Source organism: Aquarana catesbeiana, linkage group LG01 (assembly GCF_042186555.1).
Source record: "Aquarana catesbeiana isolate 2022-GZ linkage group LG01, ASM4218655v1, whole genome shotgun sequence".
NCBI lineage: Eukaryota > Metazoa > Chordata > Amphibia > Anura > Ranidae > Aquarana > Aquarana catesbeiana.
In genome coordinates this window covers 132,860,465-132,961,662 of record NC_133324.1, presented here as the reverse complement: position 1 = coordinate 132,961,662, position 101,198 = coordinate 132,860,465, and the positions used below count along the sequence as shown (strand labels likewise).

The 101,198-nt window shown below is 43.5% G+C and overlaps 1 protein-coding gene across 1 annotated transcript; it reads left to right on the top strand.

The window, feature by feature from the left end:
* The first annotated feature begins 17,577 nt into the window (after nucleotides 1-17,577).
* LOC141134450 (proteinase-activated receptor 1-like) lies at nucleotides 17,578-88,169 on the top strand. Its single transcript, XM_073623988.1, has 6 exons — nucleotides 17,578-17,957; nucleotides 42,336-42,386; nucleotides 60,069-60,119; nucleotides 72,674-72,751; nucleotides 72,852-72,923; nucleotides 85,021-88,169. Exons 1-6 carry the CDS (start codon nucleotides 17,849-17,851, stop codon nucleotides 86,034-86,036), a joined length of 1,377 nt encoding a protein of 458 aa, XP_073480089.1. The 5' UTR covers nucleotides 17,578-17,848; the 3' UTR covers nucleotides 86,037-88,169.
* The last annotated feature ends 13,029 nt before the right edge of the window (nucleotides 88,170-101,198 follow it).

The following is a 101,198-nucleotide window of genomic DNA, read 5'->3' as shown; positions in this document are numbered from 1 at the left end:
ACTGAGGGGAAGGCACTGTGTCCCCACACATTGTAAAAGTTCATTGCTGGTTCTCTAACTTTGCTGTAGCTGTGATCGTGATGGGGAAGAGATTGGGTGCAGTTCTGCTGGGGGGGGGGGGGTCCCTCTTTGCAGGAGGAGAAGAACTGTCTTGACTACTGCTAAAGCCAATCACTGTCCTGCTAGCCCCGTCCACCAGGACAGGTAGATGTGTCTCATCTCTGTTTCCTTTCATCACTCTACATATCACTCATATCATAGATGAGAAGAGAGTACATTGGTGGGGAAAATGAGCAGGAGGGGTTCAGAGGTGGAACAGAAGAGCAGGAGGGTACAGCAGTGGGGCAGATGTGCAGGGAGGTACAGTGGCAGAAGAGATGAGAAGGGGGTTCAGCAGTGGTACAGAAGAGCAGGGGGGTACAGTGATGGGCCAGATGAGCAGGGGGGGGGTTCAGTGTTGGGGCAGAAAAGCAGGGGGGTAGAGAAGTGGGGCAGATGTGAAAGGAGGTGTATTGGTGGGGCAGATGAGCAGGGGGTTACAGTGATGGGGCAGGAGGGCAGGGGGGAACAGTGGTGGGGCAGATGTACAGGGGGTTACAGTGATGGGACAGATGAGCATGGGGGTACCGAGGTGGGGCAGATGTGCAGGGTAGTACAGTGGTGGGCCAGATTTGCAGGGAGTTACAGTGTTGGGGCAGATATGCAGGGAGTTACAGTGGTGGGGCAGATAAGAAAGGGGGTACACTGGTGGGGCAGATTAGAAAGGGGGTACATTGGTGGGGCACACGAGAAAGGGGGTACCTTGGTGGGGCAGATGAGCAGGGTGATACAGTGGTGGGGCAGATGAGCAGGGGGGGTACAGTGGTGGGGCAGATGAGCAGGGGGTTACAGTGGTGGAGCAGATGAGTGGGGGGGACAGTGGTGGGGCAGATAAGCAGGGGGGTACAGTGGTGGAGCAGATAAGTGGGGGGGTACAGTGGTTGGGCAGATGAGCGGAGGGCGGTACAGTGGTGGGGCAGATGTGCAGGGTAGTACAGTGGTGGGGCAGATGTGCAGGACAGTACAGTAGTGGGGCAGATGTGCAGAGTAGTACAGTGGTGGGGCAGATGTGCAGGGGGGTACAGTGGTGGAGCAGATGAGTGGGGGGGGGACAGTGGTGGGGCAGATAAGCAGGGGGGTACAGTGGTGGAGCAGATAAGTGGGGGGGTACAGTGGTTGGGCAGATGAGCGGAGGGGGGTACAGTGGTGGGGCAGATGTGCAGGGTAGTACAGTGGTGGGGCAGATGTGCAGGACAGTACAGTGGTGGGGCAGATGTGCAGGGGGGACAGTGATCTCGGGTGTGAAGTAGCATGAATTGGGGCTGATCTGAGGCGTGAGAGTGCAGGATGTTAATTCCTCACTACTTAAGTAGTTTACAGCATTTTTCAACCAGGGTGCCTTCTGAGTTCTTCTGGGCTCAGTACCAATGTGTAAGGGTGTATATGCTTTGTAAGAATAAATAATGTCTAATTTTTTGGGTGTCTTACGTGTGTGGATGTTATTGCTGCCATACATTAATAGGTGGGGTATCTGAATTGTTATGGATTTTGGGCAGATTCTAGAAATATGGGGTATGGTAATATTGAAAGGCCAATTCCTTTTTGGCCCATTCTCTTCCAAGAACATTACCATACCCCATATTTCTATCATGTGGGCAAAATCCTTAAAAAAATCAGAGAGTTGGTGGTAATTCAGCACAAAGTTGGCTTGTCTATTTTAAAGCGATATTAAAGCCTTTTTTTTTTTAAATAACAAACATGTAATACTTACCTGCTTTGTGTAGTGGTTTTGCACAAAGCAGCCAAGATCCTTCTCTTCTTGGGTCCCACACCGGCACTCCCTCCTGCCAGGGGGCACCTAAGCAGGCGCTCTCCCGAGCCGCAGCTCTGTGTGTCCATTCAAACATGGAGCCGCAGCTTGGTCCTGCTCCCTCCATCTCCTGATTGGCTCACTGGCTGTGATTGACAGCCAATGGCTCCCCCTGCTGCCAAAAGCCACTCACGGTGCGAGTCCCCGGAGAGGCAAGGCTCTTGTGGACATCCCTGGATCAGGAGGCAGCTCAGGTAAGTATTAGGGGGGGCTGGGAAGGCTGTTGCACACAGAAGGTTTTTTATCTTCATGCATTGAATGCATAAAGGAAAACAATTGTGTGCCTTTACAACCACTTTAACTTACCACCTAACTCTAATTGTACATTTTAAAGAACCAGACTTAATTTTAGACAGCGCAACATTTACTCTTGAACACAACTGCTATGGACACTGAATTTGCCCCAAGTTACACAAATCTTACAACGGGAAGCTTTCGCATACAAGATCATTTATTCGAACGCTACAGAGATGACATCTTAATTATATAAGGCAGCAGAGTCCACATCTTGGTTTGTGCAATATTGTATCAGTAATACATTCGGCCTAACCTTTACACATGTCAGTAATTCTATGACTTTTTTTTTTTAAATTAAACATTATACTTATACGCAATACTTACCTGCTCTGTGCAATGCTAGAGTACGGAATTCAATGGCGTTATCGGCAACCATTCTTGTACTCTGTTCAGTGGTGTAGTGTGGGTTGTCAGCGCCCGGGGCAAGGCAAGTAATTTGCGCCCCCTAACCTGTGGACTTTTAGCACTCGCCGAGTCCTGTCCCTTCCTTTCCTACAATAGTACTAACCAACCTGATTCCTATACTGACCACTACACTCTACTGTTCACTACACTGACCACTATACTACACTGACTACTATACTGTCCACTACACTATACTGCTCACTACACTGACCGCTATACTGTCCACTACACTATACTGCCCACTATACTGCCCACTACACTATACTGCCCACTATACTATACTGACCACTATACTGACCGCTATACTGTCCACTACACTGACCGCTGTACTGTCCACTACACTATACTGTCCACTACACTGACCACTATACTGTCCACTACACTATACTGCCCACTACACTATACTGTCCACTATACTGACTTCTATACTGTCCACTACAATATCCACTATACTGTCCACTACACTGACCACTATATTGTCCAATATACTATACTGTCCACTATACTATACTGTTGGCTATACTTACCACTACACTATACCGTCCACTATACTATACTGTCCGCTATACTTACCACTACACTATCCACTACACTATACTGACCACTATACTGTCCACTACACTATACTGCCCACTACACTGACCGCTATACTGTCCACTACACTATACTGTCCACTACACTGACCACTGTACTGTCCACTACACTGCCCACTACACTACACTGCCCGCTATACTGTCCACTACACTGCCCACTACACTATACTGCCCACTATACTGTCCACTACACTATACTGCCCACTATACTGTCCACTACACTATACTGCCCACTACACTGACTGCTATACTGTCCACTACACTATACTATCCACTATACTGACCACTACATTGTCCACTATACTGACCACTATATGGTCCACTATACTATACTGTCCACTATACTATACTGACCACTATACTGTCCACTACACTGCCCACTATACTATACTGTTCACTATACTATACTGACCACTATACTGTCCACTACACTGCCCACTACACTATACTGTCCACTATACTATACTGACCACTATACTGTCCACTACACTATACTGACCACTATACTATACTGTCCACTATACTGCACTGACTACTTTACTGTCCACTACACTATCCTACCTACAGTATTTCTATACTGGCCACTACACTGCATGACTCTAGCTGCTCTTCTACTCACTCTCTCTCTCTCTCTGGCTGGCTGCTCCCTCTTCCCAGACCGTGTCCCCCCCCCCCCCCCGGGCCAGCAACGCGACTTTCATCACGAGGGAGTCTCTCCTTTTCTTCTTTGTTTTCCATCGGTCCGGAGGGGAGGAGGAGGAGGAAACAGCGGCGGCTCACAATCTTGAATTTTTGTGTCCCCCGCGCTCTGCCATGTTCAGTCTCCGGCGCCTTGTGATTGGGTTATGGGGTCATGTGCGGCGGCGGGGCTGGCCTGTTAACGATCGCGCTTGCTCCTGGAGTCCCGCCTCCGCACATGACCCCATTTACCCAATCACAGGGTGCCAGAGACTGAACATGTGCAGAGGTGGGACTCCAGGATGTACCGCGATCATGGACAGGCCAGCCGCGCCGCCGCACATGACCCCATACGGCCAATCACAGGGCGCCGGAGACTGAACATGGTGGCCAGAGCGTGGGGACACAGGGTAGTGAATTTAGGAGGAGGCAGCCAGCATTGCGCCCCCCTAAATGTTGCGCCCGGGGCAACGGCCCCCTCCGCACCCCCCACGCTACGCCACTGACTCTGTTTGATGGACATGAGGCTCTTGGCAACAGAAGTGGAGCGAGCGATAATGTCAAATATCCTTTTAAAGGACGCCACAAACTCAGGGTAGCTCAGGACAAAGGGTTTTTGCATCTCCCATAGAGGGTTTACCCAGGTCAAGGCTCTATCAGAAAGCAAAGAAATAATGAAGCCTACTTTGCTTCTGTCCGTGGGGAACGCCTGGGGCAGCATCTTAAAGTATATCCCAACCTGGTTGAGAAACCCTCTGCATTGAGCTGGATCGTCCCCAATTTGCTGGGAAAGCGGAACGGAACCAGAAATACCTCTTTACAGAGGTAATATTCGAGGCGGGTGCCTGCACAGTGACTGAAGCAGCAGCAGGGACGGCCTGCAATACTGGTACCGGAACAGCCACAGTGGGAGGATCCAGGTGAGCAGTGCGAATCAAGCGTGTCTGTAATGCTATGGCAAACTTTTCCATGCAGTGATCCTGCTCATTCAACAGCAGTGCTGTTGGGGGGTGATGAAGGTGGGGGCAGTGCTAGTGGGAGTGATGTGAAAGGGGGACAGAGAGGTAAAGGGGAGCAATGCTGTAGGGGGTGATGTAAAGGGAGCAGTGCTTTCAGGGGGGGAGGTGATGTGAAGGGAGACGATGAGATAAAGGGGAGTGCTGTGGGGGGGTGTGAGATGTAAAGGGGGGGGAATGCTTGTGAGGGGGTGATGTGAAGGGGGATGGTGAGGTAAAGGGGACAGTGCTTTGGGGGGGTCGATGTGAAGGGGGTCAGTTCTGGGGGTGGTGTAAAGGGGGCAGTGCTGTGGGGGAGGAGGGGTGATGTAAAGGGGGGGCAATGTTTGTGGGGGGGTGATGTGAAGCAGAATGGTAAGGTAAAGGGGGCAGTTCTGTGGGGGAGGGTGGGTGATGTAAAGGGGGGGGGGCAATGCTTATGGGGGGTGATGTGAAGGGGAATGGTGAGGTAAAGGGGGGCAGTGCTGTGGGGGGATGATGTGAAGGGAAACTATGATGTAATGTGGGGGTCTGGGACTCTGATGTAAGAGATTGTGCTATAAGAGGGTGGCTTTGATTGGATTTGTCGCTCAAACATGTGATTTGGACCTCTGCTAGAAGAAAGTTTTACAGATCAGACCTCCGTCAATTTCTCCGTGAAACTCAATATCCCTGATATATATCATATATAACTTTCCGTCATCTATTATTTGGCTGCAGTTTCAAATAGGTCCTATTACACTGCCTCACTAGTTATATTTTACACAATAATATTTAGAAACAAGTAACAGCGAAATATATAACATTACCAAGAGTCACTCAAGCATGATGTATATATTCTTTGTATATCCATGGGGTGTGTTATCTTGGTATCATATACAGTCAGAGCAGTTTTATAAACTCTAATGCCGCGTACACACGGTCGGACTTTTCGTCTACAAAAGTCCAACGGACGCCGACGGACTAAAGCTGGCTGGTAATCCGATCGTGTGTGGGCTTCTCCGGACTTTCAGCAGACTTTTTCAGCCTCAAATCCGACGGACTTTAGATTTGAAACATGCTTCAAATCTTTACGTCGTAACTACGACGGACCCCGAAATCCGCTCGTCTGTGTGCTAGTCCGACGGACAAAAACCCATGCTAGGGCAGCTATTGGCTACTGGCTATGAACTTCCTTATTTTAGTCCGGTGTACGTCATCACGTACGAATCCGTCGGACTTTTGTGTGGTCGTGTGTAGGCAAGTCAGTTCGTTAGAAAGTCTGCTGCAAGTCCGCCGAAAGTCCGCCGGAAGTCTGTCGGACAGGCTGTCGGACTTTTGTAGACGAAAAGTCCGACCGTGTGTACGCGGCATTATGCCGCGTACACACGGTCGGACTTTTCGTCTACAAAAGTCCAACGGACGCCGACGGACTAAAGCTGGCTGGTAATCCGATCGTGTGTGGGCTTCTCCGGACTTTCAGCAGACTTTTTCAGCCTCAAATCCGACGGACTTTAGATTTGAAACATGCTTCAAATCTTTACGTCGTAACTACGACGGACCCCGAAATCCGCTCGTCTGTGTGCTAGTCCGATGGACAAAAACCCATGCTAGGGCAGCTATTGGCTACTGGCTATGAACTTCCTTATTTTAGTCCGGTGTACGTCATCACGTAGGAATCCGTCGGACTTTTGTGTGGTCGTGTGTAGGCAAGTCCGTTCGTTAGAAAGTCTGCTGCAAGTCCGCCGAAAGTCCGCCGGAAGTCTGTCGGACAGGCTGTCGGACTTTTGTAGACGAAAAGTCCGACCGTGTGTACGCGGCATAAAGGATTTTCAGAATTGCTGTGTATAACATTTGCAGTCCTCTGGCTCAGAGCCATCCCGGCTATTCCTGATTACTGATTTTTGATAACTTTACATTGAAGGGATCTGAGGCTGGATGTGATGCCTCAGTTACTTCTTTGTGTGAATACTTAGTGAGCCTTAATTTAAACAATAGATATATTTGACAAACCAGTACAAGCTTACTTGAAAAATCTCCTTTCATGTTGTGAGTTCTGCCTAGGGCTGCCACCTTTTCTTCAAGCCAAAAAGTGGGTGTGGCCAAATCGCTCATGCTGACATCATCACCCTGCCCCCCCAGTGATGCCGAACCTGCCACCCAGACAGCCGCCCACAGCAACAGCTTTGTGTGTTACTATCTTGGTTACTTGGGGAGCTACACAGCCCAGTTTGAATAATGAGTCGGGTTTCAGTCCGCCTGAAACCCGAACACATGATTCAAAACCTGAACTGTCTGGGTGAATCCTGGACAGGTAGCAACCATAGTTCTGCCTGTCTGCTGGCCATCTGTTTCAACATCATCCTGAATTCCCTGCATGCTTTGCAGCCTCTCTTATGCTGTTTACTTTCAATTTCTATGGACTACATATCCCCATGGTACCACCCTTCCTGCAAGCAGTGATTCCTGTATTAACTCCGCCTCTCAGCACCTCTGTAGCTCAGAAGGCAGGCTTTGTGAAATGTGTCACACAGCAGTGCCCTACTCACAGAGCATAGTGAATACTTGTCACAGAACTTAAGGAAGTAAATGTGTGGGGATCTTCTCAAAATAAGTTTACAAACTTCAGTATCATTCAGATTATTAGGAGTAGGCTAGAAATAATTGAAATAAAATTTGAAAATTAACATATAACTTTACATGAAGATATGCTTTAACCTCTTGCCAACTATGTAACGCATATATATATGTGCGGTGGCGGGAAAGCTGAGCACAGCCACCACACATAAGCAGCTATGGTGGCCCAAAATTGTGTGTTGAGAGCACGCTCACTGTGCACCCCCAGCACAAGCATCAAATAAATACCCACACCCTTCTCTAGCTTAAAAATACCCACAATTCTCTCCAAATTACATGACTAATTGAGTCCTGCATATACTTTATTTTGAACTGCAGAGAGGCAGGGTCCTCTTTAGGTGTCCTGATGACACTGCCTGGTGACATGGACACTTCCTATTGGCTGTCCATCTGCGGGAATCCCACAGCTTCTGGAGACTTCAGCGACAGCATGATGTAATCTCAATGAGGGGTGGTATAAAGACTGGTCAGTGGTGGTCCTAGACTGCAGTTCTGAATCACCAGTTTCCACTAGAGGAATGAGTGGTGATAAGGCTTGGATTTCATTTTTGCTTAGAGGTAGGTTTACAACTGTACCTGTAAATCACAGGTGCAATATCTGCTAATTACATAAGTACTTTAACCACTTGCCTACTGGGCAGTTATACCCCCTTCCTGCCCAGGCCAATTTTCAACTTTCAGCGCTGTCGCACTTTGTATGACCTGTAAATCACAGGTGCAATAGCTGCTAATTACATAAGTACTTTAACCACTTGCCTACTGGGCAGTTCAGGGCCGATCCTAGGGTCACAGACGCCTGGGTGCAGAAATATTTCTGGCGCCCCTACATGGGCATGGTCATCTTGCTAACTCCTCCCTTTTACAAATGTTTCTATGGCAACGACTCACAGAGATGCTCCCCTAAGGAGTCTTCGTTACCCTGGGATCCTCCCACAATCTCTTAACAATAAGCAAAATACAGGAAGAGAAGCAAAGTACTCTAATGGGACCTGGAGGGGGTCTCTCTAATGGACACAGAGAGGGCCTCTGTTAGAAAGAGCCCCCAGACATACTGCAGACATATTACAGGAGACGATCAGAGACTGCAGACATGATACAAGAGATGGTCAGAGACTGTGGAAATGATACAAGAGATCAATGCATCCTCATCAGTGCCCATCAAATGCAGCTTATCAGTGCCCATAGAATGCAGCCTACTAGTGACCATCAATTGCAGCCTTATCAGTGCCCACCAATTTCAGCCTTATCAGTGCCCACCAATTTCAGCCTCATCAGTGCCCACCAATTTCAGCCTCATCAGTGTCCACCAATTTCAGCCTCATCAGTGCCCACCAGTTTCAGCCTCATCAGTGCCCACCAATTTCAGCCTCATAAGTGCCCACCAATTTCAGCCTCATCAGTGCCCACCAGTTTCAGCCTCATCAGTGCCTACCAGTTTCAGCCTCATCAGTGCCCACCAGTTTCAGCCTCATCAGTGCCCACCAATTTCAGCCTCATCAGTGCCCACCAGTTTCAGCCTCATCAGTGCCCACCAGTTTCAGCCTCATCAGTGCCCACCAGTTGCAGCCTTATTAGTGCCCACCAATTGCAGTCTACCAGTGTCCTTAGATGGATCACACAGAGCAGCGATCTCCTGCTGTCACAGAGCTTGGATTCAAACTTGCGGGCTCCTATGATACACGTCACACCGATTCAATTTCACGGCATTGGATCAGTGCGCCATCTATTACAGGAGCCCGGTCTAGTAGGCGGAACTATGTTACAGCGCTGCCGGGCATTTCAGGAAGCTCAGTGCGATATGTGTGACCAGGGCTGGTACAAGGATTTGTGTCTACACAGGCAAAGGTGTGTTTTGGTGCCCCCCACTGTACCCCCACCACACCCTCCCTTCCACAATGAAATTCCCCTTTACATCAAAGTCCCCAACATTTCCACTTTACAGTCAAGGTTCTCATTGCCCCTCTTACATCAGAGCCAGCAGAGTTCACAGATCACAGTAAAGGGCCAATCACAGCGGCCCTTTTGCATGTGATCAGCTGTGTTCAATCACCCCATCAGTACCCATCAATGCCACCTCATCAATGCCACCTATCACTCTCATTGCCCATCAGTGCAGCCACATATCACTATCAGTGCCTATCAGTGCAGCCACATCAGTGAAGGAGAAAAATTACTTATTTGCTAAATTTTATAATAGAAACCAAGAAACTTTTTTTTTTAAAAACATTCAGTCTTTTTTCATTCGTTTTGCAAAAAAAACAAAAAAAAAACAGTGGTGATCAAATACCACCAAAAGAAAGCTCTATTTGTGTGAAAAAAAAGATAACAATTTTATATGGGTACAGTGTTGCTATTGTCAGTCAAAGTGTGACAGCGCTGAAATCTGAAAATTGACCTGGGCATAAAGGGGGTGTAAGTGCCCGGTATTGAAGTGGTTAATACATGTACCTTCCACAGTCCTTGCACAATAAATAATATGCATAAAACATACATTTCATACAAAAAAATTCAATAAAATTGTGCCATGATAAACTTGTGCAGATCCACTGCAAGCTGTTTGCATTGACTTCAGTGTACCATCAACCAAGTCAGAGCACATACCATCTGCTTACCACAAAACATGACATTTCAAACTTATGAGGTGACATGCGTTTGCCATCTGCTGGATATTTGCAGCCACTTTGCTCAAAGAGCAACACTGCAGATAGCAACACTTTCTCCCAAGAGTGGCCTTTCACCACTCCGTCTGCTCCAGTAATAGGTATAGGTACTCCGCACACAGCTCCACCTAGTCTGGTACCAGGTACTCCGCATGCCCGGTCTGGTATAGTTCATTACCTGGACAATTAAACAATTTGTTGCTTTATCCTGGTAAAATTTGATGTCAGTACATTACTTTTAAGCAGCGCAGAATATCCTGGTAATGCACTATAGTGTGCTTTATCTGATTCAGTGTGAACGGGGAGCTAAGAGGTACATTTTTTGGTAAGCAGATGGTATGTCTTGGTAATGGTACCACGCTGATCCCACTCCTGTGCCCGCTGGTACCTCCCCCTGGTCTTACTCGGCTCCTCCCCCTCATCCCACATGCCACCAGTTCAGCGGCAATTTTCATCTTTGTACAGGACTGGTGAGTGGGAACCATTGTTAATTGCAGGGGGCTGGAGCCTACTGTCTGGAGGGAGAGAAGCAGTGGAAAAAAAGGCAGTCTTATGCCCGTTACCTGGGAGGGAGGAGGAGTAGCAGCCGGAAGTGCAGTAGCAGAGGCGTAACTATAACCTTCAGGGCCCTAGTGCAAGAAACCATGAAGGGCCCCTGAACAGTAGTATGATGGGGGGGGGGGGTATTGTGAAAGGATTGGGGGGCACTGTGATGGGGTATTTTGACAGGAGGAGGGCAGTGTGACAAAAGAAGGGTATCTGGAAAGTGTGACTGGAGGGGGGAGTGTGAAAGAAGGGGGGCAGTGTGACAAGAAGGAGCAGTATGATGGGGGCAGTGTGACAGGAGGGGGCAGTATGACAGGGGGAAATTGTAACAGTGTGACAGGGGAGCAGTGTGACACGAAAAGGATACCTGGGAAGTATGACAGGAGGGGGCAGTGTAATGAAGGAGCACTGTGAAAGGAGGGGGGCTGTGTAACAAGAGGGGGCAGTATGACGGGGGGTAGTGTGACAGGAGGGGGGTAAATATGACAGAAGGGGGCAGTGTGACGAGAGGGCAGAATGATGGAGGGGCAGTGTTACAGGAGGGGGGCAGTATGACAGGGGGGTATTGTTGCAAGGGGACAGTGTGACAGATGGGGGGCCCAGTGTCACAGGTGGGGGGGCAGTGTCACAGGTGGGGGGGCCAGTGTCACAGGTGGGGGCCCAGTGTCACAGGTGGGGGGCCAGTGTCACAGGTGGGGGGCCCAGTGTCACCAGTGAAGGGGGGGGCCAGTGTCACCAGTGGGGGGGCCAGTGTCACAGGTGGGGTTGCCCAGTGTCACAGGTGGGGGGGAATGTCACAGGTGGGGGGACAGTGTCACAGGTGGGGGGGAATGTCACTGGTGGGGGGGTCTGTGTCAAAGGTTGGGGGACCAGTGTTGGGCTTACCTTACATGAGAAGTCCAAGCAGCAGCCCCTGTACATGCTTCCTTATGATATCTGATGTCCATCCAGCCAGCACAGTTCACTTCCCGAGTGTCAGTGTATACCAGGGATATGCAATTAGTGGACCTCCAGCTGTTGCAGAACTACAAGTCCCATGAGGCATAGCAAGACTCTGACAGCAACAAGAATGACACCCAGAGGCAGAAGCATGATGGGTCTTGTAGTTTTGCAACAGCTGGAGTTCCGCTAATTGCTTATCCCTGGTGTATACAATGAAGAGGGGAGTGACCCGAGCATGTATCGGCAAGACTCAGAGTGTACAAGCAGAGAGACAAACTTGTGCACTTAATCTGGTGTCTGCTCGGGTCAGAGGCCCCTCCCCTCTACATTTTATACACTGACACTCGGGAAGTGAACTGTTCTGGCTGGAGTGACATCACAGAGCTGGCGATCGCCCCCCCCCGCCCCCTCCCCTGTATAGTTACAGATGCCAACTGGCCCAGGGGTACAGGGGGAGGTGCGGGGTCTTGGGGGCCCCCACACTGGCTGAATGCCAGGGCGCAAGTGGGACCCTGGTAATTCCGCCACTGGAAACAGCGGCTGAAGTTCATATTGTGGGGGCTGTGCTGCCTGTCATGGTGCGCTTTGTGCCTGTAAATGTGCTGCTGAGCTAGATAAGAGTGGAGGGCGACGGCAGCGTAACTTTTCTTCAGGGACATTTTGTCATTCCTGGCTTCGGTGCCCTCCTGGCGCCCTAGCAGCTGCCTTACGCTAGAAACGGCTCTGTGTGTGACACAAGGAGAGGAGGAGGGAGGAGAGCAGTCTGACACTTCGGCGCACCCCCTCTGCAGCGCCGGGGTACGGAGCACCCCGCGCACCTGCCCAGGATCGGCCCTGGGCCAGTTATGCCCCCTTCCTGCTCAGGCCAATTTTCAACTTTCAGCGCTGTTGCACTTTGAATGACAATTGCACGGTCATGCAACACTATACCCAAAAAACATTTTTATCATTTTTTGTTGGCACTGTTGGGACTGCAATGATTATCAGGACACTGATAATCGATGCCCTGATTATCAATATACATGTCCCTTTTATAGAATCTGGTTATCGGCTCTCTTCTCCTCTCCTCATGCTGTCAGCAGGAGGAAAGGAGTGCCGATAACCAGCTTCCGCTTAGATCCATGATCAGCTGTGATTAGACACAGCTGATCACGTAGTAGAGAGGCGCTGATTGGCTCTTTACCTCAATCTGTAACCAGCTGTGTCCTCCTAGGCAATTCGAGCAGAAGTGGGAGCGAGTAATGGTTAATACCAGGTACCCGCCCCCCAAAAAAATGACATGCCAGACATGACAGGGGAGGGGGGGATGAGTGCTTAAAGCAGGAACTTCCCCATTTGAGTGGAGCTCTGCTTTAATCTGCCTAGTTTTCAGTTGTAGGGCTCGATTCACATCTATGCATGTTGCTTTTGACCATTTCTGCAGTGCTTTTTCCTGTGCTTTCTGTGTTTTTTTAACTGCATTTTTACCACATTTTGCAATTTTCTTTTTTTTTACATTTACTGTATATAGCCGGTTGCTAAGAAGCAGGCCTGAAAAACAGCCGGAGCGTCCTTAGCAACCGATGAGTCATCAGCTGCAGCTGACTGTAAAAAACAAATTGGGTGGCAAAGCAAAATTCACAAAAAAAACAGCGTGGAGTCCCCCCAAAGCCATAGCAGACCCTTTGATCTAGTTACCCCCATGCCAATTTTTTTAAAAAAGTGCCGTGGGGTCCCCCCCCCAAAATCCATACCAGACCCTTATCCGAAGCATCTGAAGGAGGGGACAATCGAGCGCCCCCCCCCTTCCTGAACCATACCAGGGAGCATGCCCTCAACATGGGGGGGTGCGGTGCTTGAGGGCAGAGGGGACTCTGCCTCCCCACCCCCCAAGCACCTTGTCCCCATGATGGGGACAAGGGCCTCTTCCCAAAAACCCTGGCTGGTGGTTGCGGGGATCTGTGGTTGGGGGACTTATCAGAATCCGGATGCCCCCTTTAAATAAGGGGGCCCCCAGATCCCACCCCCCCATGTGAATGAGTATGGGGTACCCCTACCCATTCACCCAAAAAATCTGGCCCACCTGTAGCGGGCCCAGGCCCCATCAGTTCAAAAGGGGGGCCTGGGCACCTGTTGAGCAGGAGAGCTGTACTGCTTTATTGCTCACACCGATCCTCTTGTGGCTCCCCCTACAGTGCTGCCAGCTTCTCCTCCTCTCCTGCCAGTTGCATTGCAGGTGGATCAGTTTCAAGTTTCTGCGCCCCCACCCCCTTTCCACTGCTTTGATCACCCCCACCCCTCTGTGAACCCCTCTTTCACCTTATGCCTGGGCCCCTGTGTACCCTTTCCCTCGCAGTGCAAGCTTCCCTTCTTTCTTCTCTCTCCCGCTGGCAACTGCTGAGGGCACACAGGGGTATCATTTCAGGATGGAGGACAGGGACCCATAAATATGTCATATTTATCATCCCCTTCTTTCCTAAAAGAGCCCAATGTGTGATTGGTACCGATCATGCCTGTGTTCATGTATTACTGAAAGCATAGTAAACAGTGTTTACTATGCTTCAGTTTGTGAATGAATAGGAAGCCTCTAAACACCTTGTATTCATTCAGCTGTGCATCTGAGGCTGTAGAGAAAGGGATAGAGAAATCTATGTCCTAGGTCAGAGTTACATAGTTACATAGTAGGTGAGGTTGAAAAAAGACACAAGTCCATCAAGTCCGACCTATGTGTGTGATTATACAGTGTTGGCGGAAAGTATTCAGACCCCCTTAAATTTTTCACTCTTTGTTATATTGCAGCCATTTACTAAAATCATTTAAGTTCATTTTTTTCCTCATTAATGTACACACAGCACCCCATATTGACAGAAAAACACAGAATTGTTGACATTTTTGCAGATTTATTAAAAAAAGAAAAACTGAAATATCACATGGTCCTAAGTATTCAGACCCTTTGCTCAGTGTTTAGTAGAAGCACCCTTTTGATCTAATACAGCCATGAGTCTTTTTGGGAACGATGCAACAAGTTTTTCACACCTGGATTTGGGGATCTTCTGCCATTCCTCCTTGCAGCTCCTCTCCAGTTCTGTCAGGTTGGATGGTAAACGTTGGTGGACAGCCATTTTTAGGTCTCTCCAGAGATGCTCAATTGGGTTTAAGTCAGGGCTCTGGCTGGGCCATTCAAGAACAGTCACGGAGTGGTCATGAAGCCACTCCTTCATTATTTTAACTGTGTGCTGAGGGTCATTGTCTTGTTGGAAAGTAAACCTTCAGCCCAGTCTGAGGTCCTGAGCACTCTGGAGAAGGTTTTCGTCCAGGATATCCCTATTCTTGGCCGCATTCATCTTTCCCTTGATTGCAACCAGTTGTCCTGTCCCTGCAGCTGAAAAACACCCCCACAGCATGATGTGCCACCACCATGCTTCACTGTTGGGACTGTATTGGACAGGTGATGAGCAGTGCCTGGTTTTCTCCACACATACCGCTTAGAATTAAGGCCAAAAAGTTCTATCTTGGTCTCATCAGACCAGAGAATCCTATTTCTCACCATCTTGGAGTCCTTCAGGTGTTTTTTAGCAAATTCCATGCAGGCTTTCATGTGGTTTGCACTGAGAAGAGGCTTCCGTCGGGCCACTCTGCCATAAAGCCCCGACTGGTGGAGGACTGCAGTGATGGTTAACTTTCTACAACTTTCTCCCATCCCCCGACTGCATCAGCCACAGTGATCTTTGGGTTCTTCTTGATCTCTCTCACCAAGGCTTTTCTCCCCCAATAGCTCAATTTGGCCGGACGGCCAGCTCTAGGAAGGGATCTGGTCGTCCCAAACGTCTTCCATTTAAGGATTATGGAGGCCACTGTGCTCTTAGGAACCTCAGAAGCAGAAATTTTTTGTAACCTTGGCCAGATCTGTGCCTTGCCACAATTCTGTCTCTGAGCTCTTCAGGCAGTTCCTTTGACCTCATGATTCTCATTTGCTCTGACATGCACTGTGAGCTGTAAAGTCTTATATAAACAGGTGTGTGGCTTTCCTAATCAAGTCCAATCAGTATAATCAAACACAGCTGGACTCAAATGAAGGTGTAGAACCATCTCAAGGATGATCAGAAGAAATGGACAGGACCTGAGTTAAATATATGAGTGTCACAGCAAAGGGTCTGAATACTTAGGACCATGTGATATTTCAGTTTTTCCTTTTTAATAAATCTGCAAAAATGTCAACAATTCTGTGTTTTTCTGTCAATATGGGGTGCTGTGTGTACATTAATGAGGAAAAAAAATGAACTTAAATGATTTTAGCAAATGGCTGCAATATAACAAAGAGTAAACAATTTAAGGGGGTCTGAATACTTTCCGTCCCCACTGTATGTCAGTATTAAATTGTATATCCCAGTATGTTGTGGTCGTTCAGGTGCTTATCTAATAGTTTCTTGAAACTATCAATGCCCCCCCGCTGAGACCACTGCCTGTGGAAGGGAAAAGACCCTTTCTCTGTTCCAAAAGTTAAACCTCACCAAACAGGGCAGTTAAAAAAAATAACATTCTAAAAAGTAACTAAAAAAATAAAAAATGAAGGGCTCCTTCACATGTGCATTGCTCTCTGAATAGCTGTCAGCTCATCAGAAAACATTTGACAGGGGATGATGGGGGGGGGGGCATTTCAGGTAGGTTGTACGGGGCCCCATGATTTCTTTTTTTTTCAAATCTTTTATTTAAAGAGGCAAAGGAGCACGAAACACAGCATCCTCAATTACATAAAAGAGGTACAGTGGTATAGGATGAGGTTAAACAACAAAACATTATCATAAACATAGTTTCTAATTACAATTAAGCATAGCATGTCAAACACATCTTTCGTTCTTCACATGTAACATCATCCTGTTGGAGGGACAGAGAAAATGTGGTTGTAAACCTCTACAACTGAATCACTAAATATCTATTTCACTGGAATTCAGTGTGTTGCAATGGGTGGTTTCGTGGACCCTGCCCCAACTTTTTCAAATATTATAAAACAGTAGTAAAATATAGATCTGTAGAGACAATACAATAAAAATAGAAACGGAAAAAAAAAAAAAGAGAGAAAAACACAGGAAGTGTGAGGGAGGAAAGGGGGGGGGGGGGAAGAAAGAGGGGGGAGGGGTGGGGAGGAGGATAGAGAGGAAGGGAAGGGAGAGTAGTGGGGAGGGGGGATTGGACCCAGGGGGTGAATGAATGAGCTTCTCTCGGGTTGCAGTAAAAGAAGGAATGGTCGGTGGACAGCGTCAGCGGGCTACTGACGTCCACCATGACTATACTAGGGTTGCTCTAGTTTACAGTGTCGCTTTCAAAGAGGGCTCGTCCCTCATCAGAGAAGGCAAACATGTTCCAGAGTATCCACGTCTTAGTGTGGCATTTGCGTTGATGGCGGGCCGTGAGGATAAGATCCTCCATTTTGTTAATTTCCTCCACTTTTTTGAACCACAGGTCTATGGATGGAGGTTGTGTGGATTTCCAGCATAAAGGAATGCACACCTTGGCTGCGTCGAGGTGATTTCGAACTGTTGATTTTTTTTATATGTTTTGCTTGGAATGTTGGAGGCGTGGAGCAGGAAGAAGGCCGGATTGTCTGAGATGGGGCGCTCGGTAAACTTCTGGGCAATGTGCTGGGGCCCCATGATTTCTTACAGCAGCCCTGGCCAGGGGCATCTAAAGCTTTTGGCTGATCCTCTAGTAAACATTACAGCAGGAGATATTTGACTTTATATTATTGTGTTTAATAGAGAAAGAAGAGGATGAGTTTTCAATCTGAATCAAAAAAGGATTCCATACATATCCAGGTTGTGGAGAAACAAGCCTGAAATACCAGTGTCAGCTGGGAATTCTCACGGACATATCTTCCTGTGTCTGAATCCTAAGCTTTTCCTCCAGAATTTATGTAATGTTCACTAATGACATCCCACTTGTGGTCAGTTTTAGTTCCTTCCAGAGCTTTGGGTATCTTGATCTTAGAAAAATGTATTGTTCTTCCAAAGCTAAATGCTGTCAGCTTCCCCCTAGCTTCACTTAACTAATTAGGTAAGAGAGATGCTGACCCCCCTCCCTTGTTATCCAGAGGAAAAGATACACCCAGCCTGTGAGAACAAGCTTAACATCATCTGTGTTAAAAGACTGAAAGCAAAGCTTTACTATCTCTTATGGGACCTGCAGTGCTGATGCTTAGATAAAGAGATAACATTGTTAACCATTCGAAAAATGGCATTGTCTGTTGTATATGGACAAATCATGAAGCTAAAACTGCTGTTTCCCATCTTCTTCCTTGGTGTACCAAGCTGGACAGTACTTTGTGAGAACCAGACAACAGGTAAGTTAGAGAAATGTAAACTACTTTGTTAAAGTAAATGTGTCTTCAGATTTTCTGAATACAGCAAAATATTTTAAAGCTTCAGTCCTTTTATATTTCAGTTTTTCATACATGCTGGAGAGTTAAACCACCTAGCAAATTTATTAATCTCTGGGGGCTGTGGGCTGTATGAGGGGTTTCTGCTATCACTACTAGATTTTTATAGAATCATAGAAGAATGCAAAAAGAGGAAAAGCTGGGAACCACAAACCTTCCAAGAGGACAGGAAAGAGTTAAGAATTATGGTATTGGGAGTACCCAATAAATATTGAAAAGGTACTGACTCAACCTACCAGGCTTTATCTATAACTAAAATATAACTTTTAGGTAATATTATATTTTATATTTAAAAACTTAAAAAAATAACTTTTAACTGACCCTTTAAACCTATTTAGTTTTCACTCTTGTTATTTGTATTGTTGAAATGGTGTTTACCCACTTCAATCCTAAATTCTTTCACCCCTTCCTGCTCAGGCTAATTTTCAGATTTTAACGCTGTCACACTTTGAATGCCAATTACTCTGTTAAGTAACACTGTACCCAAATAAAATGTTTATATATTTTTTTTTTCAGAGAGCTTTTGGTGGTATTGAATCGTCACTGGGTTTTTTATGTTTTTGCTATATAAATTAAAAATACAGAAAACTTTGAAGATAAAAACCACGTTTTTCTTAGTTTCTGTTTTAAAATTTAGCAAATAATCTTTCTTCATAACTTTAGGCCAAATTGTATTCTGCTACATTTCTTTAAAATTAACTCAAATTGGTGTATATTATTTAGTTTGTGTGAAAGTTATAGTGTTTACACTCTATGGTACATACAGGTGCATCTTATAAAATTAGAATATCATCAAAAAGTTAATTTATTTCAGTAATTCAATTCAAAAAGTGAAACTCATATTTTTCATATAGATGCGTTACACATGGAGTGATATATTTCAAGCATTTCTTTTTTTTTCTAATTTTGATGATTATGGCCTACAGCTAGTGAAAACCCAAAATTCTGTATCTCAGAAAATTCGAATAATAGATAAGACCAAAAAAAAAAAGGATTTTTTTATACAGAAATGTTGGCTTTCTGAAAAGTATGTCTGTGTACAGTATAGTATTCACTCAATACTTGGTCAGGGATTGCTGCATCAATGCGGCATGGCATGGAGGCGATCAGCCTGTGGTGCTGCTGAGGTGTTATGGAAGCCCAGGTTTCATTGATAGAGGCTCATCTGCATTGTTGGGTTTCTCATCTTCCTCTTGACAATACCCCACAGATTCTCTATGGTGTTTAGGTCAGGCAATTTCTGGCCAATCAAGCACAGTGATACCATAATCATTAAACCAGGTATTGGTACTTTTGGCAGTGTGGGCAGGTGCCAAGTCCTGCTGGAAAATGAAATCAGTATCTCCATAAAGCTGGTCAGCAGAGGGAAGCATGAAGTGCTCTAGAATTTCCTGGTAGAGGGCTGCGGTGACTTTGGACTTATAAAATGCATTAGGGCCAACACCAGCAGATGACATGGCTCTCCAAATCACCACTGACTGTGGAAAACTCACACTGGACCTGGTGCAACTTGGATTCTGTGCCTCTCCACTTTTCCTCCACACCCTGTGACCTAGATTTCTAAATGAAATGCAAAATTTTCCACAGTCCGTGATGGTTTAGTTAAACATAAAATAACTGGGCATTTTCAGTTAGATTTAGTACTGATAAATTATCTCTCAGGATTAAAAGCAGTCAGATAGGTTAGGAAATGTTATCCAGTCACTAGATAAGCTAATGCTGGAGATGTTTGCAGTAGGCCACCCTTTAACTCTGCCTTACATACTGTACGTTCTCCTGATGTTCTGGCCAGGAAGATGCCATTGAAATGTGCTTGCATATCCCATGCCCTTTAATCTTAGCAGGTAAGTGGACTTTTACTTACTCATTAGTGCAGTTTGATGTGATAAAACATAGTTACATAGTTACATAGTAGGCAAGGTTGACAAAAGACACAAGTCCATCAAGTCCAACCCATGAGTGGGATTTTATGTCAGCATTACATTGTATATCCCTGTATGTTGTGTTCATGTGCTTATCTAATAGTTTTGTGAAATTATCGATGCTCCCCACTGAAACCACTGCCTGTGGAAGAGAATTGCACATCCTAACCGATCTTACAGTAAAGAACCTTCTACGCAGTTTAAGGTTAAACCGATTTTCTTCTAGTTTTAGTGAATGGCTGCGTGTCTTATTAAATTCCCTTTCGCAGAAAAATGTTATCCCTATTGTGGGGTCACCAGTGTGGTATTTGTACATTGAAATCATATCCCCTCTCAAGTGTCTCCTCTACAGAGAGAACGAGTTCAGTGATTGTAACCTTTCCTCATAACTAATATCCTCCAGTCCCTTTATTAGTTTTGTTGCCCTTCTCTGGACTCTCTCCAGTTCCAGCACATCCTTCCTGAGGACTGGTGCCCAGAACTGGACAGCATACTCCAGGTGTGACCGGACCAGAGTCTCGTAGAGTTTGAGAATTATCATTTTATCTCTGGAGTTAAACCCCTTTTTAATGCATGCCAATATTCTGTTTGCTTTGCTTGCAGCAGCTTGGCATTGCATGCCACTGCTGAGCCTGTCATCTACTAGGATCCCCAGGTCCTTTTCCATCCTAGAATCCCCCAGAGATTTTCCCCCTAGTGAGTAGATTGCATTCATATTTTATTTTTTTATTTTCATTTTTGCCACCCAAAATAATTATTTTACATTTTTCTACAATAAACCTCATTTGCCAAGTAGTTGCCCACCTCATTAATTTGTTCAGATCTTCTTGCAAGGTTCCACATCCTGCAGAGAAGTTATTGCCCTGCTTAGCTTAGTATCGTCTGCAAATACTGAGATTGAGCTGTTTATCCCATCCTCCAGGTCGTTTATCAATAAATGAACCAATTAAAGCGGAGTTCCACCCAAAAGTGGAACTTCCGCTCATTGTACTCCTTCCCCCCCTCCGGTGCCACATTTGGCACCTTTTTTTGGGGGGGTGTGACACCATACCTGTGTTTCACAGGTATGCTTTCCCCACTTCCGGGGGGCCTCAGTCGCGGGTATTGACGTCACGGCTGGGGCTCTCTCCTCCTCCCCCTGTTGCCGGGCCAGTAGGAGAGAGGAGTGGAGCCTCACACATGCACAGTAGGGTTCCCGACGTGAAGCCGAAAAGCTACACTGCTACACTGTTCCCTTACTCGCAATGAAGGCAGCATGCACCCGACAGCTGATGGAAACATCAGCTGCGGTGCCGACATCGCTGGACTCCAGGACAAGTAAGTGTCTGATTATTAAAAGTCAGCAGCTGCAGTATGTGCAGCTGCTGGCTTTTAATTTTTTCAGCAGTGGGCGGACCTCCGCTTTAAGGACCGAGTCTCTTTTTGAGATTTGGTGTTTACAAGTTAAAATCATTTTTTTTTTGCTAGAAAATTACTTAGAACCCCCAAACATTATGTATTTTTTTTTCTAACACCCTAGAGAATAAAATGGCGGTCGTTGCAATACTGTCTGTCACACTGTATTTGCGCATCGGTCTTACAAGGGAAGAAATACACTTTTTTGAATAAAAAAATAAGACAACAGTAAAGTTAGCCCAATTTTTTTTGATATTGTGAAAGATGATGTTACACCAAGTAAATTGATACCCAATATGTCACGCTTCAAAATTGTGCTCGCTTGTGGAATGGCGACAAACTATTACCCTTAAAAATCTCCATAAGCGATGTTTAAAAAAATTTTACAGGTTGCATGTTTTTGAGTTACACCACGATCTAACGATCGTGGTGATATCTCACATGCGTGGTTTGAACACCGTTTACATATGCGGGTGCTACTCACGTATGCACTCGCTTCTGCACACGAGCTCGGCGGGACGGGGCACGTTAAAATTTTTTTTTTCTTATTTACTTTTTTATTTTTACACTATTCTTTTAAAAAAAAAATGTGTCACTTTTATTCCTATTACAAGGAATATAAACATCCCTTCTAATATAAAAAAAAAGCATGACAAGACCTCTTAAATATGAGATCTGGGGTCAAAAAGACCTAAGATCTCATATTTACACTAAAATGCAATAATAATAATAATTTAAAAAAAAAAAATGTCGTTTGAAAAAATAAAAATAAAAAATGTCCCTAAGCTATAGTAACGTTTTGATGAAGACGTTTTGAAGATAGGAAGTCGCTGCCCACAGAAGTTTACACTGCAAAGGGAAATACAGTATGAGTAATAAATCATTTGTACAAATAACCAGCCACATGTAAGACATGGTAAATCGTTTTGAACACCACACTAAACAGGTCAGCAAATCGGATTCTGTAAACCGCATAATGTGAAGGTGTGAATGTACCAATAAAAAGAAATATAAAGTTATTTAAAGTAGTCTAATGCCGTGTACACACAAGCGGAATTTCCGACAAAAAAAGTCAGACGGAAGCTTTTCATCATATATTCCGATCGTGTGTATGCCTCATCTGACTTTCTTTTTTGAAAATTCTGACGGACCTAGAAATAGAACGTTCTAAATATTTGCGAAATGTTCTAAATATTTGCGACTGAACCAATTCCTATCGGGAAAACCGCTCGTCTGTATGCTGTTTCGATGGACCAAAAACGACGCATGCTCTGAAGCAAGTACGAGATGGAAGCTATTTGCTACTGGCTATTGAACTTCCTTTTTCTAGTCCCGTCGCACGTCACCGCATTCTGGATGGTCGGACATTGGTCGGATTTTGGTCGGACTTTGGGTTGACCGTGTGTAGGCAAGACCGCTTGAATGGAATTCCGTCGAAGTTCCGTCGGAGAAACATTCGGAGTTTATTCCGACTGCAAAACCGGTCGTGTGTACAGGGCATTAGGAAGAGATACTCCTGCATAAGAAGTTGGTCAAGATAGTTGGTATGTATAAAGATGAACTCTGTGCAAACAGCTTATTACATTGTTTAAATGAATATATGGGAGACGCTTTATCTTCTAAAGGTTTTTTTTTTCCTTGTCAAAAGAAGTTTATTGAGTATACAATGTTATAAAGATACATAAAGTAAGTTTACAAGGATCTATAAAGTAAGCTCATTGTTTTACAGTAGGGTTTATATAGGTAAATATCATGAAATTTCAAATATTAAACATTGGGTTCACGTAAACCTAAATTAAAGATATATATCATTTCCTTAGTTACTTTTGTAGGTATTTAAATGATTTATACCTACTATACATATTGTTTACAAGTAGAGTGTATATAGGTCAAATAAATTCTGATAATGAGCTTTAATCGTAAGGTGGAGAAAAGGAAAGAGAAAGAAGAAAAAGGGTTGAAAGGTAGAGGTATGGTCCACAAGGTTGTCCCGCTCGTCAGTTTATTATTCTTTTTAGTTCTCTTTGAAGCCTTAGAATAGGTGTCTCTGTAAGTCATTTAATCTGTTACCATGGCAACAGGACAGAGTCATTGAAGTTTGACAGGAACTGTTGTTTTATCCAAGGATGCCAAAGTTTTTCAAATTTTGGAATTTGATTTTGATCGATGGCTACCATCTTAGCATGGGACATTGTATTATTCATTTTGTGAATTGTTTCTGCTAGTACCAATGTAGGAGATTTCCATGCCTTGGCCACTGTTTGTTTTGCAGCCGTTATTAGTTGGATCATAAGTTTGAATTGAGAGAGTGTTAACCATTCCGGTTTTAGATTAAGTAAAGTTAAATATGGATCTGGTTGTATTATTTTTTTAAATATTTTAGATGCAATCACGAAGACTTCCTTCCAGAAGGTTTGGATTACTGGGCACGTCCACCATATGTGTAAATATGTGCCTATTTCTGGGCATCCTCGAAAACAAAGAGCTGAGGTATTAGGTGAATATTTTGCCACTCTAGCGGGTACAAGGTACCAGCGAGTTAGGACTTTATAATTTGTCTCCAGTGCTAAGATGTTGGGTGAAGATGACTTAGATGTGAGCCATATGTTAGACCAGTCCGTGTCTTCTAAAGTTCGTCCCAGGTCCTCCTCCCACCGCTGAACGTAAGAGGGTCTATTAAGATTTGCTACTCCATATAATTGATTATAAAGTGATGAAATTGTACCTTTAGCAAATGGATCTTTTGTACAGATTGATTCAAAAATGGATAATTGGGATAATGGTGTATCCCCCTTTAGGAATGGTGTATAGAAATTTTTGATTTGGAGATATCTAAATATCTCAGAGTTTGGTAGATCATATTTTTCTCTAAGCGATGGGAATGAAAGGAATGATTTAGATGCTATGAAGTCATTTAGTGTCTGAATGCCTGATGTTGTCCAAGCTTTAAAAGAATTTGGGTAGATCCATGCCAGATAAAAGGCCGGATTTCTGATAAAAGAAAGGAGAGGATTGTGTAGAGATTGTAACTGATATTTGGTTTTTAGTTTATCCCAGAGAGATAGGAAGTGTTTAGTTATGGGATTATGAATTTTAAAGCGGTCTTTAGGATCAAGCCATAATAAATTTGATATTAATAGAGGGTCATTTTCTGAAGCCTCTATAAATACCCATAATGGGATTTCCTGTTTTGCATGGTATTTGGACAGACTGGCCAAATGTGCTGCTCTGTAGTAGTTAGTAAAATTAGGGTATCCCAGGCCTCCTTTATTTTTGGGAAGATGTAGTGTGTGTATAGGTATACATGGTTTAGAAGAGCCCCATATAAACGAATTTGCTCTTTTTTGTACTATTCTCAAAAAATAGGAAGGAATTGGAATAGGGAGGACTCTGAAAAGATAAAGCAATTTGGGTAGAATAGTCATTTTGATTGCATTAATCTTCCCTATCCAGGATAAAGGAAGTTGCGACCATTGTTTTATTAGATTTGTGATCTGTCTTAATACAGGAGGATAATTGTTTGAGAATAAGTCAGAATGAGATGCTGTTAAATGAATTCCAAGATATGGGATTGATTTTTCTGCCCATGTGAATGGGAGTGCAGCCCTAGCCGGGATCAATTCCATGTTTGTGAGTGAAATATTAAGCACTAGGCATTTCTTAGGATTAATCATAAGGCCGGATAGGGCTGCGAATCCATCAAGAGCTGGTATTAAGTTAGGACCAGAGACCTGTGGTGATGATAGAAAAAGTAATATATCGTCTGCAAATATACATAATTTGTGTGTAATACCTCCTACTTCAATGCCAGTTATAGTTTGGTTTGTTCTGATGTATTGGGCCATGGGTTCGAGTATAAGGGCAAATAATAAGGGAGATAATGGGCAACCCTGTCGGGTACCTCTTTCGATATTAAAGGCTTCAGATTTGTATCCAGCATATTTTATATAGGCTTTGGGTTTATTATATAATGCTTTGATCCATGTTAAAAAGTGGGGTCCAAAACCCCATTTTTGTAATGAATATTGCATATATTGCCAGGATACAGTGTCAAATGCCCTCTTAATATCGAGAGATAGAAAACATAAAGGGATTTTCCGTTTTTTAGCAATATGTGCCAATAACACTGCCCTGCGTATATTATCGCCTGCCTGTCTATTTGGCATGAAGCCTACTTGATCTCTATGTATTAATTTTCCTATAATGCTATTGAGGCGTTTTGCTATTATTTTTGCTAATAATTTAATATCGAGGTTTAACAGAGAGATAGGCCGATAATTCACACAGGAAGTATCATCAGAAAAGGGTTTTGGGATCATACAAACAATTGCCATTAGTGTTTCTTGCCGAAAAGAATGTCCATCTATAAGTTTGTTAAAAGTTTCAGTGAGAATGGGAGAGAGTATTTCTGAGAATGTTTTATAGTATAAAGCCGAGTAGCCGTCTAGGCCTGGTCTTTTGTTAAGTTTTAGGTCTTTTATGGCGTTAGCAACTTCATCTATAGTTATACGCTCATCCAAACTGCTTTTTTGATTCTGAGATAACTCAGGTAAGGTTATTTTTGAGAAGAAGGATTCAGCCTCTGTAGGATTAAATTCATTATTTGTCTTGTATAAAGTTGCGAGATGTGAGTGAAATTTATGGACTATTTTAACTGGATTACAAGTGTAAACATTTTTTGATAATTTCAAACGTATTGGTTTGAAAGATTTGTTAGTTGAATTTAATGCCCGAGCCAAATATGTACCTGGTTTGTTTGTATTCATGTAGAAATTGTGTTTGGAGCGTTTGAGGGATTTATCAACTGACTCAGTGAGAAATAGATCGTATTCCAATCTAGATTTTTCCAGATGAGATTTTGTACTCTGAGATGGATTATCTTGAAATGATATGTAGGCTGCATTAAAATTGAGTTCTAGTTTTTTTGCTAGATTTTTGCGTTCCCGTTTAAATAGTGCCATTTGTCTTTGTATTGTACCACGCAAGACAGGCTTATGAGCTTCCCACAGTGTTATTGGGGAGATGTCTGTTGTATTATTAATTGATATGTATTCCTTTAAAGCTTGTTCAATGGCCATCTGATGTAGTGGGTGTTTGAGCATTATGTCCGGTAAGTACCACGTTGGGTCATGTGCTTTTGGTATGGCTGAGGCTATAGTAGTGTATACTGCATTATGGTCAGACCACGGAATCGGAATTATATCTGATGCAATAATTTCTGGTATCATTCCTATTGTTAGAAAAATATGATCTATTCTGGTGAAGGTTTGATGAGGGTGCGAGAAATAAGTGAATTTCTTTTTCATTGGGTTACTTTCTCTCCATGAATCTACCAGATTGTATTTGGAAAGAAGTTGAGAAAAAGGTAATCTAGAGGTTATTTTGGATGGTGTAAAAGGTGATTTATCTAGAAATGGGAGGAGGACCTGGTTCGAATCCCCGCACATTATCACTGTTCCTATTTTGTGTGTATTAATCACTTGTAATATATGTGAGAGGAATGGTGTAGGTTGTTTGTTAGGAGCGTAGTAGGAAATCACCGTGATTGCTGTATCCATTATATAACCCATGAGTATCAGGTATCTACCTTCTGGGTCTTTAATTTCTGATGATAAGGTGAATGGCGTGGATCGGTGAAATGCAATTAGAGTTCCCCTTTGCTTGGTACAGGCAGAAGCCGTGTAAATTTGTTGATAAAAAGGAGAAATATATTTTGGAGTAGAATCTTTGGTGAAGTGTGTTTCTTGGAGGCATACTATGTGAGCCTTCTTGTTATGGAAAGTACGGAAGGCTTTGGTCCTTTTTTGAGGGACATTTATTCCCTGAACATTCAGGGAAAGTATATTCAGTGGTGCCATGGCAATAGATCAAATAGTTTTGACTTACTTTTTGTTATGCAGAGCTGACTGCGCAGATCAACCTGTGTGGACTGAAGAGATGAATAGATAGAAAAGAAACCAGTGAATTCTGGAGTAAAGAGTAAACAAACAACATATGAGATTAGATGATACATTGTATAAATTATTTTTTGCAAGTAATCACAATTTACCCGTGAAAGAGAATAAATATCTCTCTCAGGGGAATAAGTGCCTTCGTCACACTCCCACATAATATGGTTGGGAGAATGAGGAGGGCTAATGGGGGTACACGGATCTTCCGCTTACAGGAGAGAAGTGCTATGTCAAAAGACATCAAAATGATGTTTCATTAATTGGAGTGCAGAATATAGTTTTTGTTGAAATTATTTATTCCAGGGTGGTTGTATATGGTTACTAAAGGTTTTTTTTTAATCTTAGATTTTCAAACCCCTGCCAGACAGCAGAGCTAGGTTAGTAACTTACATTTTCATTACTGCACTTAAACTGTATGTACGGCCAAAACATTTTTAGTTATAGAGTGGAGAAGGGTTACAATCGCAGTCAGTTATTATTTGCTGTCTGTGTACTATTGAGGAAACATTCCTTTATTTCCTGACCAGGAGACACAACAGGAAGCGAGGAAGGAAATCTCTCAAATTAAGAGGGGAATTCCTTTTCTTAGAAAATTGTCCACAAAAGGGAAGATTTCCCTTCACTTGTTTTGAGGACAAATATAAAATTTTGGATTTCACCTAAATTTCTTTAGGTCACCAATACAAACAGAGGGGGTACATTTTCCCAATGGGAACAAAGACAGCAATAAAAATTTGACAGAGGGTTCAACCCTTCCCTCCTTCAAAAAAAAAAGAAAGTTTTTTCTAGCAATATATCTTGGGGGCAGGTGAGTGTATGCCTTGCCAGAGCTTTGGGGGAGAACACCCTTAAAACACTTCCCATGGGCATCATATGACGTCTAGCAGGATAAGCCACTAGTGTGTGCCCAAAAGGGCATGCAGCGCGTGACACACCGCATTTCCGATCTTGGTAAAGATCATATGACATAGGCTCTTTACCATGTGATTAGCTGTGTCCAATCACAGCTGATCACATGGTAACAGGAAGTGCTGTTTATTGGCTTTTTCTCTATACACCCTGACAAGGTGCGAGTAGAGGAGAGCCGATCTGCAGGAATCCTGACAGGGGGGGTCTGCGCTGATAATCAGTGCATCGATTATCAGTGCAGGCCCTTCAGGGGTGCACACCCATGCCCACCACGGATGCCAACCTGTGCCGACCAGGGATGGCAATCAGTGCCCATCAGTAATGCCTGTCAGTGCCTCCTCATCAATGCTGCCTATCAATGCCCTCTTTCCGTGCCCATCAGTGCCCATCACTGTCCATCAGTGCCACCTATCAGTGCCCATCATTACCATCTATTAGTGCCACCCATCAGTGCACATCAATGCCGCCTCATCAGTGCCCATCAGTGAAGGAGAAACATTTTTTCCCATAATTTTTAGGCTTTTTTTATTTGTTTAGCAAAAAACAATGGTAATTAAATACCACCAAAAGTAAGTTCTATTTCTTCGAAAAAAATTATAAAAATTTTGGGTACAGTGTTGCATGACTGTGCAATTGTCATTCAAGGTGTAACAGCACTGAAAGCTGAAAACTGGCCTGGGCAGGAAGGTTGTGAAAGTGTCCTGTATTGAAGTGGTTAAAGTGACACTAAATCTCTTTTTTTTTTTTTAAATAACAAACATGTTATACTTACCTGCTCTGTACAGTGGTTTTGCACAGAGCATCCAGATTCTCCTCTTCTCGGGGTTCCCCATCAGTGCTCCTGACCCCTCCCTCCTGCTGAGTGCCCCCAGAGCAAGCAGCTTGCTCTGGGGGCATCTGAGTCGCTGCTCTGTGTGTCCATTCAGACTCGGGCCCGCCCCCTTTCTCTCCTTATTGGCTCATTGACTTTGATTGACAGCAGCAGAAGCCAATGGCGCCAAGATGCTGTCTCAGCCAATAAGGAGGGAGAGTCCCTGACAGCCAAGACTCTTGTGCAACATTGCTGGATTGAGAGGGATCTCAGGTAAGTATTAGGGGGCTGAGGTTGGCTGCTGCACACCGAAGGTTTATTATCTTAATGCATTAAGATAAATAAATCTTCTGCCTTTACAACCACTTTAAAGCTAAGGTCACTATAAGGATAAGGTTAGTCTGCACTAATATGCATTATAAAGAACCTAAATTATGTAAACCCAATCACTAAAACACTAAACATGTTATTCTTTTCTGTTTCTTCATCCATGTTCATTTCCTAATCTATTCCCTTTGGGTAGCGTACAATAAATTTGCACTTTGGAACTATCTCAGTCCCTCCACATTTAATCCTTTACTACACTATATTACCAAAAGTATTGGGACACCAGCCTTTACATGCACATAACCTTTAATGGCAAAGCTAGGTCTATAAAGACATGGATGAGCGAGTTTGGGGTGGAGGAACTTCACTGGCCTGCACAGAATCCTGACCTCAAGCCTAAAGAACACCTTTGGGATGAAATAGAGCGGAGGCTGCCAGCTAGGCTTTCTCATCCAATATCAGTGTCTGACCTCACAAATGCGCTGGAAGAATAGTCAAAAATTCCCATAGACACACTCCTGAACCTAGTGGACAGCCTTCCCAGAAGAGTTGAAGCTGTTATAACTGCAAAGGGTGGGCCAACTCAATATTGAACCCTACGGACTAAGACTGGGATGCCATTAAAGTTCATGTGCGTGTAAAGGCAGGTGTCCCAATACTTTTGGAAATATAGTGTAGTAAAGGATTAAATTTGGAGGGACCGAGCTAGTCCTAACCGATACATGTGAATATCTTCTGCTATGCATTAGTTTATGCTAACACTCCCATGGTTAGAATAATGCTAAAATATTGGATCTGCTCAGTTCTATTTGGTTATATAGCAAAACAGTCCAGAGCCACTGATTATATGGGTCTTATTATAATTGTTCTATGAACCTTTAAAATTGTACTGTCAAACTGAATTCATACACATAAATAAAAATCACAGAAAAAGACGAATGAAGTCATGAGAAATAAATAGGAATAAATATACAAATGTCATGACATATGGTAGTCACGTACTGTTACCGGAATATATTTTTCACAATAGCTGACCTACTGAAAACCCAGAAGTACATGGCAATTACAGGAAAAAACTGCCACCACCCATATACTAATGTCTCATGTGTCTGTGTTGGCTTCCTTTGTTTTGCAAGCTTTCCCTTCCCTCTGGGTATTCTACAAATCCCAGCATGCCATAACTAAATGAAAAACATACCAGACTTACAGTAACATTTACATTTATATTTATGCACCTGATTTTATATAATGTAACAACGATTCCTGGAAGCATCTTTTCTCCAGAACTGCTTTTTGCTATTTAACATGAAATGTAGCTGGCGGGAAGGGGGGGGGGGGGGGGGGCAGCACTTGCTATACTGTGCACAGCATACGTTCTCATTATGGCACACATTCCTCTGGGTGTACTTGTATGCTTTCCTCCAGCGATGAGTGGTTACTGTCTAATTATATCAGTATTTTATTTTTAATTCTTAAATGTAGAAAACTGACCAAATTGGCAATGAAATCACATGAAATTTTGGTGGGTTCAGTTTCTCATTTGCAAGTAAAGTGATTGTGAATGCATAATTTATTTTCTTTAATCGCTTCAGCCGCGGAAGATTTTACCTCCTTCCTGACCAGAGCACTTTTTGCGATTCGGCACTGCGTCGCTTTAACTGACAATTGCGCGGTCGTGCGATGTTGTGTTTTGGATTCAGAACAAAAGTTCCAATATCATTTTATCTACCCCGATCAGATTGTTGAATACAAAAGCATGCATGCTTCAAGTAAGCTCACAATGAGACAGCTTAGTTCAGAGTCAAATTACTTTCTGTTTAATATTTCCGCTTCTCAAGACTTTCAGTGCCGGTTCACACAGGGGCGACCTGTCAGGCGACCTAGCCGCCTGACAAGTTGCGTCCCGTTCTGTACTACGGAACCGTTCTAATAGTCATTCCGACTTAGAAAAAGGTTCCTGTAGTATTTTTGGGGCGACTTCAGGCGATTTGCATTGACTTCTATACAGAAGTCGTTTTGCAAGTCGCTGCTGAAGTCGTTTGCAGGTCGCCTCGGTGAGGCGACCTGCAAGTCGTGCCGCCCCTGTTTGAAACGGCACTTATACAATTCCATTGAAGATGGAGATACGTCAACAAGACTGGCGCATACAAACCACAAATATAAAAATACAAATATGTGACAAAATTTTGGCTTTCAGCTAATGTACATTTGCAGAAGTGAATAATTGTTTTTGCAGCATTCTCTTACTCTTGCTCCATTGTGTTATGCTGTTATATTCTGAATGTATTCTGGGAAGCAGGCGCAAACTTTTCGATTAACTCTTTGTAGTCAGTCTAGTTCCTGAACAAGCTTCGAGCTTTGCAGAATATCTGTCAATGTCTTAAGGCTTAATAAGCATAGAAGCTGAGTTTATATATGTTAGGTATATAAAGCAGGTATTGGAATAGACAGTTCACCACGATCACATCCATTACAGTTGCACCCAAACAAAATTTAAGTCCTTTTTTTCCCACAAATGGAGCTTTCTTTTGGTGGTATTTGATCACCTCTGCAGTTTTTATTTTTTTGTGCCCGATCCTCTTCTTCTGGGGTCCCCCACAGGCGCTCCTGCCCCCCCCCTTCAAATGCCCACCTTAGCAAGCCGCTTGCTATAGGGGCACTCATGTGGGCTCGCTCCTGAGCTGGCTCTGTGTATCCATAACACACAAAGCATGGCTCGGCCTCGCCCCCTGCTACTTCTTCATTGGTTGTGATTGGCAACAGCGGGATCCAATAGGAAGCCTTCGAGGAGAGAGAGAGCTGAGAGAGATGCTGCTCTTTTGCACAGCTCTGGATCCAGATCAAGCTTAGGTAGGTATGGGGGGGGGGGCGGTTACCTTAATGCAGAGAACACATTAGGGTAAAAATCCCCCATCTTTAGAACCAATTGAAAGGCACAGAGCTTTTCTGCTTCTGACTTTTTTGCCTTAAAGTGCCACAATTTCTTTTATCTGTGTTACATTTGGCAGTTTTTCTTTCACTTCATGTTATACAAACACATGAGATAATGAGAGGACATCTTTCAAACTGAGCTAAATCCTCTCTACAGTTGTTGCCGCAACAAGTGTCCCCATTGCAAGTTTTCCCCTCTGTTTGTGTTCTAGTGACATCTGATTTTCCGTCACTTTCATTTCCGGTAAGAATGGTCACTAGGGCAATTAACTGACAGGTTATAAAGCGTTTGTTACCCCAACATTTCATGTTCCTGATATGTGCCTGCCGTACCATGTACTTATATTAAAACTGATCTTGTTCTCTTTGTACTGCTTCCTTTCTGTGAAATCCCTGGTGTCCCTTTGCTTTCCTATTAAAAACTGACCACCCTAAGCAGGAGAGCACATTGTGGTCCGTTCTCTAGCTGTGCTGGGAACTCAGTGTACTCTCCTCCAATGATCAGATTTGTCCTGACACGTCCCCGCTGCACAGCCATTCACTGGCAAGCTCAGTGTGCTGCTGCTTCTCCCCCCAGGTATTTATAATGTTTTTTTTTTTTTTAAATATATAGCTATCCAAAAATGTTTTCGCCTTTCATTTATATTTTAAACTGATTGTGTTGTTTTACAAGGTTATTTTTACAATCACTTTAACCACTTCAGCCCCGCACCATTTGGCTGGCAAAAGACCAGAGCATTTTTTGCGATTCGGCACTGCGTTGTTTAACTGACAATTGCGCGGTCGTGCGACGTGGCTCCCAAATAAAATTGACGTCCTTTTTTTCCCCACAAATAGAGCTTTCTTTTGGTGGTATTTGATCACCTCTGCGGTTTTTATTTTTTGCGCTATAAACAAAAAAAGAGCAACAATTTTGAAAAAAACGCATAATTTTTTACTTTTTGCTATAATAAATATCCCCAAAAAATGTATAAAAAAACATTTTTTTCCTCAGTTAAGGCCGATACGTATTCTTCGACATATTTTTGGTAAAAAAAAAAATCTCAATAAACGTTTATTGATTGGTTTGCGCAAAAGTTATAGCATCTACAAAATAGGAGATAGTTTTAAGGCATTTTTATTAATAATTTTTTTTTTTACTAGTAATGGCAGTGATCAGCGATTTTTATCGTGACTGCGACATTATGGCAGACACATCGGACACTTTTGGCGCTATTTTGGGACCATTCACATTTATACAGCGATCAGTGCGATTAAAAATGCATTGATTACTGTGTAAATGTGACTGGCAGTGAAGGGGTTAACCACTAGGGGGCGCTATAGGGGTTAAGTGTGTCCTAGGGAGTGATTCTAACTGTGGGGGGGGGATGGGCTAAGTGTGACACCACACTGATCACCGTTCCCGATTACAGGGAGCTGTTATCAGTGTCCTGTCACTAGGCAGAACGGGGAAATGCTTGTTTACATTAGCATTTTCCCGTTCTTCCTCTCTGTGAGACGATCGCGAGTATCCCCGTGGACATCGAGTCCGCGGGACCAGCGATCATACTCACAAACTGCGTGGCGGGGGCGTGCACACGCGCCCGCAAGCCACTTTTTAAAGGGCAACATACAAGTACGTTAATATGCCTGTACATGCCCTTCTGCCAACGTATATCGGCGTGAGCCTGTCGGTAAGCGATTAATGTGTCTTTCCGATTCTATACTAAACCAAAAAAAAATTACAAATTTTTGGCTTTAGATACACTTTAAAGAGGAACTGCAGTCTGCTCACATAATTTGTAATAAAAACATCTTTGCCATTATAAAGCTTCCCTCCAGCCACTTTGGATAATATTTTATATATACTGTGATTTTGTACTTGCAAAATATGCTGCAGAAATCTCCACTGAGTCTGGCTACAACCATTTTAACTGTGGGCAGCTGAAGTTGCTGCCTGTTCACTTCCTAGATTTACACAGACACACAGAAACACACCTCCAGCTCTGCAGCTCTCATTGGCCCTCTTATGACTCATCCCTCCTCCTTACCTGGCAAACTCTCACAAGAGTGAGAGAGAGAGCTGTGCATGATGTCATAAGCCTAGGCTTATTACCAGACAAGAAACAGGAAGTGGGCTATATAAGGTATTTACTGGCAGAAAAAATATGTTTTTCTATCCAAAGTTAAAACAACAAGGGCAGAAGATTTAATAGATCGAAAGTTGAAAAAATGACTGAAGGTCCGCTTTAAATGTGAGGCTGGATGAAAATTGTAGTCTGCATCAAAATACAAGTTGTGTAGAACAATTGTGTCATAAACCTGCACAAACATTTTAACGGAACATTCATGTTTATGCACTTTGCAAACATATTCAATAGTAACAATCAGCAATTGTCCAGAAAAATTAATTTCTAACAATCTGCACCTACTGCATCATAGTGATCATTTCCCCATCCAAATATTATTAGATGGATAAAGCAATAATTAAAAAATTCTTGCTTTCGTTGCTCCACCCCCCCCCCCCATTCCCCCCCCCCCTTTCACCCTGTACTCACTGATCATTAACTGCAAAGAAGTTCCTAATTTTTCTTTCCAGGCTCCACACACTCCGTGTACGTTCCTTGGCAGTGCCGCTCTCTATTGCCACTTGCAGGCTGGAGGGAGGAGAACACCTAATCCTATCTCCAGCTATGAGCCACGATCCTATCAGAATGTGTCCAGTTTTCAGGGGGGCCCAAAACCGGGCACATGATTCAAATCCCGGACTGTACGGGTGAATCCCATACAGGTGACAACCCTATCTCAGACCCCTTTCACACTGGAGGCGTTTTTCAGGCACTAAAGGGCTAAAAATAGCTTCTGTAAAGTGCCTGAAAAACGCCTCCCTGCAGCCCCAGTGTGAAAGCCCGAGTGCTTTCACAATGGAGTGGTGCGCTTGCAGGACGTTAGGAAAAGTCCTGCAAGCAGCATCTTTGGGGCCACCGTCCCTGTCCATTGAAATGAATGGGCACCGCTGCTGAAGCGCCTGCAAAGCGCTTCGGCAATGGCGCTTTTCAGGCAAATTAAACCCTTTCTTTGGCCACTAGCGGGGGTTAAAAGCACCCTGCTAGCAGCCGAAAAGCGCCACAAAAACGACGGTAAAGCGCTGCTTTACCGCTAATGCGGAGTGGTGCCAGTGTAAAAGGGGTCTTATGGTTCACCTTCATCATCACAGGAGTGAGCTCTTTCTCTGATTCAAAACCCCCTTCACATGCACTTTCTTTCCCATACTGCGTTTGAAAGCTCACACCTGTGATAGTGAAGGTGAACAGTAACAGCTGGGCGTGTTTTAGCAACGTCCTAGAAGTTTTCCAGCCAGGCTTCATGAGGTATGTAAATAGCCTATACCTATAACAGGGGGCATTTTTCAACTTTAGTTAAAGCTGCACAGTGATTTTTTTTATCTACAGACACCCCTTATATGCATAGGAAGTTTTTTTTTAAAGGTGAATTATGTCTAGCGCTGGTAGATTTGCGATCTACCACCTGATAGGTGGGTTTGGTGGCTTGTTCGTTGGGAGGGTTGGATTTGCCTCTGTTCCAGCTTGTCTGTGCTTCCGGGCTGGGCCGTGGGTGTCGCTGTTGCCGCTGGCTGGTGTTGGAGGGGCGACGTGTCTAAGTGTATGGATGCTCTTCTCTCCCGGAGACAACTCGGTGGAGGTGGTCCTCCAAGTTGCATTCTGGGAGAGGGTATTTATGGGACAGACACCGTATTTTGGGGTTCGTTTTACAGCCACCTGCTGGCCCTCCTGGCCGACAGGTATGCATTAGAGAGAAATCTCGTGGTCCTCTGTCCCGGAGGCCCACGTCGCTGCGGCGCAGGGGTGGGCCCAGAAGCTTGTCTGGGGCCTACCACAGCGGCCGAGGAATGGTCCTGAGCTGTCTATCCAAAAGGGAAGAAGCTGGACGACCGAGGAGATCCCAGGGAAGGACCCGTCATGGAAGGATCATGCAGCGTGCTGGTCTGGAGAGGGGCCTGGTGACTCGGTTGGAGGACGTATCCTAAAGCAACTATACTGCATAGTGTTGCCGGGTCGGCTTAAAGGTTCAAGCACTGTGACTGACATTCATCGTAGAAAAAAACAATACATCCTGTGGCAGAGTATTGTACGGGTTCATCCCAAACAAGTCTGTGGCAGAGACTTTTGTTCGTGCTGCGTACTGGCTGCTAGGCAAGTGACAGAGGCCTATCCAGGCGGGCAAGGAGTGTGTCCCACCAAGGGAGTGCATTTTATTGAAATATCCAACCCCAAAGGACATTTGTCAAGAATTCTACTAAAAAGGGTATTTGAGTTTTCCCTTGCGGTTTTCCTTCTGCCTCTTTCCTGCTACTTCCTTTGTTGATGGTTTAATAAAGCATTGAAAACGTACTCAAGTGTTGGTGCGTGTGCCATCCAGAGGTAAACTCAACGGAACCCCTAGACCCGGTGCCGGTGAAACAGAGGGAAGGAGAGTGAAGGTAACAAGCCCGCTTTAAACCATCAGCTCCGCCGAGAGTTATTGCTACATATGCTTTTAGGCTTCTCAACTGTATTCAACTTATTTCTGCACATGTTTTTAATAATGTCCAATGCCTATCAGCTGTGGGGTTTTTTTGAGGAGCCTAAAGTTCATTTAAAAGTCAAGAGTACAAAACTGTAAATTGCCAAACAGATTAATGACCTATAAAATAATTTACATACAGTCGGATAAAATGCAGCACACAATACAATTCTTCCTATATAAGATGCAAATAGCAATTTGGAAAGTACATTTTGCAATGCAAACCCAGATAGTGAAACAAATCTGTGGTAACCATGGCAAAAAAATGGAATCATGCCACTATCTTTGAGACAAAGTGAACATTTCAGTCCCAGGCTGAATCTAAGGAGATGATTTACTAAAGAACTTTTTATTCTATCTGGTTTGCTTCAATACCCAATTTCAGGTGAAATTTCTATTTTTTTCAAAGGCCACCTTGTTTGAGGTAGGATGAAAATTACTTCTTTATTACATTTAAAGTTACTTCAAAATGACACTGCTGCAAAGTTTAAAAGTAGATTAGGAAGATTCTCCCATAAAAAAATGGATACTATATGCACCTGTTGTACCGCCATTCTTCAAGGGCTATGGTCGGGGCCACTGATAAGGCAATACAGCCAGCCCTCCTGTACTGGGCCCAGGCCCCATCAGTTCAAAAGAAGGGCCCGGTCACCTATTGAGCGGGAGGGCCGGCTGTACTGTCTTATTGCAGACACTGATCCTCTTCTTCCTCTCCGTGCAGTGCTGACAGCTTCTCCGCATCTTTATCCCTCCGGCTGCACTGCAGGGGGATTGGTTCTAGCACATGCGCCCCTTCCATCTGCTGTCTGGGCACCCTCGTGTGCCCCTTTCCCCCCGCAGTGCTGCTGGCTTCCCTCCTCTCCCACCAGCAGCTGCTGCGGACACACAGGGGGATGTTTCAGGATGGGGAACGGGGGAAGGGGCCGGTAAATATGTAATTTACTGGTTCCTTCATTTCCTGAATGAATATACTGAGCGATTGGTACCAATCACCCCTGTGTCCAATCATCACTTAAGCATAGTAAACTGTGTTTACTATGCTTCAGTTTGTGAATGAGCAGGAAGCCTCAAAGAGCTGTGCAGCTGAGGCTGCAGAGAAAGGGACTGATAAACCTATGTCCTTAGTCACTTTTGGCCGGGGTGGGGGGGCTCTGTCAGGTAGACTGTATAGGGCCCCGTGATTTCTAACAGCAGCCCTGGCTATGGTGCTGGAGTATCCTCTTCTACAGACACACTTCTTAAGTGTCTGATTCCTGCTCCCCCACTGTGTGCTGTGGTTGGGTCTATCAGCCCCTAGCCATTGCACAACACAATAATGGCTTAGGAGGAGGGCCAGGAATCCAACACTCCCTGAAGTGAGTCAGAGGCACTACAGCTATTGAAGAGGTGAATATTGAGGGTGCAGAGTGTACAAGTACTGTAAGTACCATGCCTCTTTTTTACATGTAGCACCCTGGGGTTTAGTCAGGGAGCTCCTCACAAATTTACTTGCCAATAGCCATCTTGGTCGATTGATAGAAATCTATTGATTTCTCCCTAAGTTTGGCCTTGTTGCACTTTTCTCTTCTACCACTAGGTGGCTGGGAACTTGGTGGTACTAGATATGAGAAAGGCAACTCAAGGTCAGGTTATGGGTATGTGGGGTGTCTCAGCCAATGGGCAGGGGTTTTCTTGAATCCCTCGAATCACATTTTCAGATAGGAACTTTTCCCAACCGAAAAATTAAGAGCATGCTCTCAATCTTTTGCTGGCTGGAATTCCACCAGCAAAAGACCGATGGAGCATACACATGGTTGCATTTTCCGACAAAAAACTGTCATCGGTCTTTTGCGGGCTGAAATTCCGACCATGTATACGCGGCATTAGAGTCTGCAAAAGACTTGAGACCGAGGTTCACCTTCCAGCAGGACAACAACCCTAAACATACAGCCAGAGCTACAATGGAATGATTTAGATCAAAGCATATTCATGTTTTAGAATGGCCCAGTCAAAGTCCAGACCTGAATCCAATTGACCATCTGTGGCAAGACTTGAAAATTGCTGTTCACAGACACTCTCCATCCAATCTGACAGGGACTGGGCTTTTTTTCAAAGAAGAATGGGCAAAAATTTCACTTTCTAGATGTGCAAAGCTGGTAGAGATATAAGCCCCACAATCAGAAATTCTGCCAGCAAAAGTCGGATGTGAGCTTTTGGTCATAAATTCTGACAGTGTGTATGCTCCATCGGACTTTTGCTGGCAGAATTCCAGCCAGCAAAATATTGAGAGCAGGTTCTCTATTTTTCGGTCGAAAAAAGTTCCAAACGGAAATTCTGATCTTCTGTACAAATTCTGACGCGCAAAATTCCTACGCATGCTTGGAAACAATTCGACGCATGTTCGGAAGCATTGAACTTCATTTGCTCGGCTCGTCATAGTGTTGTATGTCACCGCGTTTATGACGCTCGAAAGTTCAGAGAACTTTTGTGTGACCGTGTGTATGCAAGCCAAGCTTGAGCGGAATTCCGTCGGAAAAACCATCCAAGTTTTTTCCGCTCATGTGTATGGGGCATTACCCAAAAAGACTTGCAGCTGTAATTGCAGGGAAAGGTGGTTCTACAAAGTATTGGCTCAGGGGGGCTGAATACAAATGCACGCCACGCTTTTCACATATTTATTTGTAAAAAAAATTTGTAAACCATTTATCATTTTCATTCCACTTCACAATTATGTGCCACTTTGTGTTGGTCTATCACATAAAATCCCAGGTTTATTTTAACAGTCAGAGACAGAATAACAACAAAAAAATCCAGAAAAACGCATTATAAAAAAGTTATAAACTGATTTTTTAATCATTTGAGTGAATGAGTGAAATAAGTACCGTATTTGACCCCTTCGCAAAACATGACTAAGTACTTAGTGGCAAAACCCTTGTTGGCAATCACAGTGGTCAGACGTTTCTTGTAGTTGGCCACCAGGTTTTTATACATCTCAGGAGGGATTTTGTCCCACTCCTCTTTGCAGATCCTCTCCAAGTCATTAGGCATTTGAGGCTGATGTTTGGTAACTCGAACCATCAGCTCCCTCCACATATTTTCTATGGGAATAAGGTCTGGAGACTGGCTAGGCCACTCCGGGACCTAAATGTGCTTCTTCTTGAGCCACTCCTTTGTTGCCTTGGCCGTATGTTTTGGGTCATTGTCATGCTGGAATACCCATCCACGACCCATTTTCAATGTCCTGGCTGAAGGAAGGAGGTTCTAACCCAAGATTTGTTGGTACATGGCCCCATCCATCTTCCTTTTGATACGGTAAAGTTGTCCTGTCCCCTTAGCAGAAAACTACCCCCAAAGCATAATGTTTCCACCTCCATGTTTGACGGTGGGGATGGTGCTCTTGGGGTCATAAGCGGCATTCCTCCATCTCCAAACACGGTGAGTTGATGCCAAAAAGCTTGACTGGTCTCATCTGATCACAACACTTTCACCCAGTTCTCCTTTGAATCATTCAGATGTTCATTAGCAAACTTCAGACGGGTCTGTACATGTGCTTTTTTGAGAATGGGGACCTTGCGACGCTGCAGGATTTCAGTCCTTCAGGGCATAGTGTTACCATTTGTTTTCTTGGTGACTATGGTCCCAGCTGCCTTGAGATAATTGACAAGATTCTCCATGTAGTTCTGGGCTGATCTCTCACCGTTCTCTAGATCATTGAAACTCCACAAGGTGAGATGTTGCAAGGAGCCATACCGAGAGAGATTGACAATTATTTTGTGTTTTTTCCATTTGCAAATAATCGCACCAACTGTTGTCACCCTCTCACCAAGCTGCTTGATCTTGTAGCCCATTCCAGCCTTGTGTAGGTCTACAATCTTGTCCCTGACATCCTTGGACAGCTCTTTGGTCTTGGCCATGGTGGAGAGATTGGATTCTCATTGCTTGATTGCTTCTGTGGACAGGTGTCTTTTATACGGGTAACAAGCTGAGATTAGGAGCACTCCCTTTAAGGCAGTGCTCCTAAGCTCAGTTTGTTACCTGTATAGAAGACACCTGAGAGCCAGAAATCTTGCTGTTTGATAGGGGATCAAATACTTATTTCACTCATTAAAATGCAAACCAATTTATAACTTTTTTGAAATGTGTTTTTCTGGATTTTATTGTTAGTATTTTGTCTCTCACTGTTAAAATAAACCTACCACCAAAATTATAGACTGATCATTTCTTTGTCAGTGGGCAAACATACAAAATCAGCAGGGGATCAAATACTTTTTTCCCTCACTGTAGGATTGTTAAAGCTGAACTCCAGTCTTACCTTCAGTCTTTTTCAATTGTAGAGGCTCCTCTCCTGTTTTGTATAGTGTGCATTAGAAGCTGCAGCATGTCAGATAGAGCCTGATTACTTTTTGGGCTGGAGAATGTTCAGTATTCTCTAGGCCTTTTTTCCACAGCCCTGCCGTCCCTGGCCTGCCCCATTCATTCGTTGCTTGAGCCAGTTCACACCAGATGCAGTCCAATGCTTTTTTTTCTGCATCGAAAAAGCATGGACAGTAGATTATATGGGTTCCAATGGCCTAGTTCACAACACTGCGGTCAGTTCCAGTGAGTTTCAGTGCAGAAAAAAAAGTAGAAGCGTTTTTTCTGAACATAACTGTCTTGGAATGCAGCAAAATTCATAAAAAATGCACTGGGATGCATCAGCATGCATTAAAACTGTATTACAACAAATAAACCTCAGGAAACGTTAAAAAAAAACAGGGGAAACACATCGAAACGCATCAAAAACGCTTCCAAACTCAGCAAAAACACATAAAAAAAAGCTCATGTAGAAACACATCCAGACTGCATTTTTGTGGTGTAAACCGGCCCTAAACCTCAGACATAAAATATGAACAATGCATATTCCTCTATAATGTGTACTTCTCTCAATCCAGAGGACTAAGTATCATTTCTGTCTGTTGCTTCATTCCTCTGCTATCATCAGGACTCACTCCTGACAAGTTTTCCTGACAAGAGAAAAATGATGATGGGGAAGGCACCACCTGTGATTGACAGCCTCAGCTCTGTTCTTGTGTGCTGTGTGAAGGGGGGGTGTGTTACTTCCCACCAATCAGCTCTCCTCCCTGAGTGTAACTTCAGCTCTCCACCCCCTGCTTTTCAAAACTAAGAGATCCTGAGTAAATTCTGCACTTTGATGGGATGTAGGGGAAAGATGACTGCAGATAAACAGGTACAATGTATGTAGATAGATGTGTTTAATCTCTGTGTATCACCTGAGGCCAGTCACTTCACTGGGTATATTTGAGGGTTTACAACCACTTTAGGGTTAAAAAAAAAATCAATAGAAAGCCCTTAATTATTTCATTTATGCACCTTTATGTATCTACAGTACAGTAATAGCTGATGAAGCTTTAGTTGAGCTTTACTGTGCTGTTATACATGGGTAACATATCTGTTTTCAATGTCTTTGATTATTTCCTTATTTCCTTTTTTTCAGGCAATATTACGGACTTGAGGAATGACAGTCTCAGTGTTGGCCTTGTTGATGGTGAGTAACTAGACAATGATCATGTCTGCAGTTAGCTGAGATGCATATCACTGAAATTCTAGTCTCAGTTCACTTATGCCCTGTACACACGGTCGGACATTGATCGGACATTCCGACAACAAAATCCATCTGATTTTTTCCGACGGACTTTGGGCCAAACTTTTCTTGCATACACACGGTCGCACAAAGTTTGTCAGAAAATCCGATCGTTCTGAACGCGGTGACGTAAAAAAAACATGTACGTCAGGACTATAAACGGGGCAGTAGCCAATAGCTTTCGTCTCTTAATTTATTCTGAGTATGTGTGGCACTTTGTGCGTCGGATTTGTGTACACACGATCAGAATTTAAACGATCGGATTTTGTGGTAGGAAAATTTTATATCCTGCTCTCAAACTATGTGTGTCGTAAATTCTGACGGAAAAAGTCAGATGGAGCCCACACATGATCTAGATTTCCGACAACACAATCCGATCTCACTTTTTCCATCGGAAAATCCGACCATGTGTACAGGGTATAAGAGTTAAATACCGTATGAGCATTATTGCAAAATATCTTCTGTGTTATAGATATATATTTTTGTGGTATTTATCTCAGAAGCAGTCAATTCACAATAAAACTCACATCAAATACCGTAAGCAATATATTTTAGTATTTTGCGGTACTTAAAGTGGTTGTAAAGTCTAAACATTTTTTACCTTAATGCATTCCTTGCATTCTGAGTGCTGCTGTCTGTGTCAAGTGGCTTCTCATGGGGGCACTGGCCAGAGAGGAGGGGCCAGGAGCACCGGCGGGGATCCAAAAAAGAGGAGGTTCCCGGCTGCTCTGTGCGATTCCATTGCACAGAGTAAGTAAGTATAGACATATTCGTTATTTTCTTTTTAAATGTACCTTTACAATCCCTTTAATGTGTTTTCTTGTACTACAGACCAGACCTCCGGCTGCAGTTAGAAGTGAAACAATTAGTAGTCCTTCCGCTTCTTAATGCGACAGAAGAAGCTGGCAGCAGAATGTAAACAAAAGAGCTGACTGTGACAGTGGTGTGAGTTTCCCCCTACAATCCATACCAGACCACATGCCTTAACAGGCTAGGAAAGAGGGAGCCAAGCAAAGTACCCCCCCCCCACATTCTTGAAAGAGTGTGACGTGGTATGATTCAGAGGGGGTGCACGCTCATTCCCCCCTTTCCTGGCCTGCCAGGCTGTATGCTCAGATAAGGGTCTGGTATGGATTTTGGGGCACCCCACACCATTTTGTTTTTTTGATGTGCGCCCCCCAACCTACCTCCCCCCCCCCCCACAATCCATACCAGAGCTGAAGGGCCTGGTATGGATTGTAGGGGAAGACCTTGTGCGCTTTTTTTTTTTTTTACTGTCGGCTCTTTTGTTTATATTCTGCTGTCAGCAGGTAATTTTTGGCAGACGGCAGAAGAGTCATCGATTATTAAGAATGCAGTGAGTGCTGGCTTTTTAACAACCATCTAGTATATTAATACATTTGCTACATAGCACATGGCTAGACCACACCTTATTTAACAAATGCAGTTGTTTACTTTTTTTTTTTTTTTTTTTTGTGAATTGACTTTTACACAGGCCTATACGGTATTTACTGAGCGTTTCTAATTTTTTCAGTAAGTTTCCATATCACATGTGATATTTGTATTAAAAATATAACATGCAATTAGACATGTGCATGATGAAAAAATTGGTTTCGTTTCGATTTATTAATCTAGTTACTTTGTTTCATTAAATTTGGTTGATTAATTTAATCTGTATTCGGGATTTGTATTTGAAATTCGTATTCAGAAATGGTTTTATGTATTTTATCAAATTTTCTTCGAACTTACCAGTTTTCTTAAAATTTGAAATGTTCGAATCAATACATTTCAAATTGGTTGAATCAAAAATTATAGATTTTTTCAATTCGAATGTAATCAAAAAGTGCATTTTGATTACAATGACAATTTATATCACCTTTGGCTTAAAATTTTAAGAAAATTGGTAAGTTAGAAGAAAATTTAATAAAATACATAAAACCAATTCTGAATACGAATTTCAAATACAAATCCCGAATACAGATTAAATTAATCAACCAAATTTAATTGGGTTCCACCCAAAAGTGAAACTTCCGCTCATCGGATTCCTCCCCCCCTCCGGTGTCACAATTGGCACCTTTCAGGGGGGAGGGGGGTGCAGATACCTGTATAATACAGATATCTGCACCCACTTCCGGGAATAGACTCCCACGGGAGTCACGCCCCCTCCTGCAATCCCCCGCTGTCTCCTGGGAAAGACACAGGTCCCAGGAGATAGCGGGGACCATTGAGAACGTGCAGCGCGACTCGGGCATGTGCAGTAGGGAACCAGGAAGTGAAGCCGCAACGCTTCACTTTCTGATTCCCTCACTGAGAATGGCGGCGGCAGCACCCGAGGATCGAGGGACGGTCCAGTCTCGGGTGCCGACATCGCTGGACCCCGGGACAGGTGAGTGTCCTTATTTTAAAAGTCAACAGCTGCAGTATTTGCAGCTGCTGACACCTAGAAAAAAAATTTTCGCCGGACTTCCGCTTTAACTAAAACAGCATTATTTAGAAACGGTACTCTAATAACACATTCAAGAACAGAGTCGCAAATAACATTTAACAGAACATACTATACATAAGAATGTCAGCAAATTGTAAATACGATAAAAAGTCCTGATTCCAGAAAGAAAGTTAGGAATACATCCAATATTGCACAGTCTTATGTGATAGAAAGGCGGGTGCAGGGCTGAGGTAGTGAGAGGATAGAGGCATCACACTCCTGAATTCCCAAGTTCACAATTAATAGATGCATTCCAGATATTTAATATATTCAATATGTTATCCACACCGCATGTGACGATCACCAGAGAGAAATGCCTGCTTACCAGATTAATTCGACCCAAAAAAGGTCAAAACGCCTACGGCTGATTACCTTGCCAGGGCCCTTGGGCTGTGATCCACTTGGCACGCCAAGGTCCAGTAGACACTCTCTCTCCCATTCTCACACTTACAGATATTTTCGGATGTTCCACTCATAAAAAAGGGGAATGCTTTACACTGTAATTTGGGTAATTCGGGTATATCCGAATCTCTGAATAACGAAAAATTTGTCTGATTATTTGTTTGGAACAAAACGAACTGCACATTTCTAAATGCAATATCCTAGTGATTTTTGTTAAAATAGCATTCTGCATACTTCCTTTGGAACTTAAGAGGAGTTCTCGCCTGTAGCTGCTAACTTTTAATATAAAGACACTCACCTGTTCAGGAATCCTGCGATGTCGGCACCCCAGCCAATTTGTCAAGCTGAGTCGCACTGCGCTTTCTGAATGGTCCCGCCGTCTGAATGGTTCTAAATGGTCCCCAAGGCATGGGGGGAGGGGCCGGAAATGATGCAGATCGTTGTGCGGAGATCTTACCGGGAAGTGGGAGCGGGTACCTGTCAAAACCAGGTACCTGCTCCCCCTCCCCCCCAAAAAGTGCCAAATGTGGCAGTGAAGGGAGGGGAGGGTACGAACAAACAGAGTTTCCCCTTTTGGGTGCAATACATGTTGACACGTAGAAAAATACACATCAACGTGCATGTTCTACCAGAGCACACAGATGTGAACCTGAATTACTCCAGGGTGCTTGTAGCTTGTTACAAGTATGTAAATAATTAAATGTTTATAGTCTGCCAACACTTCTACTTTAAAGTGTTAGTTCACCGTTACAGAAAAAATGAAAAAGTGAAATAACACTGGACACCCATCCCACCCCCGGTTGCTGCTGTACTTACCTCTGGGGTTGCTGAGCTGTCAGCCCCCCACAGCCAGTCCAGCGACAGTGCTGACAAATTAGAATTGATCTGGTCCACCCTGAAAGTGCTGCAAAGGGAAGTGGGAGAAAAGTGGGGATTTCAAATCCATGGACTGGTGGATTGGATGGGGTGCTGACAACTCAACAACCTCGGAGGTAAGCACAAGGGGGACTGGAGGGTGGGGTGGGTTGAGCGTCTTTTTTATTTTAGGAGTCCATTTACTGCAGGAAGTGTTAAAATCTTGTGCTAGCAGCACACTGGAATGTCAGGCCGCTGCTCAACACAGAGGCAGTGGTCCAGGATTTCAGTTTTCATTCCCCTGCCCTGTGCTTCAATTATCAGTACTTCTCTAAGAGTATAAAAAACAGGGGTTTGGTCGGCTAATTATCTGCAAATTGTGCCACATCCTAGATTAAGAATTTAAACAAAGATAATTCCCCTAGTGGACTTTAAAGGCACATATGACAGAATGTGTAGGAGAGTATGTTAAGTAGACAACAATTTATTAATTACAAAAAGCTCTCATAAAGACATCAAACAAATGACATAAATAAAAAAGGAATGCGATTACACATATTTATAGCAATACGCTTGCACCCGACGCGTTTCAGAGTTGTTTTAGCCTCCTTCTTCAGGAGTGGTTGTAAGTTTTAACAAAGATTTATTGGTATATATAAATATTGGCTGCGCATTCCAGAAAGGTTTAAAAACAACGGTGCTGACACATATTGCCCATCAAGCGCGTCTTCCAATCGTGGTGTGTAAAACTTTGTTTAGTATATCCAAAGTATTCATATGGCCTCTATCGAGGTGGAGATAACTGGGTAAGGATGTATGAGGTGGTTTTACTTCCTTATGATAGGAAGGAAGGCCCATTAATCGAGGGCACTTTGGATATACTAAACAAAGTTTTACACACCACGATTGGAAGCTTGATGGGCAGTATGTGTCAGCACCGTTGTTTTTAAACCTTTCTGGAATGCGCAGCCAATATTTATATATACCAATAAATCTTTGTTAAAACTTACAACCACCCCTGAAGAAGGAGGCTAAAACAACTCCGAAACGCGTCGGGTGCAAGCGTATTGGTATCAATAGCTATAAATATGTGTAATCGCATTCCTTTTTTATTTATGTCATTTGTTTGATGTCTTTATGAGAGCTTTTTGTAATTAATAAATTGTTGTCTACTTAACATACTCTCCTACACATTCTGTCATATGTGCCTTTAAAGTCCACTAGGGGAATTATCTTTGTTTAAATTCTCTAAGAGTATGGGCAGTGTTAATCGGAACACTGGGGCTGCTAAAACGAGCTGCGCTTTACAACCGCGCGCCTCAGTGTGAAAGTGACCTAAGTGTCGAACTCCTGGAGACCCAGGCTGTTGTTCTCTAAATTGAGCAGCAGTGCAACTTTCTTATTTATTTTATTTTAAACTTACTTATTTATTAAACTCTGGCTGCAGCAAATAGGAATGTTAAAGCTGAGCTCCAGTCTTAACTTCAGTCTTTCTCAGTTGTGGAGGCTCCTCTCCTGTACTGTATAGGGTGCATTAGAAGCTGCAGCAGGGTGCTGTTGTAGAGCTTTTGGCAAAGAAGCCAGTGCTGGGACAGTGTGGTGTAAGAGGGAGTGTGAGAGCAGAGGACCGGACCGGACCCTCCCCCCCCAGAGAGCGGCAGCGCGGCGGACCGGATCCCCACACGACCGGACCGGACCCCTGTATTGTGAGTACCTGTGTATTGTGTGTGTATTGTGAGTACCTGTGTATTGTGAGTACCTGATTACTGTACTGTGTGTGTATTGTGAGTACCTGAGTATTGTGTGTATTGTGAGTACCTGTGTATTGTATGTGAGTAGTGTGTGTGTATTGTGAGTACCTGTGTATTGAGAGTATTGTGAGTGCACGTGGACTGTGAGTGCATGTGGGCTGTGAGTACATGTGGACTGTAAGTACACGAGTCCTGTGAGTGCATGAGTACTGGGAGTACACATGGACTGTGAGTGCATGTGGACTGTGAGTGCATAAGTGCTGTGCTGTGAGTGCACGTGGGCTATGAGTGTATGTGGACTATGAGTGCACGAGTGCTGTGAGTGCATGAGTGCTGGGTGTACACATGGACTGTGAGTGCATGTGGACTGTGAGTGCATGAGTGCTGTGAGTGCACATGGACTTTGAGTGGATGTGTGCTGTGAGTGCACGTGGGCTGTGAGTGTACGTGGACTGTGAGTGTACGTGGACTGTGAGTGCACGTGGACTGTGAGTGCATGAGTGCTGGGAGTACACATGGACTGTGAGTGCACGTGGACTGTGAGTGCATGAGTGCTGTGAGTGCACATGGATTTTGAGTGCATGTGTGCTGTGAGTGCACGTGGGCTGTGAGTGCACGTGTGCTGTGAGTGCACGTGGACTGTGAGTGTACGTGGGCTGTGAGTACAAGAGTGATGTGAGTATATGTGGACTGTAAGTACACGAGTCCTGTGAGTGCATGAGTGCTGGGAGTACACATGGACTGTGAGTGCATGTGGACTGTGAGTGCATAAGTGCTGTGAGTGCACGTGGACTGTGAGTGCATGTGTGCTGTGAGTGCACGTGGGCTGTAAGTGTATGTGGACTATGAGTGCACGAGTCCTGTGAGTGCACAAGTGCTGTGAGTATATGAGTGCTGGGAGTACACATGGACTGTGAGTGCATGAGTGCTGTGAGTGCACATAGACTTTGAGTGCATGTGTGCTGTGAGTGCACGTGGGCTGTGAGTGTACGTGGACTGTGAGTGTATGTGGACTGTGAGTGCACGAGTCCTGTGAGTGCACGTGTGTTGTGAGTGCTCATGTGTGCTGTGAATACCTGTGTATTGTATTGTTGAGTACCTGTGTATTGTCTTCTTGAGAACCTGGGAATTGTTGAGTGTTAGTGTCAGGAAGCTAGTTGTTAGTTAATTTGGACAGGGTATAACACCCAATCCCCATTAAATTAGTAGGTACGATGCCCGGCAGGTGTGGAGACTCGGTGTACATCTTGCAGAATGTATGCATTTCTTGATCATCCGATCGAGGACGGACACTGCTGTGCAAGATGTAAGCACGTTGTTTCCCTGGAAGCCCAGGTTCTGAATGTAGGGAAGCAATTATCAGCAGAGAAGAAACTCTATACTAAAGGAGAATTGGGATCATGCCCAGCAGGTGCCGGCAGGCACCAAAACCAAAAGGGAGGAGGCGGAGGCGGGCCTCCTATCATAATTTGGATTAGTGGCAAGGATGAGAAATGTCATTATAATGGGTGATTTCAATTATCCAGACATAGACTGGGAGGAAGGAACTGCGCATTCATCTGAGGCTCGCCAGTTCCTAAATGTCTTGCAGGACAATTTCATGGGTCAGATGGTAAATGCACCAACTACAAACAAACCGTATACAGCATCTAATGCCCATGGGGCCATTATTTATAATATGTGCGCTCCCATATGAGAAATGTTTGGGGTTATCGGGGAAAGAAGGAATTAATGTTTATTTTATTTCCCCCCTCTTTCCCCCCCTCTTTTTTTTCTTTTTTTTTTCTTTCCCCTTTGGATTAATAATTGTTATACTGGATTTTGAAACCGTATTATTATATTTTTGGTTCAATGTGTATGATGTCTTGTTGTGTTTTGTTTATTAAGAAATTTAATAATTTATAAAAAAAAAAGAAACAATACCGACCTGATAACGGATGTGGAAATAAGGGGCAATTTAGGAAACAGCAATCACAGGTCAATTAGTTTCAGTATAAATCACACAAATAGGAAACATAAGGGGAATACAAAGACACTGAATTTCAAAAGAGCCAACTTCCCTAAACTACGATCCTTGCTAGAAGATACTAAATGGGATAAAATCTTAGGAACAAAGAACACGGAGGAAAAATGGGTATGCTTTAAGAGCACATTAAATAAGGGTATTAGCCAGTGCATCCCAATGGGAAATAAATTTAAAAGTGCTAATAAAAGTCCTGGGTGGCTTAACCAATGTAGGTATGCATATAAAAGCAAAGGAGAAGGCCTTCAAAAAATACAAGGCTGAGAGATCATCATCATCATTCCAACTTTACAAAGAATACAAGAAATGTAAGGGTGCAATCAGAGGGTTAAGATAGAACACAAAAGGCACAGAACAGAGGAGAGTAAAAACATTCCCAAGAAATTCTTTAAGTACATTAATAGTAAGAAAGGGAAGTCAGATGTTGGTTCCATAAAGAATGATGAAGGGAATCTGGTTACTAAGGATGGAGAGATGGCAAAGGTATTGAATTTATTTTTCTCATTGGTCTCCACAAGGGAAACGGGGGGCTTCAGTAACCAAAACTGCAATGTTTATTCTCATGACACGTCACAGGAAGCACCATCATGGCTAACAGAGGACAGAATTAGAAATAGACCTGAAAAACATGACATTAATTAGTCACTGGGACCAGATGGCTTGCCCCCCCCCCGAGGGGAACTCAGTCAAGTAAGTGCCAGACCATTGTAACTAATTTTTAAGAACAGTCTACTGACTGGAATGGTACCAGCTGTTGGAGAAAAGCCAATGTGGCACCAATATTTAAAAAAGGGCCAAGATACATCCCTGGGAATTACAGACCAGTTAGCCTAACATCAATTGTATGCAAGCTCTTGGAGGGGATGATAAGGGACTATATACAAGATTTTAGTAATGGCAACGGTATCATTGGCAGTAATCAGCATGGATTCATGAAAAATCGTTCTTGCCAAACCAATCTTTTAACCTTCTTATGAGGAGGTGAGCTGTCATCTAGATAAAGGAAGGTCTGTAGACGTGGTGTATCTGGATTTTGCAAAGGCATTTGACACAGTTCCCCATAAACATTTACTGTACAAAGTAAGGTTTGTTGGCATGGACCATAGGATGAGTACATGGATTGAAAACTGGCTACAGGGGCGAGTTCAAAGGGTAGTGATAAATGGGGGGGTACTTGGAATGGTCCAGGTGGAAAGTGGGGTCCCCCATGGTTCTGTCCTGGGACCAATCCTATTTAATTTATTCATAAACGACCTGGAGGATGGGATAAACAGTTCAATCTCTGTATTTGCGGGGGCTATACTAAGCTAAGCAGGGCAATAACTTATTTGCAGAATGTGGAAACCTTGCAAGAAGGTCTGAACAAATTAATGGGGTGGGCAACTACATTGCAAATGAAGTTTAATGTAGAAAAATGTAAAATAATACATTTGGGTGGCAAAAATATGAATGCAATCTACTGGGGGGAGAACCTCTGGGGGAATCTAGGATGGAAAAAGACCTCGGGGTCCTAGTAGATGATAGGCTCAGCAATGGCATGCAAAGCCAACAGAATATTGGGATGCATTAAAAGGGGATTAACTCCAGTGATAAAACAATAATTCTCCCACTCTACAAGACTCTGGTCTGGCCACAGCTGGAGTATGCCGTCCAGTTCTGGGCACCAGTACTCAGGAAGGATTTACTGGAACTGGAGAAAGTCCATAGAAGGGCAACAAAATTAACCACTTGCCGCCCACCATATAGCAAAATGACGGTGGCAAAATGGTTTCAATATCCTGACCAGAGGTCATATGACGTTCAGCAGTATAACAGCCGCCGCGCGCCAGTGGGGGCGCGCATCACGGCGATCAGTGGTGTGGTGTGTCAGTCTAACACACCACTGCACTGATCTTGGTAAAGAGTCTCTGACCGAGACTCTTTACCACATGATCAGCCGTGTCCAATCACGGCTGATCACAGTGTAAACAGGAAGAGCTGTTGATCGTCTTTTCCTCACTTGCGTCTGTCAGACGCGAGTAGAGTAGAGCCGATCGTCTGCTCCTCTCACAGGGGGGGTCTGGCTGATTGATTATCAGCGCAGCCCCCTGAGGATGCCCACACTAACCACCAGGGACGCCACTAGGACCACCAGGGACGTCACAAGGACCACCAGGGATGTCACCAACAGGTATGCCACCCTAGACCACCAGGGATGCAATCAGTGCCCACAAAGGATGCCAATCAGTGCCCACAATGGGCATCACTGATTGGCAGGCATTATTGTTTGGCACTGATTGGCATCCATCCATACCATCAATTACTGTACATCAGTGCCACCTATCAGTGCCCATCCATGCCCATCCGTGCCACCTATCAGTGCCCATCCGTGCCGTCTATCAGTGCCCATCCGTGCCACCTTTCAGTGCCCATCAGTGCCACCTATGTGTACCCATCAGTGCTGCATATCAGTGCCACCTATCAGTGCCCATCAGTGCCACCTATCAGTGCCCCATCAGTGCTGCATATTAGTAACCATCATCAGTGCCACCTCATTGGTGCCACCTCATCGGTGCCCATCAGTGCCGCCTTATCAGTGCCTGTCAGTGCAGCCCCATCAGTGCAGGAGAAAACTTGCTTATTTACAAAGTTTTGTAACAGAAACAAAAAAAAACTTTTTTTTCAAAATTTTCTGTCTTTTTTTATTTGTTTAGCAGAAAATAAAAATCCCAGAGGTGATCAAATACCACCAAAAGAAATCTCTATTTGTGGGAACAAAATGATAAACATTTAGTTTGGGTACAGTGTAGCATGACCGCGCAATTGTTATTCAAAGTGCGACAGCACTGAAAGCTGAAAATTGGTCTGGGCAGGAAGGTGTATAAGTGCCCTGTATTGAAGTGGTTAATAAAGGGACTGGAGGAAATTAGGTTGCGAGCACTGAACTTATTCTCTCTGGAGAGGAGACGCTTGAGAGGGGATATGATTTCAATGTACAAATACCGTACTGGTGACCAGACAATAGGGATAAAACTTTTCCACGAAAGGGAATTTAATAAGACATGCGGCCATTCACTAAAATGAGAAGAAAAACATTTTAAGCTTAAACTGCGTAGAGGGTTCTTTACTGTAAGAGCGGCAAGGATGTGGAATTCTCTTCCACAGGCAGTGGTCTCAGTGGGGAGCATTGCTAATTTAAAAAAACTATTAGATAAGCACCTGAACGACCACAACATACAGGGATATACAATAAAATCACACATACACTGTAGATTGGACTTGATGGACTTGTGTCTTTTTTCAACCTCACCTACTATGTAACAATGTAAAATGGAGCTTGACTCAATTGTTGGCTGGAGAATGTTCAGTATCCTCTAGCCCTTTTTTCCACAGCCCTGCTGTCCCTGGCCTGCCCCATTCATTCGTTGCTTGAGGCAGTTCACACCAGATATAGTCCAGTGCATTTTTTTCTACATCGAAAACATTAACAGTAGATTATATGGGTTCCAATGGCCTAGTTCACACCAGTGCTGTTAGTTCCAGTGAATACCAGTGGAAAAAAATGCTGCATTTTTTTTCTGAACAGAACTGTACTGGAACGCAGCAAAATGCATAAAATAATGCAATAGATTCATTAAAACTGTGTTACAGCAAAAAAAAAAAAAAACCTCAGGAAACTTTGAAAAAAACATCAAAAACGCTCCAGAACTCAGCAAAAACGTATTAAAAAAAGAAACACATCCAGAACGCATCTGGACTGCATTTTTGTGGTGTAAACCAGCCCTAAACCTCTGACATGAAATATGAACAAAGCATATCCCTCTATAGTATGTACCTGTCTCAATCCAGAGCACTAAGTATCATTTCTGTCTGCTGCTTCATTCCTCTGCTATCATCAAGACTCACTCCTGACAAGTTTTCCTGACAAGAGAAAAATGATGATGGCACCACCTGTGATTGACAGCCTCAGCTCGGTTTCTGTGTGCTGTGTAAAGGGGGGTGTGTTACTTCCCACCTATCGGCTCTCAGAGCTCTCCTTCCTGAGTGTAACTTCAGCTCTCCATCCCCTGCTTTTCAAAACTTATGCCGCGTACACAGGAGCGGAATTTCCGTCGGAAAAATCTTGGATGGTTTTTCATACGGAATTCGGCTCAAGCTTGTCTTGCATACACACAGTCACACCAAATTCCGACCGTCAAGAACACGGTGACGTACAACATGTATGACGGGACTAGAAAACGGAAGTTCAATAGCCAGTGCGCCACCCTTTGGGCTCCTTCTGCTAATCTCATGTTTATCTCGTGTTAGAAGAAGTTTGGTGAGAGAAGATTCGCACTTTTCAGCCTCGTGCTTTTCATTCTGTTTCTGCTCTTCAGTTTGTGCTTGTGGGTTTGTATCTGGTTTTCAGTGCGTGTAGTCAGTTCGTATCTGTTTTTTCAGTGCGTTCTTGTTCGCTCGTTTCTGATTTTCAGCTCGCTCTTCACAGGCCTTTCTGTTCTTCAGTGCATTCTGTTAGTTCGTCCTGACCAGATGACCGTTTTGAAGCCATGCTGCGGGTACGTACTCATCGTAGAGTTCGTGCTATGCGGGGGCTTGGTGTTTGGGTTCTTGCTTTGACCCAAGTCCAGTCCATGAACGGGGGGGGGAGGAGTTCATGGACCAAGAATTGGTTTGCACCAGCGTGACCAATTCTCTCATATGCCTTTGCTGCATGAGATCCAGGAGAATAAGCCTGATGATTTCAGGAATTTTCTCAGAATGACAGACCCCCTTTTTCACCATCTGTTGACTTTGCTGTCCCCTTGTATTACGAAGCAGGACACCTGCATGCGGCAAGCCATCACTCTGGAGCAGGAGGCTAATTGCCACGTTGCGGTACTTGGCGACGGGGAGAAGTCTATAGGTCCTCAAATTCTCTACAGGCATCTCCCCCCCAGGCTCTGGGGATCATTATTCCAGAAACCTGTTCTGCCATCATACAGGTCCTGCAGAAGGACTATATTAGGGTACGTTTTCTCCTTTAACATCACATTCTATGTATTTAATGTATGCTAATGTATTGTATTTCTTTCATCATTCCCTAATTACCATGATTGTAATATGCTGTGAATGTCCCCTTTCTGCCCATGCATGCTATAAGCTTTTAATGGTCCTTTTTTGTCCTTCATGCATATTTACCTTCACTAACCTCCCCAGCATGCTATCCTGGGCCCATATACACCTAGCCTAGTCACTTAACATGTATTTTGTCAGCTCCATTGTAGTGCTTTACCCTAAACACCCCCTAAAATGTGTCCAAATATTATTGTTGTCCTTAAATTCAGGCAGAGTGCCAGAGGCTTTTTTTGGGGGTCCAAAACTCATTTATAACCCCCCCTCCCCTAAAATGTTTCCAATGGGCCATCAGAGGGGGTGAGGAATCTGATAAGAAGACCTTATAGTTTGTCTTTAAATACTCTTTAAAATAAATGTTATACTGATGTTGGCCAAGAATGTTTGTGTCTAATCTGCTTGCAATGTTATGTGCAAAAGTACTAATATTTTTTTTTCTTTTTTGACTCCACAGTTTCCTTTAATGCCACAGGAATGGCAGACTGTGGCTTCCCAATTTGCTCATTGTTGGGACTTTCCCAACTGCGGAGGGGCAATCGATGGGAAGCAGGTCCACATCATCCCACCACCCCACTCGGGGTCATACTATTTTAAATATAAGGGGTTTCATAGTATTGTGTTGATGGTGGTGGTGTCGGCGACATACTAGTTTCTCTATGTGGACGTGGGGAAGAATGGTCGGATGTCGGATGGTGGAGTCTTTGCCCCGATGGAGTTCTACACACGTCTCCAGAGTGGTAGCTTGGGATTGCCACCTGCGGAAGAGAACGTGGAAGGACTCCTATTTGTTTTTAGCGCTGATGAAGCATTTGGTCTGGGTGATCACCTGATCAGGCCATTCCCCCAGAGGACCCTCACCCTGGAGAAGAGGGTTTTTAATTACCATCTCGCCAGAGCCAGAAGAGTTGTGGAGAATGCCTTTGGGATAATGGCCAGCCGGTAAGCTTTTACTCCGTGCACATTCACATGTGTGTTGTAAAACATTTTTGGGTAAAAAAACATCATCTTGGTTTTATAAAGTTTTACCTTGAATATTTTTTTTTTAGTACATAAACAGGCATGTTTCAAAACATAACATACACAACTCAGGAACTTACAAAGTTCAACATTGAAAAAATGAAGGCAATATCAGACATTATAGTGTCAAAAATGTGTTGATATTGCCTCCATCAGATGGGGTGATGTCACCCCTGTAAAAGCCACATTTTGAAGATGCACACAAATTGGGAGTCAAACTGGGGATTTCCCTCCTGATTCCATGCCTAATGTCAACATGTGCTATCTCCCATCATGGATGGACGTGTTTTGGGGGTACAACCACTTCCTCTCACCTACTTGAGTTACGAGGAAGGGGTTGCACCCACAAAACGCGTTCATTGATATCCCCTGATGGCAGATAGCACATGTTGACACACTGTGTGCATCTTCAAAATTTGGCTTTTAAAATGTGTAAAAAATTTGAAAAAATTGGTCCCAAAAAATAGAAAATGGTGTCATTTTGTTGTTATGTAGCTTCTTCCTAGTTCTTCAGTTTTTGTTTTATGTCATTTGTTTTTTGCTTTATGATGTCTAAATCCTGACTACAAAACATTATGTCCTGGATTAGCCTTTGTGCACTGTCACTCGTGAAATGAGGAGATTGTTCTTGCACATCACCTAAAAGAAAAAATACACACCATGTATTATAAATATGCAGGCATACATCTATTACCTGAATCTGTGGTCTCAGACACTCACCTGTTGTGGTGACAATTTCAACCACCTCTCCTTCCTCCACATCCTCTGGTTGTAGTGTCCTCTGTTCCCCTTCTTCAGGAGGTGGGGGGTTCCTGGTGTCCTCAGACGTTCAGAGTCTTTTCTCCCCTATGAGAATGAAACAAAAGGTATACTTAGCACACTGATATTTGAGGCCAGAAATAGGAATATGAAATATTGCTTGGAAGTGGGGTAAAATTGTCTGTTTTGGCAGAGTTCCAAGCTGAAGACATGATTGTTTCCCTTACCAAAGCTGGAATAATTACCTTTTTTGGACAAGTTTCACACATGGAGACACCCCAAGTATCCACTGGAGTACCTGTGTGGGACACCCTAAAAAGTTTGTTTTTGTGTCCCACACTAGTGCTCCTGAGTCCAGATGTGCAAAAAGCTGCTGAGTGTCCTCTCCTTACACTGAATCAAGTTTGCAATTCTTTCTAGTTTCAAACACATCTAGACAACAATGTCCTAAACTTCTTTTAACACAAATTAGCATGAATAAATGTAGTTACTAGATTAGATTACTGTGCCCATGAAAATGAAAGTAGCCATTTTAAACTGTACAACAGTAAAGAAAAGCACATGGAGCAGCATGCAAGTAATAATAATAATAGGAACAACTACTTACTTTTTTGAAACACTTTCTTGATCCTTCTGTACTGATCCTGCTCCCTCAATTTCAGGTCTGACCAGCGTTTCCTCAATTGCTTCTTGGATCGTCGTACCTCAGAATTCCTGTGCAGACTCTTCACAACTTTAGACATGATCTTGGCCTTTCTCACATTTGGGTTTAGGTACGGTCCATACTTCCCATCATAGTCGGCCTTTTCAAGATGTCCACCATCTCCACCATCTCTACAAAGGCCATATTTGAGGCCTTAAATCTCCTGTGGGATCGGGATGTTTCTGGCTCCGGGCTTTCCTCCTCGTTACTGCTATTGCGCACCTGCTGTGTCTCCGCCATGTTCCTCTCCCACTGCGACGAAAGAGAAGGTGCGGGGAATATTGTAGAAAGAATGTCAGGGGCAGGCGATGCGGGCAGAGTTTCACGCATGCGCAGTGTATATAAAGCTAACACGCGTGTGTCGTACATACGATCTGTGAGTGGAGGAAGTGCTGATCGTGAGAACGAAGGTAACATTTTAACTTGGGACATCAGTGGCCTATACTGATTCGAGATTGAGGCCTATATTGGGTTAAGATAAGAAGAGTTTAGCCTATTAGTGTTTTTGTCTTGTTTTTCGTCTTGCAGCAAATATGAAACAATTCAAAGACCCGGAATTCAAGGGCCAGTTCATAGGCAGATACAGGGATATGAGAAATTTGTGGGAGGTTAAGAACCCCTTATATCGAAATAAACCAGCTAGGAAGGCATCGCTGGAGGAGGCGGGGGTAAGTGTCAGCCAGGAGGAGGCAGGGGTAAGTGTCAGCCAGAAGGTGGCCAGGCCCATTAGCCTCACCCAATCCCAGGTGCCTCACCTCTGCCTTACAACAAAAAGAGCCAGGAAGGGGAGTAACATGGAGGAGGCAGCACTGGGCCTCATTAAGGACACTAATGAGGCCCTGAAACCCCCCCCCAACGCTGAAGAGGCCTATGGCTGCTATGTAGCTGCAAAATTGCAGCAAATGGAGGAGGGCCAATGCCTCATGTGTGAGAATATTAATTTTCATGCCCTTCAGAAGGGGTTGAGGGGCCAAATTAGTGAGAGCATGCACTTATGTGCGCTCGCCCATCCTCCTCCTCCTTCTGCCACAAGTCCACCTCCAGAGCCACAGCCTCCAAGGAAGGCTGCAGGGAAGGCTGCAGGGAAGTGTGGAGGGAAGGCTGCAAGGAAGACATGAAAGTAATGGCCTGGGTTCAGTCTGGTCTGACAGAAGACGCAGACTGTTGTAGTACCACAGTCTGGGGACATATAAGTCATCTGCTGCTGTTCCTGATCTCTGGGAGTCCTGAACCAGATTGTGCTTCCTATTATATGGACTTCTCAGGCTACCAATTTTTAGTTACAAAGAGTTGATGTGTGCCCTGGGGTACAAAGGCTTCGCAAATTCAAGCAGTTTCTCCAGCGTTGCCTTCCTCTTTATTTTGTTATGAGCCAGAATAAATGGAGATTTTTTAATATGAAAATACTTGCCTATGTGTTTTTCTTCAAAAAGGACAGTTTGTTTGTGAGTAGGCAGGTACATTTCAAAAATACAATGCCGAACTGACAAGGGACAACAACCAACCTCCTTGAGCTTTAAAAATACAAAATAATAATGTTGTTGTGGAAACTTGACACAGAAAAAAAAATTATGGAGATCACTAGAAAATAATTTAAAAATAATCAAAAAACAGGAGATCTTGATAAATAAAAATAAAAAAGATGACTATAAAAAGTATCTCTAAACATTATTATGGAGATTTGGCTTTAAAAACAAAAAAGATTATTCAGGAGATCACGAGAAATAATCAAGAAATACATTTGTCAGAACTCTGTGTGAATATCAGCAGCAAAACAAATTCATTCTTCTAGCATTATAAAGAACAAAAGAATGCACTGCATTAACCTCGCTGGAGATATTCCCGAGTGTGGCTCGGGGTTAACTTTCAGCACCATTAGTGGTAACCCCGAGCCACACTCAGGATTGCATTGCAGGATCCTGGTGCGGTATACTTACCTTGTCCCCAGGATCGTCTCGTACTTGATTTTGTGCATTCGTGATTTTTTGCGCGTCCGAATTGCATACAGACGATCGTATTTTCGGATAGGAACTTTTTCCGACCGAAAAATAGAGAACATGCTCTCAGTCTTTTGCTGGCTGGAATTCCACCAGCAAAAGTCCGATGGAGCATACACAGTCGCATTTTCCGACCAAAAGCTCTCATCTGAGTTTTGCTGGCGGCATTTCTGATCGTGTGTACGCGGCATACTTGGTCCTGAGTAAATTCTGCACTTTGATTGGATGTAGGGGAAAGATGACTGTAGATAAACAGGTACAACGTATGTAGGAAGATTTTTTCATCTCTGTGTATTACCAGAGACCAGTCACTTCACTGGGTATATGCGAGGGTTTACTTCCACTTTAGGGTTAAAAAAAAGCCCTTAATTATTACATTAATGCATCTACATTACAGTAATAGCTGATGAAGCTTTAGCTGAGCTTAACTGTGCTGTTATACATGGGTAACATATCTGTTTTCAATGTCTTTGATTATTTCCTTATTTCCTTTTTTTTTTCAGGCAATATTACGGACTTGAGAAATGACAGTCTCAGTGTTGGCCTTGTTGATGGTGAGTAACTAGACAATGATCATGTCTGCAGTTAGCTGAGATGAATATCACTGAAATTCTAGGCTCAGTTCACTAAGGGTCCTTTCACACTGGGGCGGTTTGCAGGCGCTATTGCGCTAATAATAGCGCCTGCAAACCGACCAGAAAGTGCCGCTGCTTTCATTCCAGTGTGAAAGCCCCGAGGGCTTTCACACTGGAGCGTTGCGCTGGCAGGACGGTAAAAAAAGTCCTGCTAGCAGCATCTTCGGAGCGGTGAAGGCGCGGAGTGTATACCGCTCCTTCACCGCTCCTGCCCAATTAAATCAATGGGACGGCGCGGCTATACAGAGGCGCTTTGTGGTGGTTTTTAACCATTTCTCGGCCGCTAGCGGGGGGTAAAACCGCCCCGCTAGCGGCCGCATACCGACGGTAAAGCGCCGCTTACAATAGCGGCGCTTTACCGCCGACGCCCGCCCCAGTGTGAAAGGGCTCTAAGAGTTAAATACCGTATGAGCATTAGTGCAAAATAACTTCTGTTATATTTTTTTTTTTGTGTGGTATGTATCTCAGAAGCAGTCAATGCACAATAAAACTCACATCAAATACTGTATACAATATATTTTTTATTTTGCGGTGCTTAATGTGTTGTTTTGCGCCACAGACGAGACCTCCAGCTGCAGTGGTAAGTGAAACATTGAGCAGTGGTATTCCTACCCCTTCTAAATGTGACAGAAGAAGCTGGCAGCAGAATGTAAACAGTGACAGTGGTGTGAGGTCCCCCCACAGGCTGCATGCTCAGATAAGGGTCTGGTATGGATTTTGGGGCACCCCGCACCATTTTGTTTTGTTCTTTTGGTATGCGGTCCCCCCGTGAATTGTTGACTTCTACACAGGTCTATATGGTATTTAATGAGCGTTTATTATTTTTTCAGTAAGTTTCCATATCACACGTGATACTTGGATTAAATAGTTGTTTCACATGACCCAAACATCACATGCAATTATGCTGCGTACACACGACCGGTTTGGCGTCGGAATAAACTCCGAAGGTTTCTCCGACGGAACTCCGATGGAATTCCATTCAAGCGGTCTTGCCTACACACGGTCAAACCAGTCCGACCACAGTTCGACTGCCAAGAACGCGGTGATGTACAGCACGTACGACGGGACTAGAAAAAGGAAGTTCAATAGCCAGTAGCCAATAGCTTCCTTCTCGTACTTGGTCCGTCGGAAGAGCATACAGATGAGCGGTTTTCAGATAGGAATTGGTTCCGTCGGAAATATTTAGAACATGTTCTATTTCTGGGTCCGTCAGAATTTTCGAAAATAAAAGTCCAATGAGGCACACACACGATCGGAATAGACGATGAAAAGCTTCCGTCGGACTTTTTCTGTCAGACATTCTGCTCCTGTGTACGCGGCTTAAGACATGTGCATGATAAATAATTGGTTTTGTTTTGATTCGTTAATCTAGTTATTTCGTTTAGTTAAATTTGGTTGATTCGTTCAATCCGTATTCCGGATTCGTATTCGGAATTCGTTTTATGTGTTTTATCGAATTTTCTTCAAATTTACTGTTTTTTTTTTCGATTTGAATCAATACAATTTGAATCGGTCGAATCAAAATTTTTGGATTTTTTTCGATTCCAATGCGGCAGTCAAAATGTTTACATTTAAAAAGTGTATTTTGATTACAATGACAATTTAAATCACCTTTGGCTTAACTAAAACAGCATTATTTCGAAATGGTACTCTAATAATACACACAGTCATTGATTTCAGAAATATGTTTACAGTTCAAATTCAAATGGAATTTGATGTAAAATTCAATTCGAATTTCAATTCGAATTTCGGAAATTCGGCCGAATTTCGTTTCTTTATTCGGAGCATTCGGTACACTTCGTTTATCCAGTTCTGGACCAGCAGTCGCAGTTTTACCTCGACAGGTTGGCCCGGCTGCGCAAAATCACATTACTATATGTTCTGCATGCGGCCGGCCACGACGATTGGATTCCATCAGGAACCGATCAATCCCCAGGCCCAGGCCAATGAAATCTGGCCTGGACCTGGTTATCGCTCCTGGTGAATGAGACCCTTCCCCTGCATGTGTAAGTGTAAACCCACAGGGGAAGTGATGTCATCTCTCCTCATGTCGGTCTTTTCTGTTCCAGACCGAGAGGAGAGAGCATCTAAAAGTGAGTTGCACAACACTACACTGACACCAGGTCATGTACACACATAATTCACCCCCCGATCACCCCCCCAGTTAACCCCTTCACCACCTGTCACTGTGTCACCCAGTGCAACAATCAGATTTTTTTTGATCACTGTACTGGTGTCATTAGTGACAAAAATCAGTGTTAGGGTAATTACTCTTAGGCCCAGATAGGTCTAGGGACCCCCCCTAACCCCTCCAATAAAGGTTTAACCCCTTGTTTACCCCCTGTCACCTGTGATCACAATATAAGTGTCACAGGTGACGCAGTTTAGCTAGTTTATTTTTTATAGTGTCAGGGCACCCACCGTATTTTACCCAATAAAGGTTAAACCCCCGGTCACCTGGCGGGTGATCAAAGTTAGGTTTTAGCATCAGACAGGGTCTGCGTCGCCCCAGGCAGCGTCAGATTAGTGCCAGTACCGCTAACACCCACGCACGCAGCATACACCTCCCTTAGTGGTATAGTGTCTGAACGGATCGATATCTGATCTGATCAGATCTATACTAGCATCCCCAGCAGTTTAGGGTTCCCAAAAACGCAGTGTTAGCGGGATCAGCCCAGATACCTGCTAGCACCTGCGTTTAGCCCCTCCGCCCAGCTCAGCCCAGCCCACCCAAGTGCAGTATCAATCGATCACTGTCACAAAACACAAAACACATAACTGCAGCGTTCGCAGAGTCAGGCCTGATCCCTGCGAATGCTAACAGTTTTTTTGCAGCATTTGAAGTAGTCGCTGACAGTCAGGTGATTTTTTTACCTGTGAGTCTCACTAGTGTACCAGTAAATTTAGAGACCAAAATGTCAAATCGAAGGTACACTAGTGAAGAGGCCTACACGTTTCTGAGCATGACAGATAGTAAAGAGGAAGTCACTCATCTGTCAGATTCAGCCTCAGAATACGAACCTGTAGACAGCAGCGGTACCCTGACAGATAGCTCTGACAACAGAGTTGTGGTCCTTGCCAAGGTCAGGCATACCCGACCCCGATCTTCTTCTGCTGTCGTTGAGGTGCAAGAACCGCAGGGCTCTCGTATGGGGCAGAGAAGTACTAGCGCCGCTATTCCTTCTGGTGAACTGGCAAGCACCAGTGGCCTAGTACATCCTGGTCATACATCCAGCACTGCAGTAACACTTGGTGACGTGGCGAGTCCCATAAGTGCAGTTCAAGCTGGCGAGGTGGCAAGCACGAGTAGTGTCCCGCTGCCACCAAGAAGAAGACAAACACATGCCCGTCAAGCCCATAGTGCCTTTCCTGCTCCATTCACCAATCCTAATTGGGAACCCACCACTTCTGCAGCACCTGTACTTCCCCCATTCACTGGCCAACCTGGAATTCAGGTGGAAACTGTTGATTTTACGTCACTTTTTATTTGCTGTTTTTCACCAAAGATCTCTATAGATCTATTGTGGACCAAAGCAATTTGTATGCTGGTCAATTCATCGCCGCTAATCCCCAGCTGACCCTTGCCAGAGATTGGAAACCAATTACGGTTTCCGAATTTAAGAACTTTCTGGGCCTATCCCTCCTCATGGGCATAACTAAAAAGAGTGAGTTGTGGTCATATTGGTCCACTGACCCAATTTACCATATGCTCTTGTTCTCTGCCTCCATGGCGAGGGCACGATACGAGCAGATCTTGCGGTTCATGCACTTCAATGACAATTAACTCTGTTGTCCTCGGGGTGACCCTCGATTTGATCGGCTCTACAAAATTTGGCCCCTCGTAAACCACTTGAACCAATGTTTTGCAGCCTTGTTTACTCCCGATCAAGTTGTCTGCGTTGATGAGTCCCTGATTAAGTTTTCTGGCCCCTTGTCTATCAAACAGTATCTTCCCAACAAGCGTGCCAGATACGGGGTGAAGATGTATAAGCTCTGTAACAAGAGCCACAGGCTATACATGTAGTTTTATGGTTTACGAAGGAAGAGATAGTCACGTAGAGCCAGAGAACTGCCCAGACTACATAGGGAACGCTGGTAAGATAGTGTGGGACTTAGTGTCACCCTTATCCGGAAAGGGGTACCACTTGTATGTGGACAATTATTACACGAGCGTGCCACTTTTTAGTCACCTTTTTGATTATGGAATTGGCGCATGTGGCACTGTGTGATGTAATTGCCGGGGCTCCCCCCAACGGCTTGTAGAATCCCGACTTAGACGGGGGGAGAGAGCCTGCATGAACCGTAATGATTTGTTATCAGTGAAGTGGAGGGATTCACAGAATGTTTTTGTTCTGTCCTTGCTTCACTCAGACATGGCAGTCCAAATTCCTACGGTGACTGGTGTTGTGGAGAAACCCCTCTGTGTCCACGAATACAACCTTAACATGGGAGGGGTGGACCTCAACGACCAGTTGTTGGCGTCGTACCTAATTGCCCATAAGGCCAGACGCTGGTACAAAAAAGTGTCTGTTTATTTATTTCAATTGGCTTTGCTGAATGCTTTTGTGCTATACAAAGCTTCAGGATGGACTGGATCCTTCCTTAAATTCCAAGAAGAGATTGTCAGAACCCTTCTGTTTCCAGACGGTGCTCTTGCCCAACTTCCCAATCCAAATGCAATGAGCCGGTGCATGAGAGGCATTTTCCTTTTGTCCTTCCTGGTACCCCTACCCAAAGAAACCCCCAAAAAAGATGTGTCTGCAGCAAAAGCGGATTTAGGCATGAAACCCGCTTTTATTGTCCCTCCTGTCCTGACCAACCTGGTCTCTGCATTGGTGAATGTTTCAAAAGCTACCACACACTAGTGGAGTTTTAGTGTAGGGTACAGCACCACACAGTCCAGGACACACTAACACAGGGTCTCGGGGTCTCGAAAGATGTGATGGCCATCACATTTTGAGAGACCCTAAACTGCAAAGTTCAGTTTACAGTTTTTTTACAGTTTTTATAAAAGTGAAAAAAAAAAACAAAAAAAAAAAACCACAAAAAAAGCCAAAAATAGTTGTGGTTGTATTTTTCTTCTCTCTCTCTATTGTTCTCTCTCTTATGTTCACTCTCTACTGTTCGCTCACTATTGTTCTATATCTATCTTTTTCTCTTTTATTATTATTATTATTATTATTATTAATATTATTATTATTTTATTTTTACTATGTTTTATTGTATTTGCTTTGCAAGTATAGTATGTTATACTGTAATGTTTGTTTTATTGTTAACCATCATTTGCTTAGCAGGTACGCCATTCAGCTGCAGCACGGGTTTATTTATCTTGACAGCAGCAGCGTTTGCTCCCACGATACATAAAGCCGTGACTCCAGCGCTGTCAGAGGTGATTTCACCACCACAGTTAAAAAAAAATGTTGCATGTATGCCCATCATTAGAAGTGGGTGGATGAAGGGCGATATTCTAATGGTGGGCATACCCACTGATCAATCTCCCTTCTTTTCGTTCAGCCCACAGGCTGCATGAAAAAAAGAATATAACAATGTACGCCCAACAAGGACTAGCAACGTACTGGTATGTTGCTGGACTTTGAGTGGTTATACCAGAATGATGCCTGCAGGTTTAGGTATCATCTTGGTATCATTCTTTTCAGCCAGCGGTCGGCTTTCATATAAAAGCAATCCTAGCGGCTAATTACCCTCTAGACTGCTTTTATAAGCAGTGGGAGGGAACGTCTTCCTCCTCCCATCATCTTCCATGGTTTTCTCAGGCTCTCCTGTCCCAACAGGGAACCCAAGAATGCAGCCGGTGGTTCAGCCACCTAACCAGAGAGCTGATCAGAGACCAGAATGGCTCCAATCCTCTCTATGGCCAAAGAAACCGGAAGCTACGAGCATTTCATGACTTAGGTTTCGCTGGATATAAACAGTGCCATTGGGAAATTGGCACAGCATTTTATCACACCGATCTTGGTGTGGTCAGATGCTTTGAGGGCAGAGGAGAGATCTAGGGTGTAATAGACTCCAATTTTTTCAAAAAAGAGTACCTGTCACTACCTATTGCTATCATAGGGGATATTTACATTTACATTCCCTAACAACAAGATAACAAAAAAAAGATAAAAAAAAAAAAAAAAAATGAAAGGAACAGTTTAAAAATATAATAAAAAAGCAAAATAAATAATTAAAAAAAAAAGCACCCCTGTCCCCCCCATGCTCACGCGCAAAGACGAACGCAAGCATCGGTCTGGTGTCATATGTAAACAGGGGCAGTACAGAGGGCAGTAATTTTAGCAGTAGACCTCCTCTGTAGATCTAAAATGATAACCTTTAAAGGCTTTTAAAAATGTATGTAGTTTGTCGCCGATGCACGTTTGTGCGCAATTTTAAAGCATGTTGTGTTTGGTATCCATGTGCTCGGCATAAGATCATTTTTTTAATTTCATCAAACATTTGGGCAATATAGTGTGTTTTAGTGCATTAAAATTTAAAAAAGTGTGTTTTTTCCAAAAAAATTGCGTTTGAATCACTGCGCAAATACTGTGTGAAAAAAAAAATTGCAACACCCACCATTTTAATCTGTAGGGCCTTTGCTTTAAAAAAATATATAATGTTTGGGGGTTCAAAGTAGTTTTCTTGCAAAAAAAATATTTTTTTTCATGTAAACAAAAAGTGTCAGAAAGGGCATTGGTGGTTAGAAGAGTGGGTGATGTGTGACATAAGCTTCTAAATGTTGTGCATAAAATGCCAGGACAGTTCACCCCCACCCAAATGACCCCTTTTTGGAAAGTAGACACCCCAAGCCATTTGCTGATAGGCATGTTGAGTCCATAGAATATTTTATGTATTGTCACAAGTTTCGGGAAAATAACACTTTTTTTTTTTGCACAAAGTTGTCACTAAATGATATATTGTTCAAACATGCCATGGTTATATGTGGAATTACACCCCAAAATACATTCTGCTGCTTCTCCTGAGAACGGGGATACCACATGTGTGAGACTTTTTGGGAGCCTAGCTGCGTACGGGACCCCGAAAACCAAGCACCGCCTTCAGGATTTCGAAGGGTGTAAATTTTTGATTTTACTCCTCGCTACCTATCACAGTTTTGAAGGCCATAAAAAGCCAAGATAGCACAACCCCCCCCCCCCTAATTTACCCTATTTTAGAAAGTAGACACCCCAAGCTATTTGATGAGAGGCATGTTGACTCCATGGAATATTTTATATTTTGCCACAAGTTGCGGCAATAAGAATTTTTTTTTTTTTTGCACAAAGTTATCATTAAATGATCTATTGCTCAAACATGCCATGGGAATTTCTGGAATTTCACCCCAAAATACATTCTGCTGCCTCTTCTGAGTACGGGGATACCACATGTGTCAGACTTTTTTGGAGCCTAGCCGTGTACAGGACCCCGAAAACCAATCAGCGCCTTCAGGCTTTCTAAGGGCGTAAAATGGTGATTTCACTTCCTCACTACCTATCACCATTTTGGAGGCCCTGAAATGTCAAGATAGCACAACCCCCCCCCCCCAAATGACCCCATTTTGGAAATAAGTCACTTCAAGCTTTTTACTAAGAGGCATGTTGTGTCCATGGAATATTTTATATTTTGCCACAAGTTTTGGGAAAATTACAATTTTTTTTTACACAAAGTTGTCACTAAATAATATATTGTTCAAAAATGGCATGTTTATATGTGGAATTACACCCCAAAATATGTTCTGCTGCTTCTCCTCAGTACGGGGATACCTCATGTGTGAGACTTTTTGGGAGCCTAGCCGCGTACAGGACCCCAAAAACCAAGCACCGTCTTCAGGCTGTCTAAAGGCGTAAAATTGTGATTTTACTCCTCACTATCTATCACAGTTACGGAGGCCCTGAAATGTCCAGATAGCACAAACCCCCCCCCCCCAAATGACCCCATTTTGGAACGAAGACACCCCAAGGTATTTGCTAAGAGGCATGGTGAGTATTTTGCAGATCTCATTTATTTTTGAAAATAAAGAAAGGAAAGAAAAATGTATTTTTTTTTTTTCTTTTTTCAATTTTCAAAACTTTGTGACAAAAAGTGAGATCTGCAAAATACTCAACATGCCTCTCAGCAGATAGCTTGGGGTGTCTACTTTCCAAAATGGGGTCATTTGGGGGGGGGGGGGGGCGGGTTGTGCTAACTGGGCATTCCATGGCCTCCGAAACTGTGATAGGCAGTGAGGAGTGAAATCAAAAATGTACGCCCTTAGAAAGCCTGAAGGTGGTGATTGGTTTTCGGAGTTCTGTACACGGTTAGACTGCCAAAAAGTTCCACACATGTGGTATCCCCATACTCAGCAGAAGCAGCAGAATGTAGTTTGGGGTGTAATTCCACATATAACCATGCCATGTTTAAAGAATATATCATTTAGTGACAACGTTGTGTAAAAAAAAAAAATTGTAATATTCCCGAAACTTGTGGCAAAATATAAAATATTCCATGGACTTAACATGCCTCTCAGAAAATAGCTTGAAGTGTCTTCTTTCCAAAATGGGGTAATTTGGGGTGGGGGTGTGCTATCTTGGCATTTTATGGCCTTCAAAACTGTGATATAACATATAACCATGCCATGTGTGAGCAATATATCATTTAGTGACAACTTTGTGTAATTTGTTTTCTTTTTGTCATTTTTCAATCACTTTTGACAAAAAAATAAAATATTTAATGGGCTCAACATGCCTCTCAGCAATTTCCTTGGGGTGTCTACTTTCCAAAATGGGGTCATTTGGGGGGGGGGGGGGGTTGTACTGCCCTGCCATTTTAGCACCTCAAGAAATAAGATAGGCAGTCATAAACTAAAAGCTACGTAAATTCCAGAAAATGTACCCTAGTTTGTAGACGCTATAACTTTTGTGAAAACCAATAAATATACGCTTATCGACATTTTTTTTACAAAAGACATGTGACTGAATACATTTTGGCCTAAATGTATGACTAAAATTGAGTTTATTAATTTTTTTTTTTATAACAAAAAGTAGAAAATATCTTTTTTTTTTCAAAATTTTTGGTCTTTTTCCATTTATATCACAAAAAATAAAAATCGCAGGGGCAATCAAATTCCATCAAAAGAAAGCTCTATTTGTGGGAAAAAAAGGACACAAATTTCGTTTCGGTACAGCATTGCATGACCGCGCAATTACCAGTTAAAGCAGCGCATTGCCAAATTGTAAAAAGTCCTCCTGTCATTGAGCTGCCAAATCCTCCGGGGGCTGAAGTGGTTAAACTGTAATTCGAGTATTTGGGTATATCCGAATCTCTGAATAACAAAAAATTTGTCCAAACCATTGTTCGGAACAAAATGAACTGCACGTCTACATGCAATATCCTTTGGTGAATTGAGCCCTCTGTGCTATACAGTATATTCAGTGCACATAAGCTGCGACCATGCACATCAGATTTTTGTTGAAAATAGTATTCTGCAATCCTTCTTTTAGAGCTGCTCACTTTTAATATAAGGACACTTACCTGTCCAGGGATCCCACAATGTTGGCACCCGAAGCCAATTCATCAATCAGCTTTGGGTGCAAGTGCCGGCATCTGTAGTGAGGGAAAGAGGAAGTGAAGCCTTGCAGCTTCACAACCTGTTTCATACTGCGCATGCGCGAGTCGCGCCACACTTTCTGAATGGTCCTGCCATCTTCTGGGACCTGCGTGTGTCCCAGAAGGCATTGGGGAGAGGAGGAGGGAGTAGATCAACGAGCAGTGACATAGATCAATGTGCAGCAAGCTTACCAGGGAGTGGGAGCGAGTACCTGTCAAAACCATGTATCCGCTCCCCTCCAAAAAGTGCCAAATGTGGCAGTGAAGGGAGGGGAGGATACGAACAAATGGAGCTTCCCCTTTTGGGTGGGGCTCTGCTTTAGAATGTTGCAGCAAAAACTAGCTGCTCTTGGGGTAAAGGATCCAACCTGGTTAATTAGAGTTTGGGCCCACTCACTCTATACATTGCCTACATATGCCATTGTCCTTGTACCCACAAAAGACTCCTCAGTTATTTTGCCAGAAGTGGCAGTCTCACAGACAACAGTAAAAATGCCAGCACATTTTCAAATGTCTGTAGTGTAAACTTTTTTTCTTTACAAAAACAGGGTAAAAAAAACACCCCACACTTGTGTGTTTTGGCCATAGGTGGCCTTAGTCATAGCTGGCAACCACATAATTCTTGCTGTCTTAAATACCCTTATTTTGTTTCAAATGTCATTATATGTTAAGACCTCATAAAACCCAGTCTGATAGTATGGCACTTGCTGACCTGACAAGATCTGCAGACAGTATAACTCCTCAAGAAGACACAAAATTTTAACCCAATGCGGTTTTACTTACAGCGAAGTGCAATACAGAGGATGTTATTCAAGTCCTTTGAAGATTAATACACACGAGCGGAAATTCCGCCAGCAAAAGTTTGATGAGAGCTTGTGTATGCTCCATCGGACTTTTGCTGGCGGAATTCCAGCCAGCAACAGATTGAGAGCATGTTCTCAATTTTTCGGTCGGAAAAAGTTCCGATCTGAAATTCTGATCGTCAGTACCAATTCCGACGCGCAAAATTCCTACGCATGCTCGGAAACAATTCGACGCATGCTCGCAAGCATTGAACATTATTTTCTTGGCTCGTTGTAGTGTTGTACGTCACCGCGTTCTTGACGGTCGAATGTTCAGCGAACTTGTGTGACTGTGTGTATGCAAGCCAAGCTTGAGCGGAATTCCGTCGGAAAAATCATCCAATATTTTTCCAACGGAAATTCTGTTCGTGTGTACGAGGCATAATAGGACAGTGACTTTCTGAACCCAAGGCCCCATACACACTATTAGATTTTCTGCAGATTTTTGTCTTCAGATTTACCAAAACCATGTAGTGCAAGGGCCTGCCTGATTGCATACAAATTGAAACTCTAATGCCGTGTACACACGAGCGGTCTTTTCGACCGGACTGGTCCGACGGACTATCCGACGGACTTTCAACGGACTTTCCGAATGAACGGACTTGCCTACACATGATCACACCAAAGTCCGACGGATTCGTACGTGATGATGTACGACCGGACTAAAATAAGGAAGTTCATAGCCAGTAGCCAATAGCTGCCCTAGCGTCGGTTTTAGTCCATCGGACTAGCATACAGACGAGCGGATTTTTCGACCGGACTCGAGTCCGTCGGAAAGATTTGAAACGTGTTTTATTTCTAGGTCCGTCAGACTTTTGGGAAAAAAAAGTCTGCTGGAGCCCACACACGATCGAATTGTCCGACGGAATCCGGTCTGCTGGACCGAGTCTGCCGGAAACTCTGCTCGTGTGTACGCGGCATTAAGGTCTGACCTCATATTATATGGTTTTGGTAAATCTGAAGACAAAAATCTGCAAAAATTCTAATAGTGTGTATGGGGCTTTAGGCTGATGTCAGATTAGCGACCAGCTTGCAAACCTGCTGCTGGTGAAATTGCTAGCAGCTGGATCGCTAAAAGGCTGTCTGTTTGTCCCTTTGGAATTGCCAAGACTGCTAGATGTCGCTCACATCACTAACATTTGAGATTTTGCATCACTCGGGCCAGCGACAGAGCAACATCTCCCTGCATTTGGATACAGGGGGAGGGCTTTCATAGGGACAGACAGGCAGCCTCTTTAGTGATCCTGCTGCTGGCGATTTGCTGGTAGTGGCAGAATTGCACACGTGTCATTAGCCTGACTCTTCAGGTAAAGTGAAACGAAATGAACAGCAGACTGGGAGTCTCTAGCTAAAGGCTGTGCTAACAGCAAGTGGTAGGTGGAAACACATAGGCGTGCGCACAGGGTGTGCCAGGTGTGCCTGGGCACACCCTAATCACCCTGTGTTGTGCAGATTCCCACTGATATTTCACCAAAGCCTCCTAACGGGGATCCTAAAAAAAAATGTTTAAAAATTATTAAAAAAATAAAAATTGTAAAAAATAATAAATAAAAATAAAAAGCACTGACACCATCCACTGCCCTACTGACTCCAATCTTTGCCCTACTGACACCATCCACGGCTCTACTGACACCATCTATATATATATATATATATAGATATATATATATATATATATATATATATATATATATATATATTTATATATATATACCCTAATGCAATAGTCTGTGCACACCTATGGGGAAGCATACCAATATACTGTATAAACATCAAATAACATTGCCTCTGTGGGACTGAAACCATCCCACCCAGACTATTAAAACAATCTGAATATCAGAGGAATGGGCAAAAGAGAGAGAGCGATTAAAAATAAAGTTAGAAAGAAATGTACCCTCTCTCTCATCTACTGCCAAGAAACAAGATAGGAACGGTCCTGTGGCGATTTCATGGGAACTGCTGATTACAGATATTTAATGAGATAAGTGCCAAGTCTAACTTCTATTTTTCATTCTTATCTGATTTTCAGTTTTTTGTTTTTTTTTGTTTCAGACAATAATAGAGAAATGAACATCACGACTCAGAGCTTTGTCTATTTTGGAAGAGATAGAAGTAAAGAAAAATCTCCATGTATGCTTCTGCAAACCTTTTTTGTGAAGAATTGTGATAGATAACAGCCTTAACAGCCCTTATTACAAATCATTTTTTTAAATGTGCTTTTTTATTGCAGATTTCCTAGAACCTCCTTCTGTTGCTTATTCTTTTCCCCACTTCGGTGAAGACAAACAACTTAACCTTACAGGTAAGTAGAAAACATAAATGTTATAACATAACATTAAGTCTGTATCTACTATGTGTAGGGAGGGATTTCTATCACTGGAGCCTGCAGGGACACATTGCAGCACCCCTCCTCTATAGGCATCTCTTTACACAGAATATCTTCCAGTTGTATTGGTCCTAACCTGGCTTCAATTATTATGGTGGACGATGTGTAAATAAACTTAGAAGAGATGACTGCATTTCTAATGATGAGGGAAAAAAAAGACAACTGATAATTATAAAAGGAAAGGGCTTTACTTTGTCTCTGCTGCATACAAGCACAGGCCTGTGTCACCCAATCACACAGTAACCGGTCTATTTTAAGATCAGTTTGAGATAGTCCCTATACATCTAGACGTTTCTTCCAGACAGGGTTGCCAACCTCCCACAGCATTTTTTACTGACAAAACATGGGGAATTTACTGACAGAGCACATTTTTTTACCGACAACCTGAGAAATTACAGAACTCCTATTGAAAACTAACACAGTGAATATTTGAACAGTATAAATATCTGTATAAACATGATATGGAAACACTGACAATACCTATAACAAAGTAATTTGCTTGATTTACACTTAAAAAGTCAACACAGCATGAAATTATCAGCCCCTGATATTTACTGGTAAAAAAACACTAATTTTTACAAACTGTCAGTAAATTTACTGGTGGTTGGCAACCCTGCTCCCAGATCTTAGGAAATGTATACATGTAGCCACTTTTGGAATATGCCACATTTTCCATTCTTACTATGAAAGTTGGCTCCATGAATCCAACCTTATTCAATTCAATCTTAACTGATAGAGCAACTGACAACAACAATTTTTTTAACAATGTATCTACAAAAAGTAAAGAAATCAATGTATTCCCGTGCTTATGGTGTGTAATATATGGGTAATATGTGTTAATGAGTTGCTGCTCTAATAAATTGCTGTGCCTTAAATATAAGTTAACTTGTGTAGAGCACTGGATTGGATAAGAATTGGGGAACCTACTCCCTATTAGACTTTATGATTAATGTGTAAACCAAGTAATTCCTAATAATAAACAATGTATAAATGAATTATATGTACATGTATCAACATAATCTTCATAGAAAAGTCCATGATATTAAATCTTCATGATTGTGAAATAAGGTTATCCATTGTGAAAAAGTGCATACATTTGTATGAAGGTATGCAAGCATAGAAAACCGTAACAGGAAGTGCACCGCACCGGCCAGATATGACATCACCACCCGCGGTCACCAGCTGTCCATACCTCCATCCAAAAGTGAGTGGATATGTTTTTAACCTCTTGATTTTAGGTAACAAATGAAATGATGCTATGTTGATTGCTTTTGCCGTTTTATCCACACATATGCACGAGTACTTTACTTCCCTAAATACTGAGGAGCCAAGCCAGTGAGGAGGACAACAAGGTCCAGCATACCCAGGATACTTATAAACGCATCTGACTCCTGTTACTGGGGGGTCCATAGCAGCTGGTGAGTGAGTGGGCACACTGAAGAAGAGCACAAGCTGCACTTTATTTGAATTTACAGCACTATGGCACTTTTGCACGATGGATAAGCATAATTCACAATCATGAAGATTTAATATCCTGGGCTTTTCTATGAAGATTATGTTGATGCATTTATGTATTATTCATTTATATATTGTTTATTATTAGGAATTACTTGGTTTACACATTAATCACAAAGACTAATAGGTGGTAGGCTCCCCAATTCTGTTACTTTAGCTACAAATATTGTTCAACAATTGCTAAATGTATAAATATATTGTACTGTGTGACCATAGCATGGCAGAACTGTAGGTGATAAAAAAAAATTGTGTTTGGAAGAAGCCCATAGCTATTCAAAAGAATAAAATGTATCTGAATTAAATAAATGATGTACATAATTATTGGTGCATAGGATCTATCTGCCTTGAAAAAGTATTCACACCCCTTGAAATTTTCCACATTTTGTCATGTTACGACCAAAAACATAAATGTATTTTATTGAGAGAATGGTTTGTGATGTAGATTAGTGACAAATGCAAAAAGGCACCAACATCCCTGACTAGAAGATAGATACAGAGATGTTTTTTAAGGGGATTTTTTGGGTGCCATAAGATCAATAGAACCAAGAGGTTTATAAATAAAAACACATTTCTATCTATACAAAGTTAAAAATTGTAATTAAACAGAGAAAAGAAACAAAAACATTTTGCTTTCTATTCCTTTTCACAAAAGCGGCGACGGTTAAGTGTCTATCCTGACATGTTTTGCCACCAAGGGCTTCCTCAGGGGATTTTTTAACAGTCACTATTTAGAAGACAAAACATACTATAATATACTGTAATGGTATATCATGCCATAAAAAACCAAAGACAAAGAAATAATCAATAACCATTATTTGTTTGCCATGTTTAGCCATGTCATTGCTTACCCAGACCAGTCTCCCAGTACTTTTATTGGGATTTTCTGTCACTTTTCACACTGAGGAGCTTTACAGGTGTTTTTGTGCTACAAATAGCGCCTGTAAAGCACCTGAAAACTGCCTCTTCTGCAGCCCCAGTGTGAAAGCCCGAGTGCTTTCACACTGGGATGGTGCGCTTGCAGGACAGGAGATAAAGTCCTGCAAGCAGCATCTTTGGGGCGGTACGGGAGTGATGTATACACTAGTCCTAAACTGCGTCTGCAGAGCGCTTTGGCAGCGGTGCTTTTTGGGCGCTTTTAACCCTTTCCTCAGCCGCTAGCAGGGGTTAAAAGTGCCTCGCTAGCGGCTGAAAACCGCTGCTACAACAGCGATGCTTTACTGCTAACGCTGCTCCCCGCCCCAGTGTGAAAATAGCCAAAGTGGCACATAATTGTGAAGTGGAAGAACAATGATAAATGGTTTTCAAATTTTTTTACAAATAAATGTCTGAAAACTGTGGCGTGCATTTGTATTCATCCCCCTTTACTCTGATACCCCTAACTAAAATCTTGTTGATCCAATTACCTTCAGAAGTCACCTAATTAGTAAATAGAGTCCAACTGTGTGTAATTTAATCTCAGCATACAGCTGTTCTGTGAAGCACTGAGAGGTTTGTTAGAGAACCTTAGTGAACAAACAGCATCATGAATGCCAATGAATACACTAGACACTAGACAGAATACACTTGTATCAGGGATACAATTGTGGAGACTTTTAAAGCAAGGTTAGGTTATAAAAAAATATCCCAAGCTTTGAACATCTCACTGTTCAATCCATCATCCGAAAATGAAAAGAGTATGGCACAACTGCAAACCTACCAAGACATGGCCGTCCACCTAAACTGACAGGCCGGAGAAGGAAAGCATTAATCAGAGAAGCAGCTAAGATGCCCATGGTAACTCTGGATGAGCTGCAGAGATCCACAGCTCAGGTGGGAGAATCTGTCCACAGGACAACTATTAGTCGTGCACTCCACAAATCTGGCCTTTATGGAAGAGTGGCAAGAAGAAAGCCATTGTTGAAAGAAAGCCATAAGAAGTCCCGTTTGCAGTTTGCGAGAAGCCATGTGGGGGACACAGCAAACATGTGGAAGAAGATGCTCTGGTCAGATGAGACCAAAATTGAACTTTTTAGCCTAAAAGCAAAACGCTATGTGTGGCGGAAAACTAACACTGTACATCACCCTGAACACACCATCCCCACCGTGAAACATGGTGGTGGCAGCATTTTTTTTTTCTTCAGCAGGGACAGGGAAGCTGGTCAGAGTTGATGGGAAGATGGAAGGAGCCAAATACAGGGCAATCTTAGAAGAAAACCTGTAATGCCCCGTACACACGGTCGGATTTTCCGATGGAAAATGTCCGATCGGAGCGTGTTGTCGGAAATTCCGACCGTGTGTGGGCTCCATCGGATATTTTTCATTGGATTTTCCGACACACAAAGTTTGAGAGCAGGATATAAAATTTTCCGTCAACAAAATCCGATCGCGTCAATTCCGACCGTGTGTGGCCTGTTCCGACGCACAAAGTGCCATGCATGCTCAGAAGAAATTCCGACACGGAACAGCTCGTTCTGGTAAACTTAGCGTTCGCAATGGATATAGCACTTTCGTCACGCTGCAATGTTAAAAATGGTTTAATACAGCGCACTCTCTTCTTCTTTATAATGTGACAAGAATAAAGTAGTTTTGCTGCTCATATTCACACACACTTCTCACAAACTTATTTCGTTACTATTTATCGGGATTCCCTCAATATATTTTGATTTCTCACATCTGACAACATAATTTTGTTGTATTTTTTTTTTTTTGTTTGGCTTTAATGTAGATTCTTTTTTTGTGTTTGTATTTTTTTGAAGGGTGTTATTTTTTTTTTTGATTTTTATTTGTACTCCTGAAAAAGTTTGTGTGTGTTTTTTGTGTCAAGTTACCACAACACCATTGATATGTTGTTCTATTTAATCTGTAGGAGATTGTTTGGTGTTGTTGTCCCTTGTTAATTTCACATTTTATGTTAGAAATGTACCTGAATCGTCACCAACAAACTGTCCTTTTTGGATGAAAACACACAGGAGAGTATAATTTTCCAAAATAAAACTTTTATTAAGGGCTCACAACTAAACAAAGAGGGAGGCAATGCTGTAGAAACTGCAGAAATTGGCGAAGCCTTGGACCCCCAGGGCACACATCAACTATTTTCAAGCAAAATTGGTGGCCTGAGGAGTCCATATCTAAGGGAGTGCAGTCTGGTCCAGAAGTCCCAGAGATCCGGAAAGCAGCAGATGACATATATGTCCCCAGGCTGTGGTCATACAAGAGACTGCAGCTTTTGTCAGACCAGACTGAACCCAGGGTCATCACTCTCTGGTCTTCCTTCCACGCTTCCTTCCACGCGGTGGCTCTGGTGGTGGAGTTGTGGCAGCAGGAGGAGGAGGAGGATGGTCCAACTCAATCACGTCGGTCTTGGGTGTTAGTTCCCCACTCACCCCCTTAGTTAGGACTTTATAAATAAGTTGCTCACACAGGAGGCGTTGACCCTCCTGCATGCCCTGCAGTTTGGTGGCAGCCATGCAGGCAAAGGCCTCTTCAGGAGTGGGTAAGGCTCGGAGGGACGCAGAAGCCTCCTGAATGAGCCTGAGCGCTGAATCCTGCATGGGAGTCGCCTTCCTCATTCTTTTATATGGAAGGCGGAGGGGAAGAACCTGAGATTCAGTCAGGCTGCGACTGGTCCCAGGCTTCTCTTGGCTGACAATTAGCCCTGCCTCCTCCTGGCTGCCACTAATCCCCACCTCCTCCTGACTGCCACATTCCACAACCTCCTCCTGGCTGAAGTCTTCCTGTGTATGAAAAAGGGACATAGTTTTAGTTTTTTATTCATCAATCACACACAATTTTCACCTCATGACTGTTGCAAATTGAATGTTAACAAATATAACAGACTAGCATTCTGAGCCCAGCATTTTTCATTCTTGTCCCAATTATTTTTTCCCACTACTGTCTATTGATATGTAAAACACTTTTTTCAATCAGCAATTAGTGATCAATAATAACATCTAATAAACATCATTTATTTATTGACCAGAAATCAGTAGAACAATGCTATACCTGACTCCAGCTGGGCTCCTCCACTTCTTCCTGGCTGGAAGGCCCAGGTTGGACATCGGAAGCCTCAGCTGGGATGGAAGGAAGAGTGGAAGGAAGAGTGGAGAGGGATTCCCTGACTTCAGTCTGGTCTGACAGAAATCGCAGTCTCTCATAGTACCACAGCCTGGGGACATAAACGTCATCTGCTGCAGCTCCGGACCTCTGGGAATCTGTGACCTTCTTGCTCTCCCTAAGATAAGTGCTCCTAAGGCCACCAATTTTGGTTTTTAAATAGGGGGTGGTTGCTGTGGGGACCACCGGCTTCACCAACTCCAGCAGTTTCTCCAGCGCTGCCTGCCTTTTTTGTTTATTGTTATAATGGGGGTGTCTCACCTGCCACAGACAGGGCAGCTCCCTGTATTTGTCTATGAACAGGGGGAGGAAATTGTGGTCATTGAAGCCATCCATTTTCTCTGCAAGACACAACACAAGACAAACCCTAAGGTCAGGCCAAACTCTCCTAATCTTGTTACAATATAGGCTTCAATTTCGAAGCAGTATAGGCCCAAGTTTAGATCTTACCTTCGTTATCACGATCGGCGCTTTCGATGCTCCTTCCTCCGCTCACAGATCGTGCGTAATACGCACACGTGTTACGCTTTATACACACTGCGCATGCGTGTAACTCCGCCCACCCCTGACGTTCTTTCTAGTCTATTCCCCGCCCCTTTTCGTTCTGCGCAGTGGGGGAAGAGCACATGGCGGATACACAGCAGGTGCGTGCTAATTATAGCAACGAGGAGGAGGAAAGCCCGGAGCCTGAAACGTCAAGATCCAGAAGGAGATTTAAGGCCTCAAATATGTCCTTTGGGGAGATGTTGGAGATGGTCGACATCCTGAAGAAGGCCGACTATGATGGAAAGTGTGGACCTTACCCCAACCCCAATGTCAGAAAGGCCAAGATAATTGCGAAAGTGGTCAAGAGTTTGCACCGGAAATTCGGGGTACGACGATCGAAAGATCAGCTCAGGAAACGGTGGTCGGACCTCAAATTACGAGAACATGAGCAGTACAGAAAGATCCAGAGAGTGCTGCAAAAAAGTAAGTAGTTGTCCTGTGTTCCTATTCTTTATGTTTCTTACATTCGTGCTGCTCCATGTGCTTTTCTTACAAGTGTACATTTTTAAATGGCAAATTTCATGTTCATGGGTACATTATTCGTTCGTATCAAACATTTTTCTTTCGGCCTATAAAACACCATTGTTTAGGCCATATGCATTTGGCCACAATTTTTACGCCCTACTTGTCAGAAACTATTTTGGTTGTGTAGATGGCTTTGTTACTAGAATGAAATGCAAACTAGATTCTGTGTAAGGAGAGGACACTCAGCAGCTGTTTTCACATCTGGACACTGGAGCACTAGTGTGGGACACCAGAACACCATTTTTATTAGGGGGCCACACAGGTGCTCCAGTGTATACTATAGGGGGGGGCTACATCTGTGAAGCTTGTACCAAACAGGTAAAGTATTGAAGCTTGACAAAGGACACTGAAAATGCTACATTTTGGAACTCTGCCAAAATAGACAATTGTACCCCACTTCCAAGCAATGTTTCCTATTTATAGTTCTGCCATCAAATCACTGTGTGCTAAGTATAGCATTTTTGTTTTACATAGGGGAGAAAAGACTCGGAGGACATCCCTCATCCGAGGAGACCAGAGACCCCCCACCTCTGGAAGAAGGGGAAATACCCCCAACCCAAGAAGTGCAGGAGGAGGAAGAAGATGGGGTGGAACTAGTCACCACAACAGGTGAGTGTCTGCGACCACAGGCTCAGGTAAGAGATGGATGCCGGCATATTTTTGATACCTTTTTTTGGGGGTTTTCTCTCTTTTTAGGTGATCGTGATGTTGTGGATCCAGATCCTTTCACATCAGAAAGTGCCCAGATCCTGATCGGGGAGATCATGGGCTGTAATTTACAATTGGAAAACCTCAAGAAAAACATCAATGATGTTATTCTAAAAAATAAAAACATCATTGATGTTTTGGGGCGAGTTTAAAACCCCTCCCAATCCCTTTGTTTTTTTGTGTGCTACAATGTTCAAAATGTTTTAAAGATTTGTAGAAAAGCCTAATTTGGAGGATGCACACAGTGTGCCAACATGTGCTATCTGCCATCACGGGAGATCATTGGACGCGTTTTGGGGGTGCAACCCCTTCCTCAATAATAAAGTACTGTAGCTGAGAGGAAGGGGTTTCTCCCCCAAAACATGTCCCTTGATCCCCCGTGATGGCAGCTAGCACATGTTGACATTGGGAAATTTGTGTGCATCTTCCAAATTTGGCTTTTCCTGGGGTGACTTCACCCCATCTGAACGCAATATCAAACATAGTTCCTAAATACTCATGTCTGATATTGCCTTCAAGTTCTACCAAATGTGAACTTTGTAAGTTCAAGATTTGTGTCTTTCTTGTTGGTTTTACACATGCCTGTTTTATCTTAAATGGACATTTATCTGTTTTATAATGCTACCCCAAAAATTGTTATACAACAAACATGTTGGTTTGTTTGAAAAACCTTTTCTAAATGCACATGTGATTGTGCAGGTATTAAAGAGATTGTTAAGCAAGAATGTGTGGATTATTGTGTCAACGCTAAAACACTTTGCTAGTGATGTAATTGGTGTTTTCTGTGAAAATGGGGGTTATTTCCTAAGGGCAAATCCTCTTTGCACTACAAGTGCAGTTTCAGTGCACTTGTAGTGCAAAGTGTCTTTGCCTTTAGTAAATAACACCCAACAGTGCTTTGTATAAGGTTACACAATCACGCCATTTTCTGGACTCAACACATTTCTGTCAGGGTCAGCTAAAACAAACACAAGCAGTAAATGTCCACAAAGATTTTCTTTTTTTTGCTTTTTTATTTGATAAAGGCTTCACAAATTTGCTGGCATATTGATGGCCCCCCTACCCGCAAAGAACTCCAGGTATCGTAACCGGACATCACGGGCACTCAGGGAGGGCAAGCCAGGACGGCCACTTTCAAGCGCCGTCAGTGTTGTTTCATGTATCATTCCGGCCTCAGGCCCAACTGAGCCAGCATAGTTGGCCGAATGTTTGCGTAAAAAGTTATGGAGAATACAGCATGCCAGAATTATATGATTAAGTTTATACTCCGCCATATGGATGGGTGTCAGAAATAGGCGGAACCGGCTGGCCAGGATTCCAAATGTGTTCTCCACCACTCTTCTGGCTCTGGCCAGCCGGTAATTAAAAACCCTCTGTTCCGGGGTGAGGGTTCTCATCGGGAATGGCCGCATAATATGGTCCCCCAGCGCAAATGCTTCATCCGCAACGAAGATGAATGGGAGTCCTTCCACATTGTCCTCTGGAGGTGGCAAGTCCAAGCTGCCATTCTGGAGACGCCTGTAAAACTCCGTCTGGGCGATGACTTCACCATCGGACATCCGGCCATTCTTCCCCACGTCCACATACAAGAAGTCGTAATTAGCCGACACCACCGCCAACATCACAATACTATTGAACCCCTTATAGTTGAAATAGTACGACCCCGAGTTGGGTGGTGGGACGATGTGGACGTGTTTCCCATCAATTGCCCCTCCGCAGTTAGGAAAGTCCCACCGCTGGGCAAAGTGGGAGGCCACAGTCTGCCATTCCTGTGGCGAGGAAGGAAACTGTTGAGGAAAACAAAAATAGATTAATATTTTTGCATATAAACATGGCAAGCAGATTAGACACAAACATTCTTGGCCAACCTCCAGATACCATTTATTAAGGGGAATTTAACAACACCAAAGTATAAGGTACACCTATCATATCCCCCCCCTCTCATGGGCCATTTCTAACATTATGGGGGGTGGGTAAATCTTGGACAGGTAACCCTCTCCACTTCATTGAGAGATGAATGCCTAAATACAGGGTATTACTTGGAACAGCCCCTCCTTAGTTACACTATTGGCAGCCCACTGGACAGGTACGAAGTGTCATAATACAAAGATATAAATACACACTGTACAAATTTGTGGACATTTGGACATTCTGCTATTACCTGTCAAGATAATAATAGGATATAAAAACTTTAAACAGTACCATTTGAAAGTATACAGGCAGGCCCTTGCACTACATGCTTTGGGTAATTCATCCATAAATCTGAGCACAAAAGAGATGGGTGTAGTGTGTATGGGTTTGGCAAAGTCAGCAGATAGATGATTGAGGATAGATAGAGAATTGGGATCAGCTGACTTAGCAGTTGGAGGGAGGGAGGGTTAATAAAAATGATTTGGGGACACCACAAAAAAAAGTTTCTGGCACTCTGCCTGAATTTAAAGCACAAATCACATTTCTAAACATTTTATGGGGTGTTTGGAGTAAAGCACTACTACGGAGCTGATAAAATACATTGTTAAGTGACTACATGAGGTGAATATAGGGGCAGGAGAACATGCTGGGGAGGTTATTGAAGGTCAATCTGTATGAAGGACTAAAAAATTAATTACAAAAAAATCCAGCATGCATGAGGACAAAGGGGACATTCACAGCATATTACAATCATGATAATTAGGGAATGAGGAAAGAAATACAATATATTATCAATCATTATATACAATAAAATGTGATGTTAAAGGATAAAAATCTTACCTTCATATACTCCTTCTGCAGGACCTGGATGATGGCAGAACAGGTCTCTGGGATAATGATCCCCAGAGCCTGGGGGGAGATGCCTGTCGAGAACTTCAAGTCCTGCAGACTTCTCCCTGTCGCCAAGTACCGCAGGGTAGCAACCAGCCTCTGCTCCGGAGTGATGGCTTGCCTCATGCAGGTATCCTGCCTGCTAATATAAGGGGTCAGCGAAGCCAGCAGATGGTGAAACACAGGGTCCGTCATCCTGAGAAAGTTCCTGAAATCATCAGGATTATTCTCACGGATCTCACGGAGCAAAGGCATATGAGAGAACTGGTCACGCTGAAGCAACCAATTCTTGGTCCATGAACTCCTCCCCACCCTGTTCATGGACTGGACTTGTGTCAAGGTCAGGACCCTAACACCAAGCCCCCGCACAGCACGAACTCTATGAGGAGTACGTATAGGCAACATGGCTAGAAAACGGTCGGCTGCTCAGAACGAAGTAACAGAACGCACTGAAGAACAGCAAAGGCCTGTGAAGAGCGACCTGAAAAACAGTAACGAACGAACAAGAACACAATGACTACTTAAAGTCACGCGGAACTTGCTTGCACGCACTGAAGAGCAGATACAAACCCACAAGCACAAACTGAACCGCAGAAAACGATCTGAAAGCCATGAGTCTGAAAAAGCGCGAATCGTCTCTCACCAAACTTTTACTAACACGAGATTAGCAAAAGGAGCCCAAAGGGTGCCGCGCTTGGTTCTGAACTGGCCTTTTCTAGTCTCGTCGTACGTGCTTGACGTCACCGCATTGTTGGCGATCGGAAATTCCGACAACTTTGTGCGCCCGTGTGTACGCAAAACAAGTTTGAGCCACCATCCGTCGGAAAAAATCCTAGGATTTTGTTGTCGGAATGTCCGAACAAAGTCCGACCGTGTGTACGGGGCATTAGAGTCTGCAAAAGACTTGAAACTTCGCCTTCCAGCAGAACAACAACCCTAAACTTACAGGCAGAACTACAATGGAATGATTTAGATCAAAGCATATTAATGCTTTAGAATGGCCCAGTCAAAGTTCAGATCTAAATCCAATTGAGAATCAGTGGCAAGATTTGAAAATTGCTGTTCACAGATTCTCTCTATCCATTCTGACAGAGCTATGACAGCTTGAGCTATTTTGCAAAGAAGAATGGGCAAAAATGTCACTCTCTAGATGTGCAAAGCTGGTAGAGACATCCCCAAAAAGACTTGCAGCTGTAATTGCAGCGAAAGATGGTTCTACAAAGTATTGTCTCAGGGGGGCTGAATACAAATGCACGCCACAATTTTCACATATTTATTTGTAAAACATTTTGAAAACCATTTATCATTTTCCTTCAAATACATTTACGTTTTTGATTGTAACATGACAAAATGTGGAAAATTTCAAGGGGTATGAATACTTTTTCAGGGCACTGTCAATCCTTCAAGTTTATAGATCTCAATTTAGTGTTCTCACAAATAGCGGTAAACATTTTACAGTATATTGTCAGACTTGAGGAGTGGGCATCCCTAAGCAGACTGCATTTGCCGGCATACTGCATTAGGTAATGCTCACATGTGATGCTGAGCCTCTGTGATCAAAAGAACTGAAATCCAATAAATAAAAGCGGGCCATGTACAGCAAGGTTGGGGAGGAAAGGGCTAGACAATGCTGGACATCCTCTAGCCAGCAAATGAGGTGTGGAATGCTGCAGCTTCTAAAGCTCACATTGTGCAGTGAAATTAGAGAGTAAGCAATTTCAGTACAGAAGAGACATCTATTCTACTGTGCAAGACTTAAAGTTAGGATGGAGTTCAGATTTAACCTTTTTGAGAATCTAAACAATTCTGTTTCTTTTGCCTTTAGAAATATTCTTCTTAGTCCCCAATGAAAGCATTACAGTTACTACCAAATACTACCTCTCCAGTCTGTGGTTGACCAAGTTTGTGCCATCTGTGTACACTCTGGTGGTTGCTGTGTCTTTGCCTCTGAATGTCATGGCAATTATGGTGTGTGTGTTCAAGGTAAAAATCAAAGCCCCAGCGGTGGTCTATATGCTAAATCTAGCGGCTGCTGATGTCCTGTTTGTTAGTGTCCTGCCATTCAACATCGCTTATCGGTTCTCTGGAAATAACTGGAACATTGGGGATGGAATGTGCCGCATTGTCACTGCTGCCTTTTACTGCAACATGTACTGCTCCATTCTGCTCATGACAGGCATCAGTGTGGACCGGTTCGTGGCTGTGGTATACACAATGAAGGCTCTTACCTGGAGAACAAAGAAGAGAGCCTGGCTGGTCTGCTTCTTCATCTGGATAATATCAATAGCCAGCTCACTACCTCTTCTTATATCCAAACAAACTATGTATATAGCCACACTAAACATTACAACTTGCCATGATGTCTTGGACTCAGGTGACCTCCAGAATTTTTATATGTATTACTTTACCACCTTTTCTTTAGTTTTTTTCTTCTTGCCATTGGTTATTACCACTATCTGCTACATCGGCATCATCAGGACACTGAGCACCAAAGACATTAAGAATTCTTGTAAGAAAACAAGAGCGGTGATACTTGCTGCTGTGGTCTTTTTTGCTTTCCTGATTTGCTTCGGTCCAACCAATGTTGTCTTTTTAATTCACTATTTGCATTTCCGTAATAATTATGATGAGTCTATGTATTTTGCCTATATTCTGTGTACCTGTATCAGCAGTGTCAGCACCTGTCTGGATCCACTCATCTATTACTACGCTTCTTCAAAGTATCGGAAGCATGCATATAGCTTGCTAGGCTGTAGAAAGGCAAAGGCAGTGCAGTCAGCAACACAACAGCTAACGGGACAAAAGGAACCTTCTACAGAAAACACTTCTACTCTATATTAGTAATCCAATATGTACAACTGAGCAAACCTTTGTTTTTATATCTAAAACCAATTATTTATTTATTTTTTAGAGCAGGAAAGAATTTGCAAGGTTGAACCTTGCAAGGTTGTTATGCTGTATATGACTGTCCTTGTTATGGAGATCTCTAATTGTCTTGGTGAGCATTATCAACAGAAAATGATGGGAAATCCAAAACTTTACAGTTTTCACCAGGCCTGGAATTTAGGGAAATGCGTTCAAAGGACAACCTGTTATAGTGACAACTAAGAGGAGCTTTCCTCTTATGTCTGAGAGATTTCTTTCACTTCCTGTTGTGTCTCCAGGACAAGAAGTTAATGGAAATCTCCCTAATGCAAAACAGATAATGAAAAGTACCCGACAATTGTTTTATCCATTCCCTATGAACACTGCAAAAATCTGCTTTAGATAAACTTTAATGTAAATAATCTCATCAGTGTGTGTTAATGTTTAAAAAATGAGTTTCTGTCCATAATTTGTCAATATTTAATACAGGTTTTCTCATTACATTTAGCCCCTGGTCAAACGGGTGCGACTTGTCATTTGACTTGACAGATCCAAATCGCATGACAAGTCGCATCCTATTGTCCGCAGTGGAACTGCTAAAATCAGTGCGACACCGACTTTGTTGTGCTGCACCGATTTGAAAAGGAAGTTTGTGCACTATTTTTGGCGATTTCAGGTGCAACTTGCATAGACATCTGTGCATGAAATTGTTAAGATGTCAGCAAAGTCACACCTGAAGTCACATTGACATGTGGCTTTGAAATTGTGCAAATTCAAGTGAAGTCGCAAAGTTGGATTTGGCTCTGCTTTCTACTTAATGGTACTGCACAGCAATGCAGCTTTACTCCATCCTACCTCAATACAAGTCAATGGATTATGTCAGATCAATAATGGCTTTACACATTTTCCAGTCTTGTAACCAATTTTATCTCAGCAGGAGAATTTACAGTTCTTTATAGAATATGCTAGCACAAAACAAACATATACAATGTCATGATCTACCATCAATAATTTTATACGCATTTTCTAAACATATACAACATATTCTTTTAAACAGAACGCATAGTAGTTGTGTATATTTTATTTATTATTGCCAGGAATAAAATTATATTTACAGAATACGTTTTTAGTAAAGTAAATAAGATATAATTCATATTCACTTTTTTTGTATTTTTATAAGGAGTCGGCAGGTGGAGCTCTTGACTCCTTTTGACATGTTTCCTATCCTTATCTGCTTTGTTGGAAAAAGCCTGTTGCTTACAGAGCTCAGTATCTCAAACTTTAAGTGAACCTGTGGCAAGGCTAATGATTTTAAAGTGTTACTAAACCCAAAAAGGTAAAATCAGTCTGTATATGCAGTAAAGCATACTTGATATACTCAGTGTGGAACCTAAGGGGTTAATCCTTCACATTGTGCAAAAAAAGCTGTTTGATCCTGTCATCTCTGATCCTCCCCTTCTTCCATCTCCTGATAAAACGTTGGGGTCACTCTGCGCATGCTCAATGTGGTGTGTATTGCTAGAGAATTTTTTTTTTTGGAGGGTGCATGTAGTCGGCACAGGGCCAATCAGCACTGTCCAGAAAGAGGGTCAGGGGTCCTGAAGCCTCATAGGACAGTCAGAATAGAATGAAAAGCTTTAACCAGACACTGATAGAAGTCACAAGGCTGCTATATAGTGATGATAAAAGGTATTTAGCAGTTTATATTTACTAAAATAATTGCATTTCCATCTTCTGTGTACTGTGGGATATTAGTTATAATGAATGCAGGGTCCTGGGTTTAGTAACACTTTAACACTTTCAGAAGGTAAGCTTATGAAAGAACAACTTGAACAACTTCAAGTTGTTTAAAATATTCTTTTAAACAGAATGCATGGCAGTTGAGCGTAATTTTTATTCATTTATTAAGGCCACACGTAAATTGTTTTACAAAATATTTTCTTTTGTAGCTGTAGGCACTGTAGAACAATTCATTCTCAAAGTTCACAGCAGAAGCACTGACGTTCCATGTTAGGTTGTACTTGTCATGCGTGTTTCACTGTTGCATGTACACTGTTTATGGTGTTGGATGGTATTGCTCTGTTATTAATAAATCTTATTATAAACCTAGTTTGGGTCCAGTCTCCTTTGTACAGCTACACAGATCAAGTCACCCTTGCTTTTTCCAGATATCAGCACTTGGTATCCTAACAGGTAAACAGAGAGCAGGAGCTGCTCCACAGTGCCTGCAGCTATAGAGGTCAAAGAGAGAATTTGTTTTAAATCTTGTATTGACCCTTTTCACACAACCGGACTTATTGGGTCCACCTGTTCGTTTTTCAGGCAGATCTGATTGGGCCACCAATTGTCCTCTATGGGGAGGTGGATGTCAGTGGACATGTGTGTCCACTGACACCTACCTGGCATCCGATCCGACAAAATCAGCTGAAAACAGACGGACGGCAGGTCCAGCAGGTCGGATTGGATGACAATCGGATGGAAATGGACATGCAGTCTGTTTCCATCCAACGGCCCCATAGGTCTGTTTCCATCCTTGTATGCTCTGCATAGTGGAGTAAACACGGACCAGTTATCAGCCTGCTCAGAGGGAATCAGCCCGCTATATAGCATTTCATTATAGATGTGAATGAGAACCTATTTAAAAAAAAAATTACATGCTTCCTATCTAGTTGCACAGTGCTATAAGAGATTAAATAAAAAATACACTAAATATTAATACAGTTTAACCACTTCAATACAGGGCACTTTTTGCTGCCCAGGCCAATTTTCAGCTTTCAGCGCTTGCAACACTGTACCCAAATTAAATTTTATATTTTTTTCACACAAATAGAGCTTTCTTCTGGTGGTATTTAATCACTACTTAGTTTGTTATTTTTTGCTAAATAAACAAAAAAAAAAAGCCAAAAAATGTGTTTTTCTTCATTTCTGTTATAAAATTTTGCAAATAAATAATCTGTCTTCATAAATTTAGGACAAAATGCATTCTGCTACATTTCTATGGTGAAAATAGGAAAATTATAGAGTCCACAAACTATGGTGTACATATCTGAAAATCGATCAGTCCTGATGTTCTGACGGCCTGTCATTTCTTGAGACCTGAAAAGGCCAAGACAGTACAAATACCCCCCAAATTACCTTCTTGGAAAGTAGACAGTCTGAGGTATTTAGTAAGAGGCATGAGGCGTTTTTTGAAGTGTAATTTTTTTGGTCACAATTTTTTGGAAAATGAAGAAAAGCTTTTTTTTTTTTTTTTTACATTTATAAAACACTTTTTTTGCATACTGTCACTAGTGCAGTACAGCGTCATCAAATAACTGGTGTGGCGGTGACCAGGGACACTGACTGGTGACAGTATGTAAAAAAAGAAAAGCAAACATTTTTAATATACTTTTTTCAATTAAAAAAAAAAAAAAATATATATATATATATATATATATATATATATATATATATATATATATATATATATATATATTCAATAAAAAAAAAATAAAATATACACACATGTCCCTGTTCTGACTCTCGTACCCGCGATTGCGCGTGGCTGGCGGTCATCGCGACCGGCAGCCACGTGCAACGGCGCCCCCGTAGTGCAGCTGCGCGTGCGCGCCTGCTATTCCCGCTTAAAGGGCCAACGTACAGCTATGACAGATCACAGGAATGTGCTGTATAATGACAGCGGCTGGTCGGTTAAGGTAAACCAAGTTTAGTTACAAGAATATTGCTTTTTTGACAGAAGTGTACCGTTAAAGGATAACTCCACTTTTGTGGAAAAAAAAAATGCAAATAATGAAAAAATATAGCGCATATAATTGCGACACAAGTCATATTGTAATTGAATGTTATTAAAAATTACCTGTTGCTGTAATTTTATGAGAATGCATTGCAATATGGCTACCTGGAGTTGTTCTGTACACGGAATGTGTACTGCCCACCCCCCAGAAACATAATTTCCTGATTGTGTGATTTGGCTCACCTAGAGTTGCCACCTCACCCCTTTAACCCTTTCATGACTAAGCCTATTTTTGAAATTTGGTGTTTACAAGTTAAAATCCGTATTTTTTGCTAGAAAATTACTTAGAGTTCCCAAACATTATATATATTTTTTTAGCAGAGAATCTAGAGAATAAAATGGCGATTGTTGCAATATTTTTTATCACACGGTATTTGTGCAGCGGTGTTTTAAACGCAAATTTTTGGAAAAGTGACACTTTCATGAATTTTAAAAAATCCAAACAGTAAAGTTACCCCAATTTTTTTGTATAATGTGAAAGATGATGTTACGCCGAGTAAATAGATACCAAACATGTCACCCTTTATAATTGCACGCACTCGTGGAATGGCGACAAACTACAGTACCTATGAATTTCCATAGGCGACGCTTTAAAAAATTTTTACGGTTACCAGGTTTGAGCTACAGAGGAGGTCTAGGGCTAGAATTATTGTTCTCGCTCTGACGATCGCGGCGATACCTCACACGTGTGGTTTGAACACCGTTTACATATGCGGGCGCGACTTCCGTATGCTTTTTCTTCGCTGCACGAGCTCGCGGGAACAGGGGCACTTTAAAAAAATTTTTTTTTTTTTATTTATTTTTTTACTTTATAAATTGTGTTTAAAAAAAAATTTTTTTTTTACTTTTGTAAACATCCCTTGTGACAGTAATAGGTGGTGACAGGTACTCTTTATGGAGGGATGGGGGGTCTAAAAGACCCCCCATCCCTCCTTTACACTTCAAAGTATTCAGATCGCTGAAAACGGCGATTCTGAATACTGTGTACTTTTTTAAATTAGGCGCCATTGGCAGCCGAGTAAACGGGAAGTGACGTCATGACGTCGCTTCTGCGTTTACAACGAGAAGGCTGGAATGAAGCCGCTCACTGCTTCGTTCCAGCCTGCCCCCAGCCGCCGAAGGCAACCGAATGGATACCGGGCCTCCCGATCGCACAGGAGGCCCGGTAACAGCGGCGGGAGGGGGGTATGTCCCCTCCCGCTCCTCCGGTATAACAACCGAGCGGCTTTTAGCCGCATCGGTTGTTATACACGGGTAGCCGATCGCCCGCTGTAAACAACGGTACCGGGATGATGCCTGCAGCTGCGGGCATCATCCCGGTATAACCCCGGAAAGACGAGTACGCATATCTGCGTACGGTCGGCGGGAAGGGGTTATACCTGAACACATATGAATTACACAGGTTCTGAGGCTAATTTAATGCAGATAAAGCAGCAAGTGAGTCTAATTACCACCTTAATCAGCCACAGAACCTGTGCAATTCATATGTGTTCGGGTTTAAAGGGATGAGGTGGCAACCCTAGGCTCACCAATTTTCCCAGAAGTCTGCCTAAGATAAAAGTCAGATTTCAGGCACCCCCTGGAACAAAAAATGTCATTTTTGGAGAGATACTTTCAATAGGAACATGTCTAAAGGGATTCAGGCCCAGCAGCTTTCCTCATTAGTGCTCTGCAGCTGCACAGCTGACAGTTAATTATGAAACCACTCCCATTAGACCCACTCAGTACAGAGGTACAGAGAAACATACATTTTCTGATTTCTTCAGAATAACAAAAGGTAGGAATCTGCAACAAAGGTTGTTATAATCCTTGCAATGTACATAGATCACCCAGAGAGGAATGTTTTTTTCTCAACAAAAGCGGAGTTACACTTTAAGCTAAAAAAATAAAATGTTCATGTAATCTTCAGGCCTAAATAGATTTTTTAAGCATTGGTGCAAAAACAGCTCTGACAGCAAAGGGGTTAATCCTGCACAGATCAGATAGTGTGCTGCTCTCTAGTAGTGGACAAGCTGCGAAGCCTAATGACAAGGAGCAGGTCTCCTTCAGGGGGCCTCTATTCATCAGTAAGAAGTGTGTGTGTGAGAGGGTTAACTACGCAGCCAAGCCCCTGCCATCTTAATAGAAGATCCCCCTTCAGGCTGCAGATAACAGCCATTTATAGTCTAACCTTTAGTGGACAGCCTTGTATCTACAAACGCCAGGCTCCATCCAGAAGAAGCAGGAGCTCCGTGGAAACAGGAGGTTCTGAGGGTAAACGTCCCTGCCTCACAATCCCAACGCAACTAGGTACATGCCCAATTTTTTTGTTGTCCACAGTGATGCACTGCCAGTCTTATCACCCTCCTTCACAGGCATTGGTGGTAAATAGATTAGCACCACTCCCTGCCTTCTCAAACATTGGTGGTCATTAAAGGTCCCTACCTGCTTTAAAAGCATTGGTCAGTGGTGGTTTCTCCTCTCCTTGCTATTGAAAAACATTAGTGGTCACTGTTGGTTCCCCCCAAAAGTATTGGTGGTCAGTAGCAGGCATGTACTGGCCATCGGGACTACCGGGAGATTCCCGGTGGGCCGATGGCTCAGTGGGCCAGTCAGGTGCGGTCCTGGAGCCGCTCCTCTCTGACAGTGAGCGATTGCAATTTCACTCCTGTCAGGAGGAGCAGCTTCCTTCATATGCTGGAGAGAGCATTAGGCGTTATGCTCCCTCCAGCCTGCAGGGGGAGATAGACCAACAGCAGACTTTCCTTCCTCTCTCTCCTATCACTTGTTATCACATGACTGGAGAGAGGAACGAGAAGCTGCCTTCAAAATGGTGAGTATATGTGGGAGGGGGAGGAGAGGGAGGACACACTAATGTGAAGGGAGCTGCTGGTGGGGACTCTCTGATGGGGACTCTTATGTGAAGTGGGCTGCTGGTGGGGACTCTGATGTGAAGGGCTTCTGATGGGGACACACTGATGTGAAGGGAGCTGCTGGTGGGGACAGTCTGATGGGGACTCTGATGTGAAGTGGGCTGCTGATTGGAACTCTCTGTGAAGGGAGTTGCTGATGGGGACTCTCTGATGTAAGGGGGACACTCTGATGTAAGGGGGGTGCTGTTGGGAACACTCTGATGTAAGGGGGACGCTGTTGGGGACACTCTGATGTAAGGGGGACGCTGTTGGGGACACTCTGATGTAAGGGGGACGCTGTTGGGGACACTCTGATGTAAGGGGGGCGCTGTTGGGGATACTCTGATGTAAGGGGGACGCTGTTGGGGACACTCTGATGTAAGGGGGACGCTGCTGGGGACACTCTGATGTAAGGGGGATGCTGTTGGAGACACTCTGATGTAAGGGGGACGCTGTTGGGGACACTCTGATGTAAGGGGGACGCTGTTGGGGACACTCTGATGTAAGGGGGACGCTGTTGGGGACACTCTGATGTAAGGGGGACGCTGTTGGGGACACTCTGATGTAAGGGGGATGCTGTTGGAGACACTCTGATGTAAGGGGGACGCTGTTGGGGACACTCTGATGTAAGGGGGACGCTGTTGGGGACACTCTGATGTAAGGGGGACGCTGTTGGGGACACTCTGATGTAAGGGGGATGCTGTTGGGGACACTCAAAATTAAAGTGGGCTGGTCATGAGGAAGTCCAGGGCTAAATTTTTGTCCCAGTCCAGCCCTGGTCAGTAGTGTTTTCCCCATCCCCCTTGGAAAGCATTGGTGATCAGTGGTGTTTCCCCCTGAAATGCATTGGTGGTCAGCAAAGGTGTGTGCAGAATATTGCATTAGGGTGTGCACCCCAAAGCTCAAACACACATGCCTTTCTCTGCAGCCACAGCTGCACTGGTCAGTGAATGAATAGGAAGTGCTCTTTGCTGAGTGGATTCTTGTTCATTCACAAACTGAAGCATAGTAAACACTGAGTGAGTGTGTTCACTGTGTTAATTTAGAACAGGAAGGGTCTGCTGAATGACATATTGACTAGCCCCCCCCCCCCCCCCACTTTCCATCCTGAAATATCCCCTGTAGCAGCTGGGGGGAGAGGAGAGAAGAGGAGGGAAGCCAGCAGCACTGCGGGGGGGGGGGGGGCAACACGGGGGGAAGCCCAGGTAGTAAGGGGAGTTGGCACCGCACAGAGTGATTAGGGTGGGCCCTGGGCACACCTGGCACACCCCCTGCACGTGCCTATGGTGGTCAGTGGTGTTTCCCCCCTCACCCTTCCCACCCTTGAAAAACATTGGTGCCACTGGTCAGTATGGTCTCCCTTCTTTCCCCAAAAAGCATTGGTAGGCAGTGTTGTTTTTCCCTCTTCCCCTAAAAAGCATTGGTTGTCAGTGTTGCCTCCCACCCCCACCTTGAAGAGGATTGGTAATCAGTGTAGCCCCCCCCCCCCCTCAAAAAAACCTTCGATAGTCGGTGGTATTTCTCCCCCATCCCCCAAAGTACACGGTGGTCAGTAGTGTTTCTCCCTCTATCACTCAGGAAAGCATTGGAGGTTGTGAAGTCTGCACACATGACATCCATAAACATTAGCTATTTGCTTTAAATTGAAAGCGAGAAAAATAGAAATAAAATGTACCATTTGGGCAGTATAATTTTATGCTGTTGATAGGAGCACACCAGAATCCAGGAATTGCCTTGTTTTCAGACAAGCTCCAGATAAACTACAAGTTAATTCTCATGCTACTTAAAGGAGAAGTATAGCAAAAGCTCTTTTGGCTGTACTTCTCCTATGGATCACAGGAGTGCAGTTTGTTTTGCACTCCTGTGACCTGTTTTCAGCCAGGTCCAGGCTCCTGTGACTCAGCCGGTCCAGGCTCAGGAAAGATCCTGACTTTATAGTCATGATCTACCCAGATGCCTGTACTGGCAGCTGGCTTGGCCTCTTAGAGAGCCGCTGGGAGACTGAGCCAGCCGCTCCCGCCCCCTCCACAGCCCAGCACTCCAGTGAGCACTCTGACCGTCAGTGACCGGCTCTCTGCAGGCTGAAAAGAGAGCTGAGCGATCAGTGGTGTTTGATTGCTCAGTTATTGGTCTTAGAGGCAACGGGGGACAGCTGCAGCTGGGATCGGTGCTGTAGCCATCTAGGTGAGTATTTAATATTTTTTAAAAGCCCGACAGCAAAGAACATCAGCAGCTTGGCCCCCCTCTTCCTCCATCCTCCCTCCCCTTCTGCCGGGCCAGTGAGAAAGTGCAGTGCGCTGGGTTCCCTTACCAGCAATGGCGGCGGCAGCACCAGACTAGCCGATGCTGACATCGCTGGATTCCAGGACAGGTAAGTGTCCTAATGTTAAAAGTCAGCAGCTACAGTATGTGCAGCTGCTGACTTTTAATTTTTAAATGGGTGGGGGGAACTCCTCTTTAATGCAATGTATGCATTAGGGTTAAAAATTACCCCCTACCTTTTCTTCCCCATTCTGTCTCTAAACAATTACCTGGCTTGTCTCATCGCTCCAGCGTTATCCCGGGTGCAGTACTTCTCCTCCACCTCTCACAGGAGACACAGGCTGCAGCTTCTTCCTGAGATTGTACTTCCTGTGTCATGAATGCAGCTAACAGGCCACATGTAGCAGGGCACATGTATTCTGCATAGTACGCTACAGACAATACCATCTTTTGACCGCATAAATACCACAACCTATTCATCTGTTGTATCCTGTCATCTGCTGTAACCTGATGTTCAGAATAAAAGCACCTATGTGAATGGAATCAGTATTTTGTGAGTTCAAGCTATCTGATAAGGACTGTCCTCAGTGATTATATCTTTTACAGGCCAGGCATAGAGGTCTCACAAGGGATAAATTGCTTCACAACAATCGGAGTCAGAATAGTCAAAAGATGTATAGAATTCCCACAGCCTGCTGTGTATATGTGTACGCCTGATCTGCAATCAAGCTCAGTGCCATCGGCCATCTTGCGAAGCACATGGTCGCACGAGTTTACTGCACCTCATGTGAATGTTAAAAACTGTTTCTCTTCACTGAACTGCATTACCCCACCTGTCTAAGCTGCTGTTCGTCTTCTTAACCTCCCTGACGGTTTTCTCGAGTGTGGCTCGGGGTTAAATTTCAGCACCATTAGCGGTAACCCCGAGCCACACTCGGGATTACATTGCAGGATCCTGGTGCGGTATTACTCACCTTGTCCCCAGGATCCTGCGATGTTGCCCGCTGTGTCTGCGGGCTCCGTCTCCTCTGAAGCCTCTCCGTGCCAGGCTCCGTTCCCTGCGAGCGTCGCGACGCATGGGGCGGGGCCTGGCGGCAAATTAAAAAAAAAGTAAAAATCATAACACATACAGTACTGTAATCTTACAGAATACAGTACTGTATGAAATTATTTCACATCCCTTTTGTCCCCATTGCTTTGTCCAATGCCCTGCATGCAGTTTTATATTATATATACTGTTCTTTCTACCTGGAAACTTGAGATTGTCCATAGGAACCAAAAAGTGTCCCTTTACGTCAAAAGTGGCTTTAGACCAGCTAGAAAACAGCGATAGTAAATTAGAACACTTGCAGAATTGAGTGATAGTGAATCGTGGGGAAATTTATTTTATTATTATTATATTATTTTTTAAAATTATTTCTATTTATTTATTATATTATAATTTATGTTTTGTGTTTCAAACTACATCATACCCGGAATATCTACTAGACTCTTGGTGGACAGATTTAAGTGTGTTATCGTTAAGAAGGATTACAGGCCTACAATATAAAATGCCAAATTTCCATGCAAAATAATTGTACCGCTTTCAGCACGTAAAATCCGAAATAATCATACCGCCAGGGAGGTTAAAGAGAAAGTAACATTTCTTGCAAAAACTTGAAAAATGTCTAGGCAAGGCTCTGAGCACCCTTTTGTGGATGAACCAAAGCAAAGATTCATCATGCCTCTGAACCCACAGATGTACAAGGAGCAGATTCTGCAGATATTGTCTAATAGAGTGTAAGACCCAAACGTACAATAAAACCTGCGCAGAAACTCTGAGAAAACTATGAAACCACTAGAGATGAGTTCTCCAGCAATCTGTCAGACTTATGGGACAAAACTTCACACTGCATGTCAGTTTTGGCACACTTTAATGATCAACCAGTTGAACTAAGAGACTCTATAGATAGCTTAGCTGCCAGCAGCTGTTTGCAAAATACACAGCTTTCTTGCAGGACTGTAATATAGAGGACTCTTCAGCAGAACTGAGCAGGGCTGATGCACTAAACCAACAAAGGGATATCTTAGTGCAAAATACTCAGTGTAAGGCAGAACTCCACATTGCTCAACTGCAGGAGACCAGATCTCACAGATCCACATCAACCATGCACAATGCACGTCCTTCTAGATCCTCTCGCTCCAGAAGTTCAACATTAAAGAGGAAGTAAACCCTGCCAAAAAAAAAAACACCCTGCCGGACAAAGGCATAATGAGCTAGTATGCATAGCATGATACCCGGAGTGACTTCCGGGTATCGCCAATCTGGTGCTGTGACTGGCTGAGGCAACAATGACGTCACTCCGGCGCATGCGCGCGGGAGCCGTCAGTGATGGCATGATCGCTTTCACTAACGGCACGCTCAGTGCACCTGCACCATTGTCATCGGTTGGACATCGGTGCCCGTTTTTAGGAAAATATCTCCTTAACCTTGTAGGTTAAGGAGATATTTCTTGCACCTACAGATAAGCCTTAATCTAGGCTTACCTGTAGGTTAAAGTGGTCTGTAAGGGTTTACAACCACTTTAAGCGATAAGATAATAGAGGCCCGTGTTGATGCGGAATCAAAAAAAGTGCAAAGCTCCTTTACCAGAAAGGAATCAGAAATAGAAACACAAAAGGCAAAGATGAAAGGTCAACAAGCAGAGACAGATTCCCAATTAGATTCCCAATTAAAGATTCTGCTAATGGAAAGGGAGGAAGCAGCTGCCCTAGCAAGGCTGAAAGTCCTCGAACAAGCGATGGGAGAAAGTGCTAATTTAGACTGGTCCATCCCAGCGGAACTGCAAGACCCAGTTGAACGCACCAGTGAATATGTACTAAAGCATAATGTTTGCAATGATACAGAGTTATCTCCTGCACGTCTTACTAACAACACTGTTCTGACTCTCAACACAGAGACCTCTCAGCTACAAATGCCTGAGCCTCTTCAAGTCTACAACACAAGTGCATCCATGCAGTAAACCGCATCACCTCTTGCTGACAAGGTGACTCCCAGTGACAAGCCGCAGCTCAAGTGACAGCCAGCACAAGCCTTAGGGACTACACCACAGTTAAACGCTCTTGCCATATCAATTCATCCTGGTAAACCTCACCCTACTTCACCAGAGAACTTTCACACCCGAGGGGTTCCACGAGTTACTTTGGCACCAAAGAGTGAGACTTGAATGACTTTGCCAGATATATGGTACGCCGTGAGCTCATTAAAGAGGAGGGCCCATCAAAAACAAAAAAAAAATTCAAAGTGAGCAGCTACAAATACTGCAGCTGCTGACTTTTATTTGGACACTTACCTGTCCCAGGGTCCAGCAATGCGGGGGATCGAAGCCCCGCTCGTCTCCCCCTCCGTTCGGCGGCGCTGGCATAGCAACTGTGGACGCCGAGCGCCGTGATTGGCCGCTCAGTCACCTGGGACCTGTAATGGGTCCCAGATGATTGACAAGAGGGAGGGAGCAGAGCTGAGCCCTTCCTGTGCCGAGACGGAAGTGATGTCACCAGCCCAGGCACTGAAAGAGGCAGACTACGAGGGACCCCCTAGCAACAGGCATTTAGAGGTGAGTAGAAAAAAAAAAAAAAATTCCAAATTTTTTTGTATTTTTTTTTAGGATTTTTCATGTATGTTTTTTTTTTTGGGTGGAACACCACTTTAACACTATCCTCTCAAGGTTTGATGACTATCTGGAGAGCTACAGGGCCTGGAGATCAACCTTCAAACCTGCCATTGCTGATCTCAACCTTACTACCAAGGAGGAACTTGATTTGCTCATAAAGTGGCTGGGGCCAGAATCTGCAGATCGCTTTAAAAGACTGAGAACAGTGCATGTTGACCACCCAGATGCAGGTCTTGTTGCTGCATGGGCAAGACTTGAGCAAGCCTATGGTAGCTCTGAAGCCATAGAAAATTCTCTATTCAAAAGACTGCAAAACTTCCCAAAAATAGGGAACAAAGACTATCGCAAGCTCCAAGATCTGAGTGTTCTTCTTATGGAGCTGGAGCTGGAGACCCATGTCTACCTGGACTAAGCTTCCTGGACACTGCTCGTGGTGTCAATCCAGTGGTGTCTAAACTGCCATACGGCCTGCAAGAGAAATGGGCACAACAAGGCTCAAGGTACAAAAGAGATTATAACGTATCATTTCCTCCATTCGCATATTTTTGCAGGTTCATCAGTGATCAAGCCTGGATGAGAAACGATCCCAACTTCAGCTTCAGTGAACCCAACTTGCCTGCTTCATCATCATCAAGGTATGATAACCAGGTGCCCCTGGAAGACGTCATCTGTGACGAAATGGCGTAGGGAGGAGTGGCGTGCTGACGTCACCACATACCGCGCTAGTCCCAGAAGCTACGGGCAGCATACAAGAGCCGGCCGCTTTTTACCTTCAGTCTAACTGTAAGTGCATTACTGTTTTTTATAAATAAATATTTTAAACATATCATGCTATGGAAGTTTTTATGTCCTTCTATGAGGAATGAGTGCATATCTGCCATATAGAAGAAACCCCCGTGGGGAGAGCCTGAGGAGCCATCCAAGCTTGAAAGACCCGAGGCTGGGGTTAGGAGCCACAGGCACGCATGATCTCCTTAAATAAGAGATCTAATGAGCTGGTAAGCGGCAGTAATTTTGTGGGTGGAGGTACCTCTCTGTTGCACCCCATCACATCCCCCATGGTGTTGCAGTTACACGTTATCACTATCTTGAGGATTGCAAAGTCATCACTTGGAAGATTGTTCTGTTAGTGGGCTTTTTTCCAATAGCCCATCTGAGTGAACTTGACTCTGTTATCATTTTATTTTGTTTTATGTTTTACTTTTTATTAATTTTTGCACATATCACTGGTGATTGTATTTAAATGTTTATGTGATAGTATATTGTATGAATTGTTTCATCTCTATTCATTCAGATGGGATATAATTTTTTTTAATCAATTTTTTATAATCAATTTTTTTGATCACCATTATTACACAATGCAGCTTTTTTTCTTATGATAACATAGCAGCTAAACGTAGAGACTTTAATAGAGCAATATCTGTTAAAAGGACAGACATCTTACCACCCGTATCCTCTCCTGCTCACCAGAGCGATTCGGGTGACAGAGATAAAGACCCTAATTGTCAGTGCCCTATTCACAAGAAGCCTCACCCCCTAAAGAGATGTTGTGGGCTTAGGGCAAAGACGTTACAAGAGCGCAGGGAGATTCTTCAGAAACTTGGAATATGCTACAGGTGCTGTGCTTGTTATGGACATTTTGCTAAAGACTGTAAAGTTGTCATCAAGTGCACAGAATGCAGTAGTGACAGACATGTTACAGCTATGCAATCAGACAATTCACAGCAGCCTCCTACCTCCAGCCCTGTCTCAAATCATGGCGGGGAGCGACAAGGTCATGCTCCAGCCACAGCTAACATTTCTTCGCATGCACAGAAGCCTGTGGAGAAGGCTTAGATCACAAATGTTGTGCTAAGATATGTCTAGTTGAGATATACCCAAAGGGTCAACCTGAGGAAGCTATTAGGATGTATGCCATAATAGATGAACAGAGCAACACATCCCTGGTTAAGCCTAAATTCTTTAAGATCTTTGGTATAGAGGGACACGCATCACCATATACTCTCAGAACCTGTTCTGGTCGTGAAGAGACCTTCGGTAGAAGGGCCGCTGGGTTCATGGTCTATCATATCAATAAGGGAGAGAGCATACCCCTACCAACATTAGTCGAGTGTGACCAGATACCAGATGAAAGAGAAGAAATTCCTACTCCAAAGGCTGCATGTCACCATTTTCTATGCATTATTTAAAAAAAGGCAAGAGGGTTCCCCTAAGTGGACTTTTAAGGCACTCTAGATAGTAAGGCAATTTGCAAAAATGTCTATAAAAATTTTACATAGATTTTATTCCCCCTTGCTTTCTCTTTTTCTCTTTCCCCCCCTTCCCCCCTCAGTTCCCCCCTCCTCTCGGTTCTTCCCTGGTGGCGGCACGGAAAGCCGCCCAGCCTCAATGCTGGGCGGCTTCTTTTGGAGGATGATGGACATTCTCCATCTCCGCCCACATCCTCCATCTTGCCACTCCGGCGGACATGCGCAGTCCGCCGGAGTGCCTTCCCGTGTCGGTGGACGGGGTGTGCGGGTCGCCGCTCCGACGTGCTGGCGTT

Coding starts and splice junctions, on each gene's coding strand:
- LOC141134450 (XM_073623988.1), top strand. CDS start 17,849: ATGGCATTGTCTGTTGTATATGGACAAATCATGAAGCTAAAACTGCTG. Junction 60,120..72,673: donor CAGTGTTGGCCTTGTTGATG/GTGAGTAACTAG, acceptor TTTTTGTTTCAG/ACAATAATAGAGAAATGAAC. Junction 72,924..85,020: donor CAAACAACTTAACCTTACAG/GTAAGTAGAAAA, acceptor TTTTGCCTTTAG/AAATATTCTTCTTAGTCCCC.